The sequence below is a fragment of the Diabrotica virgifera genome, chromosome 3, assembly GCF_917563875.1.
Source record: "Diabrotica virgifera virgifera chromosome 3, PGI_DIABVI_V3a".
Classification (NCBI taxonomy): Eukaryota; Metazoa; Arthropoda; class Insecta; order Coleoptera; family Chrysomelidae; genus Diabrotica; species Diabrotica virgifera.
In genome coordinates, this window is record NC_065445.1 from 236,284,809 (window position 1) to 236,428,987 (window position 144,179).

Sequence of the window (144,179 nt, forward strand, 5' to 3'; positions counted from 1 at the left end):
AATATTAAATTAAAGTAAATCATGAAAACGGTGTTAGAAAAAAAGCGGCGGGCCGCTTCTTTTAAAGAAAAAACGTTTTTAAAAAGATTTTTATTTTCTTTTCAGAGCATCATTACGGTAGCTTTCCTGATGAGAACTAAGGGGTTCGAAATGGCCATAGAAAGAGGGTAATGATCTCTGAATTGAAAATAAAATTAATGCCTTTATCTACCTACGTTCTTACTCACGTATTGAGTACAAGGAGACAGTTTCGTTGATCTTTGCCTCGATGAAAAGATGTGTTGTGGAGTGCAACTATATAGACCCCCACGTCTCTGCATTCATCACCCTTTATTCCTTGCAAATTTTAGAAGGATGGGGAATAGGTATAAGAGAGAATCTGTTTCCGAACTAAGAAATCCAAAGATTTTATTATTTTTAAACATTTATTTGTTTGAAAATGGAGTCTTTTGGTTTCGACAAGTTGTTAATAGATGTCGCTCTAGCGTCTGAATGTTAATTATATTTTATAATTGACAGAAATGGCAAAGATTTTTATTTTCTTTTCAGAGCATCATTACGGTAGCTTTCCTGATGAGAACTAAGGGGTTCGAAATGGCCATAGAAAGAGGTTAATGATCTCTGAATTGAAAATAAAAATAATGCCTTTATCAAAAAACGTTTAATTGTGTTAAGAGGTTTCTAAAATACAACCGGTCAAAGTTGACCGGCATTTACGGCAAAGATATAAACAATAGTATCATAATTGTCGAACCATCACCTTTTTATTTCAGTCCTGTTTCTTCGCACCAATTTTTATGTCTTTAAAATACTCATCACATATATTATTATAATAAAAACTATCAATATTACTAGTGAAAATTGCCAAAAATAGCAAAATTCCAATCAAAAATTAGGTTGGAGAAAATTAAATCTCAAAGTTCCAAATCGGTATACATTAAAAAATGCATTTTCTCGGCTTCTCAAGGAGCAATTTTCTTCATTCTTTTTTTCTTCTCAACTAAGTCGAGTACAGCCATCTAACTAACGCATTATTATATGTCAAACTTACTTTTGTTTTGATATAAAAAATTTATTTATTTATTATAATAAAAATGTTTAATTTGTTTAAATAAAAATTGTTTGCATAATTATGCGGCATTCAAATGAGAATATTTGTGTTTTTAACGTTAAAAGGTACACTTGTAGTAAATTTATCTAAAAAAAGTGTACAACTGGAAAAAAACATGTAGTTTTCTTTTCTTGTAAATAAATTGAGCTATTATAACAAAACAAAAGCAACTTTGGCATTTAATAATGCGTTGGTTAGCTGGCTCTACTCGAGTTACTTGGGAACAAAAAAAGAATGAAGAAAATTGATCCATGGGAAGCCGAGAAAATGCATTTTTTTAACGTATACCGATTTTGAACTTTGAGATTTCATTTTCTCCAATCTAATTTTTGATTGGAATTTTGCTACTTTTGGCAATTTTTACTCGTAATATCGATAGTTTTTATTATAATAATATATTATGGTATGAGTATTCTAAAGATATTAAAATTGGTGTGATGAAATGTCTATTAAGCCAGATCATCCATTTCATAGGTCCATATTTGGAATAGTTTCATATTTTTTTGCTAATTTTTTGCTAATTTATTACCACAAAAACAAATTTTTTGCTCCACCCCTAACCGAGAAACAATGGTTGATGTAGCTTAATATTATGTCACATCATCGATAGCCATATCTCGCGAACCTAAAGAGCTAGAAAATCGTACGACGCGGCATATTTTTTTGCTAATTTATTGCTGTCGATCTGCATATGCAACATACCCCAAAACCACCCCTGCTTCCCTTACAGCTAAACAACACCCCCAAAAAACAACGAAAAATCTTGAAAAATGATTTTTGTGATATAGTTGACGGTTGATATTTAATTGCTAATTTCTTGCTGTCATTAGCCGTAAAAAACAAATTTTTTGCTCCACCCCTTACCGAGAAACAATGGTTGATGTAGCTTAATATTATGTCACAACATCGATAGCCATATCTCGCGAACCTAAAGAGCTAGAAAATCGTACGACGCGACATATTTTTTTGCTAATTTATTGCTGTCGATCTGCATATGCAACATACCCCAAAACCACCCCTGCTTCCCTTACAGCTAAACAACATCCCCAAAAAACAACGAAAAATCCTAAAAAAGGATTCTCATGATATGGTTGACAGTTGATGTTCAATAACAAATTTTTTTCTATGATAAGTTCTATCGATCCAAAGCTTATTTTAAATGTTTTTTAATGATACTTATGCACGTATTATAAAAATTGATTTATCCATCGCATTTTTTCGGTATGTAAAAAAAAAAGTGTTTCATTTTTTGTTTATTACATTTTCTGTTATATGTATCTCGAAAACTGCTCGATGGATTTTAATGATCCCCATCTCTTTTTATTTTGTTAAACGTGCAAAAATATGAATTTTTCATTTTACCATATTAATGTATATCGACCCATATCTCCGAGATTTTTCGATCGATTTTTGACTATTATTAAATATAAGTCACTTCGATACCACTCCGGCTACACTCATAAAAAAAGTAGTTACCGATCTTAGAAAAAGCGTTCTTGAACGAAGAAAGGCTGTTTTCTAGAGCCAAGAGTAAAATAAATTACAACCAAGAATTTTTTTTCAATACATTCTTATGAAGAATAAGTTCTTGGCTATAGTTTATTTTACTCTTTGCTGTAGAAAACAGCCTTTCTTCGTTCAAGAACGCTTTTTCTAAGATCGGTAACTACTTTTTTTATGAGTGTAGCCGGAGTGGTATCGAAGTGACTTATATTTAATAATAGTCAAAAATCGATCGATAAATCTCGGAGATATGGTTCGATATACATTGATATGGTAAAATGAAAAATTCATATTTTTGCACGTTTAACAAAATAAAAAGAGATGAGGATCATTAAAATCCATCGAGCAGTTTTCGAGATATAACAGAAAATGTAATAAACAAAAAATGAAACACTTTTTTTTGACATACCGAAAAAATGCGATGGATAACTCAATTTTTATAATACGTGTATAAGTATCATTAAAAAACATTTAAAATAAGCTTTAGATCGATAGAACTTATCATAGAAAAAAAATTTGTTATTGAACATCAACTGTCAACCATATCATGAGAATCATTTTTTAGGATTTTTCGTTGTTTTTTGGGGGTGTTGTTTAGCTGTAAGGGAAGCAGGGGTGGTTTTGGGGTATGTTGCATATGCAGATCGACCGCAATAAATTAGCAAAAAAATATGCCGCGTCGTACGATTTTCTAGCTCTTTAGGTTCGCGAGATATGGCTATCGATGATGTGACATAATATTAAGCTACATCAACCATTGTTTCTCGGTTAGGGGTGGAGCAAAAAATTTGTTTTTTACGGCTAATGACAGCAAAAAATTAGCAATTAAATATCAACCGTCAACTATATCACAAAAATCATTTTTCAAGATTTTTCGTTGTTTTTTGGGGGTTTTGTTTAGCTGTAAGGGGAGCAGGGGTGGTTTTGGGATATGTTGCATATGCAGATCGACAGCAATAAATTAGCAAAAAAATATGCCGCGTCGTACGATTTTCTAGCTCTTTAGGTTCGCGAGATATGGCTATCGATGATGTGACATAATATTAAGCTACATCAACCATTGTTTCTCGGTTAGGGGTGGAGCAAAAAATTTGTTTTTTACGGCTAATGACAGCAAAAAATTAGCAATTAAATATCAACCGTCAACTATATCACAAAAATCATTTTTCAAGATTTTTCGTTGTTTTTTGGGGGTGTTGTTTAGCTGTAAGGGAAGCAGGGGTGGTTTTGGGGTATGTTGAATATGCAGATCGACAGCAATAAATTAGCAAAAAAATATGCCGCGTCGTACGATTTTCTAGCTCTTTAGGTTCGCGAGATATGGCTATCGATGATGTGACATAATATTAAGCTACATCAACCATTGTTTCTCGGTTAGGGGTGGAGCAAAAAATTTGTTTTTGTGGTAATAAATTAGCAAAAAATTAGCAAAAAAATATGAAACTATTCCAAATATGGACTTATGAAATGGATGATCTGGCTTAATAGACATTGTGGTGAAAGAGGACCAAAATAAAAAGGTGATGGTTGGAAAATTATGATCCTATTGTTTATATCTTTGCCGTAAATGCCGGTCAAATTTGACCGGTTGTATCTCAGGAACCACTCATCACAATTAAACGTTTTTCTTTTAAAAGAAGTTTTATGACGCTTTTCTTCTAATACCGTCTTCATCATTTAATTTAATTTAATATTTCCCGAGATATTCTAATTGTTTATAAGCCGAAAAATTGTTTATAATTTTAAAATATTCCTGAGGTCGCTTAAATATGCTAATTCCAAATCTGTAAATTACATTAGATAGGTATAGTGTCTTTTAGTACACTAAAGTACATTAGATAGGTATAGACAAAACTCATAGCTATTCTTATATCATAATTATTGTGGTTATTATAGCGACCGTAAATTTTTAATTAACAATTCAATTGTTGCTAAACTGTTCTTTTGATTTCCATCGTCTTTTGGAATTACAATCTATAGAAAAAGAGCTTTTATATTACCAAGTTATTTAATTATTCATAAACAATTACTGATCTAAAATTTTATTTGAAAATTAAAGATTTTGTTGGAAGACCCCGCATTTTCCGGGGGAAGTTTTCGTCGAAATAAATGGCTAAAAACATGTCTCTATTCCAAATTAAATTAAGGCAAATTCTAAATTTTTACTTGGGTGTTTTTGGTGTAGGGTTAAAATCTTTAGAGTTATAGAGCAAAAATTGACAAAAAAACGATTTTCGGGCGCCATTTTGTTTATAAAAAAGATGCACACTCTCTGCGGACTTTGCATACCTATATTAATGATATATATAATCATAAGATTCGATTCCAGCAATAAAATTGCTGGTAAATAACTTTTCCCAAAAATAGCCTATTCTCCGATAATCTGCCCAGACTATATCCATTCAGTTTGTTATCACTTTGGTTGTGATAACAAACAGTTGTGTGTGATTATTTCATTCATAGGAGATTCTGACCAATAGAAAGCTACAGAAATCTAAATTAAGTCGATAATTTTTGATAATTTCCCGTCGTCAAGTATATTACGTCAGATGCCCTTCGTTGCTACGAAAAAATACATTCAGTGACATTAATGACAATTAATGTTTTAAAAATTATAAAAGTGATGACTTTCAACCGTCAAATTAATATTTATAACAACTGTTTGTTTAATTGTACTAATTTGTAATTACATAAATAAATTACAATAAAATTTTGGTTTTGAACAGTTTTATTCATGAAATAATTGCAAGAAATTGCACTCGATCTCTAAAATTAATATAGAATTTTAGAGCTCTTGTGCAATTACTACTGATAATATTAATGTTGTGTTTAGAAATAAATTCTCTGTAATTCTCCATTTGCGTTCCTTTTTGAAGAGAGGTATTATAATGCTTGATCTCCATTTTTGTGATATTCTGTTTTGTTCTATTATGTTTTGGAATAGTTTTAATAGTTATGGTGATTGCCTATTTTTAATTTTCTTGATCCTTCCTTTATCTCTTCGTCCTCAATGTTTATTTCTTGGTTTGTCGTCAGTTCAAATGTTGGTGGTTGATTTTCGTCACCTACAGCAAACAGAGAAAATGACCGAAGAGTAGACCATGGCAAGGATATGCCCTATACATAAAAAAGGTAACAGAATGCTATACGAAAACTACAGAGGCATCGCACTACTAGAAATAGTTTACAAAATCTTGGCACAAAGTATAAGAAAAAGGCTAAGTCAATATTCGGAAAAAATACTGGGAGAATACCAGGCAGGTTTTGGAAACAACAGATCAACGACTGACCAAATATTTGCCTTAAAAGAAATACAGACTACCTGTTACGAACATAAAACAGTACTATATGCTTTGTTCATCGACTTTAAGCAGGCCTACGACACAGTTAACAGACAGCAGAGATGTACGAACTGATGAAAGAATTGGATGAAAGAATTGGGGATGCCAAGTAAAATTGTCAGGATGGTAAAGATGACGATGAAAAACACAAAAAGCGAAATAGCTTGGAAAGGGTATACATCCAAAAGGTTTGAAGCCAAGGAAGGATTACGACAAGGAGACCCACAATCAACAACTGCATTTAATCTAACATTGGAGGGAATAATCAGGAAAATCAGAATAAACATGCAAGAAACGATATTTAAAAACGGCCACCAATGCATAGCATTTGCAGATGATCTGACGCTATTAGCAACAAGCAAAAAAGAACTACAAAAGATAATGAAAAACATAATAACAGGAGCCAAAAAATTCGGACTTAAAATAAATGAAGAAAAGGCAAAGTGTATGATAATGGGAGAGATCCAAAAGGAAAAGAGAATAACATCATAGTAAAAATAGCTGGAGAAAAAACATACCCGTTCAAAAGAGCCAAAGAAATTAATTACCTGGGAGCCAAAATAGATGAAAATGGTCATGAAGAAGTAGAGATAAAGGCAAGAATAGCTAAAGGAAATAAAGAATATGGAGCATTACGCACAACAAAAATAAGAATTTATAAGACTGTTATCAGACCTACAGTAACATACGCATGTGAAATATGGGTGCTCAAAAAGTCAGAAAGAGAACTTTTAGAAAGATGGGAGAGAAAAATGCAAAGAGAAATATATGGGGGTGTGAAAGTAGAAGGTCAGTGGAGAAGAAGAACCAATTAAGAATTGGAAGAACTATATGAAGAGCCAACGATCACGACGACGATCAAAGCACAGAGAATACGATATTTGGGGCACATCGAGAGAATGGGAAGTAAACCAATGCCAAAAATAGTACTCTCACGAAGACCAATACAAAAGAGGAGGAAAGGCAGGTCACGGAAAAGATGGAAGGACAGTGTGTACGAAGACTTGAAGAAAAGTATCATTGGGGGATGGACAGAACTAGCATTGGACAGAAGGAGATGGAGGGAGGTGGTGAAGGAGTGTATAAAAAGACTGAAGTGTAAATAAATAAAATTTATGTTATGTAAGTTATATTAAGTTACTTGTTATTTATGTAATCAGAAATGTAAACATTTTAGCTATAGGCCTACAAGGCCTGTTGCGCTTAATAAATATAAATACAGCAAATAGGAAATCGAATGGGAATGTAGTCGGCTCATGGTTCCTTCTGAAAATGTTTAGTTTTTATTAGTTCGTTTAGCATTTTTCTGTCCTCTAATCATTAGGCACATTTCTTTTTGTGTTCCGTAGAAGTCGGGTACCATCCGATTTGAGAAGCTCTGCCAGTATTCCCTTTTTATTTGTCTAAAGTATTCGATTCGTTTATAGTGGTTGTATGCCTGTTGTGTGTGCTTTGGTCTATATTCTGTGCTCTGTGCGTAAAGAGAGTTAAGTCCTAAAACACTGTTTTGAGATAAACGCGTTTAAAGTTTGCAATCGTCTGTTCGAGTTATACTTTTGGAGTTTTTACAATAACCTATCCCTAAAAAGTTTTCTAAATAATTTTGATCAATTAAGTAGTTATTTCTCTCAATAGAATAGTCAATAAATAATATAAATAAACCATATAGGTATTATAAAAAAAAATAATAAACTTTTTCTTACATGGACTTAACACAATTTGCACAAATATCATGAACTTAACACGCTTAACGCAAAACACAAACTATTACGAAAAGCATAAAAAATAATATTTATTTAATAATAATAATGGGGATTCTTAAGACCAAAGTAACAGGTTTTAATAAAAATAGAAAAATACAAAAACGCAAGATAAAAACTTCTGTTTATTCATCATAAACCAAGTAAGTAATAATACTAAGTAAGTAAAATAATACCAAAAATAAAGAAAAACTAATATAAAGGAAAACAAAATAATATATTTTTTATTATTTAGTATTTACATTTTTTCTCTTCTTCCTGCCAGTTTGCTTCGTTGGTTTATTTTCTTGGGAAACTGTCATTTTTTTCGTGGGTTTCACATTTACCTTCTTTTTTTTTGTCAACTGGTTGTACTATCTCTTCATTTTCTTCATCAGGAATGTCATCAGGGTAGGTATCCTCTCCTTCATTTGAGGTAATTAAGTCTTTACAGAATTGGTGATATACTGGTGAAATGTATGGAAGCAGGTCGAGGAGATCATTTTTTTTCTTCTTAGGTATAGGATTTTTTCCTGGGTAACTTAAACTAGGGTCCATTTTGCTAATGTTTTCTTTGCCTCTTCTTTTGAAACTAATGCATTGAAATGGTTGATTACGGTCTAAGGAATTCTTATAGTAAATTATTCCAGGCTCGTTTTTGACAAACTTCAGCCACTGTACATCTCTCCAGCTAAAATTGTTTCCAACAACATCATCTTTTCTCTGCTGAAGGTCGGTTTTTAGCAGCTTAGCAAAGTCAAAGAAGCTATCTTGATTCATCTCCTTCACTACGAAAGGACGTTTCTTACCAGTACTATGTATAAGTTGGGCCCAATCATGAGGATGGTGAATGTTTACATCAAAAGCTGTTTTATTTTTTTCAATAAGGGCGTGGGATGTATCACACTCCATGTGCGTGTGACCAGGCAATAAAAATTTATGATTAATCTCTTCAAAGTTAGAAGAATTTTGCAGGGCTACCATACACATAGCAGCTACATGCATATTCTTATTTTGACCACCAGTAGAGTACATGGTTTGAGTACATGGTCAAACTTTTCATAACGGGCTTTAAAGCTTCAGAAATAAATTTGTATACACATGAGCCAACTTCATTTGCACCTCTGCCAGCTATACCTTCATGCCAAAGGTAGCAGTAAGTTGTGCCATCACTGCAGTCGTAGACTGTTAGATTGAAAGTCCAAAGTTGGCGTTTATAGAAGGCTACAGAACTATGGACGAGTGGAGTGGGAAGGCACTGCTGCATGTCAAATGTCACAGTTTTGGTTGAATTGTCAACTTTTGTTGGAGTATTTGAGAGAAATATATGAAGATGCATGCAGTAGAATTATGGCTGGATGGATGAAGTGGAAGAAAGCAAGTGGTGTGTTGTGTGACAGAAAGTTCCAAAGAAGCTGAAGGGAAAATTCTATAAAACAGTCATAAGACCGGCTATGATGTAGGTACAGAATTGAATGTTGGCAGTGAAAAAGAAAAAGGAACAACGAACTCATGTGGCGGAAATGAGAAATCTTAGATGGATGAGAGTTGTGACAAAAAAGGACAAAATTAGAAATGAGTATATTAGGGGAAGTCTAGGTGTGGCACCAATTGATGCCAAAATGAAAGAGCATAGTTTAAGATGGTTTGGTCATGTTCAATGTCGAGAGGTTAATCACCCAATACAAAGAATAGCTGAAGTGCAGATTCTTGGGATTCTTGGAAGGAGTAGGAGAGGAAGACCAAAGAAGACTTGGGGGGGAGACGATAAGGCAGGACATGTTGGTAAAGGGTATTAACATTGATATGACCCAAGATAGAATTGTGTGGAGAAATGCAATTAGGAAACCCCACCCTGCATAGGGATAAGGAAAAGAGAATGATTATAAATAACTATTAACTATAGCTCACTACAGTATGTTAGTGTTAAGAAAAACAACCCTATTATGAACGATCTATCAAAAAAATAACAAAGGGAGCTTTATATTTCTTTGTCTAAAAGTGAAACAGCTCATTCTTACCATCGAAAGTATGTAATACATGTTTTTGCAATTAAAAGTTTAATAGATCATTAGTAGCACGGCCCAAAATCTACAGCACTATTAAAAATTTAAATAAAACTTACCAATGCTTAGACTTTCTTCAGACTCAAGTTCATCGTTTTTTAACATGTCCAATATGCGTTGTGCTCTGGATGACATGGTTAAACTTTTAACTAAATCCCTTCAACTAGACCAACAAAATAATCACAGAAGAAAACTCCAACTAAAATCTTAAAATCGTTATGTTGTTCATTAAAGTACAAGCTCGTTTGAAAGGACCTAATCAATATGCCACTGATTAGTAAAATAGCCAAATCAGCTTTAACGGCGCGCAGCGTACAAAGAGTCAACGCAATAACTTATTAGTATTAGTGTACAGGTACAGTATCTTAAGTCTCAAAACTGTGGGACTTAACACACTGTGTCTTCCTATTCCTTCAATAATGTTTAGTGTAAAGTGTGATATGTCCAAGTTCAGGACTTAACACGCATTACACAGTTAGTATTGACTGTTTTTCATTTGTGTAAAATGCATATCTCAGTTTAGGAATGGAATTGGACTTTACAAATTATACACCATGTAGATATCAAATTCTAACATACAGATAGTGCATTACCTCATTTCGACCATTTTTGGACTTAACTCACTCTACGCACAGAGCACAGTATTGTAAAAAGGCTTTCTTCGTTTGTTCACATTTTTTTTCAATTATTCCTCTCTGAACCAAGGGGTTTCCTTTTTTCTATAACATGGGGTTTTCTTTTTTGAACCGTGTTGAGCTGCCCCCCCCCCCTTGCAAAAATTAAAAAACAAATAGCCCTGATTTATGAGCTATGTATGAGCTCTCATATTCCGCAAATTAAAAATTTTGAGCTCGTTCCACTGAGCACGAATTTAATATTTTATTGGGGGGCTGAGTCAGCCCCCCCCCACTACTTAAAAATAGGAATATTGAATCGATTTTTGAGGCAGAATTACGAGCTATTTATGAGCTCTTGAAATGATATAGTTTAGATTTTTAAGCTCATCCCCTTCACCCCCAAGCAACCCTTTAATTGTTTTAATTTAAGAGAAAAATGCTGAGAAAACTTAAAATATATCGTATTGCGGATATAAATCCTATAGCTTATATATTCTAAGAATAAACTATTAAATCACGTGCATTTCGATTATTGAGCTACAACCCCTTCGCAAGAAAACTACCCCATCGTCCCGGCTTAAGAGAGAGTTGTACTTAATATGCATTAAATTAATTATTTGGCGACTACATATCATTTAATAATTTATGAGCTCCCAAATTACGCGCATTTAGATCAGTAAATTGCAATTTATTTTGTATAGTGCAGTCACTGAAGGTAAAAATCAACGATTACCTTCAATTTCGGTGAACCTTCATCGATTTTCACGAAAATATGACAGTGGTTAGAGGATAGATCAAGAAACAAAGGTGACATGGCGCCACCTTCCGCCTTTACCCCGAGGGTGGATACCGCCCCTTCTCGGGGGTGAAAATTATTTAAAAAAAAATAACTGCACAAATCAATAAAAGGACAAATTATGAGCAACATTTGTTATATAAAGTTATTAAAATAAGTCAATACTTTTTAAGTTATTAAAGATCAAAGATTTTAATTATTTGTGAAAAAAATCAATGTTTTGAAGGGGTTTTTCGTAAATCACTTAAAAACTGTAAGTTTTTACAAAAAAGTTAATAGTAGTTTAATTCGTATATGTATTCTAAGTACTTTGACAAGTATTTAGTAAGTGTTACATAAAATGCATCTCTTTCCCGTTATTTAAGCTTGAATCCTTAGATTTGAATAGTCGCAGAAAAATATACACTTAATTACCTATAACTTACTTTAAATTAACATTATTTTTAAGTAAGCAATTTATTTTTATTTTTTATTAGCTTCAATTGTAGTGATGAAAACTTTTTGTAAAAATTTACAGTTTTTGAGTTATTTATGAAAAATCGCTTTAAAGCATGCATTTTCTTTCACAAAAATTAAAATATTTGATCTTTAATAACTCAAAAAGTATTGATTTATTTTAATAACATTATATATCAAATTTTCCTTGGAATTTGTCCCTCTCTCGATTTGTGGGGTTATTTTTAATAAAGTAATTTTAACCCCCGAGAAGGGGTGACATATATCCCAGGCTAAAACCGCAAGTTGTTATTGTTAATTTTGTTTCTTGAGGTATCCTCTATCCGCTCACCAATTTTCGTGAAAATGAATGGAGATTTACCGAAATCGAAGGACATAGCTGATTTTTACCTTCAGTGACTGCACTATAGAGAGAAAATTGCAATTCAATAATTGAGATGTGTATATTTTGCGAGCTCATAAATTATTAAACGATATGTAGTCGCCAAATAATTAATTTAATGAATTTTTTGTACAACTCCCTCTTAAGCCGGGAAGATGGGGTAGTTTTCTTGCGAAGGGGTTGTAGCTCAATAATCGAAATGCACGTGATTTAATAGTTTATTCTTAGAATATATAAGCTATAGGAATTATATCCGCAATACGATATATTTTAAGTTTTCTCAGAATTTTTCTCTTAAGTTAAATCAATGAAAGGGTTGTTTGGGGGTGAAGGGGATGAGCTAAAAAATCGAAACTATATCACTTTAAGAGCTCATAAAAAGTTCGTAATTCTGCCGCAAAAACCGATTCAATATTGCTATTTTTAAGTAGTGGGGCCCCCCATTAAAATATTAAATTCCTGCTCAGCAGAACGAGCTCAAAATTTTTAGTTTGCGGAATATGAGAGCTCATAAATCGGGGCTATTTGTTTTTTAATTTTTGCAAGTGGGGGGGGGCAGCTCAACACGGGTCTTTTTTGATATGTTATGTAGTATTCGTTCTGCCCTTCCAAGTGATTCTGTTACTATGGTAATTATGTTATCTTAAATTGTTTCGCCGCTTTCCTCGATATTACCATTTTCTAATATCTTGTTCTCAGCAATCTTTTCTGATATATTTTCTGTATAAGTATTCCGTAGATTCAATATTTAGTTCTTCGACTCTGACTTTTTTTTCTATTAGTGCCGCTCTCTTGCGTGTCAAAAATATTTTATGATGATTCTGATTTTACATAATACATAGTACTAGATATAGTCACTACCTACATCTGCTGAGTTGAGATGTCTTACGTCAATTATTTTTGATGGATGTATATCTCTGTTGGTTACAACATCAACTTTATATTTTATATCTTTGTCTATAGGTATTATTGATATTAAATGTATATTTGTTTTGGCCTTTGTGGTCAAAAATATGTTGTTTATTATAAGTGTGTAAATTTACCTATTCGCGGTGTGCAAGTACTTGGAGGGGATACCAGAAACGATCGTGCGAGAATAGCGGAGAAATATTGCAACTTTCTTAAATAATTCATATTGTCAATTGAAATTGTCAAATTGACGTATATTTCATACCTACTGTCATTGAAGAAGAAAAATTAATATAGCTCCGACAATATTGATATGATATTCAATTTTTATATTTATAAAGGTAAATTTAATTAAGTGTATTTTGCTTGCAGTACTGCATTTTAATAACTAATTTAATTTACTACATACAATTGTTTACGTTTTAATAACATAACCTGAATCTTATTTTTCCTTCTTGTTATTTTTTTGGACTATGGCCTTGACAATTATCCAGTAACCAGGAGACTAACATAATTTGCCAATATAATTAAAAGTGCGAATAATGTTGCTGAGCGTAAAAACCAGGTGTCGCTTTGCCGAACTTGCACGGTCAAAATAATTAAGGAAAGGAAAAAATTATGTATTTTTTATAAAAATTTTCGAATTATTTATTTATTGAAAAATAATAAACAACTTAATTAAAATGGTTTTCATCAATACAATTTGTATTTCGTATATTAAGTTTTCTAGTAACGAATTTGTAGTTATAAGTTCACAAACCTTAAAATACACGACTTATATCTGATTTGATAATATGTACTACTCAAACATCGAGATTTTAAGAAAACACTACAAGAAAAAAAAACAATATGCGAATTAGATTATCCTAATTTAAAAAGAGGTAGTGAACTAAATCTGAAAGGAAACAAAAACTAAAACGAAATAAAAAAAATTGAAAAGGTCTAGATTCCATAGCTAAATACTTGACAAGACATCTCGAAATGGGACAATTCGTAACCACACAAAGGGTAACGTACAATTCGTAACGCAATTATTCGTAACGGGATAATTCGTAACGCCAAAATAGATTTATTCTGTTTACTTTTGTTCAGGTGAACACTAACATTACAGAAGTTTTCAGTGACTTTCAGCCCTCGGTGATAACGTAATATTTCATTCTGCGCTTAAATTTTTCAAAAATACTTCTTTATTTTCTCAGAATTGGAAAAAAAAATTAATGCATTCAAAAAGCATTAGAGCCGAAATTTTAAGCCCATGCCCTTAACTAAATATAATCTAGTAACTTAAATAATTGTATCAATTATTATAGTAAATAAACTATTATTAAACTGGTTTTATTTCCGTTTAATTATTTTTCAGACTTAGTTTTACCACCTTAAAGTGATAATTCAAGATAAAATATTAAAAAAATCTTTAGTTTTCAACACGAATATATATGCAAAAATATGTGCGAAATTTAATTGGCCTTAAAAAAAGTGGCATTACTTTTATTATAGGGATATATCATCATCATTCTCTTTGCATTATCCCTATGCGGGGTCGGCTTCCCTAATTGCATTTCTCCACTCAATTCTATCCTGGGTCATATCAATATTAATCCCTTTTACCAACATGTCCTGCCTAATCGTCTCCCCCCACGTCTTCTTTGGTCTTCCTCTCCTACTCCTTCCAGGAATCTGCACTTCAGCTACTCTATGTATTGGATGATTAACGTCTCGACGTTGAACATGACCAAACCATCTCAACCTATGATCTCTCATTTTGGCATCAATTGGTGCCGCACCTAGACTTCTCCTAATATACTCATTTTTAATTTTATCCTTTCTTGTCACTCAACTCATCCATCTAAGCATTCTCATCTCCGCCATATGCATTCGTTGTTCCTCTTTCTTTTTCACTGCCCAACATTCAGTTCCGTACATCTGTTTTATAGAATTTTCCTTTCAGCTTCATTGGAAATTTTCTGTCCAGTCGGGATAGCATTAGACCTTGCATGCCGAGCTGCCCAAAATTTTATTTTTCTAATCTTTAGGGGAGTCAATAGTAGCTTAAACTTAAAATCACGAATGAATTCCTCCGTTATGTTAGCCGCCATCTTGATTTTAAAGGAGAACCTCTTTTGCTCAATATCTCCGCCATTTTTAACTTTTCGGCAAAAATGGTAGGAAATGAAATTATTCCAAATAAATCGTATTTACAATTATTACAATTTATTTTTAACAATTTTTGTCGTGAGGTCGATATTTTCGAGTTAATTTTACTTACAGTAGACGCCTATATTTTTGACTATGATATTGCATGTGACTTTTTTGGTATTGTAATATATTTCAAATCCTTCTCACCACTTAAAGTCCTATGCTTTGGTTATCTGTGGGCAAATTTTCAGCCAAATCGATTATGATGTATTTTGAGAATGGAGAAAAATGTAAAAACGGTATTTTAACGTTTTCTACACTATAAAATTTGATCAAAACTTGTTTTGAATTAAAGTAACTTGTTATAATGCCATATAATGACATTTTTAAATCCCTTATATTAAAATATTATGTTTTCCATTGATACTTCACGATAGAAAATGCAAATTTTTTAAATAAACACCAAATCACTGTAAAACCGCATAAAATACCATTTTGAGAAAAAAAGAAGGAAAAGATTGTTTGACCTTAAATATCTTATTTTTACGTCCCGCAGAAGCTATATACCAATTTTCAGACAAATCGGAGATCCAAATTTTTTTTGCTCCAAAATTGAGTGATTTGAAATGGAATCACCCACAATTTTCAAAAAGATATGTGCGGTGTCTTTTGCTAAAAAAACGTTAGCGTTACGAATTATACCGTTACTAATAGGTATCGTTACGAACTGTCGCCTTACGAACTGTCGCCTTTAGAAATGTCGCCGTTACAAATTGTCCGTTACCATTTTTGGTTACGGACGAGTCCATAACCAACTGTCGCGTTACGAGATATCATGGAACCAATTAAATAATAATGTTCTTCTCATAGGCTTTTTTCAGTGTGACGCAAGTGACAGAAGAAAAGGCGCGTCCGTGATACATACACATGTATAACAGTTATTCCAGTTGTTGATAGATGGCGCTATAATCTAAAAAAAAGGTTTAGATTTACCGATTTACTGATTTTTTACCTATTACACATCTATACGACTATAATTTAAAGTTCTTCTCAGTCTTTCAGTGTGTCATTCATCATCATCATCATCATCATCATCCAACCAATTCAGGTCCACTGCTGGACATAGGTCTCCCCCAATTGTTTCCACACTTCACGGTTTTGTGCTGATTGTTGCCAGTTTTTACTAATCCGCCTGATATCATCTGTCCATCGTGTAGGAAGCCTTCCTCTACTTCGTTTATCTTCTCTTTTGTCTCCATTCCATCAGCTTTCGTGTCCATCTTGAATCTTTCAGCCTGGCGACGTGTCCTGCCCAGTTCCATTTGAGCCTGGTGATACGTTCTACAACATCTGCAATACCAGTTGTTTGTCTGAGATTTTCATTTCTTATTTTATCCCGTAGGGTTACGCCCAGCATGGATCTTTCCATACGCCTTTGAGCAACCCGCATTTTCGACGCTGTTGCCTTGGTTAGAGTCAGTGTCTCTGCTCCATATGTCATTACCGGCAACACACATTGGTCAAACACTGTATACTTGTATACTTATAAGGACTATGTCATCTGCAAAACGAAGATGATTTAACTTTTCTCCATCTATTGTGATCCCTTTATCGTCCCAGTTGAGCATCTTAAAGGCATATTCCAGGACAGTTATGAATAGTTCTATGCTTATTTGTTTGGTTTTATCATGTAATTTAACACTCATTGTTGCCTTTTTATAAATATTATAGATGTGTGTACTGTAACGGTAGTCAATACGGCATTCATTTAGAACTTATAAAATGCTATCCAGCTCTATCGTGTCAAAGGCTTTATGAAAATCCACGAATACTAGGACAAGGGGTCTATTATATTCTATTGACTTCTCAATTAGTATCTTTACTGCCTGCAGATGGTCGTTTGTCCCAAAGTTTGATCGAAATCCAGCTTGTTCTTTTGGCTGGTAAAAATCTAGCTTCTTTTCTACTCTTTATGTCACTACTTTTGTAAAGAGTTTGTATAAGTGGTTTAGCAGGCTAATGGGTCTGTTCTAAGTCTGTCTTATCTCCCTCCTTTTGCAAAAGTATTGTTACTGCGTTTTTCCATTTTTCAGGTATCGACTTTTGATGAAGGCATAAGTTAAAGTGATTTTTTATTTTACCTATAAGAATGTGGCCTCCGTTTTTAATGGCCTCTATTACGACTTCATTTTCACCTGGTGCTTTCCCATTTTTCATTTTTCTCAGTTCTTGATGGATTTAGCTAGTGGTTATCTCTGTTAGTATTTCGGAGCCTTGGTTTATTATTTTCTTTGAAACCGCTTCCCTCAGATAATTTTGATTCAGCCTTTGACTCCTATATAGTTCCAAATAAAATTCTTCTACGATATTTAGTAAATCTTCTCTGTTTGATGTTATTTCGCTGTTTTTATTTTTTAATTCATGTATTTCGCATTTTCCGTTGGTCAATTTCCTTCGTAAAACTTTCAAACTTTTATTTTCTGCTACGGTTTTCTGGATGCTTTGAGTTTTAAACTTCCTTAGATCTTTTCTGATTTCCTTTGACACTTTCTTGTTGATGTCTCTTAACGCACTTGTTTCAGTATTTTCGCTTCCTCTCATTTCGCGTTTTGATTAGTTCTCTAGTTTCTGGGCTTATTTTTTCATCTCTCTCCTTTTTTGGGCAGTTTTTTCGTTGACTTTCTTCAATGGCTCTAATTATGTTTCCATTTAAATTATTTATACTTTCAGCTGAAGTTGTATTTCTTTCCAAAGCAGCGTTTATATGGTGTTGGTATTTATCAATATTTAATGGGGGCGTCCAGGCTTGTAAGATTTTCTTTTTATCAAACGATTTCCTTCTTGTTTGAGGTCTCTTTTTATTGTGGCTCTTACCATTCGATGGTCACTTCCTGTAGTAAATTTATTAAGGACGCTCACTTCTGTGATAATCTGTTTTTTTGTTTTTTTTTTGTTTTTTTTTTTGTTTTTTTTTGTGTGTCAGTGTTTTTTTGTTTTATCAGTATGTCATTAATGATGTAAAAATATGATTTAAAGAATGTAGAGAATCATATCATAGCATGACATTTTAATTAAAACTGACAGTTATCAGAATCGTAATCATAATTTGGTATAAAAACAAATCAATTGTGTTTATTTCATTTATAAAAAGGTATGTCCTTTGATTTGTATAGTTTTATAAATTGTACATATTATAGTCGTATAGATAATACATAAATAATTTTTTGTTTGATTATAGCGCCATCTATTAACAACTAGAATAAATGTTATAAATGATTTTAATCATGGACGTACACTGTCACTTCCAACTTAATGCGTTAGAAAGAAATCGAAAAACTGTGACGCACTGAAAGCTTTCTATGAGAAGGAGAATATTATTGTTATACCCTATATTTCCCGCTCATAGCAAAATCGAGCAAGTCGATAAATAATTTCGGTGGCAAGGTTTTTGGTAATTTATTGTGTATTTTAAAATATAAGTCTTCATAAAAAACTTCTTTGAAATCATCATAAGCTTCTTTTAGTTTTAATACTTTAAAGATCTTATAAACATTTGCGACTGATTCTTTGTTGTTGACACCATAATGTTGTTCTAAGACCTTTCTTTGGTTTTCAGATCCTCTTTTGTAAGCTTCTATAGCAAGCCAGGTGGCTCTGCCTTCAGAAATATCAGTACAAGCCTTTTGGATATCAGAAATTGGGCTGAATACACAAGTCACATCGTCCTAAAAAATAATTATCCACATAACATTAATTTTCTAGGCTATTTATTTATCTAATTAATAGTTATTTATGATATAAGTGTTAAAAGTACACGTTTAAGGCACGCATGTGAAAGTTTGAAGAATGAGCGAAGCAAGTTCTGCAATTCACATGAGTGACTTAAAAATGTACTTTTTAACACGTATATCATACAATATTTTTTCTACAAACGTAATTACAGGACAATATCTACAAAAACTTTTACTTGAACTTGACTGACATTCCATTTTTATATTTTTTTGACGTTACATCAAAATTGCCTGTAGTGCCATAAAATTTTTAAAACACCAGTGCTTTAAAGTAGCATTTTTAATGCTCGTATGGAGTGCTAAAAATTACATTTTTAACACGGTGGTAGAAAAAATAAATTAAGTTACTTTTTAGAAAATAATAATGATAAAGTAGAGGAAGGAAGAGGAGTACACCAAGTGGGGCCTCACAATTAATATACAAAAAACTGAGTACTTAGTTGTAGGAGAAACACCAGAAAGTCTACAAATTAAAATGGGAACTATATAACCAACTTCTTCTTCTTGCAGTACCGTCTCCTATCGGAGGTTGGCTACCATCACAGCAATCTTAACTTTGTTGGCTGCAGCTCTGAACAACTGTATTGAACTGCACCCATACCACTCTCTTAAATTTCGCAACCAGGAAATCCTCCTACGTCCCACATTTCTCTTTCCCGAGATTTTTCCTTGGATGATGAGTCTTAGCAGAGAGTACTTTTCTCCTCTCATTATGTGGCCTAGATATTCCAGTTTTTTCGTTTGTATGTTTTTTATGACTTCGCAATCCTTCCCCATCTTCAGCAGAACATCTTGATTTGTTACTCTTTCTGTCCATGGTATTTTCCACATTCTCCTGTAACACCACATCTCGAATACCTCAATGTTTTTTATGTTTATCTTTTTCAGCGTCCAAGCTTCCATGCCGTACAGCAGAACGGAGAAAACATAGCACCTCAACATTCTTGTTCTTAAGTTTATATTTATGTCCCGGCTGCATAGGAACTTTTTTATTTTGACAAACGATTGTCTCGCTATCTCTATTCGCCTCTTGATTTCTCTTGTCTGGTCATTAGTATCAGTGAAGCAAACCCCTATATATTTGTAGGACGTAACTCTTTCAACTGGCTGATTATTTATTGTTAAATTCACATTGGTGTATAGTTTCTTCGTTAAAATAATGAATTTAGTCTTTTTGATGTTCAGTTTTAGACCATATTTATTGGTATGAGTGTTTATGTTTTCCATCAAATACTGTAAATTTGCTAGGTTATCTGTTACTATTAGCGTGTCATCAGCGTATCGTATACTGTTAATTAACTCTCCGTTAATGTTCATACCAATATTTTGCTCTAGGAGTGCTTCCAGACATATGGTTTCGCTATATACAGGGTGGTGAATCGGAAAACGGGCCATAGGAAACTCAATGTAAAATTTTAAACTGTTGAATTCCTGCTTCCCTAATTATGTTACATCAAAAGTCATGAGAAGTTATTTGTAGAGGATTGAAATCTGTATTAAAAACAGAACTTACAATTGTTCTACGATTCAAACACATTCCAAAATTTTAAAAAATATAATGTATTTACCGCAGTAGATATGCGTGAGCATGTTAGGCCACACGTTACTATTTAACTGACAGTGAGCACACTATTGACTGAAGAAAATATCTTTATTATTAATACTTTCTCCTTAACTGAGGGTATCTGATCAACTTTATTGTGTTTTAAACAATAAATGATAAAATAAATAAAGAAATTGACAGTTCAAATTGTTAATATAATAAATTCATTGTCACCGAATGCAATCTTATACACATTATTGCACTGTGTGTGGCGTAACTTTGGCGTATTTCTCTGAGAATTGTATTATATTTTTACAAAATTTTAAATAATTATTGTTCGTAGAACAATATTAACAGTTGTTTTCAATACAGATTTCAATTCTCTACAAATAGTTTCTTATGACTTTTGATGTAAAATAATTACGGAAGCAGGAATTCAACAGTTTAGAATTTTACATTAATTTCCTATGGCCCGTGTTCCAATTCACCACCCGGTATATTAACTAGTAGTGGAGAAAGCACACAACCCTGACGCACACCTCGACGAATCTCAATTTCTTCGGTTAATTCATTATCAACCTTGATTTTTGCTGTTTGTCCCCAATACAACCTGGATATAATATTAATATCGCGACTGTCGATGTTTTTGCTTCTTAGGATTTCATACAGCTTTTGGTGTCTGACTTTATCGAAGGCCTTCTCAAAATCTATAAAACCTACGTAGAGGTCGTGGTTTACATCCAAACATCTTTGCATTAACACACTCAGACCAAACAAAGCTTCCCGTGTTCCCAGTCCACTTCTGAATCCAAACTGTGTGGCGCTTATGTCCTCTTCTAGTTTATTAAATATTCTTTTGTGAATTATTTTTAAAAATACTTTCAGTGTGTGGATCATCAATGCTATAGTTCTGTGGTCTGAACACTCTCTGGCGTTATTCGTCTTCGGGATTGTGACAAAAGTAGAGGAGAGCCATTTCCTTGGTATGATGCCTGTTCTATAAATTGTGTTAAAGTGGTTCACCATTATTTCAAGTGTGTCGTCGTCTATAAGTTTCAACAATTCTACAGGAATTTCATCTGGTCCTGCAGCTTTACTCCCTTTAGTGTTCGTTATAGCATATTCTATCTCGCTTTTTAGGATTTCAGGCCCTGTTGTGTCGTCTACAGGTTCTGCCACTGCTATTCCTGGTCTTTCGTCTGCCAAAAGTTCTTCAATGTATTCTGTTTATCTTGCCAGTTTTTAATTTAAATCTGTAATTATTTTACCTTTTTTGTCTTTTACGATGGATGCTTGTTTCACTTTTTACCTGTTATTTCCTTGATCTTTTTATGCATGTTAAAGCTATCGTACGTTCTTTCATATTCTTCTATTTCCTTGCAGTTTTCCAGAACCCACTTCTCTTTGGCTTCTCTAATTTTTCTTTAAATCTCACGGTTCACTTCTTTGTATTTTGTCTTGTTGTTTTTATTTCTTCGCCTTTCGTCCATGAGGTCCAAAATTTCGTTTGTCATCCATTCCTTTTTCTTTCTATCTCCATCCATTTGTCCTCTACATTGTCTGTGTTCCTATTTTTTGCAGCGAGGTTTCTAAGATTGTGGTTTATCTGTTCTCTTGTCCTTTCCAGTATAGTTGCGTCTTTCAGTTGCTTAAAGTCTATCTTTTGTTTGGCTGCATTTTTCTGTAGTTTCTTGAATCTTATATTTACTACAGCCACCACCGGATTGTGATCCGATTCTATATCAGTGCCTGGATAGGTTTTTGTAGACGTGATGGAGTTTTTAAACCGGCTTCTGATTAGTATATAATCGATTTGATTCCTGACGATGTTGTCTTCATTATCCCTTGGTGATGTCCACGTGTACAATCTACGGTTTGGTAATCTGAACATTGTGTTCACTACTTCAAATTCTTTTTCTTGGCAAAATTGTACCAGACGTTCACCTCGGTCGTTTCGTTGTCCAAGTCCAAATTCACCAGTGCATCCATCAGTTTTCATCTTACCAACTTTAGCGTTGAAATCGCCCATGATTACGGCGACCTCTTCTTTTTTGGTCGATTCCAGAATGTCTTCGAGTTGCTTGTAGAATTCTTCTATTTCCTCATCCTCTTTCTCCGCTGTCGGTGCATAGACTTGAATAATGTTAATTTTTCCTTTGTTCGACTTTATTTGGATTGCTATGATTCGTTCTGAATATGGGGTAAAACTTAGTACCGATTTGTTGACTTCCCTTTCGACTATTATTCCGACGCCATAATGGTGGTTTATATCATCAGTTCCCGAATTGTAGAACATGCCGTTTCTAGTTGGACATTTGCCGGATCCTTTCCACTGTACGTCGCTGATACCAAGTATTTTCACATGTAGTCTTTCCATTTCTGTTGTTACGTTTATTAATTTCCTGGCTGCATACAAGCTTCTTGCATTACAAGTAGCTATTCTCATAACTATATTTTTAAGTTTAACGACTTTGTTCGCCACTGTTCCCCCCGGAGATCCGATTGGGGAACATTTTACTCCGGAATTTTTCGTTTTAAACATTGCCATTGATGGTTTCTTACAAGGGAATCCATTTGGATATTTAATGCAGTGGTTTCCCGTTGCCTTCTGCATCCTGATGCCATTGACCACTGTCTTGGTTCCTCCGCCTTCGAGACCGATTTCTCAGTCTCAGGACAACCTAACCAACAGAAGCCTTCAAATAGTCGAAAGTAATAACATCAAAAGTAGGGAGTAACGAAGAACTACAATCCAGGATTGGTCAATCAAGAGCAGTGACCAGAGCAGTGACAAGGGCTATTGTGGAATAATAAAAGAAAACAAAAGAAGAATTTACAAAACAATTATACATTGTAAAGAAGTATTTCGTCCTACAGCGCCGAACTCTGGGAAATATACCAAAGAAATAAATAATAAAAATTAACGTCATGAAAGTGAACTATTGGACAGGATGTTGCCGGTTCACTAAACTTGATAGTGTAAGAAAGATACGAGAGAAATGTAAATTTATCTATACATGATAGAGACAATCGAAGCCAAAAGACTTAATTGGTATGGACACCTTTTTTCTAATGCACTACCACACTCTAACCCCGGGAGCCCTTCAGTGACTCGAAGGACTGAATTTAAAGGCACATCTTGCCTGGTTGACTTGACTCTAGTGAATGATTCAAATACAATCTCTTTCTTAGCTGCAGGATAAATTGGGTCATAACCGACACTACTTTCTAACAAAGTTTTTTATTTAGTCAGCTAAATGAATGTCCATTGCCAAAATATTGTTTATGATTTGCAACAATTACAAAAAATTAAATAGCCCACAGATGTTTGCAATATAAAAGCAAATTGGTTGATATGATATACGGGGTGATAAATATATACTGTTTAATATCGTATATGAATGATAAATATTTGAGATTGAACACGTTAAGGGAATCCCTGAAAATCGATGGCCAAAAAAAATACAAAAATGAACTTCGTAGACTAGAAGAAAACGAGGTAGACCAAGACGATCCTTGGAGAGAAGATGTCGAAGATGCTGTCACCACCAGAGATCTCAAAACTGAAGATTACCTCGATAGAAAACGCTAGAAAGTAGGATGCAAGAAGCGGTGCCAGCTGTAAAAAACTCACTTATTACACATGTATACACTAAGCATCAAAATTAACGCAACACCTTAAAACATGGGACATTTTTGATGTCTCGTATTTCCTAAACCTGTTGTCCGACTTGAGTGATTTTTTTAATATGTTATAGCTTTATTATTCAAAAATATCGACGTAATGATAATGCTGCTAAACAGGTAAGCGTCATTGTATACCGGGTGCAATAATGATAGCGTGTTTTTTCTTCAAAGTTCGGAACACCCTGTGGAATATTCCAGCGTATATAACATATTGAAATTAAAACTCAACTGTAGCATTAGACTTTCTTAATATTTTGCTTTTTCATTCATTCGCTTATGTTGGATAATAAAAAAAGTTAGGTACTTTAACAACTAGCAGCGTTCTGCATCAATACAGGGTGTTTCTAAACAAGTGCGACAAACTTTAAGGGGTAATTCTGCATGAAAAAATAATGACTATTTACTTTATAAACATCTGTCCGCAAATGCTTCGTTTCCAAGATACAGAATGTTGAACTTTTTCTTACAAACTGACGATTTATTTATTGCTCTAAAACCGGTTGAGATATGCAAATGATATTTGGTAGGGTTTAACAGGTAGTTATTGCGCATTTTTTGACATACAACTAAGAATTTTATATCCACCATTGGCGTGCATACGGGTAATATGACCGGATAATATTCATTCTTTATGATGGATAATAAAAAAGTTAGGTACTTTAAAAACTAGCAATGTTCTGTATCAATACAGGGTGTTTCTAAAAAAGTGCGACAAACTTTAAGGGGTAATTCTGCATGGAAAAATAATGACCTTTTGCATTATAAACATATGCCCTCAAATGCTTCGTTTCTGAGATACGGGATGTTGAATTTTTTCTTACAAACTGACGATTTATTTATTGCTCTAAAACCGGTTGAGATATGCAAATAAAATTTGGTAGGGTTTAAGAGGTAGTTACTGCATTTTTTGACATACCACTGAGAATTTTATATTCTCCATTGGCGTGCATACGGGTAATATGACCCGGTAAATTCTTAGCTGTATGTCAAAAAATGCGCAATAATTCCTCTTAAAACTTATTAAATTTCATTTGCATATCTCAACCAGTTTTAGAGCAATAAAAAATCGTCAGTTTGTAAGAAAAAATTCAACATCCCGTATCTCGGAAACGAAGCATTTGCGGACATATATGTTTATAAACCAAACGGTCATTATTTTTTCATGCAAAATTACACCTTAAAGTTTGTCGCACTTATTTAGAAACACCTGTATTGATGCAGAATGTTGCTAGTTGTTAAAGTACCTAGCTTATTTATTATCCAACATAAGCGAATTAATCAAAAAGCAAAATGTTAAGAAAGCCTAAGGCTACAGCTAAGTTTTAATTTAAATATTTTATATGCGCTGGAATATTCCACAGGGTGTTCCGAACTTTGAGGAAAAAACACACTATAATTGTTACAACCGGTATACAATGACACTTACCTGTTTAGCAACAATATTATTATATTGGTATTCTTGAATAATAAAGCTATAACATATTAGAAAAATAACTCAAATCGGACAAGAGGTTTAGAAAATACTGGACATAAAAAATTTCCCATTTTTAAGGTGGTGCGTTAATTTTGATGCTTACTGTATTATATTATGATGACATAAAGTACACATGAAACAATTTCAATGCTGCTAAAACGGAATGTAAAAGGCTAAATGTAAGTTTGGTCAGTCTTATGTGAAATAATTGGGTTACATTATGGCTTAAAATTCTGATAGACCACATCATATTAACTTAAAATCTATTAAACACTTTCCCAGACGTCAAAATCAGAAATAATATATTTGTCAGGTCCAAAATAGTTATTTTCCTAACTAGTGCGGAAAGTGATACTTTCCCGCACGCGACTGCCGTTAACCCGAACGACGCGATAGCGGAGTTCGGGCAAGCAGTCGAATGCAGGAAAGACACTTTCCGCATGAGTTAGGAACAATATTTTTTCTACGGCCGTATGTTTGGAAAAAAGTCGCAACAAATAGAGTTATATCAATTTTTATTTACTAGTAAATACAACAAAATATTTTGTGGAAAAAGAAGAACGTCTATTTATTGCTTCGTAATATTAAAGATAAATGAGCAATTCGCAGCATTCTGCAAATTTATATAGGATGCAAGCTAATCCTTTAATTGGCACTGTGTATTCTCCCTCGACCTGTGCTCGCTGTGATCACTCGACGTAGATGTAGATGGTTCTAAAGAATCGATACTTAAAATTTTGTTACACACATCTCTTTTTTGCATTTCAGAGTCTTCTAGGTAACCTTCGGCTACAGAAGTTGTTTCCCAACCCCCTAGACGTTTTATATTTGTAATCGTTTCTCCACAATCGGCTAGGAAGGTTGCTGATGAGCGTCTGTAGCTGTGTTCTGTGTAACGTTCAGGATTGGGTAGATGCAAAAAGGCTGCAATTTCGGAGGGGATTTTTCCAAAGGTATTAATTCCTATACATTGCACTGTACATTTTACTTTCTGAAATTTTATAAACAAACGCCGATGAGTTGTGGTTAAATGTCGTAAACTGGCGTAAAGGTCGTAAAGGTCTGTATAGCTTCAAAAATATTCCATTTTTTATTTCTTCTGGGACAACAAATTAATGATCTCGCAGAGTTGTTTTTCGAGTCCGTAATTTTGACGATTATTAGATTCCCTTTGTCTTCAATATCGTCGAAAGTGATTTTCGTAAGTTCTCTAAGCCCGACCGCACATCAAAGAAACATGAAACGTAAATTACGTTTCATGGAAATAAACCACTGCTAAATAAATATACGTTCGGCCATTTATGAAACTCTTCGAAAATAAAAATATGTCATGAGCATGAATCACACTCGTTTCATTGGTAGGCGGATTTTGAGATTTGTTTAGCAGTGTTTTAGTTTCATGAAACAAGTTTTTCGTTTCATGTTTCATGTTTTTCGTTTCATGTTTCTTTGGTGTACGGCTTGGCTAAGGCTCTACGGCAAGCCCCAGATAAACCAAAAATGGTAACTACTTTTATCATATCATAAGATATATCTCGTTTGGTGCGTCTAACATAAATTTGGCTATATCTTCTTTACTAAAAAATTTTGCTTTTTGTGTTCGAAAACCAATATTTTGTTTTTTCAAAAAACTTACTTATATCAATATTGTGCTTTATTTTCATTAAACTTTGCATGGAATAGCGTGACAAAAGTGTGTTTGATTTAAGCACCTTACTAAATTCTAAAAAGGATGCCAAAAATACTTCTTCTTTATAGCTCCTCACTTTCATGGATTCGCACCAGTTCACAAAATGGACAAATTGTTTTTGATACCTCTCTTTGGATTTGGCAGGCAACAAATTTAAATTTGCTTCCGCGGCGGCGGCTACCAAGACAGCTTCCGGGATCTCTTCGTCCGATGAATCCATGTAATTTTTTAAAAATTGCAGCGAAAACACACAAATGCATACGTTGTTTGACAAGGTTGTCAAAATCAAACTTTCAATAAAATTGGTTACTATGACGACGATAATGGTTTTAATGATGACGATATTCAAAACCATTGTGATTGTCCACTGATTTGACTTATGAATATTATGTCAATATAATTCTATTTCAAAGAATTTTAGCGTTAATTTCATTAAAACATGAACACAATAAGGTAAATTTGAAATAAATTAGTAAATAATATCTACATATTAGTTTATTGCATATATTATAATATATTATAATGCCATATTACAAGGTATTCTACATTCCCGCACTAATGCGGGAAAGTGCAACTTTCGGAAACAAGATGCGTGCGGGAAAGTGGCTGTTTAGGCACGGCCGTAGCAAAAAATAATTTTTATCCCAGAGAACGGTAGTTCTCGCCAGTGGCGCACACCCCCTAAAAGCCGCACTATAAATACGCGAAGTTTGCGATTCTGTCAACATAACTGAATTGAAGAATGGGCCAAATACCATCTTGTTCTTATTCTCTGTTTTTCGTTCTCGTCCCCAAAACTTCCAAAAATTTTAGTCCAGCCTCTGAGGTTTCTGATAGTATGGATCACTGCTTTTCCGATCAAATTATGCAAATCAGTTATACCATTCAAAAGTTACCGAGCTCAGAAATTTGACTCAATTTATATTTAAAGCAGGGAAAATGTTTGTATGTGTGTATGTGTGTAGAAATGTTACACCGATCTTAATTTTTTTTCTGTGTTTCAAGAGGGGGTCGGGGCCGACTCAGAACCGGTAGTCTAGGCGCCAGAGGGATCACCGTCTCCTTTTCAATTCTGATGGACAAACTCAACGGTTTCTTATGGATTTTTGGCTGCTGATTACGAATTTCGAGGGTGGATTTTGATCCGAGTGGTCAAAAAATTGTTATAAACAATTGAATTGTTTATAAATTGTTTATATGGCTCTGGCTCATAAACTAAAAGAGATAAAAAAGAATGTTTCAAATAAAATTTATTCGTTAATAAAAAACGAAGAAAAAAACGTTTACTCAACTTAAATCCAACAATTATAACTCAAGGTATTGTAAAATTAGTGCACAATGCAAATTTCAAATTGCAAAATAAGTATTTTCGAAGCTTTATCGATCTTAGCTCGGTTTCTACGCATGCAAATAAACCTTAGAAGGTCTCATTTTAAAGCTTCATTTATAGGCTTCCAAACAAAGTTTGTTAAATTACTTTATCTTCATTTGTTATAAAATTATACTTGTTTTAAGTTATAATTTTCTTAAAAAATTGTACATTAATTTGTTTATAAGGGTTTCAAGTAAATTTAAGCTGTAAATATTTATACTTTAATTAACAATAATGATATAAGGACTCAAAAGGAATAATTTGAGCTTAAGAAAATATTCGTAAGTTTATTTTTGGTCAATATATCGATATTTTAATGGCGCGCTATGAGGTGCAACATCGGCTCACAGTCAAGTATTTTTCGACGCTTTATAGATCGTAATTTGGCTTCTACGTATGCAAATGGGCCAATATGTGATATCCATATAAATATGGATCGAGTTATTTTCCAGCATCACCATTGCATATAAAACGAGCATTTATGTTGCATACACACAATTGACATGACTTGATGATGCTGAAAAAGAACTAGATCCACTTTATATGGATACTATCCACTATCCACTGGATATCTATAATATGATATAGATTATATCTATCATATAGATAATTAGACTCTAAAGCCCCAAAAAGTTTTAGTTTTATTGCGTACAAGAACAGACTTAGCACCACCATGTAACTGTAAAAATTGCTCTAAGAACTTATGCAGATGTAAAAAAGCTGAGATTCCCTGTATATATCATATCTCGATTCAGATGCATGAAACAAAAAGTTTGTAAAAATTATATTAATAAATAATATCACCTTACTTTTTAGTTCTATTTCTGAAATATTAGTTTTTAATGTTTTTTTCTCATTTAGTATAAAAAATAGAAGACAAAGTAAATAGAATGAAGGAAGATACGAGGTTACAGTATGATGATTTAATTATAAGGATTATAGGATAAAATCTTATTAGGATCTTCAAAAATGAAAAATAAAGGTAACATATATATACATAGAAATTATAATTTGCATCGAGAAGTTAGCGCGTAAACCTTTACGTGGTGAGCCGATCTTGCGCCTCAGAGCGCACTATTAAAATATCGATATCTTGGCCAAAAATAAACCTACAAACATTTTCGTAAGCTCAAAATATTCCTCTCGAGTCCTTCTATCATTAGTGTTAATTAAAGTATAAATGTTTATAGCTTAAATTTGCTTGAAACCCTTATAAACAAATAAATGTACAATTTTTTAAGAAAATTATTATTTAAATGGGTACAAATTTAAAACAAATGAAGATCAAGTAATTTAATAAACTCTTTTTAGAAGCCTATTTTTAAAGCTTTAAAATGAGACCTTCTAAGTTTCATTTTCATGCGCAGAAGCGGAGTTACGATAGATAAAGCTACGAAAAATACTTATTTTGCAATTTGCAATTTGCGTTGTGCACTAATTTTACAATATCTTGAGTTCTAATTGTTGCATTTAAGTTTAGTAAACGTTGTTTTCTTCGATTTTTATTAGCGAACAAATTTTATTTGAAACATTCTTTCTTATCTGTTTCAGTTTATGAGCCAGAGCCTTATAAACAATTTATAAACAATTAAATTGTTTATAACAATTTTTTGACCACTCGGATCGAAATCCACCCTTGAAATTCGTAATAAGCAGCTAAAAATCCATAAAAAACCGTTGAGTTTGTCCATCAGAATTGAAAAGGACACGGTGACCTCTATTTGGCGCCTAGACTACGGTGTAGTTGATGACTTTTGACCACCCATTAACCAGCTATAGAATTGGCACTGGGTAAGTACAACACGGCATATTTTTGGGGGAATCTTAGGTTTAAATAGAGACGAGAAAACCGAAAATATACTAATAGGGGAGTGCATTTAGATTTTCACTTCGGAAAAAATCAAACAAGATAAAACTTTTTGTAATTTTATTAAGAAATGTTTAATAAACAACATATCAAAAAGTTCTACTCGAGAAGTGGGTGCTTCATTTTTTATTAAACAAATGAACCGCGAAGTTAGATGTTTTTTTTAAATAACTCCGAAAATATAATTGTTAGAAAAAAACTGACTTGACCGAAAAAAAATTCAGAAAATTTTACAAAAAAAAAACCTTATATAAAGATTTTCCTAAAATTAAATCTCTAGCTTCTGTAATTTTTTATTTATAACGCTAAAGTCACCCTTCTCACACACATTGGCGCACTGTAAACTAGCGTTGGAAGAAGTGCACGATTGAGTTTTTTTAATTAATTCTTTAACTAATGGATCAGAAGAAATTTTACAAATTGGACATGAAAGAAGATGAAATAAGCTATCTTATGGTTGTAATAAAAAGAAATAAAATCTATGGACATAAGAACGGTGTGGGCGAAAGTGAGCCTTACATGAATTTTGTTTAAAAATGATTTAAAAATGTGTAACTAATACAATTTTACTTATAAAACTCTTAAATATGCACAACTTAACCCTCAATAATCTTACTAAACGATTTTGTATTCAAAAAAAATCTCAAAAATTTAATTCAAATAATACGATGTCTCAAATAATGCAATTTTTGAAAACTTCGTAGTTTGACAGAACTCCCACCAATTTAAGACGGTATTATTCAAGTTTCAATAAATCTAATACAATTTTTTTGCTATTTTTTTAAAGCCTGGGATGTAGTATTAAAAAAACACTGAATTATTTTAGTTTAGAAATGAAATAAACAATGTATTTTTGAGAAAACTAAGAAAGATAACAAAAATGTAATAAAAAAACCGAAAATTACCGGCTGAAAAAATGTATAATACAGAGTGATCAAAACTTTTTTCTGTAAAACTTACCTAAAATACATTTAAAAATAAGCTTCAACAATAATAAATGTTCAACAAAAAAAATTTTTTTAGCTCTTATACAGTATGTCTGCGTAACTTGGAACCTATTGATAACTTTTTTAATATCAGTTTTACGAAAAAAAGTTATTCTTTATAAAATACTCTTCATCGTATATAACATAAGATTCAACCATCAAATATCAAATTTTGTTAATTTTGTACGAGGTATGTCAAAAAATATGAATTTCACTAAAGAGTAAAGTACCTTTATATTTCACAATATCGAAAATGTTTATAAAGAAAAGTTGTTGGGAATTAAAAACTATGTTCCAATATGTAATTATATCCTTCTAATCGAAAATTTGTTTTTTTTTAAATATTCTTTCCAATACATTTTAATTTTTAATATTATTGTGAAAATTTTTGTTTATCTTTTTTTTAAGAATGAAATTCCATATTTGTTTGATTGGATTCTACTTGTTTTTCATTTAAATATCCGTCATTTTGGATCCGGCATTTTGAAATTTAAATTTTTAATCTTTAATTCAGATTCAAAAACCTGTTGAAAATATAGACAATAAATGTTTTAGAAAAATGTTCTTTTTTATGTTTTTTTATAAAATCCGAATTTTAGATCCGCCATTTTATAGTTTATAATGTTAACATTTAAATTAGGTTTATCAAAGCACTCGAAAATAAATATATGTAGAAATAAATACATTTTGTAAAGAAATTATGATTTTACAACTATTTTTAAGTTATTCGCCATTTTGGATCTGCCATTTTATAATTTAAATTATCAAAATTTGATTCAGGTTCAGCAAGCTCTCAAAAATATCCACATATATGCAAACAAACACGTTTTATCTAAAAATTCGGATTTTACAACTACTTTTGAAGGATTTTTAGGAAAAAATCCGCCATTTTGAATCCGCCATTTTGAATTTGCAAATTGTAATGTCAGATTCGGGTTCAGCATAATCAAAACTAAAATAAAAACATTTTTTATCAAAATAAAATGTTGAATTCACCCATATTCTTAACATTATTTATACAAAACAATTGTTATTGTTTAAACAATTAATAAACAATTAGCGGCGAAATTTGTGAGTAGAACTTTTTACTTTAACATATTTATAAACTAACAAAAAAAGTTTTAGAAAAATATAACCTTGTTTGATTTTTTCCGAAACATTGTATCTTTTCGTTCTAATTGCACTCCCCTATAAATGAATAGCGTTGATTTAAGATTTCAAATGGTGCCTAAGTGCCTAATTTAACGAAAATTTTAGTATTTCGACAACGACGCAAAATTTCAATCTACGAATTGCGCCAAGACCTAACCGTTTGTAGGAGGACTCTGTTTAGATGCGTCTAACAGTTTGTACCTCATATCTGGGAAAATTCTAATTTTTAATTTATATGCCTCTTAATTATTATAACTCGTGGTTACTGAAGGGATCAATTACTATATTATAAAATGTGATATCACAGTTTTGTTGTTAAAGACAGGTTTGTATTGTCTTATATGTCTTCTTTTTCTTCTTACTTAAATTAGATAGTATGGATCTCAGCCAATGTCAACATCTGCCCTTTTATTTTCAAAGTTTAAGGATCTTTCCTGGTTGCACAGGTCAAGTAAATAAAGTATACAGGTACCTGAGAAAGTTAATTACGAAGAACTGGAAATACCAGGATTAGAATCTGATGAGCAAACAGAAATTAAACAGGAAGATATAAAGAAGGCCTTAAAAAAGATGAAATAGCTAATGAACTTTTAAAATACGGAGAAGATAGACTTCATAAAGAACTGAATATCCTTATAAGTAAAATAATAAACACAGGAAGAATTCCAGAAGAATGGAGAACCACTCACATGATAGCGTTATTTAAGAAAGGTTATAGGGCAGACCCCAGTGACTATAGAGGGATAAATTTAGTGAGTACTATACTGGTACTCACAACAAAAATACTTATAGAGAAAATAATGGCGTGCATAAATATATCGAATGAGCAACAAGGATTTAGAAGTGGAAGATCATGTAGGGATGCAGTTTTTGTGATAAAGAATATACCTAGAGAAAGCGTTTGATAGAATCCAATTTAAAGATGTGATATACCTACTATATGACAAAAATTCACCACTGGTTATCATTTAACTGATAGAAAACATATATGTAAGAAATAAAATAGAAATAAAAGTCAATGGACCAATAACATAACCCATAGAAACAAACACAGGAATCAGGCAAGGAGATTCACTAAGCTCTACTGTTTAACATAATGTTGGATGCAATAATAAAACAAGTGAAGAAAAAAAGAGGGTACAAAATGGACAATAGAGAGATAAAAATACTCTGTTACTCTGATGACACCGTGTTAGTAGCAGAGTGCGAAGATGACCTACAAAGATTATTGCACGAGTTCAACATTAATGCAAAAGAAATGAATATGAAAGTATCAGCCCAAAAAACAAAAAACTTAGTAATTGCCAAAGAACCAGTAAGATGCAAACTGGAGTTAGACAATAAAATTATACAACAAGTAATGACTTTCAAATATCTGGGAATTAATCTATCAGCCGACAACAATATCGAAGAAGAGGTAAAAGACCAAATAAAGAAAGCCAGTAGAAAGGCCGGATGCCTAAACGACACAATTTGGAAAAACAAACACCTAAGATTGGAAACAAATACCCGAATATATAAGTCAGTTATTAGGCCAGTTAGAATTTACACGGCCGAAACAAGACCAGATACAAGCAAAATACAAAGATATGTGGAAACCAACGAAATGAAGATCTTAAGAAGGATTGCTGGAAAAGGACTACAGGATAGGGTAAGAAGTGAGGAAATCAGACGCATGTGTGTGGTAGACAATATAAATACCTGGTAAAGAACAGAAAACAAGAGTGGAATGAGCACATAAGCAGGATGTCTGAATCAAGATTAGTAAGAATAGTCAGGGACAAGTCACCGTTAGGCAGGAGAAGTATAGGACGCCCAAGGAAAAGATGGAATGAAAATTTAGGGGCAGAATGAAAGGCACCGTTGAAGAAAAACAGGCAGTACTGCCTATATAAAAGAAGAAGAAGAAGAAGAAGAATAAGAAGAAGAATAAAAAGAAGAATAAGAAGAAAAAGAAGAAGGAAAAGAAGAACAACAAGAAGAAGAAGAACAAGAAGAGGAAGAAGAAGAAGAAGAACAAGAAGAAGAAGAACAAGAAGAAGAAGAAGAAGAAGGTATCTGAGACGATTTATCTCCATTTAATTACATTAAACCCGCACGAAGATAGGGGTTGACAATAGAGATTTCAATGTAATAACATGTATCGTTTCATCGTTAGGCGACTTCGAACTCAGTTTTGGTTTCGTAACCATTTTTTTTTTTTGATAGTAGTTATGATCAGCACTATCTTGATAACATCGATATCGTTTTTAAGTCTCAATAGGAAGGTTATAATATCAGCACGAAAACAATATTATACAGAAACTTAGTACTTACCTCAATTTTCTGAAACTTTGCAATTTTTGTGCAAATTTCTTCAGCACATGCGTGAGCATCTTTGTCAACAATATTCGCTAAATAAAGAGCGGAAGAAATCAAAGGTAGGGTAAAGAAGTAAAATTTCACGAAATCTTGATACTTTTCCAGCTCTTCCACCCTGTGTTGTCCGATTTCTAGAACCTGTGCCACATTGGTGGTTGAGTATGTTTTTAAGATTGATTTTTGAATATTGAAACATTGTGGATGGTAAGATAGGTGGTTGATTATGAGAAAATTGGCACCGGATTCTAGAAATGCTGCATCAAGGATTGCTTTATTGACACCTACATCTGGAAGAGTGTACCATGTTGGTTTATTGTACCTGGTTTCAGAAGCATCGGCAATGTCGTCATCCACTACAATGGATGAATCAATCTAGGAAAAAAATATACGCATGTTTAATATCTTTATATAAATACCGAATAAATATTTTTAGATTAGTTTATTAAATATGAAATGACTATTCAAATATCATAGTATTAATCTGGGCTGATTATGGCAGAATAGGCAATTTTTGGGAAAAGTTATTTACCAGCAATTTTATTGCTGGAATCGAATCCTATTATTGTATGTATTAATAATATAGGTATGCAAAGTCCGCAGATAGTGTGCTACTTTTTTTATAAACAAAATGGCGCCCGAAAATCGTGTTTTTTTCAATTTTTGCTTTATAACTCCAAAGACTTTAACTTTACACCAAAAACACTCAAATAAAAATTCACCGCAATTAAATTCTGCATAGAGACGTGTTTTTTTCGATTTACTTCGATGAAAACTTTCCCCGGAAAAAGCGGGTTTTTCCAACAAAATCTTTAATTTTCAACTAAAATTTTAGATAAGTAATTGTTAATCAATAATTAAATTACTTGGTAATTTAAAATTACTTTTCGTATAGATTATAATTCCAGAAGCCGATGGAAATTGAATGAACAGTTTAGCAACAATTAAATTGTTAATTAAAAATTTTCGGTCACTAGAATAACGACAATAATTATGATGCATAAGAATAACTATAATTTTTTCATAAAAAGACACTCTACCTATCTAATGTACTTTACATAATTGAAATTGGACTATTTAAGCGGCCCCGGGAATATTTTAAATTTATGAACAATTTTTAGTCTTATAATCAAATAGAATACCTCGGTAAGTATTAAACTAAATTAAATCATGAAAACGGTATTCGAAAAACAGTGGCAGGGCGCTTCTTCTAAAAGAAAATCGTTTAATTATGACGAGTGATTCCTGAGATACAGCCAGTCAAAATTGACCGGAATTTACGGCAAAGATATAAAAAAGAGGATCATAATTTTCAAACCATCACCTTTTTATTTTTGTTCTCTTTCTCCACACCAATTTTCATATCTTTAAAATACTCATAATATATATTATTATTAAAATAAAAACTATCAATAATACGTGTGAAAATTGCCAAAAATAGCAAAATTCAAATCAAAAATTAGGTTGGAGAAATGTAACCCTCAAAGTTCAAAATCTTTTTTTGTTCCCTAATAACTCGAGTAGAGCCATCGAACTAACGCATTATTAAATGTCAAACTTGCTTTTGTTTTGTTATAATACATTAATTTTTTTATAAGAACAGAAAACTACATATTTTTTCCAGTTGTAGGCTTTTTTAGATAAACTTAGTACAAGTGTACCTTTTAAAGTTAAAAACATAAATATTCTCATTTGAAAGTTGTATAATTATTTAAACAATTTTTATTTAAACAAATTAAAATTTTGTGTTATAATAAATAAATAAATTTATTCTAACAAAACAAAAGCAAGTTTGACATTTATTGATGCATTAGTTCGATGGCTCTACTCGAGTTACTTGGAAACAAAAAAAAAATGAAGAAAATTGCTTTATGGAAAGCCGAGAAAATGCATTTTTTTAACGTACACCGATTTTGAACTTTGAGGGTTACATTTTCTCCAACCTAACTTTTGATTGTAATTTTGCTATTTTTGGCAATTTTCATACGTATTATCGATAGTTTTTATTATAATAATATATGTTATGAGCATTTTAAGGATATGAAAATTGGTGTGGAGAAAGAGGACAAAAATAAAAAGGTGATGGTTTGAAAATTATGATCCTATTGTTTATATCTTTGCCGTAAATTCCGGTCAACTTTGACTGATTGTATCTCAGGAACTACTCATAATAATTAAACGTTTTTTCTTTTAAAAGAAGCGCTTTGCCGCTATTTTTCGAATACCGTTTTTACAATTTAATTTGGTTTAACCTTTAACTACACGCGCTGGCATATTTTGTACGCCAGATATAAGAATTGTACGGCAAATAGATTTAAAAATTTTATTTTTGACTTTGTTTATCTCTCTATCCTATCACTGGAATGTGCTTTACAATTTGGTTTTAGTTTCGTTATAGTCGGCTTTCTGGGAAGATTGTAATTTACAGTTTATTATTTGTTGTTTCCGGTGACGGACAATATGCGCCACGATTATATTAATATAAGTAGTAATATAAGTACATATTTCAATTGTTTTTTTAATCATTATGGCACAAAATATATTTTCCTTTATAAACAATACTTTTTCTCCTGTAAAAAATCACATTTCAAAAAATGTTTTATTAGTAATTTTATTTATCATGGAATCCAGTTATTCCATGATTCCAGTTATAAATCCCAATTGGCTTACTGAGAAGGAATTCCAAGTATTTACTGGTGACGAATAAGGTGTATAACAGACAACTAAGTGTATTTTTTCAAAAGAAAATAAACAAATCCGCTGTTTTTAAGTGTATTTTCTGGTGGCGTATAAAGTACGAAACGCGTGTAGTTATGTTATAACTTGATGCGCGGGTAGTTAAAGGTTAATATTTCCCGAGATATTCTATTTGTTTATAAGCCAAAAAATTCTTTATAAATTTAAAATATTCGTGAAGCCGCATAAATTGTCCAATTTCAATTCTGTAAAGCACAATAGATAGGTATAGTGTCTTTATATGAAAAAATCAAAGAATGCATTTAAAAAACATTGCCTCGAAATTTTGCGCCTACGCTCTTAATTAAACATTTAAACATCTAGTTAGACATGGGATTTTTGTGTTCCTGATTATTATTCTGTCATCAAAAAATAAAAGACATTGCATCGTTTGTCTGGTTTAGTGTTGTAAATCTAATACCTATATTTTAGTTCACATTGTTTCGCCACAAGCTGTTTAGCTTTAGATCTTTATGAGGTCGTAATATACGTTACTTTCTGCTGAAGATACCATTTTTGCTTAATTTTTCCCACAAATTTATATACAAAATATTTACCTGTACAATGACATGTCAAACAATCAATGTCAGAAAAATAATTGAGACTTTTAGACAAAGAAGATTCGTATGATGTTGAGATATACTAAATTTTGTAATATTAAAAACAACTTACTAATTTATGACACCAACCTAACACACAGGCTTTTCTTAAATTCTCCTGAGTAAACAACGATGGTTTTTCTAAAATTCTGTAAGCGTGTACAAAAAATATAGCTCTAGCTAAATATTTTGGATCTATTTTAAGATTATAGTCCAGTAATTTCGAAAATCTGTCATGTAGGTCTGGATACTTCTTGTGGTATAGTAGTTGCTCTCTTAGAATTTCTTCACGGATATCTGGGTAGACTGAGAGGAGAGCTTTTTCTTCGAAGGAAAAGTCTAGATTTCGTTGTCGATTTTTAAAGTTTGGTCTAAAAAAAATGAAAAATTTTATTTAACACTTATAGGCTATTGATTATGTACTATAGGAAGGAACTACAACGTTAATGGGGTTTTATTATTTCATATGGTCAATGAATCTCTATATATAAAAAACCGCGGAGTGCTACCATTTAAAGGGTGCGTTTTTGAGAAATGGGTGAATTAGTCCCTGGGCACAGGTTACATTAGGGTGAGTTCTATGCACTTTTGGTACAAACACGTCTACATAAAAATTGTTCCTGGTTAAATTTGCTATCTAAATATAACTTTTTAAAATCAAAGATACTTTTTTTTACAAAAATATATTCAAAAGAAAAAGCACAAAGAAACCCAAAAGAAAGAAATTTTGTTTTTTGTCCCATAACTTTTGTCCATGGGGATATAGGTATAGACATTGCTTCACAGAAAAAAAAAGTTACATATTTTCTCTTTAAAATGATGTTTGGTAGAGGTCATTAGGATTTACAGTTTTTAAAATATGATTTTTCAAAGTTCGCCACTCACAGCGATTTTGGGCAATTTTCCATGTTATTTCGCAAATATTGTTCTGTAACTTTTTTCTACGTAACTTTACGTATATGCAATGGTACATGTAAGAGGAATAGAAATCAATTACCTTTAAAATGGTCTACAGTATAATGTTGTACGTCTTCTTTTAAAGAGGTTATGTTTTTCAAGACTTTATACTTTTAACGAGTTTTATATTTTTTACGATAATTTTTTAAATTTCCCACTATAACTTTTTTTTCTATATGGTATATATTATATAATAAAAAAAAGCTTATTCTGTTTACTTTAAAATGGTGTATTATAAAAAATTCTAGGGTTTTTTTTTGAATAAGATATGCTTTTTCAAATTGTAATAAGTACTTGCAACGATTTTTGATTTTAGGATTATTTTTTAAATTCCTCATTATAACTTTTTTATGTGATTGTGTGTTATGATTAAATCTTATTTTTTATAGGTAATACTTTGGATCCACTTGACTCGGCAGGACAAACTTCAAAATATGGATTAATTCCAATATTTACTGTCAAAGCTCCTGCACCACAAGCTTTGCTTGAAAAAATAGCATGTAAATGTACCAAAGGATGTACAAAAAACTGCGGTTGTAGGAAGATAGGAATAAGTTGTTCAATATTCTGCAAAGAGTGCATGTGCATGGGTACTAATTGTGGGAACTCTAAGATAACTGAGGTGTCAGAGGAAGATATTGAAGCTAATGTTAACGAAGAGATGGACTTTGATTTTGAAAAATTTTTAAATGTCAACGTAATAATAATTTTAACTAAAGTGATGTTCTTTAAAACTAATGTTTATGAAATTTTTGGAAAAGAAATAATTTTAAATAATACAGGGAAGAAAAGATCAAAGAATCACTCGGTTTCCATTATGTATTTAAATATAGATGAAACACCATTTTAAAGAACAGAAAGTAAGCCCTCTTTGTTGCGCAATATATGGATAGTATATTCATGTACAAAAAAAAATTTAATGAGAGATTTCTAAAACAATCGTAAAAAACTGTAAAAAATAATATTTTTTTTATATTAGGTATTATATAATAAACAGGGTGTAACAAAAATACAGGTCATAAATTAAATCACATATTCTGGGACCAAAAATAGTTCGAATGAACCTAACTTACCTTAGTACAAATATGCACAGAAAAAAAGTTATAGTCCTTTGAAGTTACAAAATAAAAATCGATTTTTTCGAATATATCGAAAACTATTAGATATTTTTTATCGAAAATGGATATGTGGTATTCTTATGACAGGAGCATCTTAAAGAAAAATTATAGTGCAGTTTGTGCTCCCCATAAAATGTTTATGGGGGTTTTGTTCCCTTAAACCCCCCCAACTTTTTCTGTACGTTCCAATTAAATTATTATTGTGATACCATTTATTAAACTCAATATTTTTAAAACTTTTTTGGCTCTCAGTATTTTTTCAATAAGGCAGTTTTTTTCGAGTTGCAGCTTCTTTTTTAATACGTTTACATAACAATGTTATGGGGGTTTTGTTCCTTTAAACCCCCCAGATGTTTGTGTACGCTCCAATTAAACTATTACTGCGATACCGTTAGTTAAACAAAATGTTTTTAAAACTTTTTTGCCTCTTTGTATTTTTTCGAGAAAGCACCTTTTATCGAGATATGGCTTCTTTTTTAATACGGTTCAAAATATACCTAAAAAATGTAAATCGTACATAAATTTTCATATTATTACAGTCTCCATAATCGTACTTAACCATATACAAATATGTGGTGGATTTGACAAATATTCAAAATATCTCGATAAAAACTGACTTTTCGAAAAAGTACTAAGAGCCAAAAAAGTTTTAGAAATATTGTGCTTAAGTAATGGTACTACAATAATAATTTAATTGGAACGTACACAAAAGTTTGGAGGGGTTTAAAGGAACTAAACCCCCATAAAATTTTTATGGGGTGTCTAAATTTCACTATAATTTTTTCTTAAGATGCTACTGCCATAAGAATACCACGCGTCCATTTTCAATAAAAAATCTTTAATAGTTTTCGATATATTGAAAAAAATCGATTTTCATTTTGTAACTTCAAAGGGTTGTAACTTTTTTTATATGCACATTTGTACTAAGGTAAGTTAGGTTCAATCAAACTATTTTTGGTCCCAGAATATGTGGTTAAGTTTATGACCTGTATTTTCGTTACACCCTGTATAATATATTATATAATAATTTTATTTTATTTTTATATTATATTATAAAAAAATCGTTAAAACTAATAATATAATATAAATAAAATCTTGAAAAACCATAATCTCTTTAAAAAAGATCGTACAACGTTATACAGTAGACTATTTTAAAGGTAATTGATTTCTATTCCTATTACGTGTACGTGTACCATTGCATATACCTAAAGTTACGTAGAAAAAAGTTACAGAACAATATTTGCGAAATAACAAGGAAAATTGACCAAAATTGCTGTGAGTGGCGAATTTTAAAAAATCATATTTCGAAAACTGTAAATCCTAATGACCTCTACAAAACATCGTTTTAAAGAAAAAATATGTAAGTTTTTTTTCTGTGAAGCAATGTCTATACCTATATCCCCGTGGATAAAAGTTATGGGACAAGAAACAAAATTTCTTTCTTTTGGGTTTCTTTGTGCTTTTCCTTTTGAATATATTTTTGTAAAAAAAGTATCTTTGACTTTAAAAAGTTATATTTAGATAGGAAATTTAACGAGGAACAATTTTTATGTAGACGTATTTGTACCAAAAGTGCATAGAACTCACCCTAATGTAACCTGTGCCCATGGACTAATTGACCCATTTCTCAAAAACGCACCCCTTTAAATGGTAGCACTCCACGGCTTTTTCATATATAGATGTCCATTGACCATATCAAATAATAAAACCCCGTTAACGTTGTAGTTCCTTTTAGCTATCTTATTTTGAATATAATCAATAGCCTATTGACTTATTAAAATCCATAAGGAAAAATTTCCTGTAACTGGCTGTATACAATTAATTAAAATTGAAAAAAATCTTCTGTGTAAAAGGTATATTTATTTAAAATCCCAATAAAGGGCTACATTAAAAGACAGAACGTTTTCGCTTTAAAGAGAGAATCATAAGTGTTCTAAGCAAGCTCTACATGCTACCCCATGTATTTTTGGTGGCTTAGCATATAGAGCTTGCTTAGAACACTGATGAACGTCCTGTCTTTTAATGTAGCCCTTTATTAAGGTTTTAAATAAATATACCTTTTACACAGAAGATTTTCTTCAATTTTTTTTTACTTAACTTATTGTTTTTTTAATAATGCAAAATTCCAATAGACGGTATGTTAATTGGATAATAATAATATCTTATGGCATTTTTGCAGGGGAAATCCTTTCGGACAGTTCTGGCGCCATTTACATCTTTAACCCTGTTTCAAGTAACTAGTGCCGATGTACACTAGCCCAGGGGGACCGACGGCTTTACGTGATCTCCGAGGCACGGTGAGACGGCTCGTGTCATTATGAAAATATGGAAATGAAAATGGTTTGTCTTTGGCCGGGCTCGAACCCACGTGCACTGGCGTATGAGGCCAGCGGTATTGCCGTTACTCCACGGCCGCTCACGTTAATTGGATAAAACTTAAAGGAGTCGTAAGTATGCTACATAACTATGTATTATATTATTCAAAATTTATATTTTCGTTGTACAAAAGGTTTAAACATCTGTAAAACAACTTAATATTATAGAAGATGCATTGTGCCATAAATTTACTTTATAGAATGCCATTCATCATCATCATCATCAATGGCGTTAATACTCTTCTTTGTTGCTGCGTTTACTATTACCTTGCATTCTTATCGATCCTGTGCCTCTATTTCCCATTTTATCACTACCATTTTCTCTACATCTTCTCTAACGTTCCACCTTTTTCTATGCCGTCCTACAGACTTTCTCCAATCTGGTTTTTCCCATAACACATCGTTTATACGGCGATTAAATTGGTGTCATTGTCATTGGTAATTGTTGCTCCTAGATATTTAAATTATTTAACTACTTGGGAGTTATGATCGTAGTAATATTTTGCGTTATTCGCCATCGTTATTATTTTGAGACGACCATGTGTTTTGTTTTGTCCTCATTTAGTTTGATACTGATATTTAATGCAGCTTCTTCAGAGCTCGAGTAGCCTTCCATAGGGAGCAGTTTGTTTGTTCAGTTGTACCTAGTTGTTTAATGTATTCACTAAATTGTAGATTCTTTTCTGTTGCTATCATTTCTTTTAGCTCCTTTACAGCCTTGTTCAACTGCGTTTTTATTTGTGGTTCATAAATATGTGAAAATATTGTATCGGGTCTCTTTCAAGACGACAGACTTAGTAAAACACAGGTCAAAAAATGAAGTAAATATATTTGAGATAATTATTATATAGTTTAAAATGAATAAAATAATAAAATATATTTCTATCTTCTGCAAATGAAAAGCAATATTATACTTCTTACTGCCATCCAAACATAATAGTAATATTAAAATGATAGGATAAACAATACAATATATACAATAACAATATCGCTACGTTAAATCCACATAGCCATATATCTTGACACGGAGACACCGCATTTCATTTCAATGCGGCACGGTTGAACAGCGACACGAAGTCACTTGTTCCTCGCCTCTACCGCCTACTGCGGTAACGGTTACGGTGGACGCCATGTCACTACGGTGGCGTCCGCCTAGGCACAGTTCCACCTCAAATACGGTGCATCTCTGCCAATCGAGCTATTGCTAATTCAATACGTTAGCAACAACTGATTTTCTCATTCTCCTGGCTCGTCTTAAATATGCTCTCGATGCCACTTCTCCTTCAGTTTCCCCCAGCGGTGTTATGAAGAAGAAATGCGCCAACACGGACACTCCTACGGTCGTCTCTAGTAGACCAGCTCATCGCTTGCTGGGGCACCATATCGTTACAATATTTGAAATTTTTAGATAAAACACCCTGTAACTCAGTAAGGAACCACATTTTATTTAGTGTTTTAGGTTAAATCTTCGTATTGTGTGTTAAGGTTTCTCCAGTTACTATATGGACAATTATTAATGAAACACCCTGTATATTAGATATTACATGAATAAAGCCGCGGGTGCCATCTGACCCTCAATTGAAATGAAAACGTTCCTCACATGTTGAACGGGGCCCGGGGCCAAATTCATGTGATATCTAATACATCCATGTTTATTTTAATAATTATAGTCAATGTTTCCATGACTGATTAAGTTTAATAGACAAGGCGAAAACGCAGGGTTCGTTGGGAAAAATATTCCCATGAGATTTTTTTGCATAATCACATTCGTTAGACGTCCAATTTTTTTAATCAAATTGCAAAAATCAATACTTTTGGCCCGTACAAATTTTTTTTTGGGTTTTTTAGACCATTCTGGACAAAAATGTCTCTTTAATGTTTCTCTAAAGCTAATCGTTTTCGAGTTATAAGGAATTTAAAATTGAAAAAAAAACGAAAAATGGCCATTATCAAGGTTTATTATTTTTGTCATTATTTTATTACTAAGCTGTTATTTTTAAGTAATAATAATGAGCGCCATGCAATGTTAGGCGGTCGTGAATGCTGAATGCGAGAGAGATGCCATTCCGGCAGTCCAATTGTGCATCTTACTCGCACTCACATTTACAGCCGCGGCAATACGATCTAACCGCTTATTATTATTAATTAAAAATAACAGCTTAGTAATAAATTAATGAGACAGATTTCTTCAGGATCATATAGCGGGGGCTTTAAACTTTGGTTTAGTCACTTTCTCACTTTCATAACAATAATTTTTAACAGAGTTATTAAGTCTTAAAATAGCTATTTTCGCGTTTTTAAAAAAGATCAACTTTAGAAAAAAATTATGAGAGATCTTTTTTGTCTAGAATGGTCCAAAAAATCTAAAACAAAATTGTCCGGGTCAAATTGATTAAAAAAAATTTTTAAAAAAAATTTGGACCACTTTTCAGTTGGCGATTTCTTGAACCTTATTCTGGGATGTCTCACGAATGTGATTATGCAAAAAAAATCTCATGGGAATATTTTTCCCAACGAACCCTGCGTTTTCGCCTTGTCTATTAAACTTAATCAGTCATGGAAACATTGACTATAATTATTAAAATAAACATGGATGTATTAGATATTACATGAATTTGGCCCCGGGCCCCGTTCAACATGTGAGGAACGTTTTCATTTCAATTGAGGGTCAGATGGTACCCGCGGCTTAATTCATGTAATATTTAATATACAGGGTGTCCAGAAACTCTACCGACAAACGAAGACAGGAGATTCCTCAGGTAAATTTAAGACTATTTAAGTCAATTCATCTAGTCCGAAAATGCTTCCTAAAGGAGCTAGAGCTCTTTGAAGATGGCGTCATGTAATTAGTTTTTCTTAAATACCTCCAGAACGCTTCTATTTAGAAAAACGAAAATTGCTATGCATATTTACTTTCCAGAAATGAATCGATTTCATCCATTGCGACTTTGTAGTACCGGTCATAGACGTCCGTTTTGGGTAGGGCAACGGTTATTTTATCGCCTAACTTTTTTGTCTTTAATTTTTAAGCATTTTTGACTCTGAATAATTAAATTGTGAGGTGTTCTAGTACTATAAGCTACTCTTACTTTAAGTCGATAGGATACACCGTTTTCTAGAAAAATCGATTTGAAAATTTTTCGATCTTTGAATTAAAAAAAAAGATTCAAAAAAAGCTGTTTAGAAAGATAAAAACTGGTGCATTTATTTATATTCCAGAGATTAATCGATTTCATTAAGAGGATCGGTACGTATTTTCGGCTGCAATGCTATTCAAATGGGGATTCATTTTTTTCGAATCCTGAGAAAACTAATAAGTATTTTTGAAAAATTTAAACGCAGAATGAAAGATTACGTTATTAGCGAGGGCCGAAAGTCCTTGAGAACTTCTATAATGTTTATTTTAATAAGTTACAGGGGTGAAAAACTAAGAGAAAATTTAGTGTGATTTTTAATTTCAAATATATCATTCAAAATAAACTTTTTATTTATTCTAAGGGACTTTCGGCCCTCGGTAATAATTTAGTCTTTCATTCTGTGTTTAAATTTTTCAAAAATATTTATTGGTTTTTTCAGGATTCGAAAAAAATGAACACAATGCCGTGGTAATATTTTCCAAATCTATCTTTGTCTTACAACGCACTCAGCCGAATATAATATTGTCAGCATATATTGTCAGTCAGACACTGACAATCAGTGACAATTTTAAATATTTGACATTGCATCGGGAATATGTTTAGTTATTGATTATATATTATTGATATATAGTGTATTTGATAAATAATTGATTTAAGACGTGAACTTAATAAAAAGTTATTTATTGTGTATTATTTGTGGAAGATCCAAGCAGAGAATACATCAGGATAATATATTCTGTGATCCAAGTATTTTGTTGTTAAAGATGTTCAAAATTGTAAGCGTTCCATAACAATATATTTTTAAAAAATCACTTTAACACTTTTCCTCTTTTCTCGATTGAGTATGAGTATTAGTCTTTGTTGTACAAATAAATTATTACAATCACTGAATACATAGTTAGTGAAAAAATTATCACATTTATTAACTAAATTAATAATTTGCAATTATAAAAATAACAGTTATCCAAGAACATTCAAAACCCATCTCTTTAAATTAATGATGACATTTTCAAGTAGAATGACATTCTAGTAATGTTTACATATCCATACCAGTGTGAATTTTACTACACGTAATTTGCCGTGTAAAGACAGAAAAAGTAGGGATACACGTAAAATATTTGCGAATTATGTACCCATAGCCTTAATGGCGAATTTCTAGTACTAGTACTGGTCATAGGCGTACGTTTTGGATAGGTCAACAGTTATTTTATAGCATAGCTTTATTGTCTTTAATTTTTAAGTATTTTTGACACTAGTTTATTCAATTATGAGATATTCGAGTACTAAAAGTTACTCTTGCTTTAAGTTGGTAAAATAAATTGTTTTTTTTTTAATTTTCTTCATTTTTTTTTCAAATTCCCAATACAAAAACTTTCAAATCGATTTTTCTAGAAAACGGTGTGTCCTACCGACTTAAAGTAAGAGTACCTTTTAGTACTAGAATACTTCACAATTTAATAATCCAGTATCAAGAATGCCTAAAAGTTGAAGACAAAAAAGTTATGCGATAAAATAACCGTTGCCCTACCCAAAACGGACGTCTATGACCGGTACTACAAAGTCGCAATGGATGGAGTCGATTCATTTTTGGAAAGTAAATATGTATACAAATTTTCGTTTTTCTAAATAGAAGCGTTCTGAAGGTATTTAAGAATAACTAATTACATGGTGCCATCTTCAAAGAGCTCTAGCTCCCTTAGGAAGCATTTTCGGACTAGGTGAATTGGGTTAAATTGTCTTAAAATTATCTGAGGATTCTCCTGTCTTCGTTTGTCGGTAGAGTTTCTGGACACCCTGTGTATCCATGTTTATTTTAATAATTAATAATTGAAGTTATAGAGGATAAATTTTTATTTTGCCGGGCGCATGCGCACACCGACAGTATGGTCACGTATGGTATCAGGTCGCTCAAACGTTATACGGGATCTGATTGGGTGTTAAATCATTTGTCAAAATTTTTCAATAATATGGAGATTATGGATAAACAAATGTTGTGTATATTAGTTTTTATTGTTGTGAGGACAGAGACAAAAAGCAAGTTTATAATTGTAATGACTTTTTAAATAGTTTTTAAAAGCAACAGGATGTACCTTATTTTAAATGTTTCCGTATTGTAATAAAAAATTACAAATTACGTACCTATTTGGAAAATGTACCTACCTAGCTAGTAGGTATTAATGCTTTGCATAATTTGATATTTTGTCGTATTTTAATTCAACAAGAATCAAACTTATTTGATTAAACTAAGAAAAAAAGCAACTGTCAAAAAAATTTTAATATGTTTAATTGCTATATCTTCCCAATTCATTCACATGTCTCGGTAGTTAAATTCTGCGTGGGGCGAGTTCAAAATAATCTAACAACCTGATAGACGCAGGTTCAATTCCCAATGCAAATTTTTATTTTTTTTTTTTGTATACATTTTATGATTGTAGGTATATTTATTATATTTTTTTTCAGGAAATACCGATTTAGTTAAAAATGTTCTCAATAATTATTGTTCCGAAATCATTTCTTTGTTTCATTTTTCAATCTGTTTGCGTGTGTTTTATTATTTCATTAAATTTTTGGTATAGTTTTAATAAAAATTTTTGGAAATTAGTAAGTATTAAAATTAGATTAATATTTAAATAAAATATAAATAAACTGTTGAAAGTATATTGACTTCGTTGAAATCATTAGTATAACTTCTAAGTGCGTACAAAGTACACACACATTCTTTTTTATAATTACATATAGTCAATGTTTCCAGGATTGATTAAGTTTAAAGGGTTTTTACCCAAATATTTTCAAGTTTAGTGGCTTAGCATGTCAGCATCTAGTCAGCACAGATGATGATTTGTAATTAGATCGAAGACTAGTTCTTCTGTTTTAGGGAATTTTAATAATATACTTTTATAAAGGATTTTACTTATATTTTACTATAAATTAATGCTATAATTTTAATTCTATCAATGCATCTAAACAACGATTTTAGTTGTTAAAGTTGTTCAAAATTAATCTACTCGTGCCATAGTAACAGTATATTATTAAAATCACTTTATCGCTTTTTGTCTTTTCTCGATTATTGGTTTTTATTGTATAGCATATAAATTATTGTAACCACTGAATAGTGAAAAAGTAATACTACCAATTAGATTAATAAATAATTTAAGCGATTATACAATTAACTATTCGCCAAAAATATTCAAAAACTGAACGAAATAGCCCCCCAGCTAGCAAGATAACGTTACATTAACGTTAAATTTAGGTTTTTTTGTATTGTTACGTAACATCTATCAAAAAATGACGTTACTGATACGAAATTTTAATACGTATATTATACGTATGAATTTATTCGTTTCTGAAACGTGGCTCTTTGGTAGGTTTTAATGCGTATGAATTTATTCGTCTCTAACACGTGGCTTTTTGGTTGGACACGTATAAGATCTCGTTTGAGATTGCAGCGCCATCGCGTATTTATTTCGAACCTTTCATTAATACCTAACCTTACATTTCCGTGATTAAATTAAAATCGTGTTTGTTTTTACGGAGTATGGAGTTATGTCAAAAAAATCGAATTATTATTGTTGTATACCGTGCCTCAATGTGATTCTTGGATAAAGCGTACCTAATAGTAATTTATCGTTTCATTCTTTCCCTAAATACAATAAACAAAATAGAATTCTATTCAATGACAGTTTGGTTGAAAAACGAAATGTATGAAAATATCTTCTAAAAATGGGGAAGCAGCCTAGTCCTTATATGAAAGTGTGTAGTTTACGAATGAATATTACTTCAAGGGTATGTTTATGTATTGCAATATAAAGTAGCTATTAATATTTTTGTCCCTTTCTCTCACATAAAAGTTAAATATATAATAAATGTTTATTTCAAATATTTAATAAATATGTCAGCATCATGTATGTGGTTTTATTTACACAATAATTTTAAGTCCTATTTATAAATATAGGTCTGGATCCCGCGTATGAAAAAAAGTTGATTAATAGCAAGCTAAAAATTTGTTAATAGTTTAAGGGTGTCTAGTCGGATAAACTTTGATATATGGGAACACTGGAACAGGGGCAGTTTTAATTGTGGAACAGGTTAAAAATTTGGAACGGTCAGACCACGAAAACGGCACATTTATTTTGTCCGACAGAATAGACTTAAACTCTCCGAACAGAGATTAAACTCTCATGCAAAAATCAGACTGCTACTTATCACCTCTCATTTGACATATTCTACATGTTCCACTCATTAAAACGCCCATTTGGTCATAAAGAGCAGTTTGATTTTTGCATAAGAGTTTAATCTCTGTTCGGAAAGTTTAAGTCTGTTCTGTCGGACAAAATACATGTGCCTTTTTCGTGGTCTGACCGTGCCTGTTCCAGTGTTCCCATATATCAAAGTTTGTCCAACTAAAGTGTCCAACTAAAGACCCTTAAGCTATTAACCAATTTTCAGCTTGCTATTAATCAACTTTTTTTTTCATACGCGGGATCCAGACCTATATCATTTATACCGAAAATTCTCCTAAAAAGTGACGTTTTTGTGACGTTAAAAAGGTTACGTAGAAATAACGTAAATTTGTTACGTAACATCGCTGTGACTTTTATACGTATATTTTAGGTAAAATTTGATGTATCTTTTGTCGTAACTTCTCCCAAAATGTTGACGTTTGTTTGACGTTATATATACGAACACTGTTAGCTGGGCCTCTCTATGTTGCTGATGCCGACATCGCTGTCAACTAATGTTTACATCTACTGCATAGCTTATGTGAATAAACGTTAATTTCGAAAAATAAAATTGTATTGTACATATATTGGTTTTGGTCATTTCCATTGATACACTATACCTACCTACTATGTATTCTACAGATAGACTAAACATTTTTTTCACGGTTATCACAAACTTCGTCCATAAAAGGTACTTATTGCCAAAATGATGTAATCTTTTAAAAGTAAAGATGTAGTTTTTGAAACCCGTCAAAATCGGACATTTAATTTTGTGTAGAAGTAGTCCCATGAAACCAATTCAGTTTTTTTATCAAATCTGTCATAATTATAATCCATAATTGTTCATTTTCTTTCACATTAGTTTTTATCTTCTGAACACTTAATAAATGGATGTATAAAATTAATTTATACGTAGTTAGTGTACATATCATTAGGTATACCTAATTAACTGATAATTATATTTAGACTGAATTAGAAGTTACATGGTATTAAAGTGTAAAATTGTATTGTTTAAATATAGTGGAGTCAATTGAGTTTTACTTACGGATAAATTCAAACAAGATAGAACTTTTATAATTTTATTAATAAATATACAGTATACAGATATACATAGATATACAGTATAGAGTGGGCCAAAGAAAAGAGTCCACCTCGATATTTGGCAGTATTTATTAGATGTTAAGGAAATAAAGAAACAGGTCGATTTTTGATCTAAGAGGGACACATTTTTACGCTACATACATCTGTCATTTGTCAACCCCCTCCCTTCCATTTCCCCCACTTCTTATTTTTAAATAGGGAGTAGGGGTCGTGTGCTCGCTCATTTGAAAAGTTATTCAATTCTCTATTCAGTAATATCAACATTGACATAATTATGTATACAGGGTGTCAAAGAAAAATTATTTTGAATTAAATTAATTGACACAAAAAGAAGAATGTATGCAATGTATTTAATTAAAAACACATTCTACTACTGACAAAAAAACAGAGAAAAATGTTTATTTGACACATAAATATTGTTTTCGCTTAAATTCAATACTCAACCTACCAAGAGGCAGATGGATAGCAGCTTGAACATTGAAATTAAGCGAAAAGCAATGTTTATTTATCAAAAAACATTTTTTTCTCTTTTGTGACAGCAGTAGAATGTCTTTTGAATTAAATAAATTACATAAATTCTACTTTTTGTGTCAATTAATTTAAGTGAAATATTTTTTTCTTGGACATCCTCTATAAATAATAAGGTTAATGTTTATATTACTGAATAGAGCATTGAATAACCTTTTAAATGAGCTAGCACACGACCCATATTCCCTATTTAAAAATAAGAGGTGGGTGGAAGTGGTAGGGAGGGGGTTGACAAATGACAAATGTATGTACCATAAAAATGTGTCCCCTTAGATCAAAAATCGACCTGTTTCGTCGTTTCCTTAAAATCTAATAAATACTGCCAAATATCGAGGTGGACTCTTTTCTTTGGCCCACTCTGTATAATAAACAACATCAAAAAGTTTCACTCCAAAAGTGGGTGCTTAATTCTTTATTAAACAAGTGAACTGCGAAATTAGTTGTTTTTTTTAAATGCTTACGAAAATTTAAATTCTAGAAATAAACTGATTTAACCATTGAAAAATTTAAAAATTTTACACAAAAAAAACATTATACATTATACAGTGCTCTTCAGATAAAACTATCCACCTTAAATAACTTTTGAACCACTGATTTTTAGAAAAAACGTAAAAACACGTCAAATAGTACTTGAAGAGGGAGGCGTTATGCCATATTTATGCTTGCCGGGAATGGCACCCCCTCACCCCCCGTATCATCCCTTATTTTTTTTTAAATCACTACCCCCTTTTTTAATATATATTTGGATTCTCCTCTTTGTACTGATTTAACCCTTATCTGGGCAACACATTTTACTTACGTAACCGGGCAACTCGGGTCTGTTGGGCCCGCCACTGTTCTTGAATGTACTATTCCTATTTAACCATATATTTCTAATATTCTTTTTTGATTTTTTATTAAAGTTAAATTTAAATTATCTAGATTAAAAAAAAGGTGCTAATATAGTATGCGGTCTACCTCGAGGGTGCGATCTACCTGAAGGATTTGCACAAAATAATGAAATGCAAGAAAACTTTTGTAGAAAAAATATTTATTCACATAGTAGTAAATAGTATTTCTGAAAGTTTTGGTTGACTTGATTCCACACATCATTCTTCCTTCACACCTCGTGTCCTTATCGTCAAATCGAACAAATCTTAGCAAATTTTTGAATCGTTTTAACCCCATGGTAGCTTAAAATATAGTAGGTCCATAAAACTTATTCCAAAGTATATCTACATTATGGATTTTGGCACTCATGTGGTCTGCAATTAGTAGTAGTCCAATAAAGGCAGATAGCTCTGTAGAGTCGCAATATTTCCAGTTCTCTATCCCCAGGACTATTTCGGCTTCTTTATTTGTACACTTCACTATTTCGGTCACAATTGAGGCGTTCTTTGCAAAAACCCCAGTTGTAATTATTTACAACATTGGAGATATTAAAAAAAAAAGTTATTTAATTGAACCGTATTAAGTTTACGGAAATGATTACACACAGTTTACAATATAAATAACATTATTTTTTCCTTTTGTTTATTTATGAAGGACATTTATTTATTTATTTGACATATGGGGTTTTTGCAGGAATTTTTCATTAATTTATAGGAAAAACGGTATTTATAGTAATAAACCAAAATAAAAATGAACGAAAAATGGTGTTTACTTATAAAATCACACAACACAACTATTAGAAGGAACTTTAACCTATAAAAACCTACTGACAGCCAAGCGATAAAGTTTCCCGCAAAAACATCAGTAGTAATTAACAACTATGGTTTTGAAGGGAATTGCGCTTTACATATGGGGTTTATGCGGAATCGCCTATACTTTTGTCGCTTATATTCTGGATTACTATGATTTTAATGGAAGTTTCTTACGCAAGGAACGTAGGTAATTAGTCCTTCAATCCATAGATGGCATAAGTCCATTTCCGAAAAAAAATGACAACTGGGGTTTTTGCAAAGAACGCCTAAATTTTTTCGTCCACAAACAAAAGGAATCAACATTATCATCTACACTTTGTCCAGGGACTAACATTTCCTTGTGCACTTTGCTTTTTATTATGTCGTATGATCGCATACGTCCTGTCGGTTGTGGTTGATTTTTCCAGTTAATTCCATCCTTAGTTTCAAAAATTACACACTCTGAAATCTGGGAACTTGTAGCTACATATTCTTCTTCATTATCACCGAATACTACTTGCTGATCATCCTCTTCACTTGCTTCCGAAAGGTGATCTTCAATTTCAGAGTCACTTTCAATGCCACCTACTTCAGGAGATTCTTCATCATCGGAATCTCATAAATTATTAGCAATATCTTGCAGTTCTGCAGCTGACAATGGTTTTCGGAACATTTTATTCACACTATCTACTTTCACCGTAGTTCAATATAATTTTAGGAGCTTAGTTGTCGACACTAACATAGATATCAGACGACTGACAGCAGATGCATTATTTATTTCAAAATATGTATAGGTACCTACCTAACAATATTATTGCATTTCAACAATGATTATTAGTTTTTAAAATTCATTTAGAGTAGATATAACACCTATTATAACCATCTTTTTGATGTTCACATTTAAGAGACGTTTACATTGTTTGCTACACGTTTATACTTTATTATTGGATTTCCGGAATCATAAAAGTCGTTAAGATGATCCACAAAAACATTACCTGACTGCCAGATTAAATTCAAAAACAAAGATTTAGACTTTAGGTATAAATACAAATAAGGTCCGACGGGCCCGTGTTGGCCCTTTACGTGACAAAATTTTTTCAACGCAATAATTTCAAAAATGATAATGAATATTTTGAATAGCTAATGACAATGTTGCAGGAAACATACTTCTAAACAAATTCAGTGATGCATAAAATTCAATAAAATTTTTTTTATCAGTTTGTGATAAAAGAATTGGCATCTCGGGCCCGTTGGACCCGCCTTGCCCAAGTTAGGGTTAAAAATGTATAACAATTGATGCTTAAAGTGATTAGTTTATGAGAAAAATAAATACAAAAGCAACAAAACTGGATTGAAAAATAGTTTTATCTACTCTACGATATATTTATTATGTATGTATAAGTTTTTAGTTTGTGAAAACTGTCATTATAGATAGCAGTGCGTGAAGTGTTTAAAGTGTGCGTGAAGTAACAATGTATTTTAAATGTGACTTACTTTTTCGCACTGTTTGTTACACACTTTCATATAGGTATTCAAATATCTTTAACTTTCGCGTTGTCATGGTGATGACATAATGAGAAATAAATTACGATAAAAGTTTTGACAGTTTTGTGGTTTGAAAGAAGTTTTTAAATTGAAGAATTTTTAAATGTCAAAGTTCTAAAAATTGTAGAATAGAAATGAATTCCAGTGACGAAGAGTTACAGTTTTTTTATTTGTTTATGGTAGAGTACATAAAATATTGTATGAAACTGTAAGTGAAGTATTTTTGCGAACTTACGCGATGTATAGCACTCGCTCCGCTGTCGCTTGTGCTCTAAATATGGCGTGCGTTCGCAAAAAGCATATTTTACGAACTGTTTCATAAATAACTAATTTATGAAACAGTTCGTGAAGTATGCTTTTTGCGAACGCACGCGATGTTTAGAGGTTTTCAATTTGTGGAATATGAAAGCTCATAAATAGCTCACAAATCAGCGCTATTTGTTTTTTAATTTTTACAAGTAAGGGGGGGGGGACAGCTAAACACGGGTCATTGTTAAAGAACCTGAGGAACTGCTACTCCACAACAAGAACTAATCTAATAAAAGCATGAGTGAATAAAATAATTATAGACAGAATGATCGCCAATATTCAAAACTGATAGGTACCGAAAGAATAAGAAATACAAACCTAATATTCCCATTTTGTTCTTGGTCTCTCTCTTCCTGGTTTAACCTCCTAAACAAACTAAATCCTGCGAAATTATGTTTTAGTCCGAAAGACACATCTTTAGCACCCTTTAAAATATTTTTGAACATATTAAAACCTAATTTTATACACGAATAAGACTTCACTTATCAAGGTACAACAAACATTAATAATAAAAAAATAATTGACTTCTACTAGAAGTAAGTTTTTTGTTGTTGAAGAGTTGAAGTTGGCCTTCAGATAATGTAATCCAGGTAACCGGTATTAGTCCAGGCTGTATCGTCGCACCCGTCAGGTACACTCGTTGAGGGTAACTTAATCCTTCGCGGTAACATTAACCCACTTCTCATGATTGGATATTTTAATATTTCTTAATCGTTTACTGTCAAATTTCACGTTGGGGTTTTCTAAAAATCCAATGTCATACCATTGGAGAATGCAAATCGGATGGTATTAAATGACATTAGACAAACCTTTAAATAACTAAAATAATTTTTGTTTGATATTACGTTGACAGAAGAATTGTGAGTGTCTAAAAGTGAACTCGTGGACTCTCACAGACGCCACCTGCAAGTCGTGGACTGTGTGATTCGTGGACTCTCACAGACGCCACCTGCAAGAAAATTGAGGCTTTTGAGATGTGGCTTTATCGTCGAATCCTGAAGATATCTTATACCGACCACATTACATACTAATGAGGGTGTTTTGCTGAGAATGCAAAAAGGAAAAGAGCTGTTAATCAGAATAAAAACAGCCAAAATCGAATACCTCGGTCACATCATGAGGAACAGTGAAAGATATGGACTGCTGCAACTGGTCTTGCAGGGAAAAGTAGAGGGAAAGCGAGGACCAGGAAGGCGAAGGATTTCATGGCTGAAAAAGCTACGTACGTGGTTCAACACAACCACTACAAATCTTTTCAGAGCAGCAGTGTGCAAAATACAGATTGCCATGATGGTCGCCAACATCCGAAACGGATAGGCACTACAAGAAGAAGAAAAGTGACAAACAAACTGGAACATGAAGTAAAACCACTTCTATGTAAAATGTATATTTACTAAAATTTTTTTTTAAAATCCCAATGGATTGAATAAAATGTGTTCATCAGAACGTTTTCGAACCTATCGGTCCATCATCAGTGAATTTAAAATACTTGCAAAATAGCCCCAGAACCAAACAATGGTTGTGATTATAAATCAATCTGCATTGTGTTATAATAATATTGTAAAGGCTAAACGCCGATGTTCAAAGATATAACATGTGGGAACATGGTGATGCTCTACCCGAGGACCCAATCATCCCCTCGGGTAGAGCATCACCACGTTCCCAGAGGTTATATCTTTGAACATCGGCGTTTAGCCTTTACAATATTATTATAACACAATGTAGATTGATTTATATTCACAACCATTGTTTGCTTCTGGGGCTATTTTGCAAGTATTTCAAATTCACTGATGATGGACCGATAGGTTCGAAAACGTTCTGATGAACACATTTTATTCAATCCATTGGGATTTTTAAAAAAATTTAGTAAATATACCTTTTACATAGAAGTGGTTTTACTTCATGTTCCAGTTTGTTTAACTATAAGGTATACAGCCAACTCAGGGAACTACCCCTTTTAGTTTATATATAAAAGTGACAAAGTTACCAAATACTTAAAACAAGGAATAAACATGAAAACTTACATAGAAAAGAAGGATATGGAAAAGTTACCCTTTATTCCAGTTATCACGTTGACAGCAGAATTGGGAGTCTAAAAGTGACAAATTTAGACAAATACTTAAAACACCGAATAAACATGAAAGATTACAGAGAAAAGAAGAATATGGCAAATTTACACCCATAAATATGGTATTTTTAAGTTTTTTTTACTACATAAAAGCTTTAAAATCTAAAGATTACAATCTTAACATCCCGAACCCACAAAATTTCTGCTTCTAGGCACAAATTAGATCTGCTTTAAAAAAAATTTAGAAAAAATCAACAAAAGTGGGTCAAAGTCACTCCGATTGATTGTAAATTATTTCGATTCGATGTTTTTGCACAAACTTACTCAAAAAGAGGTCCTTATAACAAATCCACAGGGTGCCAGGCGGTACCGTAGTCGAAAAATTGTTCAAACATTTTTTTTAAACAAATTCACAAAAACAATTTTTTCACTTCCAACAAATTTTTGAAGTTATACTTTTTTAGGAGCGATTGAAAGTGAATTTTCTTATGCCACGCGCATGCGCACACGGACAGTATGGAGTTAGTTGCTAAATCTTTCAAGTTATGAATGTATCAGTGCAAATAAGGTGTGAAATGAATATATTTGTGTTTTTAGTAAATATATTATTTATTAAAATTTTTGTGTCTTTGGATTTGTCTTCCTCGGGAGTAAGATAATAAGTTTTATTAAAACTTTTTTATATTCATACTTTACTTCATCTATTTGTCACCGTGATTTGTCATTATGTCCGAGAAATCATGTAAATAGAGCGATGATGGGTCATCGGTAGAGCATTCGACTACAGATCGAGAGGTCAGGGGTTCAAATCCGGACGATTCCTATGGATTGTTTTTAATTTTTGGTATTGTTTTAATAAACATTTTTGGAAAGTGGTAAGTATTAAAATTAGTTTAATATTTAAATAAAATAAAAATAAACTGTAAAAATATAAAAATATAAAACTGTATAAAATATAATTATTTCGTTGAAATCATAATAATAGAAGTAACTTCTTACGTGCGTACAAAGTACACGCACATTATTTTTTGATCATTTGGGTCATTCGGAGCAAAAAAGGTCTATTGTGATTTTTCTCTAAAATTGATTGTTGTCGAGTTATATGCAAAAATGACCATTTTCAATGCTTAATAACTCGGTTAAAAATTATTATTATGAAAGTCAGAAACTCACTAACTTAAAGTTTAAAGACCTACCTACGAGATCCTGAAGAATTTTGTGTCATTATGTAATTACTAAGCTGTTATTTTTAATTATTAACAATGAGCGCTAAGGGCGTATTGAGGTGGCTGTCGTTGTAAGTGCGAGTGAGATTAACCATTGGACGGCCAGAATGGTACATCGCTTTCGCACTCACCATTGACGGCGGCCTAATACGCACTTGGCGCTCATTGTTGATAATTAAAAGTAACCGCTTAGTAATAAAATAATGACAAAAGTTTCTTCAGTATCTTGTAGAGGGGACTTCAAACTTTCATTTGGTCACTTTCTGACTTTCATGATAATAACTTTTAACCAAGTTATTAAGCTTTGAAAATGACCATTTTCACGTTTTTCAAATTTTAAATCGCGTATAACTGTACTAGATAAAAATCAATTTTAGAGAAAAATCACAAGAGGCCTTTTTCGCTGCGAATGGCCCAAATGATCTAAAAAAATTTGTTCGAAGTGAAAAAATTATTTTTGTGAATTTGTTTTAAAAAAATTGTTTAAACCTTTTTTGACCACGGCATCGGCATCGCCTGGCACCATGTGCATTTGTTGTAAGAACCTCTTTTTGAATAAGTTTGTGCAACAAAATCGAATCGGAATAATTTACCTAATGGGGACGACGATACAGCCTGGACTAAAACCGGAATAAGAAAGGTGATTAATCGCGGTGGCTACAGGCAAGAAGATAATTATTATGTTATTGTTATACGAGGATATATGCGCATATTTAGTATGTATTGGAATGCATTATAATAGTTATTTATGAAACAGTTCGTAAAGTATGCTTTTTGCGAACGCACGCGATTTTTAGAGCACGAGCGACAGCTATACATCGCGTAAGTTCGCAAAAAGTACTTCACGCACAGTTTCATACAATATTTTATCTACGATAAACAAATAAAAAAAACTGTAACTCTTCGTCACTGGAATTCATTTCTATTCTACAATTTTTAGAACTTTGACATTTAAAAATCCTAACTACTTTCAAACCACAAAACTGTCAAAAATTTTGTTGTAAGTCATTGCTGATATTGTCATCACCATGACAACGCGAAAGTTAAGGATATTTGATTATATGTAAGTGTTCCCAAAAACCCATTGACAGTGTGCGAAAAAGTAAATATCATTTAAAATACATTGTTACTTCACGCACACTTTAAACCCTTCACGCACTGCTATCTATAATGACAGTTTTCACAAACTAAAAACTTATACATAATATGACATAGAGTAGATAAAAATATTTTTTAATTTAATTCGATTAAAAGATGACATAGCCAACGTCAAGAAATAAAGTTGAAAATATGAATAAAGGACACCGCACACTTCTTTAAAAAACTTAAAAATGAAGCCGCCACCGACACAATCAACCGCCCACCTTGGACTTTTTTCAACTTGCTGCAACTATCAATCTTTTAACCACATTTTATGAAAGATACGTTGAAAACTACCTTTGAGGAAAAAAAAACAGAAAATGATTGAAAAAAGTCGTTTATCAAGGGATGCTTACAAAAATCAAATGTGTAAAAATCTTTAAAGAAAATTCACCCAAAAATAATTTTAAAAATTAATCTTCTTCTTCTTCTTTTTCTTTTAGGCAGTACTGCCTGTTTTTCTTCAATGGTGCCTTTCATTCTGTCCCTAAATTTTCATACCATCTTTTCCTTGAACGTCCTATACTTCTTCTGCCTAAGGGTGACTTGTTCGTGGCTATTCTGACTATCCGTGATTCAGAAATCCTGCTTATGTGTTGATTCCACTCTTCTTCTCTGTTCTTTAACCAGGTATTTATATTTGCTACCCCACATATGCGTCGGATTTCCTCACTTCTTACCCTGTTCTGTAGTCTTTTCCTGCAATCCTTCTTAAAATCTTCATTTGGTTGGTCTCCAGATGTCTTTGCGTTTTGCTTGTATCTGGTCCTGTTTCGGCCGTGTAAGTCATGACTAGCCTAATTATTGACATATTCGGGCCTTTGTTTCCACTCTTAGGTGTTTGTTTTTCCAGTTTTTTCAAATTGTGTCGTTTAGGCATCTGGCCTTTCTACTGGCTTTTTTTATTTGGTCTTTTACCTCTTCTTCGATATTATTGTCGGCTGATAGATTAATTCCCAGGTAATTTAAAGTCATTATTTGTTGTACAATTTGATTGTCTAACTCCAATTTGCATCTTATTGGCTCTTTGGCTATTACTAAGCTTTTTGTTTTTTGAGCTGATATTTTCATATTCATTTCTTTTGCTTTAATGTTGAATTCGTGCAGTAATCTTTGTAGGTCGTCTTCGCACCCTGCTACTAACACGGTGTCATCAGTGTAACAACAGAGTATTTTTATCTCTCTATCGCCAATTTTGTACCCTCTTTTTTCTTCACTTGTTTTATTATTTCATCCAACATTATGTTAAACAGTAGAGGGCTTAGTGAATCTCCTTGCCTGATTTCCGTGTTTGCTTCTATGGGTTCTGTTATTATTCCATTGACTTCCATTTCTAATTATTTCTTACATATATGTTTTTTATCAGTTTTATGATTACCAGTGGTAAATTTTTGTCATATAGTAGGTGTATCACATCTTTTAATTAATTGTATTCTATCAAACGCTTTCTCGAGGTCTGTGAAACAAAAAAAGGCTGGCTTGTTTTATTCAAATGATTTCTCTTAAAAATTAATGAAAGTCTAATTAAACTCATGAATTCATGATAATATGCTGGATGTCCGACTGGGGTATATTGTGCCACTATTCTACCGCAGTATTCTTGAGCTTTCGGAAGTATGTAGGAGCTGTCCTATGGTACGGCATGCTACCAGGCGATTTCGGGGGAGATGTTGACAGATGTCCCGCAGGCCAGGTTAAAGCCGACATCGATGCACTATAGTTATTCTACATGATCGCTTCATTGTCAGCAACATGTTGAGAAATCGCTTTTGTATTGCTCCTGAAGCTCGTGCGCGTTTTTTGAGGTGAGAAAAGTTAGTCCGAGTGAACTTACCATTAGAAGAAGACTGGCAGAACGAAATTTTAGGACTTTTCGTCCAACTCGCGCCTCACACTTACTTCCACAACATCGTAGAGCTAGACTTGGTTTTGTTCGAGAATATGCTGACTGCTCTGTTGCGGAATGGAAGAACATAGTGTTTTTAGATGAGAGCAGAATAGGTCTAAGAGGTCCAGATGGACTTCAGCGTGTCTACAGGCGTCAAAATGAAAGATTTGCTCCATGCACTATAACCAAAACAGTGGCTTATCTTGTTGGACAATTATATTTTTGATAGTTTTAATAATTATTGTTGTATTAAATTCATTCAATCTTTGCTGATATGTACTATTTTTCATTTCTGAAGTAGTAAACATCATCAAAGTTCACTGGCTAAAATCTAAAACACGGGATATTTTGCTGTGGTATACACTTCAATAATTATCAAGAATTAGCAGAGAAACCTCAAGTTTATGTATTACTTCTCTCATCAGTAGAGAAGAAATAATTATTAAAACTATTTTTTTAAGCCGTCCTCTTGTATCTTCCGGTGTCGAGGAGAAACAATTAATAAATATATACCTTAAAGTTTATTGCCAGTAAAATTATTTTCATGTCTGTTACTCTTAGTAGGTTTTCATTATATAGCTTGTTGTTACCAGAATTTTTTATAAAAATATCGTTTGCTGTTTACTAAATACTATACTGTTTTCTAAATTCAATAATGTAATGACGATGAACTTTTAGATACAGCAATGGGATCGTTTTTATTTCATGCTGTTATAAATTCAAGTCTCCCACCTATTTCTTAAAAGAACCACTTTACATTTTATCTGGAATATTTTTATTCAACAATTTCGATTTTTTTGACAAGGAAATAATATTATGGAATAAATTTCTTAATTAATAATTTTAAACAGCGTTTCGAATTTTAAATTCATATACAAATTATCATTTCTGCAGACCGGACATAAATTTTCCAAAATATGCGCATATATGTATAAGAACACAATATTCCAAATGTATGCATTATTTTTACACAAATTATACAAATTAATTGTATAAATGACAAAAAAAACTAAAAATGGATTTCAGTCAGTAGTTACATTAAAAAAAAATTTTCAAATAAAATTTTATTAAAATTTGCAATTTGTAGGTACTTACATAAATATTTTTACAAACAAATTTTTTGTATATCTACACTCGTGAAATTATTAACAACATAAGATATCATTTCCGAATAGGCGAGGCAATAAAGCAGCAAAAATCCCAAAATTTACCAAATTTTTCAGTTGGATGAAAATCTCAATGAAATTTTTTGTATTCAATTCGTAAGAACCTTAGGAAACTGTATGAACTGTACTGATTTATTTAGGAACTATTACGCGAATTGACTGTTAATTATTATTAAATGAACAAAAGACTTACTTGAAATTGTTTTAATTTTAACACTTACAATTTAACTACAATATCTAATTTATTTTACACTTTCTAACTTATTTAATTTATTTAATAATTACAAATATGACTTATCTACTTTAAATACACATAATACATTTCAAAACCCGATCACGACGTAACAATTCTCGCGTCGAAAATATTAACTGCCTACGTCTCCACGCAAAACGTGAATTTATATTGCTTGTCTCAGAATTCTCGATCATTCTGGGGTACTGGCGAATCCTCGAGACGGTGATCTCACTCCTTGTTGACGGCTCGGCGGGACAGGGCCGGACTCAGTTCGAAATGCGTAACATTGCCCCCTCCTTAATAAATGGTTCCTCCTGGAACCCTATCGGAACTCGAACTGGGTGCTGGCGAGGTGCTGGTGCTGGTATCGGCAACTGGACCCTCTTTTACAACTCCCTGTTGTATAAAAATGACTAATACCTGGACCTCGGTGTCTTGGAAAATTTCTTCTATCATATTTCGGATAACTCTCCAGTCTAATTGGCGGCATTTTAACTTTGGCATGGCTAACTTTTGCACGTTGGACTCCAACACGTGCTCTCTCAATTGAATTAATGCATCCCATACATATTGGTAGGTAGGTTGGTCATGGACAGTGTCTTTTTTTACCAGAGAGAAAAGGTACCGTGATGCCTCTTGGAGTTTAAATGCTTTGCCAGGAGCTGGCAGTTGGCATTGAAGTTCTGAAACTCGACCAAACTTCCTCCGAAAGGCAGATGCCAACTCTCGTGCGTCTTTGATACTGGCCGGGATGCTATGGGCCAGTGAATAGTCATCGGGAAGTGCGAGTAGATCTCGCTTTTCTTAAGTGGTAACAGCATGTCCCGCTTTACCGGTACCTCCATAGGCCATCATGAGCTCCTCAAACGTGAGGTCAGGTATTTCTCGAACTTAATTTACCTCCATTTCTTCATCTGCGTCGTGGTCTCCCTCGTACGGCGCCAACCGGTTATGGTGGACTATCATCGGCTTTCCCCTAGGAATCTTGCTTATTCGGTAGATAACGTCATTAATCTTCTTCAAAATGAGGTACGGGCCTTCCCAGAACTGCTGCAACTTGGAAGAACAACCCGTTCGCTTCTTTGGATTATAAAGCCATACTTTGTCGTTTTCCTTGAAACATCCCTTCTCAGCTTGGGTACTTCTTCATTCCCTTTCTTCATTCGGTCGCTAGCGATCTGAAGACGGGAACGGACCAACTCGTGTATATCGTCCATTTTTCTTCGCAACTCATTCACATAATCTTCACCAGCCACATCTTCTCCAGGTCGACATCCAAACTCTAGATCACAGGGTAGACGCATCTCGCGTCCAAATAGGACTTTTGCTGGTGTTTGGCCCGTTGATTTATTAACGGCAGATCTATAGGCCATTACTAAGAGCGGAAGGTACTGGTCCCAGTCTCGCTGATGATTGGACACCATCTTTGTCAAATACTGTCTTATTCATACGCTCCACCATTCCATCCAATTGCGGGTGATAGGCTGTGGTTCTTGTCTTCTTCATGCCTAGTTTGTCACAGATTCCCTGAAACAGATTGCTCTCAAAGTTTCTTCCTTGAACACTATGGATCTCCAGAGGCACTCCAAATCGGCTGATACAGTCTTTGATTAGCACATCTGCAATAGTGGCGGCCTTCTGGTCCGGAATTGCGTAGATCTCAACCCAATTCCTGAAGTAATCCATTACGACCCACATGTATTTGCATCCATTTTCACTTTTTGGAAATGGCCCGGAAATATCCAAAGCTATTCTTTCAAACGGCCTTCCAACATTCTACTGTCTCATAGGAGCCTTTCTTTTCCGATAGGGTCCGTTACTTTTAGCACAGGTAGTACATTTCATACATCAGTCCTTCACATCGTTGGAACTATTCATCCAATAAAATCGTTCCCGAATTCTCTGAAGGGTTTTATTTACACCAAAATGCTCTCCTGATGCGTGTAACTGACGAAGTACTTCGGCTACTCTGCTCTTTGGAATCACCAACTGTGTTCTCCTCGCTAAACCATCATCATTTTCCAGTACTCGTTTAAGCAAGGTGTCTTCCAAGACAAATGAGTCCCACTGGGCCCAATACGTCTTAACTACTGATCCTAGATTTGATATTTCTTGCCAATATGGTCGACGATTTTCTTCCTTCCATTTTATAATCTTCTGTAAAACCGGATCTTTCTCTTGCTCTTCCCTGATCTTAGTAGGCGTCCACTCGTCGTTGACTACTGTTGTTCTTAGTACTGCTGCTTCCCTTGATTCTATTTTGTTGAAGTGGGAACACTCCGATCGGCATAGTCTTCTAGAAAGAGAGTCAGCGTTCCTGTGGCTAACTCCGGCCCGATGCTCGATCTTGAAATCGTATTCTTGAAGTCGTTCAATTCATCTGGCTATCTGAACCTCTGGATTCTTAAACTGCATTAACCATTTAAGGGCGGCATGGTCGGTTCGGATTAGCAACTTCCTTCTATAGAGGTGTTGATAGAAGTGTTCTACTGATTTCACTACTGCTAGAAGTTCTCTTCTCGTGACGCAATAATTTCGTTCAGGTTATTTTACTAAAATATCCGAGGACTCGTTCCTGTCCTTCTTGAATCTAAGACAGCACCCCTCCAATTCCCACATTACTTGCATCCGTATCTAAGATGAACTCTCCTTCTGGCAGTGGATACCCTAGTATTGGTGCTATAATAAAATGCCTCTTCAAAGTGTCAAAGGCCGTTTGGCAATCTTCATTCCAGCAATAATCCCTTGCTTCCTCTGTAAGTTGCGTTAATGGCTTAGCGATATCTGCAAACTTCTTAATGAACCTCCGGTAGTAAGTACATAGTCCCAGAAAACTTCTCACTTGATGATTATCAGGTGGTTCAGGCCATTCCTTAATGGAATAGATTTTTTCTTTATCCACGGCCACTCCTTCTTTGCTGACTATATGACCTAAATAAATGACTTTACTTTGAAATAGGCATTTCTTGGGGTTTAACATTAACTGGACAGCTTTAAGTCGACTAAAAAGTCTTCTAAATTCTTCAGGTGTTCTTTAAACGTCTCCCCCAAAACGTTTATATCGTCTAAATACACCAGGCACGTTTTCCAAGATAACCCTCTCAACACATTTTCCATAAGACTCTCAAATGTCACAGGAGCATTACAGAGTCCAAATGGCATAACGTTGAATTCCTATAATCCAGATCCTGTAGTGAAGGCCGTCTTCTCCTTGTCCACTGGACAAGGAGAAGACGGAACAAGGAGAAGTTCTACCTGCCAATATCCAGACTTCAAGTCCAACGTGGAAAACAATTTACTTTCAGCGAATGTGTCCAACGTGTCGTTGATCCGAGGCAGAGGATAACTATCTTTCTTGGTAACATTGTTCAACAAACGGTAGTCTACACAGAACCTCGTAGCTCCGTCTTTCTTCTTAACCAGGACCACCGGAGAGACCTATGGGCTCGTAGAAGGCTCTATCTAGTCTTTCTTCATTTCTTGAACAATCCTTTCAGCTTCCTCTCTCTTCGCCTGTGGTAGTCGTCGAGCTGTTTGACGAATTGGCCTAGCGTTACCAGTGTTAATTTTATGTTTGACCACGGTAGTTCTTCCTGTCTTTTCTCCTTTCGGTACGAATATGTCACGATACCGCCGAAGAAATCCGTCAATTTCTTTTTCTCCACTTTATTTAGAGACTGGCCTGCAACTTTAACCATTTGGTCGAACTTGTCGTTGGAATTATCTGATGTTGTCGTCTGACGGATTATGGATATCACGGGTACACAAGTTCCTACTTTTGTCTCCTTCTTGATGGTCACTGGGTAGTCATTGACATTAATCCGTCTTACGGGAATTTCTTTAGCAGAAATAACTACTTCCTTTCCAATTATGATTCCTCGGCCAACCTCCCCGTCGTGGTTCCATGGCTCCATCATAACAGGTGTTCCTTCCTCTACAATTCCCTGTATCCGCACTACGATGATTGTTTCACTCCTTGCAGGCACAACTGTGTCTTCTTTAATGGCTGCTAGCACAGTGCTATCATTATATGGATGACGAAATACCTCCTCGTTGCCAACATTGATTACTCTATTCTTAAAATCCAATTGAAATCCATGCGAATTCATTACATCAATTCCTAATATTACATCCTCTTCGATGTCAGCAACTATAACAGTATGGAAGGAAACTTTTCTGCTCCAATCCCTAATTGTATCCTGATTTCTCCGTGGATGTTATCATTTTCACCTGTGGCAGTCCGCAGTCACAACTTCGTTGGTAAGAGCTTCTTACGACTGTTTATAACTGACGGTCGTATAATGGTCCTGGTCGCTCCGGTATCCACCAACAATGTATACTTTTTACCATTTATTTCTCCATCTACATATACACTATCTTCACGACATTTTAAAGAAGTTAGTAGTATTAGAAGGTCTTTAGAGAAGTTCTCAGTCGAAGCTGACCCCCTTAGTCCGTTCTCTTATTTCTTGCTGGCGAGTTTCTTGATTTGCGTTCTTACTTAAACTCCGTGCGTGCCCCTTTTCGCCACAACTGCAACAATTCGTGGTCTTCGTTTTCTTCGACGTAATGCCTTTTACCATATTAACAATCTGGTCCAGTTTGCCTTCATCCTCTTCTTCTTTCGCAGTTCGAACATTACTACACCCACCAGAGGCCTGTGTAGCCGATTCGAACTCGAGGGCCGCGGACAATACATCAACCAGTGTCTTGTGAGGAGACAATCGCAGTGTTCTCTGCATTTTAAAATCACGGATATTATCAATAAATATCTGAACGGCCAACATTTCCATCATGTTTTCGGGAGCTGTTGGATAAGCAAATCGTACTAACCTGGCAATATCTAGCTGATATTCTTGAAGAGCTTCCTTCATCTTTCTTTTGTCTACGATTTTTAAGTCGAGCCTGATAGACATACTCCAAATGTTCGTGCCCATATCGCATGTTTAGTCTCTTCATAACCTGCTCATAATCATTAGTTTCCTCTACTGCTATGGTCTCAAGTAAATCTAAAGCCTCTCCTCGAAGAGCAATAACCAGGTTTACAGCTTTATCTTTTTCAGAACATCCGTTCGCTCTTGCACCTGCTTCGAACTGTTTCATATAATTGTTCCAGGAAGACTTTCCATCGAAAGTTGAAATTTTGACTCGAGCAGAACTTACACTGCCTTCCGTTATCGGCCGTGGCTCCAATTTGTGTTTGGGCTCATCGTCTTCTATCTTCTTTTCCATCTCTTTGATATTTACTTCAGAAGCAGAGACTTGGTTTTGTAGCAACGGTACTAGTCCATAAAGTTTGGTCACACAGCAGGAAATTTTCGAAATTAATGAAACCAAAGCAGCATATTTTTGTCCTCAAATAAATAGGCTTCTGGACCATGACCATCTTCTTTTAGGGCGTCCTTCACACGTTCGACTAAATCAGCCTTTTTCCAGTAGAGTTGAGGTCTCTTTCTTCCAATTCAAGACTCAGATCTGCATTTGTTAGCTTACACAAGGAAGACGTGATCACACACTCTATTTAATATGATTGATATTTGTTTATTATTATCGTAAAAAAATCGATGCAACACAAATTTTACTTCTGACACCATTTGTACTGTTTTATTTAGGATCTATTATGCGAATTGACTGTTAATTATTATTAAATGAACAAAAGACTTACTTGAAATTGTTTTATTTTTAAGACTTACAATTTAACTACAATATCTAATTAATTTTACCCTTTCTAACTTATTTACTTTATTTAATAATTACAAATATGACTTATAGGTCTGGATCCCGCGTATAAAAAAAGTTGATTAATAGCAAGCTGAAAATTTGTTAATAGCTTAAGGGTGTCTAGTCGGACAAACTTTGATATATGGGAACACTGGAACAGGGGAAGTTTTAATTGTGGAACAGGTTAAAAATTTGGAACGGTCAAACCACGAAAACGGCACATGTATTTTTTCCGACAGAACAGACTTAAACTCTCCGAACAGAGATTAAACTCTCGTGCAAAAATCAGACTACTATTTGATAGACTCAACACAAAACATTCCAGGAAGGTACTATCAAAGTTCTATTAATATTTGAATATTAATCAACAGTCCTGGACATTCAAGGAATATTCGGTAAACATCTGATTAAATTATTGGTGGAATGTTACCACAAGACATTCTATGAACATACTACCAATGTCCTATATTTTAAGAGAGGCCATTTACTATTCAATTTGCGTTCATTTTCAAATTTGCCGCGTGTGTATCTATGTATTAGGCAATCCAAACCACGTGACTTCTGGTTGGCATACAAAAAGTTACAGAGGTTATGTTTGTAATATATATTTTTGATTGTTTATCTTCGTATTTTGGATTCATTTGGATTTCGTTTGCTGTATTTTGTGAACTTTATAAACTTTACCACAATGCAAAGTGATTATTTAAGGAAATTATTATTGGAAACTCCAGATTTTGGAGAAAGGTAGGGGAAATAATTTTTATTTACTGTTTATTTTTCCCTGTTATTTATCAATATTAATGAATTTTGCAAGCAATAACATTATTTATTTTATTGTTTTAGATATTTATTGAAGCTGAAAATAATTGGGAATTTAGATCCATATACAATTCAGTCAGAATTGGATTTTACAGTAAAGTGCATTTCACCAAATTACTATTATATATATTTATACATATCTGGTGGAGTCTCACAGTTACTACTCTAAGCAGCAGATGAAAGCATACAAAAGCCTTCAGGCACATAAATATTTTACAGCTGGATTTGTTTTTAAAGTTGGAAGTCAGGAGCAACAACTTCATAAGTACCTACAAGAATATTGAGGAATGTATTGAGGTGTATGTTAAAATAGTGCACGATCTTGTTAGATTAGATAAGAGACGCTATGGGTAAGCTCTTCATTTTAAGGAACAGTAGTAATTAATTTAAATTAAAAGTTATGACCAGATTGTAATTGTAATGTACAATTCAATACAATGAATCATCATTGTAGTGATGATTATGGAAAAAAAATATATGACAAGATTTTGTGCAATACAAATGTTTATATTTATCAAGGATGTATTATTTGGTATGGCCACATATACTTCTAGTATATCGTCGGTGATATGACAATACCTCCTATCTGCTTTTTCATGAATTTTGTAGGAGACGAAAAACCATTTTTAGGGTCATCTCCTGTTTTCACATGTAAATTTTAACATGCTTTATAGTAAAAAGATAGTTGAATTTACTACAAAACATGTCAAAAAATATTATATGAAAATAGGAGGTGACTGTAAAAAAAGGTTTTAGTCTCTCTTACAAAACTCAGGAAAAAACAAATCGAAGGTATTATGTCACATCAGCGACTATATCCAGGGAATGTATAAAAAATATACTATGAATGTCCAAAGAACATTCGTAGACATTCATGGAATGTTCCAACCAGACATTCAAGGAATGTTTAAAATGATGACCGATGACTTTTCTGGGACATTTAGGGGACATTCTTGTGCTTTTGAGGACATTCCAGGAAAGTTTTCAATATGCTGTGTGTACATTCTTCGAACATACATGTACTGTTTGGTGTTATTAGGGATAAAGGCGATGATCTCTGACGCACTTGGTGAAAGGCCGCGCCTGTTAGCTTGGGGTTTTGGGAAAATTAGATACAAAATAAATATGCAAAATCATTAATCGTGGTTTTGGGATCGCTGAACAAGTATATCATATCGACGATGGTCTCCTAGGCACAAGTGGCGACGCGTGACTTTTTCTGAAGTGTTACCAAAACCAGATGCAAAAAATCTTATTTAAAAGAATGAAGATATGGCTAAAAGTATATATACTCACCGGCACAATATTCCGCCACCCAAAATTTTTGATTAAGTTTGACAATCTATAACTTTATTATTTGTACTTCGATTTTAAAAATTCTTGCACAAGTTTGTAGGTACATGTATTGACGTCAATTGCTATTATTCCGAAAACAAAAATTTTTGCTTAGATGGCATTATACGGGGGTGAATGTAAGCGTTGTTTTTTCTCCTAAATTTAAAAAATTCTGTGGAAAAATTGGAGGGCTGATTTTGTTTCACGCTCCTTTTGTATTATCCTGGAGGTATCAATAAGGTCTTGTTTTTTGAATTATCTGAATATCTCTTTTCTTGTAAGAGCTGTAATTAAAAGCACTGCTTTGAAGTTTTATTTAATTAAAAATATCAAACGCACTAAAATTACCAAAACAAAACAAATTTAACAACAAAACAAAACAATTCAATAGCAGTTATGTCCACCTCTTGCAGCAACGACTGCTCGCAATCTGTTTCGCATCTAATAAAGATGTGTTTTCCTTGCCTGGGGAATAGCCCGATATTCCTCTACCAGGGCTATAACTGTACCAAATTTTCTGGAGGCCTAGGATGAAGGCAAATAGCTTTTTTTATTCATACCATAAATGCTCAATATGATTGAGATCTGGGCTGCATGCGGGCCATTCTAATCTTATCAATCCAAACTCAATTGTATGAGTCAATCAGTGTTTTTATTTACAAGAAATGGTACAGCTCTTACAAGAAAAACGATATTCGAATAATTCAAAACACAAAATATTGGTGATGCCTCCGGGAAAATATGACAGGACTATGAAACAAAATCAGCTATTTCATTTTTCCACAGAATTTTTTAAAATTAGTAGAAAATACAACGCTTCTTTTCACCCATGTACAATGACATGCAAGCAAAATTTTTTGTTACCGGAATAATACCAAACAATATGAATACATATACCTACAAACTGGTGCAAGAATCTTGAAAATCGGAGCACAAATAATAAAGTTATAAATTGTCAAACTTAATCAAAAATTTTGGGTGGCGGAATTTTGTGCCGGTGAGTGTAGCTTCAATAATACCATTTTGTATATCACTTGAAACTCTCAAAAAAACAGATGTTTCTAGATGTTGACAAAATTCTTGATCTTTTTTGGCAATTAATGTTAACAATTCCCTGTAATTGCCTGGATTGTCAGAGTCGTCGCACTTAAAATGACCACGAAACGCTAGTTCTTGTTTGGCCCAAAAACATACAGTGTCTATTATAAGTGTACTAAGGATATACCTATCTATTTTTTTAACAAACTCATGTTTAGCAATATTTGATTTAAAAGCTTGGTTAAGAGAACTTTTGATTTTTGTTTTGCCAAACTGAATCAAATTGGGTATACATCTTACATGTAGGTAACGGAGAAATTTCATGTCTCCTTTTTAAAAATCTAACACTATTTAAATTGTGAACCTGGTCCACCCATTTTTCTGTAGAAACCAGAAGACATGGACAACAATACAGTATATTTTTCTTGCAACCATAATATAACCAAGGATTTTCACTGTACCAACTAAATTTAAAATATCGAACTACTTTTGTTGATTCCTTTTTTAAATTGTTTAAAATAGGTCTTTCATGTTTAATCTCATTTCTTTCTTCAAAATTATACAAGGGGAATTACTTTTCAAAGTAGTTGATCGATTAAGAAGCGACACTCATCCATGGTTAACTGCACGCACACTTTTTATAGGTACTGTCACCAATTTTAAATCTGGTAACAGCGCTACTGATACACAGCGCGTTTATGCCGTCGCTTCTTCAAAATTTTTAGTCACTAGCCGGTCCCGTGCGCCAGCGTGGGTGTATAACCATTGTAACCAGAAATGAGTCTGGCAACAGAGTATAATAAAGTGCAACTGAGTCACATAAACTCGCCAATATTTTCGTGTCCACGAGTAGTTGGCTATTTACTGAGTTAGGTACTATTACCACATAATATAATAATATATTTCTATTGGTAAAAATATTGGTAAATTGATTTATTCATCGTCATAAAATATTTATTTGCAAGATTTTTAACTCTTACCAATGGTAACAGTGGTTACATGGACGCTTCGCCAGTGCTAGGCACTTTATCAGCAGGACCAACTGATTTTGTATCGAATGTCTATAAAACTACTGTAGACAAGTCCCCCTATGCACCAGGTGCCTTGGTGATCATTGGCAACATAATATTCGTATTTGGAGATAGCAAAAACTTCCGAGTAAAGAGTTTGTATTGATTATGTGTCGAATTTGTATCGAAGAGTGTCCCACAGAGGTTTTCTATTTGCTAATTTCTCGGATCTCTCCTTCCTACGTACCTACTTCCATAACAGTAATGGTTTCGTCTTATCAGATATTTTGCGCTATTTCACAGAACACGCTTTAGAAATCGCATATTTGTAAAAAAAACATATTCATAAATATGCTTTCCCCTACTTATAAGAGGTGATTTCTTTAATATTCATGGCATATGGCATTAGTGAAAGTTCTTCGCTTAACACAAGATTTGTCATGATTTGTGTTTTTGTGTGGTTGATTTTTAATCCAACTTGTAGGGAGGCTAGGTATACATAAGTAGTTTCGCCAGTTGCGATACTGCTGTCAGCAAAAAGAACAAATGGTCAGCGAACCTCAAATGCTTAAATATTTCTCCGTTGGCATTAATTACTTTTCACTCAGATTTGCGTTTTAAACATAATATACTATTGTGTATCAATTTGGCAATCAAAGATAGAATAAAAATTTAATTTTTTTTAATATAACGCGGGCACATAAATTTGATACACCCTGTATATTGATTTGTAAATATTTATTAGAAGTTAGCTTTCACGTAAGATGGTTTCTCCTTAATGAATTTTTCCATGAAGAATATTAAAAACATTTGTAAATTAAAGTGAAGTGAACGTTATTTAGGATTATTATTTTAAACCGATTGTTTATTACGGGAAAGGTAGAAGCCATAAGTAATTAGTTCTTAGAAAATTAAGGTAAAGAAAGTTTGGAATTTTAATCTCTTTTTGTTTTTATCCGAGTAAATTTTGTAGAATTTCCCGAAAGTAATTATTATGATGGTAGGAATATTTTTGAAAGTATGAGTGGGTGTTTCGAATGAAAAAAAGAATGGAGAAGAAGAAATGTCTCTGATTGGTTTGGCAATTTGGAATGGGAAGGAGAGAAGGTTGAATTTTCAGATAGTTTTGGAAAGAGGGATTATTGTGTTACCGGCATCCGAAAGGAGCAGTCAAAAGTTTTCGTGAGAGTTCAGAAGCAAGTACTAGTGTTTTGTTTTGATAGTGAGAGTAGCTGAAAAGTGGAACGAGAGACAAATCAAATCGAGCAGAAATACCTCTTTGATTCTGCAAAGTCCAAGAGAGTAAGTTACAAGAATTATCATTATTAAAATTATTTTTGACAACAAGTAAAAAAGATACTTGGGTCTCAGGAGATTATTGTTGAGAGAAAGAGAGGAGAGAGTTTTGGAGTTTATTGAACGAGTACTGGCAAAAAGAGGCCTGGCTTGTGTTTTGGAGAAATAGTTGTTGGTATCCTGCTGGATTGTTTGCTGAGAACGGAGAGGGCTTTGATTGGTAGCCTAACATAATCAACAAGGAGGAGCTGTTTGGGTCAAGAGGAGACATCATTGTGTGTGAATCAAAAAGGTCAGTCAATAACCTATGTGATAGATTTTCTTTATAATCAGAAGTTAAATTTTCTTACGTAAAAGCATATGCATTTAAGTTCCAACATTTCAAAAATTTAATAGGAAGTATAAGTAATTTGCGAATACCAAATTTGTTTGATTAGCTTGTTTTTTATTAAGGGTATCAAGAACAAAGCGATAAATATTTGTTTGAATTAGGTTAATTTATATGGTAAAAGTTTCTTTTGGACAGTTATGCCCACAGGATTTAATTGATAAATTTATAGAGCATTGCTTTTGATAATAAAGGTATTTGTATGTGTTTATTTATGATTTTTCTATTTATTTCCTTTTCCTATTTTATCCCGATAAGGATAAACTAAGATATACTGAAGCCACGAGAAAGGATAAGTATAACCTAAGAGAATTTAATTAAATTTTTTTTTGACAAAAGGCACCCTGAGATTTTTTCTTAATATTTTTATGTACGATTTGAGTTAATTAAATAATTGATCAAATAAATAATAATTAATATAAAAGTAATAGAAAGCAGATCATAACAATACTGAAGCGATGAATAATATGAATGAAGCGATATCCCACTGAAGACCTTGGGACCATAAAAAGAGGAACGGACAGACCACATATGAGATGGTCAGATGACCTAAAATGATACGCCGGGACCAGATGGACAGAATTAGCGCTGAACCTAGAAGAGTGGAAAAATAAGAGGGAAACCTACGTTCAACTTCGGAAAAATGAAGGGCAATAAACAGAAATATATAGTAGGATGTTTGGTTTTGTATTTTTATTTCCACGGGACAAGCCCAATACAGTTACAATTTCACATATTTTGGAACAATTTAGTATACTAAATAATATAATTCATATTATATATTGTTGTGGAATTGTTTTTTTAAGGAAATTAAAAAAAAAAGTAAAATTTATATCAACGACCATAAAATCATAGTTTTTCATCACCCTGTATATCACCAAAATTCTTTAGAATTTAATTTTGCTATTAAGCAAGTGTTTCGGGAAAAAGTGAAACGACTAATAAGTGATTCGACGAAATGCACGGGACATGAACAAACAAATTCGGTGATTAGAGAGTTGGACATCGTTGACGAAAACAAAGACGTTTTGAAGATCCTTCCCGGAAGGTATTTTAATGTGGTAAACAAACTGTATTAGCTTTTAGTTTTAAAAGTAAAAAGTAGTAAAGAACTAATAACTATGATATTTTTGAAATTTGACAAATTGTAAAAGTTGTTGGAAGAATATTTGGTTTCTTAAGAAATAAATGGTTTGAGAGAGGTTGTTGTTTATTGGATGGAAAATATCAGGAGAAGGGAGAATGAATGTGAGAGTATGGATTTGAGAGAAAAATAAAGACACTGTGTAATTGACATCGGAAGAGAGCAGTCCAATTTTTTATAAAGTGTAGAATCAGTGTAGAGTGGTGTGATCGGGCTTTGCGAGCAGAATCAAGTTGAAACCAAATCGTCGACCGGTTGAAGAATTAATTTTTCTGGTCCGATGGAGATTCCTTTGTTTTGTCTAGAACGAATAGCTGATTATTATCCGTTTGCGCACAAGATATTCGAGCAAGTCCTGTGTATTTTCCTTGGAAGCAGTTTGGACGAGAGGGACTTTTTCGCAACATCCAGAGAGTACGTGTTGGGAGAATCAGGGACGGCGCAATCCAGAAAACGAGGGAGTGAAGAATAAAAGGTTAGTCAAATTATTTGTCGGAATTGAGAAAATTTATTTATATCAAAACCATATTTGTTTGTTTGTTTATTGAACAATTTTTTTAACTCAGTTAGTCATTTCAAATTTGAGAAATCAGTTCAAAAGAAGAAAAGTAAAATTCATTAAATTTAGTATGAGTAAATAAGAAACTAACCAAATAAATATTTTGGCAAAACAATGAGATATCAGAGTTAGAGTTTAATTTATTAAGTTAGAGATTGTTGCAACAAAGTTAAATTTTAGTATTTTTTTGAATCTTATGTACACGGCTTATTTGATAAAAACAATAGATTACATTCATATGATTTTGAGTGTTTGCAATTTCCCTGTTTCTACCCTGGAAGAAGTAAGCAACCAGAAATACTAGAAGCCACAGATCACAGGTATTGTATCAAATAGAAGATTACCCCTGAGAATAAAATTGATTGGAAAATTTAATTGGAATTTAGTTGTGTTTTTACATAGGCAAGAAATGAAATAATTGAATAATCAATTAAATTAAGAATTTGCTAATTAATCTAAATAAATTGTAAAAGTAGAGCATAACAATATAACACATAAAATATAATAGATAAAAGAAATAAATTACATACAGAACAAATTAGAAACAGACTGGTAAAGGTGGACAAGACAAAACAATTAAGAGGCAATATTAATTTGTTGCCAGTCGCGTATACATTGGTAAGGTGTGGAACTAAAATTAAGCCTCTCAGAATTTTCATTTGCTATAGGTAACATTCTAGTTATAGGTTCATTGAGGCCATAATTACATCGATGAAATGGTACATGAAAAGTGGTTTCAACTGCCTTTCGAGTACTGTATGAAAGAACTTTAAATCCAACCTTAGACAATAAATAATGCCTATTTGCTGTATCATTTAACAAACTATACAGAATTTTCAGATCATGGTGATAACGACGTTCTTCCATGGTGTTGATATTTATAAATGCTCTAATTTCGTCATAACTGTAAAACCTGTTACTCCCATTAATAGCTCTAATTTTAAATCCCAAAAACCTAAGGAATTTATTTTGAAATTTTTCAATTTTTTCTGCGTCAACATTATAGTAAGGTGACCAAAACTACAACAGTATTCCAAGTGTCTAACAAGAGAACAGTATAACAATTTTAGGGTATTGGGACTTTTAAAATCATAGCAGTTTCGTTTCATGAAGCCAAGCATCTTTAATGCCTTTGAAATAATAGAATTTATATGATCTGTGAATTTTAGCGATTTGTCAAACAGTATTCCAAGGTCTCTTATTGTATTAACACAATCAAGTGGTGGGTTATCAAGTTTATATTCAAACGAAATATACGTTCTACCCTAACAAAAACTAATTTTATGGCACTTTTTGATATTTAGCTCCATTTCATTTTCTTTACACCAATCCTGTATTTTATTTAATTGATATTTCAGATTTTCGGAATCGTCAGGACTAGATATTTTCGAAAAGATTTTTAAATCATCCGCAAAAAAAGCTTAAGTTTATATCTGCAATATCATTGATAAATATAATAAATAATAGCGGACCCAGATGTGAACCCTGAGGGACACCAGAACTGACAACTACATCCTGAGATAGACAATCCTGGATCCTTACTGCTTGGCGCCTTCCTATTATGTAGCTTTCTAGCCATTCAAGCAGTTTCCCATTTACTCCAGCAGCGTCTAATTTAGAATGTTATGATTTACCCTGTCAAAATGCCTTGGAGAAGTCTGTATAAATAGAATCAATTTGATACCCACCCTCCAAAGCACTTGATAAAGCATCCAAATAGCAAAGAAGATTATTTAATTCCGATGATTTGTGTTTCTGAAAACCATATTGCGCATCTACTGGAAACAATTTGAAACATACCGAGAGGCAGTCCGATACTAAGCTTTCAAATAACTTAGGAATAGTACTTAGTATAGAAATTGGTCTGTAATTTGTAATGGCGGATCTACTACCAGCTTTATGTATTGGCGTTAAAAAACTTAATTTTGAAGGGTCTGGAAAGTAACCAGTATTCAAAGAAGAGTTAAAAATTTTCCACAATGGTCTTGCCAAAATAAAACTGCATTTTTCTAAAACTATAGGAGGTATTTTGTGAGGGCCAGGACCTCTGTTCACATCTTACGTCATCATTTCTTTATATACTTGAGATATTTTAATATTACAGGAATTAATCATTATATTGGTGGTGAGCGGTAAAACACGTTTACTGATTGCTTTCTCAGAATAAACTGATGAGAAATATAATGCAAAGGCATTTGCAATATCACTTGGAGTTTTAAAAGTGATACTGTTCAAAGACATTTCATTTGGTAAACCCGTCCTCGTTCGTTTAGAATTTATGAATGACCAAAACGATTTAATGTTACTATGGATGGAATTCTCAGTTTTTTCTATAAAGTTATGACAAGTTTTTGTTAGAGTTTTACATTTACTTCTAAGGCTCGAGAATGCATTATAATCATTAAGAGAGGAACTAACTTTAAATTTTAAATGTGATAACTTTTTTTCAGATACTAGTTTCTTTAGTTCTGGCGAGAACCATTTTGGAAACTTTTTTGTTGACATCATTTTTTTTTGGCACAAAAGTTTCAAAAGCACAGTACATGACTTCGTATAACACATCTAACATTTTATCTAGACTTATGTACTCGTTATTGTCTGCTGCGTTTCATTTTAGAGGGCAAAATAAAAGTTAAAAGAGATGTAGGAAGGAGACAAACATCCTGGTTATAAATCTAAGGGAATGGTTTAGTCTGAACTCTAACCAACTATTTAGAGCTACTGTAAATAAAATAAGAATCGCCGTGTTGATATCCAACCTTCGATAGAAGATAAAACCTTAAGAAGAAGAGGTAATTTCGAAACATAAACTGAGGATTACTAGTCTTTTGTTTTGGGCTTTTGAATATTCTAGCATCTAGCATGTCTCACTTTTCGAAATATTTTCAGTGTGTGTTTCATCAAGCTTATAATGCGCTAATACAGGTAGTATATAGTATTTCTTTTCTTTTTTCTGTATAATTATAATGTTAATATCAGCCATTTTTAAAGTATTATTCATGATTTATAAATGCTGTTAAATAAATTTAACAATACACGAATACCTACTAGGGTGGGTCGTTTTTGTACTTTTTTTTTAAATTTCAAGACGCCTGTAGTTGAAAAGGTTGCTAGTGGTGAAATTATCTTGTACACATTTTTTTAAATTTTTTTCGTCATTATTTGAGCCCCCCCCCCCCCCCCGCCAGCCCCCTCAAAAAACAAAAAAAATTAAATCAACAAATGAATTTCCCTGTATTATGAAATAATGCAATATGGTTCTCTCATTACCTAAAAAAAATATTTTTAATTTTTAGATATATTTAGGCACCCCGCCAAAAAATATGCTATAGCTCCCCGTACGTGACAAGCTTTGGCTAAAAACAATCAAATACTTTTTCACTTTGGAGCAGCTCTTCGCTTATTTTGTGGTTTAAAATATACAAAATAACCTAGAACGCAGAGAACGGAGAGGTAGCTGCCATCGAGTTCCATCTCTGCCCACCACCCATCCACCCAACCATAAATATGAGCAATTTTTAATTTCCTACTTCATAGTCTGATTTGCTATTAAACTTTGGCATGTTACTTCTAGATGCTATAGTTGTACGTATCCAACCACCCCTATTAGCAAACCCACATACGGCCAAAGATGCCTCCGTCACTAATTTTACACCTCTTTGAGCAGCCTGTGTATGGCAGTATAACTTACATAAATCTCCTTCTGGATAACTACCAGTTTTAATAAGTTCTTGAATGTCTTCATCAGCCAGATTTTTCGTCATTAGCGGCTCCGATTATCTGCACTCTTGCCAATTTATTCAATCAATCTAGGATTCCGCTTCAAAACTATTGAACTTGGAAATTTCCAATTTTCTCGCACTGTTATTCAAATTTATAATATTTTATTTCGCTTTCAATCTGCAATTTAATATCCTTTTGTATCCTAATTTTCTTATATGACTACACGAGTCAAAGATCATCGTTAGTAAAATATTTTCAGGATGGCCATAAAAGCCATTTCGTTGGATCACAGTGTTAACTACAGCTTTTATTTCGTCACTTAAATATCTGGAATATTCAATTAGCTTCCAAAGGTGAAGAGTTCAAAATGTACACACTGGTACAGTTTTTATTAAAAACCATCCTTAGCATATACTCGCAGAATATACTCGGTTAAAATTTTTAAACTAGGCGGCGGATTCTTTACTGCAATGTAAGCCCTCAAGATACGATTCGCCGTAGTTAGCCATCTTCCATGAGATCATTTTCCAGGAGGGTTATTCGCTAAATTATTTGGACAGTTTTCGGAAGATATGGCAGTGCACATCTGGTATAAATATTTTTGATTGCTTCTTCGTTCTTTTAAATTTTCATCAGGCAACTCAACTTTGAATTTTTCGTAGCACACAACAGGTAATCGCTCATAAGTTTCAATAAGTTTGCCGATAAAACACGAGAATGATAGAGGTCCTGTGGTATTTCCGTCCAGATATCTAACCAAATGTCGCAGTGGCAATTCGTTTGTAGTTGACATATTTTCCATTGCAAGGGTCGTTTATGACGTACTCGCAATTCCATAAAATGTATTACACCACCGTGGGGCCCAGTGTTAACGACAATACCACCGCAGCCAACAGCAGTCAACTCGCTAATTGACACCTGATTTTCTGTTAAATAGTTAAAAATCGTTGATGTTATGGTCTTTGCAGTACCATTTTGAGGTGTTACGTGCCCTATATAGTCGCTACCGCAGGTTCCTTCAATAACACTTTATATTCTTCGATAATGGTTTTTCTAGATGACGATTCTCCCTGTTCTTCAATGTGAAGGGTTTGATTTTTGCCACTATCAAAATAGAGAGCTTGCAGACTAGCATCATCCTTTATGTTTTTTTTTTGTAAATCAACTCGTTGCCTTTTTCTTTGTCGATCTAATTTAGACTTGTCTGTTACATAGACTTGCCATTTTTGAATATCAATCCAATATCTTCAAGAACTGCATTAGCGATCATTCCTCCTTTTCTACTCGATAATCCAGTTCGGTCTATTGCAGTCAAAGGTAGGCGGTGTAGGCGTAGAGTGCTTAGAGGTATTAGGGGTGCTTCTGGACCTGGACAAATTTACCTGGCGGTGGGTTTAAGGTTGTTTAAATTAAATAAGTGTTTTTTTAATTGCATTTGAAGCTATTTTTAGTCGTTTGAAGCATCAGGTTTCATTGATGTAAGAATTTAATTTTTAATTTTTTTAGGGAAGGGGGGGGGGCTAAATATTAAAATAAAAAAAATAAAAATATCACTATTCATTCTAGACCATTTGGCAACTTTATTCATTACAGGCATAAAAAAAATAAGAGAACCGACCCACCCTAATACCTACTCTTCATTAATAAGTTTGAGGATTTCAGCTGATAGTTCGTCTGAGCCTGATGTTCGTCTTTTTTTCATTGAACTTATTACATACAAAATTATTTCGATTGATATTATTTATAGGGCAGTCAATGAGGGTATTTAGCTTCGAATTCCATCCTACTACATCTATTTATTTGATATTTTCACAGTAAGTAGGGAATAGCTCAAGAAACAAAGTCTTCCCTATGCCGATGTGCGCTTTTATCTCGAGAGTGAAAAATGTTTTGGTTAAAATAGCTACGAAAGAGGCTAGAGAACTTAATTCTAAGCAAAAATGGTTTCACAATTATTTTTTGAAAACTCAATATTTTTTGAGTTATTCGTGGTTGAAAATTGGCCATTTTCATTGAAAAATGACACCTTTTCGGAGGGATTTTTGTGAATACCTTAAGAACTATGCATCTAACAAAAAAACTATACACGGTGTTTCACTAATAATTGTCCATATAGTAACTGGAGAAACCTTAGCACAAAATACGAAGATTTAACCTAAAACACTTAAATAAAATGTTGTTCCTTACTGAGTTACAGGGTGTTTTATCTTAAAATTTAAAAATTATTTTTGCTCAGCATTTTAAAACTATTCGACGTATCCTTTTCATACTTGGCAGGAAGTATAGGTACTGTACAAACTACTAAATTATGTTAAACAAACGTTTGTGGCTATTACCAGAGGCGTACGATGGGGGAAAGTGATTGGTTGGCCCTTTACAAATTCTACGCCACTGGCGAAATTGCCATTTTAGTTCAATTTTTGGATTCTCCAATATTTTCTATGAAAATAATATACTCTTCATTCGTAACGATAAAATCATTAGTTTTCGAGATCTTTGAAGTTAAAAATGAAACGACACGGTTATTTTGATTAATGTATTGTGTCGCTTCATTTTTATTTTCAAATATTTCGAAAATTAATAAGTTTATAGTTACGAATGAAGAGTGTATTATTTACATAAAAAGTATTGCAAAATCAAAAAATTACACTAAAATAGCAATTTTGTCAGTGGTGTAGAATTTGGGAAGGGTCAACCAGCCACTATCCCCTGTCGTACGCCTCTGGTAGTAGCTAGAAACGTTTATTTGTCTTAATTTAGTAGGGTGTACAGTACCTCCACTTTCTGCCAAGTATGATAAGGATACGCCAAATAGTTTGAAAGTACTGGGTACAAATAATTTTGAAATTTTAATCATATGAATCATAATTATCATAAATATAATTAATCAAAATAACTGTGCCGTTTCATATTTAACTTCAAATATCTCGAAAACTAATTACTTCATCGTTACCAATGAAGAGTATATTATTTACGTAGAAAGTATTGGAAAATCTAAAAATGGCACTGAAATAGTAATTCCTCCAGTGGCGTAGAATTTGAGAAGGGTCAACCATTCACCATCCCCTGTCGTACGCCTCTGGTAGTAGCTAGAAACGTTTGTTTATCATAATTTAGTAGTGTGTCTAGTAGTCGCACTTTCTGCCAAGTATGAAAAGGATACGTCGAATAGTTTAAAAATGCTGAGCAAAAATAGTTTTTAATATTTTAGATAAAACACCCTGTAACTCAGTAAGGAACCACATTTTATTTAAGTGTTTTAGGTTAAATCTTCGTATTTTGTGCTAAGGTTTCTCCAGTTACTATATGGACAATTATTAATGAAACACCCTGTATAAAACATTTCTGTAGGTTATAAAAAAAAACAAAGAGGTTCGTTCCTTCATAAATATTCTAGCTAAAATAGAAAGAGGGATATGGTAGGTAAAAAGAGTTTGTTTTTTTGCTTCATGCTCAAATCGGTGTTCAACTTGAAATAACAGAGAAACGGTTGATTTTAGATGTATAATGATAATGATACTTACAACTATCATAGTGCTTGAAACGACCTTTAAAATGAGCAATACCAAATGTCGATTACATTCAAACTAAACGAGATATTCTGCAAAAAAGTTGATGACTAATATATTTTAAGAAGAAATGGGATGTATATTAATTTAAACCCTCATCCATCAGAATTTAAATACATCGTTTTCCTTTTACAATACTTTTTATTATAGTGTTATTTATATGTTCAAAAAGTTGGACTGCTTTAAAATGAATGGTTTTTGAAAAAAATAAGATCAAATTATAGAGCGCGTTTTTAAATTTTCTTAAAAATCTTCCTTTTTCCCCATGTAACTCGAAAATGATAAGAGATACGAAAAAAAGATACCACACAAAAATGTAGGGTTTTTTTTTAGATAAAAATTTCCTTTTTATTTTTCATTACTCTATATCTTATAATTTTCAAGTTACATGGAGAAAAAGAAGATTTTTAAGAAAATTTAAAAATTTTATCTTTTTTTTCAAAAACCATTAATTTTAAACCCGTCCAACTTTCTGATCATAGAAATAACACTATAGTAAAAGGTATTGTAGAAGGAAAACAATGCATTTGGTGTATGAGGGTTAAAATTACTTCTCATTTTTTTCTTAAAACACATTAGTTATCAATTTTGTTTCCAGCATTATTAGTGCAGTCACTGAAGGTGAATATGAGCTATTACCTCCGATTTCGTTGAGCCTCCATCGATTAGCACGAAAATTGGTGAGTGGTTAGAGGATATCTCAAGGAACAAAGGAGACGTGGTGCCAACTTGCGCTTTTACCCTGGGGGTGGATGCCACCCCTCCTCGGGGGGTGAAAATTATTTTATAAAAAATAATCCCACAATTCGATAGAGCGACAAATTATAAGCAAAATTTGTTATATAAAGTTTAAAATAAATCAAAACTTTTTGAGTTAGTAAAGATCAAAGATTTTAATTTTTAGTGAGAAAAATGCATGTTTTTAACCGATTTTTCATAAATAAGTCAAAAAACTGTAAGCTTTTACAAAATAGTTATTATTGTCAAAATTGAGGCTAATAAAAAATCAAATAAATTCGTTACTAGAAAAACCTTTCAATGTTAACTGAAAGTGAGTTATAGGTAATTGAATGTATATTTCTTTCGTCGAGTACCCAAATCTAAGTATTCAAGTTTAAATACCGGGAAAATGATGCATTTTATAACATAAACTTATTAAACATTTGTCAAAGCTCATTGAAATATCTATCAAATAAGTGCTCGAACAAATTGATAGCATTAAAGTTTATGCACCAAAAATGTTTCAAAATGTATCTTTTAAAAAATTTTCTAAAAAATGGTATTGTTTTTTTGTAAATAACTCCGTCAAATTTTAAAGTAGCAAGTTCATCTAATAACTGGTTAAAATTTACTCCAAGAGCTATTAAAAAACGTCAAAATAGTCATTTATACCTCTTACTTTTTTAAAAATAAATGGTTAAATTTCCCCGGTTACGTGGTTCTCGCAGCAAAATTGAAATTTTAAACGTTTCTATCTCGGTTATTTTTTACTCTACGAAAATAGTAGAATAGGTAAAGTATTTGTTAGAGAAAAAACTAAAATTTAGTTAATTATCATTTTTTACGTGTATTGAGTATTTTTGGAGTTATTATCAAAAGAAAATGAAAAGTACGATAATTCTAAAAATTCTGATTTTTTTAAATTATACCTTTTTTTCAAAAATATGCATTCTAAACCGGTCAAGATTGTTGAAATAATTAACTATGATAACATAAAAAAAATACTCGTGAGGACTACTACAAATTTTAATTTTTGCGGAAATGGCGTATGTTTAGTTTTTAACTTTTCCTAAAAAAATAGAAAGGGTTCTTTTATTTTCATCATAACTTGCTTAATTTTGATGCCATTAACTTCTACTGAAGCTCATTTGATAGGTATTCCGAAGTACTTTGACAAGTACTTAACAAGTATATTCTATAAAATGCATCGTTTTCCCGTTATGTAAGCTTGAATACTTAGATTTGAGTACTCGTCGAAAAAAATATATATTCAATTACCCATAACTCACTTTAAAATAACATTAGTTTAGTGCTTTAAGTAGGGAGTGTATTAAATTTTTTATTATCTTTAATTTTGGTAAGAATAGCTTTTTTACAAAAGCTTATAGTTTTTGAGTAATACGTGAAAAACCGCTTTAAAACATGCATTTTTTTAAGAAAAAATAAAATATTTGATATTTAATAACTCAAAAAGTATTGATTTATGTTAATAACTTTATATAACAAATTTTGCTTAGAAGTTGCCCCTCTATCGATTTCTGGTATTATTTTTAATAAAAAAATTTCACCCCCGAGAGTGGGTGGCAACCACCCCCAGGGTAAAAGCGCAAGTTAACATCATGTCACCTTTGTTCCTTGAAGTATCTTCTAACTACTTACCAATTTTCATGAAAATCTATGAAGGTTCAACGAAATCGGAGGTGAAAACCTTCAGTGACTCCACTATATCTCGTTAGTTTTAATATAAGAGACCTTTAAATATAGCTCATTTTAAAGGTCTTTTCAAGAAGTACAAAGGGTTTTACACCTTAAATCGACCGTTTCTCTGTTATTTGAAGCTGAATGCACCAATTGGAGAATGTACCAAAAAAACCAACTATTTTCACCTACCATATCTCTTTTTGTATTATAACTACAAGAGTTATGGAGGCAAGTGTCTCTTTGTTTTTTTTTATAACTTACAAAAATGTTGAATATAATTTTTTTCGTTAGATGCATAGTTTTTAAGGTATTCGCAAAAAACCGTTCGAAAAGGTGTTATGTTTCAATGAAAATGGCCAATTTTCAACCACGAATAACTCAAAAAGTAATGTTTTCAAAAAAAAATTATAGAACATTTTTTGTTTAGAATTAGGTTCTTTAGTAAATTCCGTCATAATTTTAACCAAAAAATTTTCCACTACTGAGAAGGGGTGGGAACCACCCCCAAGATAAAAGGACACATCGTCGGCTTAATTCGCAAAATGCGTAACTCCACATATTGGTGAAAATGTTATATTGGTGTTATTTATTCACATAAATGGAGCGCATCCGATAAAATAGCCGGTAAGTCCAAAACTAAATTGCTTTATTTATTATCTGCACAACAGAAAACACCGTAAGTCCGTCCCTGCCAATTTCGCGATAGCAGGATATGGAACTCCAGTAGTTCCCATGTTGTTGTAAATACTGCACATGTGCTCCTAAAATTTAAGTAAATCGTGCAGTAATTTAAGTGATTACATTCGTGAAAACACTCTTACTAGGTAAGTAACATTGTAAGTTATGGTATAGAATAATTTCAATGTTATATTTATTGCCAAATATTATGTAAATTTCTCGTATTTAGAGTAATTGGAGATAGGGAGTTTTCGTTAAATATAGTTTAGTGATACACATTCAGAATACAGGAGATACGCATTTTTCCCCGAATTTTTAGCGGGGCGTTAGTTTGAATTACCTAAATTTAAAAGTATAAGTGGTAAAATCTTTTATTTAAAAACTGCTTTTTGTTTACAGAAGATGTCCCGTCGAATTGACAAAATATTTAATGCACTATACAACGCCAATGAGAGGGCCACCATGCAAGAAAATGTGGATAATAATCCAACATCGACCGTTACTATATTCCAGCAATTAAGCAATATTATTGATGATGTAGATGCTACGATTATACAAGACGCAGAAATAATATTTGTAGACAATAATGGTAGGTTTTATAGTATTACAGTAAACCTTACTTAATGTGTGGGCCTAAAAGATAGTCAGCGAATCAAGAAGAAAAACGAAAATATTTCAAATGGTTTTTTACTTGTAAATAAAGTCTAAAAGTAAATAACCATTAGGTATCAGTGTATTTTAATTTAATTCATACAAAAAGTAACTTGGGACTATTTTTTAGACAAGCTCGTCAATAGTGCAGTTGACTATATTAGTTGTTATGATATGAAATTTTAAAATTTTGTATAATCTATCACAGCGGTTCTCAATCTTTTTGTGTCATGTACCACCAAATACTTTTTATTATTTTTGGTACCACTTAACTGAAATACATATCTAACTAGGTGATCTAATTAACTATAATATTGGTGCTGATTTTGGCTGTTGTTGCTTTTTGTGTACCACCTCAAAAAATGAAATGTAGCACCAGTGGTACATGTACCACAGATTGAGAACCGCTGATCTATCATACTTTTTTCTTTTCAAGGGCGAATAGATGATGACCTGATAGGACCAATATCTCAAACCTTAGTGAATCCTAGTTTTACTATAATTAATGATACTAATGAACATCCTTCAGAACTTCTTGACAGCTATGCAGAAACAAATAATGAAGCCGTAGGGATAGGTCATGGCCAGAATGACATTTTTCATGACAACAATGCAGAAATACCCAATGAAAATATGGAGACAATCGAAGATATCAACCAAATACTGGCCGGTAGCCCTGCAGAAAATGTGGAAGTTAGCGATGGCGATGAGAACAACGATCCTGATTTTGTAGCGAATTCAGAAGAGTCTAACAGTTCTGAATTGTCCGAAAGTATTTCAGATTTGCAGCATGGTGAAATAAATGAAAATGAACCTCGAGACGAAAGCCCGAGAAGAAAACGGTCTACAAAGTATGAAATAAACAAAAATAGTTGGAAAAAGAATCAAAACAGTTTAAATAGAGGAAAGGGAAAGTCTTACCAAGGAAAAAAAAGAAAATGGAAAATGAAGGTATGACTTATTAAAAGAACCAAAATCCATAAGAGAAAGTTGCAATTGTAAGTTAAGTAAAAATAACAATTCCGTCTTAATGTGCACTAAAATAAGTGAACCTGAGAGAAGAAGAATTTTCAAAGAGTTCTGGCAATACACTTGGGCCGAAAAGAAGATGTTCGTAAGAAACCATGTATGTGTAAAAAGTACCTCTAGAAAACGATGCCTGAATGAAGTTTCGAGAAGAACATATTCAAACGAATTTTTCTTAGGTTCCTCTAGGCTAAGAATTTGTAGAAAATGTGACTGTGCAAACTCATCAAAATTCTGGTAATAATAATCATGGTGTGAAACAGCTTCAAATATTCTTTGATTCCCTACCAAAACTGGAATCGCACTATTGTAGAGCTACCTCGTCAAAACTTTACCTGGAGCCTATTTGGACTAGCAAAAGCCAACTGTACAAGTTCTACAAATCTGATTTCTGCATAAATCAAAATGAGAAAGCGGTATCAATAGCTACTTTTAATAAAGTATTTGAAAAAAATAAACTTTGTATATTCAAAAAAAAGATCTGTGCGATACCTGTGTGTCCTTTCAAACAGGGAATATTTCAGAAGATATCTACAATGAACAGGACAAATATAAAAAAGAAGCAAGGGTTGAAAAAGATAATGATAAAGAATCCCATAATGAAGTGTTTACTATGGATCTTCAATCAGTTTTGCTTTGTCCTAAATCAAATGTATCCAGCCTCTATTACAAAACCAAACTAATTGTGCATAACCTTACAATTTATGATATTAAACGCCAAAAAAGCTTCTGCTATCTGTGGAACGAATCGGAAGGTGGGCTCACAAGTAATGAGTTTACTAGTATTATTGTTCATTTCCTAAACCAGCAGGTACAGTTGTATAACTTGAAAGAAAAAAGCACTGAGGACACTGAAATCATATTATGGAGTGATGGTTGCGGGTACCAAAACCGTAACTCAGCGTTATCAAATGGTTTATTAAACTTTGCATTGGATAATGGATTAACGGTAACTCAAAAGTATTTGCAAAAAGGTCACACCCAGATGGAGGTAGACACTGTCCACTCCGTCATTGAGAGGCAAATTCAAAATAAAAAAATTAATATTCCAGCCAGCGGTTCTCAAACTTTTTGAGTCATGTACCACCTACAGTTCTTTTTATTATTTTTGGTACCACATATACAGGGTGTAACAAAAATATAGGTCATAAATTAAATCATATATTCTGGAACCAAAAATAGTTCGATTGAACCTAACTTACCCCTAGTACAAATATGCACACAAAAAAGTTACAGCCCTCTGAAATTACAAAATGAAAATCGATTTTTTCCGATATGTCGAAAATTATTGGAGATTTTTTAATGAAAATGGACATGTGGCATTACTATGGCAGGAAATTATAGTGAAATTTGTGCACCCAAAAAAATTTTATGGGGGCTTTGTTCCCTTAAACCCCCCCAAACTTTTATGTACGTTCAAATTAAATTATTATTGTGGTACCGTTAGTTAAACACAATGTTTTTGAAACTTTTTTGCCTCTTATTATTTTTTCGATAAACCAGTTTTAATAGAGATGAGGCTTCTGTTTTAATATGTTTACATAACAATTTTATGGAGGTTTTGTGCCTTTAAACCCCCCAAATGTTTGTGTACGTTCCAATTAATCTATTATTGCGGTACCATTAGTTGAACACAGTGTTTTTAAAACTTTTTTGCCTCTTAGTATTTTTCCGATAAGGCACCTTTTATCGAGATGTGGCTTCTTTTTAATATGGTTAAAAATATACCTCAATCTGTAATTTATAAATAAATTTTCATATTATTATCGGGTCTCTATATAATAATCTACTATATAATAACCGTACTTAACAGTATCCAAATATGTGGTGGATTTGAAAAATATTCAAAATATCTCGACTAAAAACTAGCTTTTCGAAAAATTACTAAGAGGTAAAAAGGTTTAAAAACATTGTGTTTAACTAATGGTGTCACAATGATTATTTCATTCATAGGAGATTCTGACCAATAGAAATCTACAGAAATAAAAATTAAACTGATAATTTCCCGTCGTCAAGTATATTACGTCAGATGCCCTTCGTTGCTATGAAAAAATACATTCAGTGACATTAATGACAATTAATGTTTTAAAAATGATAAAAGTGATGACTTTCAACCGTCAAATATTTATAACAACTGTGTGTTTAATTGTACTAATTTGTACTTACATAAATAAATTACAATAAAATTTTGGTTTTGAACAATTTTATTCATGAAATAATCGCAACAAATTGCACTCGATCTCTTAAATTAATATAGAATTTTTGCCCTCGTGACACTTTGACATAATTTACTGTAATACAATAATGTACTACATTAAAACTGTCAAAGTGTCACTCGGGAAAAATTCAATAATTTTAGAGCTCTTGTGCAATTTTTACTGATAATTTAATTGAACGTATACAAAAGTTTGGGAGGGGGATTTAAAGGAACAAAACCCCCATAAAATTTTTATGGGGTGCACAAATTTCACTATAGTTTTTTTTAAGATATTCACATGTCCGTTTTCAATAAGAAAACTCAAATAGTTTTCGATATATTGGAAAAAATCGATTTTTATTTTGTAACTTCAAAGGGCTGTAACTTTTTTTATGTGCCCATTTGTACTAAGGTAAGTTAGGTTCAATCGAACTATTTTTGGTCCCAGAATATGTGATTTAATTTATGACCTGTATTTTTGTTACCCCTGTATTTTTATAGTGTATTATGAAGACTTACTAAGTACTACTATTTTAATTTTTTTTGTGTTTTGTGTACCACCGCAAGTAATGAAATGTACCACCAGTGGTACATGTACCACAGATTGAGAATCGCTGTTCCAGCAGATTATGTATCCATCTGTAAAACTGCTTGCCATAAAAGTCCTTATGACGTCGAATATCTAACGCACGATTTCTTCAAAAAATATGATCACCTCCAGTTCGTTAAATCAATAAGACCAGGCAAATCAATAAGACTAGACTGTTGTCGGTGCACCCACTGTAAACGATATCAAAGCTTTAAAATACTCAAAGGATGGTATTTTTTTAAGCTTCGTCACACCGAAGATTGGCAAACCTTACCAGTACGGCTTAATATAAGTAAAATGTTCTGCCTATTAGTTCTATCGCCCTTCCCCAACTACATAAAAATAGACTTAGAATTAAAAAAGAAAAGTTTCAGCACCTCCAACAATTAAAATTATCGATGGAACGTGATTATCACGATTTTTATGATAAGCTACCCCACGAAACATAGAAAAAAATGTTATTTACTACTTTTGCTGAATTTTCTATTCACTACTATATTAAAATAAACTTGTTTTTGTAAGAGTTATTATTACCTTTATTGCTTTAAATAAAGACGTATCTCCAAATTATAGACAAATTTTACTAAGAAAAATACCTAACTCCTTTATTTTGTTTTTAATTACGTAATATAATTAAAATTCAAAATGAATTCTTCCGCTCTACATTATTTTTGGTAAAAACTTTATACTTGTTTAATTTATTCTTTAATATTTGTCGTGTAATTAACAGAAAACAGTTTTTAGCGTCTCCTGAAAAGTTTTACCGATAGGAGTTAAGCAGTTTGCGAATTAAGCCGACGACATCGGCATAGGGTAGACTTTGAATTAGAAGATAAGTAGAGTCTAGGCCCAACATTTTATTAAAATCCATGCAGTAGGATAGAATTCGGAGGTAATATCCTATTCTTGCCCCCATTGACTGACGTATTATAAAAACCAGTAACTTTGCTATTCATAATAGACATTTATAATGGAAAATTGAACTTGACGTGAGTGGCCGGCTTAACTGGGCAATCACTATATTTTACCCTAGTGATTCTTATGTTATACAATGGTTTTTTTTATTTTTTTTTATTTAAGAAAGACAAAGTCGCATCCACCCGAAGGTTATTAGCGACATTTCTTTAACATTTGTAACAATATTAATAGGCCAATCAAGTTAGGTTTTTTCTAGACATAACGGAAAAGACGAGGTTTGACAGTTGAAATGTGTAGTATGAGATATTACAAAAAGACTACCATCTTGGGATTCATCAATTTTTTAGTGGAACATTTTTTAAATAAACAATCAAAACGTCAAACTTAGTTTTTTGCTCATAACTTAAAAACTTGTTTATTTAGAAATTTGACGTTCACAGATAACTTTTTCAGAAAAAAAATACATCGAATGAGATACGCTAAATGAAAATCGGTTAATAAACAAAAAAGTTATTGCAAAACGGAAGACAAAATCACTGTTTTTGAATATTGTTAATAACAATTTTATTGTTTATTAGAATATGTTTTACTATAACTAAAATTGAGGGCATTATGGTGTTTGAATGGTGTGCAAAAAATGGTCCAGATCTGTTAGATAGTTTTCGCAAAATTGAATTTGTTTGTAAAATTTTTTGAAAAACGAGCTAATTTCTGAGGCTGGTCCAGTTAATATGGCTGAATATATCTCAATAATCCGGGGCTCATTTCCTTCGTTAAGATGTATACTAACAGCCTATGAAAAAAAAAGTAAAAAAAATACATATACGTACACAAAATTATTTGTTAATAAATAGCAGTTTTTAAGCTTATAAACAATTACAATAATTTCGTAGAAATTAGATCAAATTAAATGGCAATAAAAAATACGGAAAGCTGGTTAAAATACACAACTTGTAAAAAAAAATTTTAGGTCGTACGACCCTTGGGGTCTGAGATAGCCCCTTTTTTTTTGAAAAAATCACTGTTACGTTAATTAACAACACTAAGATCTGAAATTAACCAATATTTTATAAGAAAAGTCAAAGTTTTTAACAAAGTTTTTAGCAAGAAAAAATGTTAAAAATTGTTTAAACAGTAGTGTTATAAACAAAAAGTATTTTGCGTTCCGACTAAAGTAAAAAATAGCGGGCGTAGTCGACTGACTGAATAGTGGGCGCGGTTGGCGACCGGCAGCAACTCCTAAAATTACGTTATACCGACCACAAAAATCAACTTTAAAATGAATAACAAATTTTCGTCATTCCTTATGTTTTCGAGGTCTCCGAATCCGAATATGGAGTTTATTTTTTTCTAGAATTAGTGGAACATGTTCAAAAATCGAATTTTATGCCAAAATGCGATAAATCAATTTTGATGATTTTTCAATTTTAACTCACTGTATTTTTGGTCGCTGTAAATATTTCCTTTTGAAAATTTTACTGTGTTATTTTTGAAGCATTTAGATAACAATACGATTTATCCAAAATGATTAAACACATTAAAAGAGAAGTTGTTAATTTTTAAACATTTTGTCGTCAGATTTCGTTAGTTTCATGCTTACTTAATAAAGTTGAGTAACAAACTTTTTAGTTTATAATTTTAACTAACACAGAAATAAAATATAATTCATGAAGAAGTTTTCCAAAAAAATTTAATTTAAAATATGCAATAGGAAAATGTTATGTGACTTTATAGACGAGCGGCACACTGGCACACCCCAAAAAAAGCTTATTTCTCGAGATACTGATACTAATTTTGGTAATAGGTACTTTATATTTTTGATGGTGCTGAAAACGAAAATTAGGGTTGTTTTGAATTTTACGTGGGGGAACATTATCAAAATCGCAACTTTACCCTAAAAATAAAAATCACGTTTTTTTGCGTTTAACTTGCTACAACTCAGTTCCATTGTAATATTTTTTTCTGAAATTTTTATAGTATATATTTCTCACCATTCTGAAGACAATGGGACCTGCTTCAATATTTCTGTCTTGCTATAAAGAAAGTTATAAATTGTTTGAAGTAAAAGGTGCAGATTCTTGAACTGCAAAGTTTAATCGCAAAAGTTGAGTGACAAAATTTGAAATTTAGCTGTTCAATTAATTTTATGTTAAAATCTAGAGTACAGAGAACACAATGTTTTATAGAAAAAAGGTGGTGTAACTTTTAATTTTAAGAAAAACGTGATTTCATTTTTTTATTTTTAGGGTAAAATTTCGATTTTGACAATGTTTCCCCATCTAAAATTCAAAATAAAACTCATTTTCGTTTTCAGCACCATCAAAAATATAAAGTATTACCAAAATTAGTATCAGTATCTCGAGAAATAAGCTTTTTTGGGGTGTGCCAGTGTGCCGCTCGTCTATAAAGTCACATAACATTTTTCCTATTGCATATTTTAAATTAAATTTTTTTGGAAAACTTCTTCATGAATTTTATTCTATTTCTGTGTTAGTTAAAATTATAAACTTAAAAGTTTGTCACTCAACTTTTTTAAGTAAGCATGAAACTAACGAAATCTGACGACAAAATGTTTAAAAATTAACAACTTCTCTTTTAATGTGTTTAAACATTTTGGACAAATCTCATTGTTATCTAAATGCTTCAAAGATAGCACAGTAAAATTTTCAAAAGGAAATATTTACAGCGACCAAAAATACAGTGAGTTAAAATTGAAAAATCATCAAAATTGATTTATCGCATTTTGGCATAAAATTTGATTTTTGAACATGTTCCACTAATTCTAGAAAAAAATAAACTCCATATTCGGATTTGGAGACCTCGAAAACATAAGGAATGACGAAGATTTGTTATTCACTTTAAAGTTGATTTTTGTGGTCGGTATAACGTAATTTTAGGAGTTGCTGCCGGTCGTCAATCGCGTGCACTATCCGTATCCAGTCAGTCGACTACGCCCGCTATTGTTTACTTTAGTCGGAACGCAAAATACTTTTTGTTTATAACACTACTGTTTAAACAATTTTTAACATTTTTTCTCGCTAAAAACTTTGTTAAAAACTTTGACATTTCTTATAAAATATTGGTTAATTTCAGATCTTAGTGTTGTTAATTAACGTAACAGTGATTTTTTCAAAAAAAGGGGCTATCTCAGAGCCCAAGGGTCGTACGACCTAAAATTTTTTTGTAGAAGTTGTGTATTTTAACCAGCTTACCGTATTTTTTATTGCCATTTAATTTGATCTAATTTCTACGAAATTATTGTAATTGTTTATAAGCTTAAAAACTGCTATTTATTAACAAATAATTTTGTGTACGTATATGTAATTTTTTTTACTTTTTTTTTCATAGGCTGTTAGTATACATCTTAACGAAGGAAATGAGCTCCGGATTATTGAGATACATTCAGCTATATTAACTGGACCAGCCTCAGAAATTAGCTCGTTTTTCAAAAAAATTTATAAACAAATTCAATTTTGCGAAAATTATTAAGCATATCTGGACTATTTTTTGCACACCATTCAAACACCATAGTGCCCTCAAGTTTAGGTATATTTAAACATATTCTAATAAACAATAAAATTGTTATTAACAATATTAAAAAACAATGATTTTGTCGTCTGTTTTGCAATAACTTTTTTGTTTATTAACCGATTTTCATTTAGCGTATCTCATTCGATGTATCTTTTTATTCTAAAGTATTCTAATGTATCTTCTAAAGTTACCTGTGAACGTCAAATCTCTAAATAAACAAGTTTTTAAGTTATGAGCACAAAACTAAGTTTGACGTTTTGATTGTTTATTTAATAATTGTTCCACTAAAAAATTGATGAATCCCAAGATGGTAGCCCTTTTGTAATATCTCATACTACACATTTCAACTGTCAAACCTCGTCTTTTCAATTATGTCGAAAAACGGCTTATTTTTTACTAACTTGATTGGTCTATAAATCAAAAATTGGTAAACATTAATTACAATTTGTAAACAATTAAACCTTTGGAGCAATAATTGGATTCCACGCACTAACACTTTATTTTTGAAATGAACTTTCAGATCGCTAGCGACACTCCGTCACTCTCTTTCTGATACATCATTAGTGATAGCGTTACGCGCACTAGTATTCTGCTTGTTCATATTTCCTTCTATGCCTATGTGAGATGGTATCCACAGGAAGATTCTTCTGAAACTTTCTTGAGCTTCCATTAGATCGGCCTTGATTCTTTTCTTAATGGGGTGTTTGTGGTATATATTTTGCATAGCTTTGACTTTGCTAAGAGAGTCGGAAAGGACTAGACAACAAGGGAGGTTTTTAGTATTTGCACGTTTGATGGCTTTAGACAAACCAAAGAGCTCTGCAGTATATATGCTGGAATTTAGAGAAAGATGTTGGAGCATAGCTAGTCGATGGATAAATCCATCAATATTCTTTTGAAGTAGAAACTTAAATCTTAATGTTGACTTAATTGAGATGTGTCACTTTCCCAGTCCGATGCCTCCTCACTACCAAGGTGTTTAAAAGATTTTTTCTTTAAGGACGTGATTTTGCGTTTTATAGATCTTTCCTTTAAATGGGGGTAAACCTCAGTGAGCATATCGGTTAAGCCTTCTAGGTCTGAGGTATATTCTTTAATCGTGACTGTATGATCTGTTGATCCCGTGATATTCTTTAGGAGCATGTCAAGTTGATCAAACTTTAGAGGGAAAGGTCGACGGTGATTTTCTATGAAGTTTTTGGCAGGGTCAAGTAAGAGAGAAAATGAGCGTTTAGAAGTGCTTGCTGAACTAATTTTAGCTTTTTTAGATTTTGCTTGGACTTTAGGCGGTGGAAAAATGTTACGTTCTTTTGAAGATGGGTCTGCTTCAGGTGAAATAATTTCATCAAAGTTACGTTTTGGTTGATTGATTATGTGACTGTCCTTATTTGATGCATCTGCTTTGTTCGGTATCTCCGGGACATTAGAAATAGACATTTGTTCACACTGAGAAGGGTTTGTATTATTGGGTGCTTGCGAAGATATATTTGTTGCGCTGGATACCGATGTTTCATTGTTTTGGTTAGTGTTTAGTTGAGCTAGTGGTTCGGAGCAATGGGATGCAATGTGACCTGGCTTCTTGCATTTAAAGCAAACTAAACTGTCTTGAGAAATGAATATTCTATATATCGTGTTGTCAAAAACAAGAGTAAATGTCTCTGGTAGTGTTAGATTGTGGGGACTGATATAGATTTGTCTTCGAAAACTAAGGATGTGATTGTACTCAGGCATAGAAGCACTAATTTTGAGGAATGTCATGGGGAGACAGGAACCATGCCGATTTTTTGTAACTCATTGATTAGCAAGTCGTGCGGTATTGAAGGACATACGCCGGAGAGCACAAGTCGTTCCGCTGGTGTAACTAACCTTCTCGCTCTGACAATTTTACCTTGTATTTCTATTTGACCATGATTATTTATAAAATCATCCACCATTTGTTTACTGGATAAATACATACATATGCGATTATTAGATAATCTAGAAGAGAAGATTATATTTTTCGGTTGAATTATATTTCCAAGTGGGAGAAGCTAGTCTTGAATTTTGGTGTTTTCTAAGGCACTAAAGATAATTCCTTGGGACTTTAAAGGAAATTCCACTCTCGACGCTGCCAAAGAGTATGACTGTGGTGCGTTTATTTGACTGATCGTCTTGTATTGTAGAACTGTTTTGTGATTCCATGTTTGAATTCATTTCAATAAACGTTAAGTGAAAAGTAAGTCCGACCCTGTACACCTGCAAAAACAGGTATATGGGTCTTTACTAAAAGCGGTTATTTTGCTGGTAAAACTGGATTTGTTTATTGACAACAATAACAAATAATTGCAATTTGCTGACTTTAATGCTAATTTAACTGGATATTAGGTAACGAGCTTGTACACTTACAGTTTATTTCCATATACCACTGATATTTACAATTTATAACTTATATTAAACTTTGTTAATATTAAAAATATTCGGAGCCCACATTGAATACAACATTATAGTTATCGATGCAGGACCGGTCTCTTATACAATGATTATACTTACGGATTTTTATCTTTAACATCAATTTGTAGAGATCGTAAACTAAAACGATAAACACCAACAGCTTGTTTAACTGGATTAATTATTAAACCTTTTAATATATTGGCTGAATTTAAAATCATTGAATCAGATTTAATGTAAAGATTATCTTAACTACCGTTAGTAACCAATAATCGCTATAATATAGTAATTACTTATACAGTAAATAAATGACAGACAAGTAAGATTAATTACTATAATTTTTTAATTTTTACAATTTTAATTGCTTTATTAGCGGCTTCTTAATTACGGCCATAAAACAAATAAAAATTAAGGAATTATAAATCCATGATATAAGTTCATTGATGATTAAAATAAATTTTATTCTGATGGGACTAAAAGGGATGCTTCTCATTCTGTGAATCCAGGAAATACAGTACTATGCTCTGCAAATAATACCTATAGAATAGATAATTGCAAGTTGTATTCACCGATAATACAGTAATACAGAAACAATAAAAACTAAAGAAAAAATAGTTTTGTGGTAATACATCTACACTAGATCAAATAATTTCATCCACATTTCTATAGTCCGTCCCACCATGACTTTACAGTATAGGGAATTAGGCAATGCAGTCCTTATAAGAGTTTTTAGCGCGTTGATGCCGATTTTATCAAAAAGAATTTGTAATCGGGCATTAGAGACATTAAATTATAACTGTTTTAGAAAGACAATCTACAATTTTAATGCTGGTCGACAGATTTGACACTATTCAACTGACTAACATATTACAGGAATACCAGATAATAAACATCTTTGTCTATCTCGGGTCTAGTATAACTAACGATGGTAACTGTGAAGCAGAAGTTCGGAGACGTATTGGTATGGCAAAAAATGCGATAAGTCACCTAACTAAAGTTTGTAAAGACAGATCTATCTCTCAAAATATCAAGATGAGACTGGTGAATGCCCTTGTATTCTCAATATTTTTATACGAAGCAGAGACTAGGACAGCTCATAGGACAACATTTCCATTCTAAACCAACTCAATATTAAAAAAAGGCTATCCACAATATATCTGCAACGAATTCTACAATTTTTTGGTCACGTGGTTTGCAGAGGGGACGACAGTTTGGAGAGATTAATTGTTTCTGGAAACGTTCCGGGAAGCAGATCAAGAGGACGATTACCAACTAAGTGGTCTGACCAAATAAAGCATTCAGCTGGATACTCATTCTGCGAAGCTGTTAGAGCAGTTGAAGATAGAGACCAATAAAGAAACATTGTTAGGAAAATTGGAAGAAATCATGATCCTCAGTAATGGGGAAACGACAGGAGAGAGAGATGTGTTTAATTTTATTTAAGGTACTATAGTTATTACGCATATAGATCCGTTTCTGCTTACAATCTTATATTTTCAGATACATCCTCATTTAATCTAAATTAAAGGATGGAAAAAGAGCATATGAATAATTGGTCATAAAACAAACAACCTACGTGCTGCAGATAACAGAGCCCTTCTTGCAAATAGTCCAGCAGAGCTGATTGATCTTATACGACTGGTCGAAAATGAAAGTCAAATATTTGGTCTGAAATTAAACATATCAAAAACTAAGGTCATGATAGTAGATCCACTACATAACAATCATCCACACGTAAGCACAGTTTGAGGTTGTGAGCTCATACTTATATCTGGGATCATTTATTACAAACACAGGGTCATTATATATTACAGGAAGAGATTAAATGTAGATGTGATCTAACAAAAGTTGCCACAGCAAAAATTACCAAACATGAAAGGACTGACAAATTTCAAGAGCGTTTTAGATGAGACTGATCAACGGCTTAATATTCCCAGTACTTAACTACGGATGTGAATCTTGGACCCTGATACAATCGGAAAGAAGAAATATAGACGCCACTGAAATATTCTATTAGAGACGAATGCTACGAATTCCTTGGACCGACCATAGAACAAATAATTTAATTTTAAGAGAGCTAAAAGTTAGCAAACAAGTCTCCAGTAAAGCCCATCTCCAACAATTAAAATAATTTGGACATGTTATAAAAGCAAACACAGAAAACAAGGAAAGGCTCATTATACAAGGAAAGGTAGAAAACCGAAGTGTACGAGGAAGATCCCCGACAAGATGGATCGATCAAATTACAGGAATATGCAAAAGACGTATGCATGAGTTAAAAAAATGACCAGAGACAGAGCAAGCAAGCAAGCAATTTGATTTAACCCGACCTGTGAGAGATGTTCACCCTAGCGAGAAAAGTACATTCGGATGTAACAATTCATTGGGGCGAGGTGTTTTGACCCGAGTGAAAACAGGGATCACCCCACTTCGCTCCAATGCCCCAGGTCATCCCTTTCCCCCCCATAGCACGCTGATGCGCGATGGGGGCACAACTATCGTAGCCAAATGCTCTTCACAATGGAATCCTGGGTAATAAGATTCCAATGTGGTGCCCTAATCGAATTCAAAACTAGGCCGCGTGAAGCGCTCTATGCCTTTATCTTCTGATTAATTATCCGCGGAACTAAAATTGCTTGCTTGGTCCCCAAGTCATTGTACCAAGCCCCACTGGACTCACTCCAATGGCTTGGTGCTCAAGTATTTTTTGTTTTTATGTTTTTTGTGTTTTTTTTGGTAGCTTACGTCTTTTTTTTTTTGTTTTTTATATTTATTTGGGGCTTGCGCCTCCTTTTTTTTTAAGGGCTGACTTTACCCGATCGTGATGTTGGACGTACGCCTTGGTTACGTGTTTTTTCAGCACTTGGTGTTTTCGAGCTACGAACTATCTACTATTACTTATTTATATTTTTTATCACTTTGCTTTCTCTTTCGCTCTATGTTTCTCTTTATCTACTTTACTTTATTCCACTATTTGTTGTTTAGGACGTTTGTGATTCCATCGGTGGAAAGCGTCATACCCTAACATCTCTCGTAGTATGGGACTTGGGTGGTGCTCTAGCTCCGCGAATTGACCCTCGTCTTGTCTGCCATCGTTTCGGTGACTCTCACCTGTTGTAGTTCTCTGAACAGGAATCTTTCAGCGACATATTTCGGGACTCTGGCTGTTTCTCTTAGGCTGCTGTTGTGAACCGCTTGTATCTTCTTTTTGTGAGTTTTACATACTTGTCCCCATGCGAGAGATGCGTATGTTAATACCGGTAATATTATGCTGTTTATTAGGTGTTTTTAGTCTTAGTTTACTTTTTCTGCCTGTGATTCCTCTTAATGTTGCTCTTGCCATGTTGGCCTTCTGGACTGTGGCTTCTACGTGTTTTTGGAAGGTTAATCCTTTGTCCATGATGACTCCCAGGTATTTTGCTTTATTTTTCCACTCGATGGGGTTGGTCAGCACCGTCAGTTGTTCTTCTGGCTGTTGCCTTCCTTTCTTTTATAGTACCGCTTGCGTCTTTTCGGAGTTGATGGCTATCTTCCACTTTATACTCCAGTCCTTGATGACTTCTAACGCTGTTTGCAGGTTAGTCACTGCTATATCTACGTTTCTGTGTTTGGCCGCTATCGCTGTGTCGTCGGCGTAAAGGCTCATAAGGGTACCCGGTGTTCCAGGTACGTCAGCGATGTATATTTTGTACAGCACAGGACCGCTCCCTATTATTGCTCTTAGAGTTGTCCGGTGCCAGCCAATGGAGAAAGTCGTGCGCGTACGAGCGGAGCGGAACAGCAGAGAGCAGCCGAATGGAGAAGGGAGTGTCTCGATAAGCTGGAATTTTCATTCCGACCACGAATGTAAGCGTGGAGCGAGTCGAGTACTTCTAACTCCTTATGCGAGAAGGAGAGGCAAAGGCCAATCTTTTGTATGTGGTGAACTTAGGGAATTTGATTTTTGTTGGATTCTCTGAGACGCTACAACGAGAGATTGGTTAGCAGAAGAGGCAAAACGGGCTCGATTTCTACTGTGCCTCCGTTAGGGTATCGACACTGCAAGGTGTAGTTTTTTAGTAACTTACATCGGACAGCGCCGGCCCCTGGGCGAGTAGAAGGAGAAAAGCAAGAGGAACCCTAACCCAGTTCTGTCTGGGTGAACATAGTGAACGCCATATTAAGATACAAAATATTCCCGAACAGATGGAAAGAGGCCCATGTCATCATGATCCCAAAACCTGGCAAGAACCACATATTCCCGCAGCACTACAGGCCAATCAGCTTACTCCCAGCGATCAGCAAGATAGTGGAAAGAATTATCCTAAGCAGACTGCAAGCGGAAACAAACAGATTAGAGATAATCCCAGAAGCTCAATTCTGATTCAGACCAGAGCACTCCAGCGAGATACAGGATTAACTGAGTACATAGCAGCTAGATTCAACGACAAGCAGTACACTGGAGCAGCATTCCTGGACGTAAGCAAAGCTTTCGACAGAGTATGGCACAAGGGGCTCATATACAAAATGCGAGGTTATGGGTACAGCGGAGCGATGACGAGGCTGATCTCCTCGTACTTAGGCGACCGGAGTTTCAGGGTTCGGATAGGACAAGTTCTGTCCGAGCTCGAGAACCCGGAGGCTGGAGCAGGGAGCGGTCCTGTCACCTCTGCTGTACACAATATACACCGCTGACGTATCTAGAACACCAGGTACCCTAATGAGCCTTTACGCCGACGACACAGCGATAGAGGCCAAACACAGAAACGTAGACATCGCAGTGACCAACCTGCAAACAGCGTTAGAAGACATCGAGGAATGGTGTATAAAATGGAAGATAGCCATCAACTCCGAAAAGACGCAAGCGGTACTATATAAGAATAGCCAAAAGAACAGCTGACGGTTCTGAACAACCCCATCGAGTGGAAAAATGAAGCTAAATACCTGGGAGTCATCATGAACAAAGGATTAATCTTCCAAAAATACGTAGAAATCACAGTCCAGAGGGCCAACATGGCGACAGCAACTTTAAGAGGACTCACAGGAAGAAAAAGTAAACTAAGACTAAAAACGAGCTTAAGACTAATAAATAGCATAATATTACAGGTATTAACATACGCATCTCTCGCATGGGGACAAGTATGCAACACCCACAAAAAGAAGATAAAAGCGGTCCACAACAGCAGCTTAAGAGAAGCAGCCAGAGTTCCAAGATACGTCGCAGAAAGATTCTTATTTAGAGAATTTCAACAGGCGAGAGTCACCGAAATGATAACAGATAAGGCAAGGGTCAAATTCGCGGAGCTGGAGCACCACCCAAGTCACACACTGCGAGAGATGCTAGGGTATGACGCGTTCCACCGATGGAAGCACAAACGTCCTAAACAGCAAATAGTGGATTAAAGTAAATCGAATAAAGCAAACAAAGAGTGACAAAGTAAAAGAAAAAGTATAAGTGAAAATAGTAGTCAATTCGTAGCTCGAAACACTAAGTGCCGAAGAAACACACAACCCAAGCGTAGGTCCAACACCACGACCAGGTAAGAAAATAGAGGAAAAGGCGCAAGCCAAACAAAAAATTAAAAAAGGCGAAGCCACCAAAAAAATTATAAAAAACAAAAAGATCATAAAATTCTTGAGCACCTAGTCATTGGACCGAGCTCAGTGGGGCTTGGTACAATGACTTGGGGCCCAAGCAAGCAATTTTAGTACCGCGGATAAGTAAATAGAAGATAAAGGCATAGAGCGCTTCACGCTGGCCTACTTTTGTAATTCGATTAGGGCACCACATTGGAATCTTATTACCCAGGATTCCATTGTGAAGAGCATTTGGCTACGATAGTTGTGCCCCCATCGCGCATCAGCGTGCTATGGGGGGAAAGGGATGGCCTGGGGCATTGGAGCGAGGTGGGGTGATCCCTGTTTTAAACTCGGGTCAAAACACCTCGCTCCAATGAATTGTTACACCCGAAGGTACTTTTTCGATAGGGTGGATATCTCCCACAGGTATCCCGATTAAAGTACGTGCCTCCTAGTGGCGGGATACGGGCAACAATACGTTGGCTTATAGGGCAGTCCTTACAGTAGGGATCCTGGCCTATACAGAAAAATGCAGGCGGGTGTGGGGTAATACTGCACTTTGGTTGCATTGGTGGTGTATTGGCTAAACGTGCAGGGTAGGGTATGGTGCTGATAGGAAAGGCATTTAGGCATCAAATACCCAAAAATCTTTTCAGGCCATAATAATGAAAAGACCTTCTCCAAACGCAATAAAAAAAACTTATTCTCAAATGATGGCATCTCCTGAGGTAAAATGTTCCGGAAGTAAAATGAGCCTCCGTTCGGATCTCCGGGTGAGGACTATCTCAGGGGGAACACCATTACAGGTTAGAAAAATCAGGATAGGGTCTTGGAATCTTGGTAGTCTTACAGGTAAGAGTCTGTAGTTAGTGGATGCGCTCAAACGAAGAAGAGTTCAAATTGCTTGTATTCAAGAAACTAGGTGGAAAGGACAAAGGGCGAAAGAACTAGGTGGTGGATATAAATTGTGGTATGTAGGGAGTGGTAACACTAGAAATGGAGTTGGTATAATTGCTGATAGTGAAATGAAAAGTAACGTAGTGGAAGTTGTAAGAACGAGTGATAAAATGATGTCAGTGAAATTTGTAATTGATAAAGAGGTATTGAATATTGTGTGTGTATGCTCCTCAAACAGGTCTGGGTGAGAATGAAAGAAGAGCTTTCTATGATCAATTAGGAGACGTACTGAGTGATATTCCAGCAGAGAAGAAAGTTAAAATAGGAGGTGATTTCAATGCACATGTGGGCCAAGCCAAGACAGGATATGAAACAATACATGGGGGTTTAGGCTTTGGAACTAGAAATGAAGCTGGAGATGACATGCTAGTATTAGCAACAGCATTGGATATGGCGATTGTTAACACATTCTTTAAAAAGAGAGAAACTCAACTTATTACCTACAAAAGTGGACAACATCAATCCCAAATAGACTACTTCATGATAAGGAAAGAACACATACGTGAATGCAAGGACTGCAAGGTAATAGTTAGTGAGACAGTAAGCCAACAACATAAGCTACTTGTTCTGGACATCGAAGTAAAAAAGCGAAACTAAACAAAAATATCGGAGAGGACCACAAAAAATCAAGTGGTGGATGCTAAAAGATGAGAAGAAACGTCTATTCTGGGAAGAATAGTAGAAAAAATATGTTGGAACATGAAAGGAAGCCATAACACAATTTGGAGAAAATTGGCCAATATTATTAGAGAGACGGCTATTGAAATACTTGGTAAAACGTCAGGAAAGAAGTTTGAGGATAAAGAGACTTGGTGGTGGTAAAATGAAGTGCAAGGAAAAATAAAAGAAAAGGGAAAATTATATAAAAAGTGGCAAGAAACCAGATCGGACATAGATCTTCAAAACTATATGGTCGCCAAAAAGGAAGCGAAAGTAGAAGTAGCAAAAGCTAAAGCAGAAGCTTATTCAAACCTATACGATCAACTATACAAAAGATATATAAAATAGCCAAACAGGACCTCATCACCTCTGCTTTTTATTCTATGGTATATACCATACCGTTTTCTTCATGTAATGGGGGATGAGTGTTCTGTCGCTTCTTATCATTTTCTGGAGCTTCCAAACATTTTTCATGTTTGAGTCTAGTTCTTCCACCTCTTGTACAAAGTTGTGCCATTTTTCGCTGCGGTGTTGTCGAAGAGCCGTTTTGACCTCTCTGTTTAATGTATTTGCCCAGACTTTGTCTACTCGGTTTCTTGTTCTTCTGGCTATTTGTTTCGCTCTGTTTTTTCCCTTATCAGGTCTTGTACTTCTTGACCAGAGACAGAGATCTTTGGAGACGGAGAATACACGACATCACGCCGACCACTACACTCCCTCCGGGTGGTCAGGATTGAAGAGAGAGATAGTCTCGTCATTAATGAAGATGTCGTTATTCAATGTGGACTAGAAATTTTTTTAAAAGTTGGAAAAATTGGACAAAAAAATTGGAATATTTCATGAATATTCCATTTTTAGTTTAATTCTAAATGTAGATATAGTATTTTGGTAGCATTCAAAAATAAAATAAAATTCTGAAATAAGTTTTAACCAAAACTTGTCGGGCCATACCCTGTATAATAAATAATAATATATTAATTTCGTCTTGCAATATAGGTAATGGTAGGGAAGCAAAGTATGCTAAATGTGCAGTCACTCGAGCGCTTTGGGGACATATTGGGTTGTAAAGAGTAGGTCCTAAAACCAAAAAAATTTAAGTAAAGTTTTCCATTTTAGTGGGGACCATTTTTAATTTAATTTTCCATTTCCAACAATGGTTTTTTCCGATTATAGCGCCATCTATCCATAATTCGAAAAAATATCTCGAATAAAAGTTACTTATTTTTAGGTAAGGAATCCAAATCTGCAATAAAAAATGGGGCTCCCATTTAAGATTTTAAAATAACACCCCACTCTACCTCTGTGGGGGTTCGTGTTTAGTGCCATTCGATAGATTTCTTAAAAATATTGAATAAGTGTATTTTTCAGTTTTTCGATATAATATTCATTTCGCGAAATATCGCGGGATTCGTATTTATATTATTGAATTTACCCCCCACCCCTCTCCGTGGGAAGTCGTCTTTGGTATCATTCGATAGATTTTTGAAAAATATTGAGAACTTATTTTTTAGTTTTATGATCTGTCACTCATTTCGCGAAATATTCGCTTTTTTCTTGTGAAACTTTGAGACTCACCCATTTCCTTACACCCCGCTCAAATCCTCAGATATTTTAAATATACATTGTTTTGCATGTACTTAACTATCTTAATCTGACGACTTCGAGTTTTTCTAAGGATAGATTTTTTTTCGGTCCCCCTTAACGAACTCCCCTGCATTAAGAGCCAATATATGATAGAGGTACATTTTCAGGGTACAAGGTTTCTCCCCATGTAATAATCTGACGCGCTCGAGTAACTGCAAAAATCCCCGCTTGGGCTCCCCTACCATAAACAATCGGTATTTTTCTTAATTTAAAAAATTGAAAACTAAATAATAATATTTATATTATTTTGGAATTCTTAATAATCCATAGAAACTAGGTAAGCTACAAAAACAAAACAATATTTTTAAGTATGAATTGCATTTTTATGCCTTCTTCAAGGTAATGAGTTGCAGTAGAATTATTATTGGTTGTGATACAAATGGTATTTTTGGTAAGGTGAATGAATGTTATTTAGGCATGAAGGTCAACGTGTTTGTTTAATCTGGGTGTAGACTACATTATAATAATATTATATATTTTTTAAAGACCAGACGTTTTCGAAACATCTTAGCCGCACGATACAATAATTATTATACAATAAGTAAATTGCAAATTCATTATTATATAAACGACATTCAGTTAAGTAAATTACAATTTTGTAATAGGTAGATGTAATATGACAGATTATGTAAGGTACATTCTCAAATATAGTTCCTTGACTTTGTATAATTTTGGTAGGCGGTAACATAACATTAGAAGAAATAGAAATATAAAGAGGTGTTAGACAAGGGTGTATGCTGTTACCAATATTATTATACAGGGTGTCCCGGAAAATAGTGCGTTCCTTAAAGGTATAGGTAGAATGCACCATGTAGAACAAAAAACTCTTATAAAAATTTTTTCTAAATTCAACCGTTTGACCAAAAAACTATAAAACATTTTGGAACGCAAATTCAAATCTGGCAACTCTGTGAAGTACAAAAATCTAAACGTAAATAGTCCCATGTTTAGTAAACAGATCATTTGGAAGAATACTGTTTAGTGTCAACGCCGAAAATGTTTTTGAATCGTGTGTTCATGAGTAATATTATGATATTATGTTGTTTATTTATGGCAGATCAATAAATGGAGAGGCATAATACCTACTAAAATTCTTTCAAAATGTTTTGCTGGAATTTCTCGTCGTATGAGTGCATGTTACTCTATGAATAATTATGTGTTCGCAAAAATGGTGGTTCAGTTAAAATATGTGTTTTCATCTTAAAATATGTAAGTATAATTCGTTTAAAATTATGCCATATTTCAACTACATTTTAAAAAAAATTATAGTAAACAAAAATAGTAAGTAGGGGAATGGGGGGCATGACGGGGTCTCGAGGTAGGACGGGGTACCGCACACAAACAAGAAACTACACGTTGGTGAATAGCATGCAGTAACTCAATAGGAAGAGTCATTCGATTAACGGTCCCTGCAAGAGAAACCGTGAATGAGAGTGCACGCGTTTTTTTTTACAAACTTAAAACTGTTTTAGCGATCCGTTGATCTAATTTTGTGCAAGGACAACCATCGTTATTTTAAGGTAATTATGATCACCTCATTAATGTCTTTTTTATCGTTGTTTACTAGTATTCTTATTTTGATAATGGCATATTGTTTGTGTGACTACGTTAAACATTTAATTAGTGAATTTTTTTTTTGTTCAAAGTTACCTTTTGAGGCAAGATGGGGTATTGGGTGCGGGGTATGATGGGACATTGGTGGTAAGTCTGGGTTAATTTAAATTTCTTAATAAATAACATTGGATTATTATTTTAGATAATACCATGGTACGTACTTACAAGAAAAAAAACAAAAAGAGGAGAGTGGTCGAGAGATGCTATGAAAACAGCCATAGATAAAGTGACATCGTCAGAACCCTGGGTAGGCTGCCAGATCTGTAGATGTTGAGCTCACAATGCTTGTGCTAGGGTGGACAATGAAGATCTGGAGCAAATACACATTTTTGTTTGTTTTGTGAGAATTAATTAGCATCACCATCATGCCCCAATTCCATTACCCCATCATACCCCATAGTATGGGGCAAGATGGTTTTTCATAATGTTCTTATTAATGGCTAATTGTTGAAAAATGTGATAGGTTGATTTTCCAAAGATTGTACCAAATCATAGTTAGATTAATGACGTAACGTGCCATCAATTAAAAATAGTAATAAACGTAGTAATTATTATGTTGTATTTTTGTTATTTTCCTTAGCTACCCCATCATACCCCCCCTTCCCCTATTAGGTTGGATTATTTTAAATACAGTAAGACACAAACGAGCTCTTATTCACCAGTGCGAAACATGTTGCCAGATTATTTAATTTTCTGAAGATTAAAATTCAGGTGTATGGAAAACAATGTAATATTTTTTTTGGAAACGGTTAACTTTAGAAAAAAATGGTATAGGACTTTTTTGTTCTAAATTGTGTATTCTATCCATACCCTAAAGGAACGCACTATTTTCCGGGACACCCTGTATAATATACTCGAAAGACATATTAAGTAAGGCAACGGATGAACAAAACATTGAATTAATAGTTTAAAAGCTAGAGCCGAAAAATCATCGTCATAAGTAATATGGAGTTTTTCCTGTAAAATGTGTCCATTGTATATTGATATGTATGACCCTTTTCAGGCTGACACCTCAGTGGATACAGGAAGTAGCAATAAGGGATGAAAGGGGAAAGTTAGTGTAGTCTTTAAAGGTTTTCACCTCCTATTTTGTTAAACCTCCATAGATTTGCATGAAAATGGGTGACTAGTTAGAGCATACCCCAAGAAATAAAAATGATTTGGTGCCAACTTGTAATTTTCCCTGGGGGTGGATACCACCCCTTTTCGGGGATGAAAACTATTCTATTAAAAATAACCCCACAAATCGATAGAGGGACAAATTATAAGTAAAATTTGTTATATCATGTTATTAAAATAAATCAATACTTTTTGAGTTATTAAAGATCAAAGATTTGTCTGTTTAAGAGCACATGCGTGAAGTTACTGATGATAAAAAGAACATATTAATTAATTGTATGTTACTAAAATATTATTTTTATATTATTTCGATATTATAAATTTAGCAAAATAAAAGTGTATTCGAATATGTCAAATGTACCCATTATTGGACACCCCCAGTTTCTGGACATATTCAGTTTATATTATAATATATAAAAATAATATCAGAAATAATATAAAAATAATATTTTACTAACATACAATTAATTGATATGTTCTTTTTATCATCCGTAACTTCTCGCATTTGCTTTTAATAGTATGATAGAGTTGATCCAAAAGATGGCATAACCCAGACATGCAAAGTGAAAGTTATCCTCCAACACCAAATTGTTCTACATGGTCCACATAATGTTCCGAAAAAAGTCACATCATTTTGAGCGTCGGGTTTGGGGGGAGAGGGTGGGAGAAATCGGTAAATTCATAGTTTTTTACGTTTTTCGTCAATATTTCTAAAACTACACTTTAGCGTAAACAATGTTTTTTACAAAAATGTTTTATATAAAATTTAAAACAAAAAAGGTCCTATACATAATCGTTATAAAATCAACGATTCCAGAGTTACAGAGGGTGAAAAGTGGAGGTTTTCGATACTTTTTATATTTTTTGGGCAATTGATGACGATTTTGGGTGGTGAGGTTGACGTTTCTTCAAGGTCTTATCACTAACATACCATCGGCCGCTGATATAGCAAATTTGATTTATAAAACACAATCCTGTTAAGGAAAATCAGTAGGAAGTTGTCCAAAAAATATAAAAAGTATCGAGAACCTCAACTTTTCACCCTCCGTAACTCTGAAACTGTTGATTTAATAACAATTATGTACACGACCTTTTAGTTTTAAATTTTATGTAGAACATTTTTATATGGCATGAACAACTCTTTATACAAAAATGTTCTACATTAAATTTGTAATAAAAAAGGTCCTATGCATAATCCTTCTAAAATGAAGGTTTACGGAGTTAAAGTTACGGAGGTAGTATAGTATAATTGGTCCAAAAAAAGGCCTAACCCAGACATCCAAAATAAAAGTTTTCCTCCTACACCAAATTATTATATATGGTCCAAATATGGTTCAGTAAAAAGTTACACCATTTTGAGCGTCCAGTTTGGGGGGGAGATGGGGGAGAAGTCGGTAATTTAGTAGTTTTTTTCAAGTTTTTCGTCAATATTTCTAAAACTATACTTTAGCGTAAACAATGTTCCATAAAGAAATATTCTACATAAAATTTAAAACAAAAAACGTTCTATACATAATTGTCATAAATTCAACGGTTCCAGAGTTACGGAGGGTGAAAAGTGGAGGTTTTCGATACTTTTTATATTTTTTGGCCAATTGCTGATGATTTTGGGTGGTGAGGTTGATGTTTCTTCAAGGTTTTATCACTAGCATACCATCGGCACTGAAATAGCAAATTTGATTTATAAAATACAATCCTGTTAAAGAAAATCAGTAGGAAATTGCCCAATAAATATAAAAAATATCGAATACCTCCACTTTTCACCCTCCATAACTCTGGAATTGTTGATTTTATAACAATTAGGTATGGTTAAAATTTTATGTAGAACATTTTTGTATAGAACATTGTTTACGCTAAAGCATAATTTTAGAAATATTGACGAAAAACTTCTCCCCCCCCCCAAACCGGACGCTGAAAATGGTGTAACTTTTTACTGAACAATATGTGGACCGTATAGAACAATTTTTTGTTGGAGGAAATCTTTTACTTTGGATGTTTAGGTTAGGCCTTTTTTGGACCAATTATATTATACTACCTCAGTAACTTTGAAACCGTTCATTTTAGAAGGATTATGCATAGGACCTTTTTTATTTCAAATTTAATGTAGAACATTTTCGTATAGAAGGTTGTTTATGCTAAATCGTATAGTTTTAGAAATATTTACGAAAAACGTAAAAAACTACGAATTTACCGATTTCTCCCCCCTCCCCCCCCCAAACCCGACGCTCAAAAGGGTGTGACTTTTTTCTGAACATTATGTGGACCATATAGAAACAATTTGGTGTTGGAGGATAACTTTCACTTTGAAAGTCTCCGTTTGGGTCTAGTTATACCATACTATAAATAGACAAATCTTTGATCTTTAATAACTCAAAAAGTATTGATTTATTTTAATAACATGATATAACAAATTTTACTTAAAATTTGTCCCTGTATCGATTTGTGGGGTTATTTATAATAAAATTGTTTTCACCCGCGGGAAGGGGTGGTATTTACCACCAGGGTTAAAGTGCAAGTTGGCACCAAATGAGTTTTATTTCTTGAGGTATGCTCTAACTAGTCACCAATTTTCATGCAAATCGATGGAGGTTTAACAAAATAGGAGGTTAAAACCTTTACTGACTGGACTAACTTTCCCCTTTTTAATCGCCCTAAACTCCCTAATTTATCTGAGAGACCATATTATTCAACAGCAGAGTTTCTTAACCAATAACTAAGAAACTACAGTATTCTTATTTATTTATAAATATAATCTTAATCTATATTTGAGTGTCAGATGCAGCAGCTTAACTTAACTTATTAAATTTCTTAAGGTAGATTATGCAATTTGCAAATTTTTTTTAAATTTTGCAATAGATTGTTACTGTTAATGTTTTTTTTTTTGTTTCTCTTCATTATTTTTATTTATATAGACGATTTATATCATTTGAGTAAATTGTATTTGTTATTTGTTATTGTTCTTATTTATGACTCTTGTAAGCTTTGTCTATAAAATTGTTAAATTTTTCATGACAATAAAGCATATTTCTATTCTATAGTTCTGTGAAGTATTTCTTCCAAGCCTCCAGAACCGCATCCATATCGCTTACCTTTTTACATGTCTCATCCTCTATAGTAACTCTACATCCTCAGTAACTTTACTTTCTAAAAGAGTTTTTTTTTTTCATTTCGATGTAAGTGGATTTCTACTTCCTGGCAAATGTTAGACGCATCTTTGTCTTTATCTTTCCGGCAATTTCTTTGGATTTTTCTTAATACTGGCATCCCGAATTTTAGTTTGTTCGGAGATAATCATGTACTCTTTGGTGATAACCTAATAAGGTTTAAAACCGGTTAGGATGTTTATGATGCTGTCTAGACGAACTAAAATATAAGATGGCTTTTGTTTAGTTTTACAACGAAATGATTATTTATTAATCAAACAATTATTTAAAAGGATAAGCTTGTTTCGCAGCTGTTAACAGCAAATCAGTAGTATGTAGATCATCTGTAGCATTATGTGTTGAATGCAGTTGCAATCTCATTGATTCATAAATTGAAAATTAAATATTGAGTGATGCTGGATGCGTTCTTGTGTAGCATGGGAGGTAAATGCATCGTGAAATAATCAGAATACGGAATGGAAGATTGAGAATAGGAGACCATGGTAGGATGAGGGAAACAAGAGGAGGAAGATTGATATTGAGGGACATTTGATGGATTTAATTGACACCTGTCATGGAAAATATGTATCTCTCTGTAATGCACATGCTAAAGGTACCGACCTTAATTGAACGATAATACTTTTACCAAAATAGTAGAACTCATCTTCGATATGAGTATTATACAGGGTGTTTCATTACTTATTGTCCATATATTAACCGAAGAAACCTTAGCACAAAATATGAAGATTTAACCTAAAACACTTAAATAAAATGTTGTTCCTTACTGAGTTACAGGGTCGTGTTTTGTCTAAAATTTAAAAATTATTTTAGCTTAGCATTTTAAAACTATTCGACGTATCCTTTTCATACTTGACAAGAAGTATAGATACTGTACTAACTACTAAATTATGTTAAGAAAACGTTTATGGCTATTACCAGAGACGTACGACGGGTCGAAAACTAATGACTTTATGGTTACCATTGAAGAGTATATCATTTACGTAAAACATATTGTAGATTCTAAAAATGGCACTAAAATAGTAATTCCTCCAGTGGCGTAGAATTTGAGAAGGGTCAACCATTCACCATCCCCTGTCGTACGCCTTTAGTAGTAGATAGAAACTTTTTTTATCATAATTTAGTAGGGTGTCTAGTAGTCGCACTTTCTAGCTAGCAAGTATGAAAATGGTACGTTGCGTAGTTTTAAAATGCTGAGCAAAAATAATATTTAAATTTTTAGATAAAACACCCTGTAACTCAGTAAGGAACCACATTTTATTTAAGTGTTTAAGGTTAAATCTTCGTATTTTGTGCTAAGGTTTCTCCAGTTACTATATGGACAATTATTAATAAAAGACCCTGTTGAAATATATCACATGTTCTTTGCCATTGCTGGATTATGTGGAGAAAGGTTGAATATATAGTTAAAATCTATCCATGTATCTATAACCCTAAATCGATTCATGTGTTGAATATAGTCCTGTCCCATTTGTCTCCATTTGTCTCTGTCTTCTCTTTGCCTTTTCCACATTGGCCCCGCGCTTTGCTTAATGTCATATTTCCATCTCATTTGCGGTCGACCTCTTGTCCTTTTTGCAGTGTATGGTATCAAGCGGCCAATTTCTTTAGTCCATCTTCCATCCTGATATCTTTCGTTGTGCCCTGCCCATTTCTGCTTTAATTTCAATGCATGTTCGACAGCGTCTGTTGTTCCGGTTTTGCCTCTTATCCACCCGTTCATCTTTTTATCTCTTAGCAATATTAACAACATTTGTCTTTCCATAGTTCTTTGGGTTTTCTTTATTCTATCTAAATTTCTCTTGGTACACGTCCACGTCTGGGAACCATATGCCAAAACAGGCAGGACGCATGCATTAAATATCCTCGTTTTTAATCATTTTAAATTTTAAACTACTAATGGAATAAAAAATTTTAGTAGTTCCAAAATGACACAAAATCTAGGCATCGGATAAAAAAGTTTATTTGAAGAAAGTGTATTTTTTGGTTGTTCTTAATGGCGGTACAGACTCGTTTTTTTAATATTGTATTTAATTACAGAGTAATTTCCGCATCTTAATATATTTTTCAAATTGGGCTCTGTACCGCCATTCTTTATTATATTACGAATATGTGTGCCAAATATCTCGAAAAAATATTCAAAATTACAGCCGCAATCTTGGAACGCGTTTTCGCTACCTGTTGATCGCTACTGTTTCCTCTTAAAATACAAATTATGAAAATCATTTTCTTTTGTTACTGGAGATTAAAAAAAATATTCTAATAATCCTTGATAATGAAAATTACAGTCAATCAACATTGCCGGACATTAATATGCTTCTCTCAGTTTTTTCCAATGTTCTCTACACTTGGCAGCTTTTAGCCATTTTCTCGCTACTGATTGTATGCTGTCGATGCAACTACGAGTATTCCGTGGTCATCCTCGACTTCTTTTGTAGTTTCTGGGCCTCCATTCCATAATTCGTCGTCTCCGCCGTCCATCTTGAATTCTAGCTAAGTGCTCTGCCCAGTTCCACTTAAGCGTTGTTACTCTTTCGATGATGTTGAACCCCTAATCTTGCCTGATTTGTTGGTTGTTATGTGGTCTCGAAGGCTCACGTTCAGCATTGCACGTTCCATGCTCGTTGTATACCTCTGAGTTTATTCGCGGATTTTAAAATCTCTGCTCCATAAGTTTGTACGGGCAAAACACATTTATTATAAACCTCTCCCTTGAGATGGGAATTGAACTTTTTAGAATGTGGCTTAGTTTGCCAAATACTGCCCATGTAAGGCCTATTCGTCTCTGTGTTCTTCTGTGTATGTGTTTGATTGTCTCTGCTTATTTTGATGTCGTGTTCCAGATGTTTGTAAGTGTCTGTTTGTTGTGTGGTAATATTGTCAATAGTTGTATTTCCACTCATTACGAGATTTGCTATAAGTTTAGTGTTCTCAAAGTATATTTTTAATCATGCTTTCTCATACAGCTTTTTAAGCAAATGTATCATAAAACTAAATCCTGTAAGTTATCTGCGATTATTACAACATCATTCGCAAACCTCAGATGATTTAATCTCTCTCCATATACAGTAAGAGCCACCGTACTAGACACATGGGTAGGTACCTCATTGCTATGCTTATGAGCTTATCCGGTCCGTTCTCAGATGTGACTTTCATCCCTGTCATGTTACAGTCAAGAAACTATTCAAAATAATTATTTGTCGATACAAAAAATACATTAGTTAATAGTACTGTTACTCTGTTTTAAAATAACTTTATTCAAACACCAAGAATAATACAATACTTTAAAACTTTTAAAACTTTAACAACATGACAACTACAAACGTCAAAATTAGATCAGCTGGATTTAATAGAGCTGATCTCTTATTTGTCAACTTTCAATGTTAATATTCAGTTTCTATCGTTTCTATATATTTTTTGACGTTCTAAACGTCACTTGACATAGTAATAAACATTGCAACAAGTGAGGGGCCCAGGACTGTAAAAGCTCAATGGTGGCTCTTACTGTATGCCCACATCTTACCATTGAGTATTCTTAAATATTGACTTCTAGAGCTGCCGTACACAATTTAGGTGAAATATTGTCTCCTTGTCTTACTCCTCGACTTAAGCTGAATTTTTCTGTCTCTTCGTGTAATCGTATACTTGATGTAGCGTTCTCATAGGTGTTTTTGATTAGCGAACTGGAACATAAGTGTCAGATAAATAATAGCATGTGATCTGTTTTTATAAAAGGGTCCACACCCAATCATAAGAGGAAAATTCTCTAGTTGGTAATTCTAAAAAAACAGAACAAAAACTCATAAACGATTCTAGAATGGTGAGTACCTACAATGTCTTATCTTGAGTTTCTCTCACTATTAACATCAAATTCAAATTTTATGTATAGACCTGGATCCCGCGTACCAAAACAGGTTTATTATTAGCAAGCTGAAAATTTGTTAATAGCTTAACGGTGTTTAGTCGGACAAATTGTGCTGTATTGCGCTGTATTTATTAGCTATGAGAAGGCCTTTGATCGAGTACAACATCACAAATTAATTAAGATATTAAAGGATAAAGGAGTTGATAGTCAAGATGTACGAATCATAGAAAAATTATACTGGCGTCAAACAGCGACAGCTTGCATAAATGGAAAATCAACAGAAATATGCAAAATACAAAGAGGTGTCAGACAGGGTTGTATACTGTCCCCACTGTTGTTCAATTTGTATTCAGATAGAATATTTAAAGAAGCGCTGCATAATTTGGAATGGGGTGTGAAGGTTAATGGAATTCTGATGAATACAATCAGATATGCAGACGATACAGTTATTTTAAGTGATGATATGAATGGATTACAACACCTTTTAAATGCCATTGACACAGTGGGAAGAGAGTTTGGCCTAAATATAAACTGTTCAAAAACAAAATACATGGTATTTAGCCGTTTGGCCCATCAAGATTCACGGTTATATGTTGATGGTCATATAATTCAAAAATGGTTGCCATATTACTGAACAACTAGATCCAGATAAAGAGATAAAATGTAGAATCGAGATAGCCCGCACGACATCTTTAAAAATGAGGTAATTCTTCTGTAATGATACCTTGCAACTTCAACTTCGAAAGCGCATGCTTAAATGCTACATTTGGTCAGTCCTCTTGTATGGTGTCGAAGCATGGACATTAAAAATATCCACCATTAACCGTTTGGAGGCCTTTGAAATGTGGCTTCACAGACGTATTCTGAAAATACCATGGAAGGCTATGCTGACAAATGTGGCAGTTCTTAAGAGAGCAAATGCTACCCGCGAGCTGCTTGATAACATCAAATATAGAAAGATGGCCTATTTTGGACACGTAGTAAGGGGAGACCGGTATAATATTCTTCAACTTATTATGATGGGTAAAATCGAAGGACGCAGAAGAATGGGTAGAAAGCAGGCCTCTTGGTTGAAGAATATCCGGGAGTGGACAGGAATAAAGAAAGCAGAACACCTATTTAGAATAGCTCGAGACAGAGACAGTTTCGCCATGTTAATCGCCAACATCAAGGGGACTTGATAGGGCACGTTAAGAAGAAGTCGGACAAACTGTGATGTATGGGAACATTGGAACAGGGGAAGTTTTAATTCTGGAACGTGATTTTAATTGTGGGACTTGTCATCCTGACAAGTTTATGATTGCGAAAACTAGCAGGTTTTTTTAAACCAGTTTATTCAATAGCAAATCTTTATATTATAATATATGCAAAATTATTGTCCGACAAATATACTGGGCATTTTGGTAGGTCCGACACGTAGAACATGTCTAATTACAGGAATTATGTTTTTGATGAATAGCAGTCTGATTTTTGCATGAGAGTTTAATGAAAGTGTAACAAATCAATTGGAGATTTTGTCCTACAAAATACATGGGATGTTTTCGTAGTTTTACATTCGAAGCCTGTAATCTGTTCCGGTTGGGTGTAATTCAGGTATATTAATATATCAAACATAATGGTGCGAAGAAGGTATACCAAGAAGAAAATGACCAGAGGTGAGTATGTAAACTATTTTACTCTCGAATTAGAGATATATTCTTCTTCTTCTTCTTATACTTGTTGTAGATCTGTCGATTAGGGTGGAACGAAAACAATGTTTTTATAATTTCAATGTGTAATACCTAGTGATAGAAAAATGCCTATAGCCTAAGCCACAAATAAAATATTTTTTCAAACAAAATATTTTTAGAGGTACCGCAAAAGGGTTAAAATTTAGTTGATGGTTAAAAGTTTTAAAAAAATTATTAGTTAAATTTTGCGAAATTTGATGATTTTGGTTTGGTAAAAAGTAGCTGTTGTAATGTCTTAATTCCTATTTTAAATGATACATACATACTCTAGAACTACTCTTTTAAAATAATTTTATTTTTAACTTACAACAATGCAATATTTATGTTTACTAAAACTGGCAAAGTGTGAACTTGAGTTCCACATTTAAAGAAATATTTAATAGTAAATATTCATTTCATTCCTTAATATAATTTAACATTCTACCTATAGTAGAAGAGCACATTTCAATAGTAGATGAACCTGGATCAACCTTCCTAGGGCATATATAACTCCTGCTTCCGGAACAGGTGAGTATACAAAAGATAGTATTGGATCGTTTTCAAGGTGACAATCCTTTGAACACATCCAATATAACAGATATCGGATGTGATGGAACTGCCACTAACACCGGTGTTAACAATGGTGTAATTGCTTTAATAGAAAAAAACCTAAATAAGCCGCTGAAGTGACTGATTTGTTTGTTCTACACCAATGAATTGTCTTTGCGTCACTTATTTTGCAGATTGGATGTAAAAACTAAAGGCTCTAATGAATTTTGAGGGCAAAGAACTTGAAATCTGTAACCAGCTTCCTGTGGTTGATTTCGCTCCTATACAAAACAACCTCCGTATTCTAGAGATTAAGGATGATCTAAACACAGATAAAAAATATTTACTTGAAATGTGCAAAACAATCTCCAGTGGTGCGTATCCTTCTATTATTTCTTTAAAAACCCTTGGGAAATTAGATCATTCACGATGGCTTACGTTGGCCAATCGCTTTTTTTGGTTATATGTTGCAACAGAGAATCCTTCAAATAATCTGAAAACTTTAACTATGTATGTGATGAAGGTGTATGCCCCAGTCTGATTTCATATAAAACTGAAACCATTTTGTGTAAATTGATCAAAACATATATCAAAGCTCATCAAATTTTCACGTTATCTTTGTGAGGAACATCTCCAAATAATTAATGCAGTAATTTAAACCAATGGCTACTTCTCTCACCCAGAAATTTGTAATGCATTTTGTTTTCTTGTTGGATGCATTACGTGGATATGTTTATGTTGAGTCTTCGACGTGCAAGACATGATAAACAATTTATTATTGTCTTATATTATTTTATATTAGAAGTTTTTTATTTTAAAATTTGATTATACTATTCGCTAGACTTTATACCAAAATATTACATTCTAAGGTTTTTCAGTCATAGACCAATTTAACAAATCTACAAATAACTCCTTCGGTAGAATTTTCGGTACTTCTTTGTGAATTTTCAAAAATGTTGCATTATAAAATTCCTCCTTATAATTTAGAAAAACCTCTTTTAATTTTAGGTCCTCAAACAACTCGTAACATTTCTGAATGGACTCTTTATTATTTTTACCATAATTCTCTTCCAATAGCTTCTTTTGGGCTGATGTTCCTCTATTGTAAGCTTGGATCGCCAACCAGGATGATTTTCCTTCTGATATATCGGTGTGAAATTCCTGTATACGATTGAATGGATATATAATATATGATGGATCGAAAATTTCATTAACATCATCCTACAAAAAAAGATGTGTTAGTTATATTCAGCTATAAGTTAAAAGAGTAAATGGTACCACTCGTTAAGATAGGCAAAATGTCCTCCCTCCAATAATTCGTTTCATTTTTTTACGTTTTATGGTAGTAAAAAATTTTAACTCTCCAGCCTCATTCACCCTTCTCCTATCACCAAAAAGGTAATTTTCTTGTTTTTATTTTTTTTTTAGGAGGGATGCAATCACTTCAAAAATTCAAAAAAAATCGAATGCATATTTGAGGCTATTAAAAAACGTGTCTATTTTATAGACCCGTATATTTAGTGTACTTAACCTCAAAATGCATTTTTTTACATGCATATATTTTTTTTTTAGGTAGATGCGGGTCTAATTTTTTATGTTGTGTAATTTATAAAAAAAAAGAATGTGTGTGTATTTTGTATACACGTAAAAAGTTAAACTTCTATTATATGAAATTACTAAGGAAGTAAAACTTCACTTGTATTGTAAATGGTATATAAATTTTATTAAATTTTTTCTAAAATGATCCAAATTGGATAAAAGTGTGTACATCTATAGTACAAAAATCACACAAACGTTTTCGGACCTATCAGTCCATCATCAGGTGGTAGATACCTAAAATAAGCAAACCGCTGCATTAAAAAGGCCAAGATGAAATTTTGACTGTCTGAAAGTTAGGAAAATTAAAACATGTGGTTACTTACTTTAGATCCAAAGTAGTTGGAACTAGCTACATATTTAGGTCAAAAGACCTTAATGTTACAATAATTATGCCATTTAGGCTACGACAATGTCGACTATAAGTCGATGTTGAAAGAAAATTAAAAATTCAGCGGTATTACAATGTGGTCGTCATCTTGGCTTCAAACTGACAGACTGAAATATGACATTTAACGAATATCGACAAGACCTTCTAGGTAGGGAATTTTATGTTTATGCAGTTATTTTGTATTTTAGAAATGCAAAAATATTTTTACTTACATGAATGAATTTAATTAGCTATTGAATAAATTAGTGAGAATAAACAATTTGAATTAATAGTAACATAAAATTATTTATGATAATTTCATGACTACTGAAAGCGAAAATTTTGCCAACATATGAATATGCTGATAGTTTTCGAGATAAGCGCAGTGGAACTTTCAAAATTCGAAAAATTTCAATTTTTGAACGCGAAAAACATTTGATTACAAAATAAAATAGCAATTCTGCTGACAGCATTTGAAAGTTTAAGTCAAATTATACCGGTTTTAATTATTTGTATTGCTAAAAATTAATTTATTATTAAACAAAGCTATTTGTTTAAAATCCAAAAAATTGTTTATAAGTTTAAAACATTGCTGAGGCCCCTTAAATAATCCGATTTTAATTCTGTAAAGTGTATTAGATAGGTACAGCACCTCTTTATATGTAAAAAAATTAGACAACTTCTTAATGGTCTACTTTTTGTTCAGAAAGATTTTAAAAAATTTGAACTTTTTTAAAAACATTTAGATTGCAAATTTATTATGCAAAATCTATTAGGTCTATTTTAATGAAATTTGGTACACGGTTTAAGTGTGTTACAAGGAATTTCCTAGGTGAATTACTAAGGTTCTAAGTGCCACCAAAGTGTTTAAAAACATTGAATAACAACAGGCTTATTTTGCCCCTTTATTTTGTATTTATTGCTATATTGCAGAAAACGTAATACGTTAAGACATTTTTGACCAGTCGTATATCATACAAAATTCAATTATCTTCATTTTATTTCTGTATGACTTTGTTCCAAAACGAATCGTTCTAAAGTTATAAGCAAAGAAAGCAGAAAAAAATCGACGTTTTTCGAAATTTTTAAATATTTTAATTTTTTTATTAATGTTCCGGGCATATTTGAGAAGGAGCATAAGTTAATTATTATTACTGAAGGTGTCACCTAACTTTATTTGCAAAAATCCGAATGCCACCTTTCACATCCAAAAATAGACGTTTCTTCACAGATCATTACTGGTCTACATACCATTCCAGTTGTTTAGTTTGGATGTGATAAAATATTGGCTCTATTTCCGTTCTTCTTGTTATTTCTTCATTTCTTGTTCTATCCCATTTTAATTTTCCTACGACCTTTCTTAAGTGTTTCATATCCATGGCTTCTATTTTTGATTCATGTTTCTTGTATATTGTAAAATTTTCACTTGCATAGGTTATTACTGGTCTTGTTATTGTATTATGAATCTTCCTTTTCACTTCCATTTGTATGTCTTTATGTCCTAGTATGGGTTTATTTAAGACATAACATAGTCGTGTCGACTTGTTAAAAATTAAAAAACAAATAGCCCTGATTTATGAGCTATTTATGAACTTTCATATCCGGTAAACTAAAAATTTTGAGCTCGTTCCACTGAGCAGGAATTTAATACTTTAGTGGGGGGCTGAGGCAGCCCCCCTTACTTAAAAATAGAAATATTAAATCGGTTTTTGCGGCAGAATAACGAGCTATTTATGAGCTCTTGAAATTATATAGTTTCGATTTTTGAGCTCATCCCCTTCACCCCCAAACACCCCTTTAATTGATTTAACTCAAGAGAAAAATGCTAAGAAAACTTAAAATATATCGTATTGCGGATATAATTCCTATAGCTTATATACCCTAAGAATAGACTATTAAACCACGTGCATTTCGATTATTGAACTATAACCCCTTCGCAATAAACACACCCTATCTTCCCGGCTTAAGAGAAAGTTGTACTTATATGCGTTAAATTAATTATTTGGCGACTACATATCATTTAATAATTTATAAGCTTCCAAATTACGCGCATTTAGATCAGTAAATTGCAATTTATTTTGTATAGTGCAGTCACTGAAGGTAAAAATCAACGATTACCTTCAATTTCAGTGAACCCTCATCGATTTTCACGAAAATTGGTCAGTGGTTAGAGGATACCTCAAGAAACAAACGTGACATGGTACCACCTTGCGCCTTTACCCTGAGGGTGGATACCGCCCCTTCCTGGGGGGTGAAAATTATTTTATAAAAAATAATTGCACAAATCTATAAAAGAACAAATTATAAGCAAAATTTGTTTTATAAAGTTATTAAAATAAGTCAACACTTTTTAAATTACTAAAGATCAAAGATTCTAATTATTCGTGAAAAAAATGCATGTTTTGGAGCGGTTTTTTGTAAATCCCTGAAAACCTGTAAGTTTTTACAAAAAAGTTTATAGTAGTTTAATTCGTATCGCTTATATTCTAAGAATAAACTCTTAAATCACGCGCCTTTCGACTATTGAGCTACAACCCCTTCGCAAGAAAACCATCCCATATTCCCGGCTTAAGAGAGAGTTGTATTTAAAATAGTTTAAATTAATTATTTGGCGACTAGATATCGTTTAATAATTTATGAGCTTGCAAAATATACGCATCTCAATTATTGAATTGCCACTTTCTTTCTATAGTGCAGTCACTGAAGGTAAAAATCAACTATGACCTTCAATTTCAGTAAACCTCCATTCATTTTCACGAAAATTGTTGAGCGGATTTTGATGCTATCAACTTTTTCTGGAGCTCATTTTTGATAGGTATTTCTAAGTACTTTGACAAGTATTTAATAATAATAGTAATAATAATAATAATAATAGCCTTTATTGCCCAACAGTTTCCCATTTACAGAGCAAATTTTACAATGATTTTTATAACAGCACATACGAATAAAGATACTAAAGTAAAGAAAAATAAAAGAATACTAAAATAAAGAAAGAAACAGAAACAATAAAATACATAAATTTATAACTCACTTTCACACATTCAAAATATGTGCCCGTGATTTATTTTTAAGTTCACATTCGCTGCACGTGAATATATCACAAACACCTACTAATTTATTAGCATTACGGCACATTAGATTTAATAGTAGGGGAGCCCAAGCGGGGATTTTTGCAGTTACTCGAGCGCGTCAGATTATCATATGGGGAGAAACGTGGTACCCTGCAGATGTACCTCTGCCATATATTGGCTCTTAACACAGGGGAGTTCGTTTAGGGGGGCCCGAAAAAAAAAATCTATCCTTAAAAATACTCGAAATTGTCAGATTAAGATAAGGTAAGTTAAGTACATGCAAAACAGTGTATATTTAAAAAATCTGACGATTTGAGCGGGGCGTAAGGGAATTGGTGAGTCACAAAGTTTCACAAGAAAAAGGCGAATATTTCGCGAAATGAACGTCAGATCGAAAAACTAAAAACTACACGTTCAATATTTTTTAAAGATCTATCGATAGATACCAAACACGACACCTCACAGAGAGGGGTGGGGGGTAAATTTAAAATTTTAAATACAAATCCCGCGATATTTAGCAAAATAAACATCAGATCGAAAAACTGCAAAATACACTTATTTAATATTTTTGAAAAATATATCGAATGGTATCAAACGCGACCCACCACGGAGGTGGGGTGGGGGGTTACTTTAAAATATTAAATGGGAGCCCCCATTTTTTATTGCAGATTTGAATTCTCTGCATAAAAATAAGCAACTTTTATTCGAAACATTTTTTCGAATTATGGATAGATGGCGCTATATTCGGAAAAAACGATTAATGGAAATGGAAAATTAAATTAAAAAATGGCAAGCGCCCGCTAAAATGGAAAATTTTACTTAACTTTTTTTGGTTTTAGGACTTAATAATCACAACCCAATAGGTCCCCAAAGCGCTCGAGTGACTGCACATTTAGCATACTTTGCTCCCCTACCATAATGGTGATTTGTACAAAATATTAGTTTGTGCTCTGTTACATAAAAATATATTATTTTGTTGTCTGGATGTTAATCTAGGAACCCATATATTAATTTGTGAAAGTAACTTAGCACAATCTACCTTATTGTTTAACAATTTATGAAGAAATATGACAGAAGCTTGATTTCTACGCTTTTCTAACGAGACAAAGTCAAACTGATTGAGTAAGTTCAAGTAATTACAACCTCTAGGAGGATAAACTCCTGTCAGTTTAAAGCTTAAATGTTTTAAAAATTTCTTTTGAACTTTCTCAATAGTGGATGCATATTGAATGTATATTGGGTTCCAAATAATTGATCCATATTCTAATTTCGGTCTTATTAAACTATAATATAGTGAGGTTAGTACAAACAGGTTATGAAAATTTTTACAATTACGAGTAACAAATCCATACGTACGATATGCAGCATTGACAATTACATTGATGTGTTCGTTAAAAGTAAGCTGTGAATCAAAATAAATTCCTAAATCTTTAACAGTGCTACTTCTCTCCAGTACTGTGTCGTCAATCGTATAACGATACACGACTGGATTATTTTTACGACTACATGTTAAAATTTTACATTTAGAAATATTTAAATAAAGGTGATTATTCAGACACCACTCCTGCAACAAGTTAACTTGCCCCTGCAACCTAATACAGTCATTTAAACAGGAAATGGACATATATAACTTCAGATCGTCTGCAAACATTAATTTGTTATCCTCAAGTACGTTACATAGATCATTTATAAAGATTATAAATAACAATGGTCCTAGATTCGACCCTTGGGGAACCCCACTTGTAGCAAGATAAGTGTCCGAACAAAAACCATTATAACAAACACACTGTTTACGTTGTGTTAAGTAGGATTGTAATAAATTATAATATGTATTATTGATACCCAGAATTTTAAGTTTCTGAAGTAGTATTGAATGGTTAATTTTATCGAAAGCCTTCGAGAAATCCGTGTATACCACGTCAACTTGTACTCTATCGTCTAAATTTTCACATAGATACTGACTGAACACGGTTAGGTTGGTGACAGTTGATCGTGCGTTCATAAATCCATGTTGATGAACAGATATTATATTTTTAGCTGACAGATATATGCGGGAGTACACAACAGACTCAAAGATTTTAGCAAAATTATTTAAAATGGATATTGGTCTAAAATTAGCGATGTTAGTACGATTTTCGGACTTGTATATAGGACAAACTTTAGCTGTTTTCCATACATCTGGAAAAACTGATGATTTTAGAATCAAGTTGAAAAGTGTACAAAGTGGCCTAGTTAGTATATGCAGGCAATCTTTCAATAGAAATGAAGGTATTTTGTCAGGTCCTAAAGTAAATTTATTCTTCAATTTTTTTCCAGCTGCTAAAATTTCAAGTTCACTAATAGGTTCACAACTGATATCTAAAAAAGTATTGGGATCAAAATTGAAATCTAAATTTCCCTCATGTATCTCAGGTAGAGAATACACACTTTCAAAAAATGTTCTGAATGCATTTACTATTGTCTGAGGAGTATTAAATATTTCATCATTATAAACCATTTGTCCAGGAATTCTAGAAGACTTTTTATTATTTACAAATTTCCAAAAAAATTTTGGTTCATCTTTTAGTTTCATTTGCACCGTTTGTAAATAAAGTGAATATGCTTCCTTAATTTTTTGTTTTACTAGTAGCCTAACTCTACTGAACTGTACGTAATAATCATTATTTTTGGTTTTTTTAAATTTTTTATGTAATTTAGCTTTTTCCTTAATAATTTTTGTGACCTCACTTGAATACCAACTATGATATTTATGCTTAAAATTTTTATAAACTGGCACATGGCTATCAATGATTTCATAAAACCTATCATAGAAATTTTGCAATGCTTGGTTGACGTTGCTGAAATTTTCCAGAAAAGCCGAGTCGGTGTAAAAGAATTCAATATACATTGACATATAGTCGGCTTTTTTAAAGTTATAAGTTTTAGCACTCATGCTTGCATCAAAATTGTTTTGTTTAGTAAAGATAGCTTTAAGTTCAATTGATAAAGAGGGGTGGTACGCATCTTCGTGTACCAGTGGAAGAGCATCACGAGATACAGAACAATCAATATTTGAAACTATTAAATCCAGTAATTTATTGTGACTATTTGGAATATTGTTGTATTGTTTCATGTTATAAAACGCTAATAAGTTGTTAATGGAATTTGTTTTACGATCATTAAGATTATTTTGCACATAATTTGGGCAGTTAAAATCACCAATTATCATAACCCTAACCGAATTCAAAATATTCCAATCCTCAAGAACTTCTAAAAAACTGTCAAACTCATCAAGCGATATAGATGGTGGAATGTAAATAACTGCCAAATAAAAAGATTTGAAAGATATATACAATTTGCACACCAAGAAGTCGATTTCGGGAAAATTTTCAGCAAACAGTGACGTATCAACTAACTCAGACTTAATACTAGTATCTACAGCAAAAAGTACACCACCACCACAAGTTAACACCACTTGATCAAATTTACGATCACTTCGATAAACTTCATAGTTACCCGGAAATATTTCACTAGAATTTACTTCCGGTTTCAACCAGGTTTCACTTAATGCTACAACACTATATTCGCAATCACTCACACTTGAAGAGAACATGCCTATTTAGTACCTAAGTGTTACAAAATGCATCTCTTTCCCTCTATTTAAGCTTGAATCCTTAGATTTGAACAGTCGCAGAAAAATATATATTTAATTTCCAATAACTTACTTTAAATTAACATTAAAGGGTTTTCAAGTAAGCAATTTATTATATTTTTTATTAGCTTCAATTTTAGTGATGAAAACTTTTTTGTAAAAACTTACAGTTTTTGAGTTATTTATGAAAAATCGCTTTAAAGCATGCATTTTCTTTCATAAAAATTAAAATATTTGATCTTTAATAACTCAAAAAGTATGGATTTATTAATAACATTATATAACAAATTTTGCTTACAATTTGTCCCTCTCTCGATTTGTGGGGTTATTATTTTATTAAAGTAATTTTCACCCCCGAGAAGGGGTGACATATACCCCAGGCTAAAACCGCAAGTTGTTATTGTCAATTCGTGAAAATTAATGGAGATTTACCGAAATCGAAGGTCATAGTTGATTTTTACCTTCAGTGACTGCACTATAGAAAGAAAATGGCAATTCAATAATTGAAATGCGTATATTTTGCGAGCTCATAAATTATTAAACGATATGTAGTCGCCAAATAATTAATTTAAAGTATTTTAAGAACAACTCCCTCTTAAGCCGGGAATATGGGGTGGTTTTCTTGCGAAGGGGTTGTAGCACTATAATCGAAAGGCGCGTGATTTAAGAGTTTATTCTTAGATTATAAGCTGTACGAATTAATCTACTATTAACTTTTTTTGTAAAAACTTACAGTTTTTCAGTGATTTACGAAAAACCGCTTCAAAACATGCATTTTTTTTCACGAATAATTAAAATTTTTGATCTTTAATAACTTAAAAAGTATTGACTTATTTTAATAACTTTATATAATAAATTTTGCTTTTACTTACTTACTTAATCCAGAACTCGTCTACCTTTTGGTGTGAGTTGTTACGGAGTTAGGTTCTCCCTTTTTTCTTCCACATTTCCTTCCATTTCCTTCTATCCATGGCCAATGCTTTTATTTCCTCCCATTTTATTCCTCTTTTGTCGGCCGCTTCCCTCACTTCTTCTGTCCACGTCTTTCTTGGTCGTCCTCTCTTCTTTCTTCCCATATCTCTCGCTTCATATAACTGTCTTACTATTTTTTCTTCTCCTCTTCTCAGTACATGTCCGAGCCATCTAAGTTGTCCTTGTTCGATTGTTGTTGTAACTGGGTGTACCTTCAGATTTTGTCTAAAGGTTTGATTTCTAATTTTATCTTTCCTTGTTTTTCCCTCTATTGTTCTCCAAAATCTCATTTCTGTGCTTATTAGTCTATTCTTTTGCCTTTTCGTTAATGCCCAAGATTCACAGGCATAGGTTAGAGTGGGTTTCACAATCTTTTTTACTATTTCGGTTTTTATATTCTTTGGTATTTCTTTCTTTTTTAAAAATTTACTCTTAATACTATTGTACAGTTTACCAGTCCTTCCAATTCTTTCATTTATCTCATCTTCTAATTTTGCATTCCGGCTTATGATTACCCCCAAATACTTGTATCTGTCTACCTGTTCTTGTTGCTAAGTTGCTTGCCATCTACTTCTATTTTGTGTTTTCCGTTTTGTCTTCCAATTATCATTGTTTTTGATTTTTCTTTGTTTATTTTCATGTGTCTGATTTTTAGCTCTTCATACAATATGTTTATATTTTCTTGTAATTGTTTTTCTGACTCCCCAATGATCACCAGGTCGTCTGCAACGCATTTTGCTTTTAGTTTGTTCTTTTATTGATTTGTGCAGTTATTTTTATAAAATAATTTTCACCTCCGGGAAGGGGCGGTATCCACCCTCAGGGTAAAGGCGCAAGGTGGTACCATGTCACCTTTGTTTCTTGACGTATCCTCTAACCACTGACCAATTTTCGTGAAAATCGATGAAGGTTCACCGAAATTGAAGGTAATCGTTGATTTGTACCTTCAGTGACTGCACTATACAAAATAAATTGCAATTTACTAATCTAAATGCGCGTAATTTGGAAGCTTATAAATTATTAAATGATATGTAGTCGCCAAATAATTAATTTTTTGCATTTTAAGTACAACTTTTTCTTAAGCCTTCAATAATCGAAATGCACGTGATTTAATAGTTTATTGTTAGAGTATAATATAAGCCAGGTGTGGCCAAACTCTGGCTCGCGAGCCACATGTGGCTCTTTGGAGGATTATTTGTGGCTCTCAGTAAATGTACCTGAATTAATTTTAAATTTCTGTGTTTCAAAATGTCTTAAATTACTGACAACAAAAATATAGAAGAGTAAGTGTGACATCAGGACTTGGACAAGGAGAACCCTTATCACTGTTGCTATTCAATTTGGCCTTAGAATATGTAATAAGTAAAATATCATCTGAGCTGGCAGGAGGATTTGGAAATCAATGATTAAAACTATTGTTGGGATTTGCTGATGATATATGTGCAGTCGCTCATTCTACAAAAGACGTGAGAGGGGGTGTTTTCACAACTCGAGGAAGAAACAGGTAGTCTGAGCCTTCGAATAAATGAAGAGAAGACAAAATACATGCTAGTAACCCAAAATTTAAGACCAATAGTTAGGCAGAACATAACTATTAATGACCACAAGTTCTAAGCAGTAAAAGAATTTAAATATCTAGGGATGGTAATTACAGATGACAAACACATAAAAAAAGAGGTCTCAGCAAGGATAGCTGAGTGGAACAAAGCATTATACTCCCTTCCGTCATTATTAAGATATAAGCTGCTAAAAAAGACAATCTAAATTAAGACCGTACAGCCAATTATTCGCAAAATTGTTACATATATGGAAGGGATACATCAACGGGAAGTAAATAAGCGGCTGGTATTTGAAAGCAAATTTCTCAGAATGATATTTGGCCCTCAAAGAGATGAATTGACAGGATAGTGGAGAAGGAGCCGCAAAGATAAACTGGTGACTGTATAGTACTGAAAATATTGTCAGATATATAAAAGCTAAGATTAAATGGGGAGGGCATATGGTAGATCAGAAGAAGACAGAGTGTCCAAGATAGTGGTTTTTGAGAGACGATAGAAGATGAGAAAGAGATGGAAGGATGATGAAGAATTAAAGTACTCTGAATTTGTAAAGGCTGCTGCAGAATTATTTGCATATTTGAAACAAGGATGCGAACCATTCTATTTCACTTTAAAATTTGTGAAATCCAAACAGCGAAAGAAAAATTTGATAACTTTTTTACACTTTTGAGATAATTGTTTAATTGCGGCTCGCGAAAAATTTTAAATTTTGAAAAATGGCTCGGGCTATCAAGAATCTCGGCCACCCCTGAATAAGCTATAGGAATTATATTCGCAATACGATATATTTTAAGATTTCTCAGCATTTTTCTCTTAAGTTAAATCAATTAAAGGGTTGTTTGGGGGTGAAGGGGATGAGCTCAAAAATCGAAACTATATAATTTCAAGAGCTCATAAATAGCTCGTAATTCTGCCGCAAAAGCCGATTCAATATTCCTATTTTTAAGTACTAAACTCCTGCTCAGTGGAACGAGCTCAAAATTTTTAGTTTGCGGAATATGAAAGCTCATAAATAGCTCATAAATCAGTGCTATTTGTTTTTTGATTTTTGAAAGTGGGGGGGGGGCAGCTCAACACGGGTGATACTTTTACTTAAGTTATCTCATTGAACTTTACCTCTTTGTTGTTTAGGTCCTTGTTATTAATATCATTGTTTTAGTTTTGTCTATGTTTATGTTCATTAGCATCATTTCAATTTCTTTAGTCCATATATTAAGGTTTTTCTGCATCTTATTTTTATTATTGGCTATAAGCACTATATGATCTGCGTATAGTAGACTATTTATTTTTACTGGTTCCGAATTTGTGTAGCCGATTATATTGTTAACCTTCGTTGGGCGGCATAGGTACAATTAAAACTTTTGAGTTTTCAAATTGTGATAACTTTTTTTGTTAACGAGATAGAGACTTGAACTTTTGTGACATCTCTACATTTATTCAGTAGATTATGTGAGCCAAATATAACAAAAAAAATCTTTATTCAGTTCGCAGCAGGGGGCTTAAATTTTTCCTACTCCCATAAACGACGGCATAGGTACATTTGTACCTTGTATTTTTTTTAAATAAATGTTATAAAAAATCAATACATGTTGTATTTAAGTGATAGTTTATTTAAATCAAAATACAAAAATGAATGGTAGTGTGAATTTTCGCAATATATAGATCTCGGAAAAATAATTTTCCTCACACAAAGGTAGAAAACATACTGCACCACTCTTTCTCGTTTTAGGTTATTTTTTCCTTTCGTTTTGACAAACATGGCAACTTCCGGTTACTGGAGTAAATCCACGAATGCTCTGAGATATTTGAGGAAGAGTATCTACAGCAGGACAAAGATCTTTATAAAGAATCTTCAAAAACTTCTTGCGTTGGTCCTTTTTTTTTGTAATGGATTGTGCTCTCGATATAATGTAGGATGCTAAACCAGTGACGTCAATCAAATTATAAAAAAAGACCAAAAGCCAAAGCAATGTTAGACGGGTGATTTTATACTCACCCAGCATTTTATCCATGGTATCAACCAGAGCTGGGCAATACATGGGTACAAGTACCCGAATTTTGTACTCTGAGTACATTTTGGGTACTCAGTTCAGTACCCGGTACCCGAGTATATTTTCAATAAAGTACTCGGTACTCGTACCAGTAGCATATGGGTAAAATACTCGGTACCCGCGTTTATTATACGAGTATATTTTCCGAGTACTTTTTGCAAGTCTAAACTTGTCGCTGCATGCGGGAGAGCAAATTAACAGCAACACGCAAAAACGCGTATTCAAATTTGATTTAATAGTATTCTAACACTATGGTAATTAAAATTTATATTGAGATATTTTTTAATTTAGTTTTTTATCATGTTTTGAATGATGCATAGTGAGCAAAATTTTGATAATAATTTAAAGAAAAATTGTGGATTAGGCCACTGCTGCTTTATTTAAAATTGTTGGATAGGCCAAGTTTTTTACTAATAAATACTGAATTCTTAATTTTTTAGTTACTTAAAATGTATGTTATGGGATAATTAAACCTACCTTCATTAAAAGAAAATTCGAAATCCATTTTGCATTAAGGTTAGAGCACTTTTATTAAATATTTATAATAATAAACACAAAAAGGTGCTACGTGCTACTATAGTATTTGCACAAAATAATGAAATACAATAAATCGATCTCGTTTCAGATACTTTGTTGTTGATATTCAAGACTTAACTAATTATGTAAATCTACCTTTTCCTTTTATTTATTGAAAAGATGGGTTGATATTTGCATATAAGTAGGGAAGAAGAGGGAGACTTGATCCCACCGTTACATTTTTTCAGATAACTATTTTTACAACCAATCTAGAACCTTGATAATTTAGTGGAACATTAAAAATTTATCACAGTTTTGGGTATTATACACCCGAAAAATATACTGCTAATAAATAACGAGTTTTTGTAGAATCTCGTAATATGGAGAAACTAATCATGTCTCCCCGTACTCAGGGAGACTTGATCCTTGTGTATGGGAGACTTGATTATGCCTTTCCAGATTTACGATATTAAAATTAAACCAAAAATTGGATGCTGAAAACTAACTTTACTGAGTCATGACTTATAAGAAATAATATTATTAAAAATATATAACACTTTCTGGCAGAAAATTATACTGAAAAATTATAAAAGAAAAAAAATATTCTCGAATATTGAACATCCTTAGTGATTTAGGAAAGACGAAACATCCTATGCGCTTACTGTAGCTCCTAAAATTCGGGCGTGGTAACTTTTTTAAAATTTGGTCACGTGCGACACCACCCACTTTTCATCCTTTTTTTCATCCTCTTCAAGATTTTTTCATCCTTTTTTTGGGCAAATTTGATTTTAAAATCCTCATTCTATTTTCCAATTATCTGTCCTACGTAACGATGGACTAAGTTTCTTTCGGAGACAAAGCTGACAATTACCCAATATTGCACTCTCAATTCAAACCCGTCACCTTCTGCTTTCGATTCACATTCACTACCTGTCTCTACTTGCATTTCATCATTAGGATCATATTCAGACTCTGACGATGGTAGTATAATGTCACTGCCCCCCGAACTTGAAGATTCCCTCAAATCCTTAAGTTTTTGTTTAGTTATTCTTTTTAATGCTCTTATTTTGGCCCTTTGCTCTTTTTCTAATTTTTTCTCTTTTTTAGCCTTAACTTCAGCTTCAAGCGCAAGTTTTTCTGGTGTTGCTATGAGAATTTTTGTAGTTGCTCGCTTTCTACCCTTTGTTGAAGTCCTGGGCCCGGCTTTAGGGTGGGGTCTAATCATCTCTGGGCTAGCAAAAGTGGCAGAACTGAAAGGCTGGTTATTGTGCTCTTTTGATGTTTGTTGTAGCTGTTCATTTTGTGAAGTATCTCCATTTACAGAATGGGATCTAATTATTTGAGGTGTGGTGAAAGTGCCAGTAGAAGTAGAAGGCTCATTTTTGTCCTCAATTAGTGCACGTCGTAGTTGTTGATTATGTGACATGGATCCACTTGAGGAATGTGGTCTAATAATTTCAGGGGTGGTGAAAGTGCTAGTAGAAGTGGAGGGTTGGTTATTGTTATCTATGGCTGGTTGTGCAACATCAAACTGGGATAAAGTGGATTTGTTTTCCGGATCTTCGCGATCAGTAACATACGCCGATATAAAATCTTCATCGGTAAAAATATTGGAATTGAAAGGCCATATACCCGTAACTATGAATCCACTCTCAATATTACGTGGAGTAAAAGCTAGGGGGAAAGAATAAGCTAAGCATCCTCCGACTTCATATATTGTAATTGTCCTTCCTGGGTGGGCCACCATCCAATCATCACAGGCAGTAGTATAAAAACTCTTGAGAGGGCCAAATACACTCCTGTCTAACGCCTGGAGCTTATGCGACGCATGTGGTGGTATGGTAAGTAGAACTATTTCGTGTTCTTTGGCATACGTTATGGCTTCCAGACTAACGTGGCTATCGTGATTGTCCATTATGATTAAAGATTTATTGTCGGTAGTCGCCTTTACATGTTTTTGAAAATGTTCCAAAAATTTGATGAAATTAGAAGCGGTCATCCATCCACTTTCATAAACTACGCCGGTGGTCCCTGGTGGACCATGATCAATCATGCGATCTTGCCAAAGTTTTCGAGGAAAAACCATAAAAGGCGGTATATGGTTTCCAATTGCGTTGATTGCACAACAAAGATTTACTGTTGGTCCACGTTCCCCTGACGTAATTTTACCAACCTGTTTTGCATCTTTGCATGCAATGATCTTCTTTGACTTATGGACAGTTGAAAGGTCAGTTTCGTCATTACTTCTGGTCCAATTCCATTGCTTTCAAGAACTGTCTTTAAATTTATGAAAAATTTTGATATATTGTTTCTGTTGAAGCTGGTTGCTCTAGTAAGACTGGTTGCTTCCGGAGATCGTAGTGATAAGGTCTTCATCCTCTTCAGAAATCCGTATAACCAGTCGTAACTGGCTTGCTTACCACGAAGCAGGTATTTTTTTATTATTTCTTACGGCAAACTCGTACGCTAGTTCTTTTGCTTGTTTGGTTGTAAGGCCATGGTGTAATTTGCTGGCAACATCTAAATAATCTTTAAACATATTTTCCTCTGCATTTGTAAATATTTGAGCCTTCTTGTAATCAGGATAATAGGTTATTTCAACATTTTCGGATTGTTGTCGGCGAACGTATCTTTTAAATGTCATACCATTTATTTGATAACGACTTGCCGTTCTTCTTTTAACTTCTGGCTGTCGACTGGTGTTCTTTTCTTTGCTCCTTCCCTCCTTTTGTATTGACGTGGCATATCTATAAAATAAAAAACACTCATCTATAAGGAGTTTCTGGGAGACTTGATCCCGGGATCATATCTCCCAGATAAGATGGAATCAAGTCTCCCCCAAGACGCCATTTTAATATTTTGTCTATAAAAGTATGACAACAAACTAGAACTCATTGCAAACTGTGCAAAACGTAAACTGAATGATTATGGTGTTAAATAAAAATTATACAAAAAACTCACCTTAACGAATATTAAAGAAAATCAACTTGAAATAATTCTGAAAACACTTCTCGGTAGGGACAAAAAACTTGTAATAAACACGTGCTCTTCGCTGTGTATTCTAATACAAACTAAATTAAATGGGATCTTCAGACATACTAACAGCTACGCTTTGTTGCCGGTTTTATAATTTTAGGCTACTTATTTACTGAAATTTAAAGAGTGATCAAGTCTCCCATATGATCAAGTCTCCCTCTTCTCCCCTATCCTGGGAAAAGTTTAAGGTGTTATTCACATAATCAAAGAAACCAAATAATTTGCATTAAGTTTATTGAATATTTCTCAAAATACTATTAGGTAGTAAAAATTTTTATTATTACTTAGCAATATACCTACATTTTTGGGCAGATTGCAATTGCGCGCAGCGGTCAGGGTTCTCAACAGGGTGTCTAAGTTTTATTTACTTCTTATGGACGGGGTCGAGTTCGCTCCCAATGGTAAGAATTTTACCTGAACTAAAAAAGGTAGAGTCCGAATTGGCTCCCATAGACAAAATTTATTTTACCTAAACATGTCGAAAATATCACCCAGCGTTGTCACTTCTTTCAAATTTTTTCTTTTTGTTAGAAACAGGTACCTTCCTAGAAATATCTATGGGAAAGGAGGAAGACCTAACCCTTCGGTCCTAGCTTAACTTTCGGGTATTAGAGTGTAGAGCGCAAACCGGCCGATTTCAGGTAAGAGCGCAAAACGGTCGAGCGCATACCGGCCGACACCGATAATTTGTGTTAAAATTGCCACATATGCCAATGTTGAACTAAAACAAACTCTAAAAGTATTTGTCTAAAAGTATAATTTTCCTATAAAAAGTCTATATCACTATGTAAATTTCCTAAGCAGTATAAATATTACACGATTTGGCAACAATGTCTAATGTTTCCGCGATTATATGAGAGCCTACCCGCATTCATGCGGGAGCCAATTCGTACCCTTCTAAAATATACCTGAACGAAGCGGAGCGAACTCGATTTCACCCTTCTTATTCGTTTTGAAGGGAAATTTTGCTAATTTTAAAAAATTAATTAATTAAAAATTAATATATTATATATTATACAGTACAATTTTCAAAGGAGGAAGACCTAACCCTTCGGTCCAAACCTAACTTTCGGGTATTAGAGTGTAGAGTACCCCAGGAGGTATTTGACCGCTGCGCGCAATCACAATATACCGACATTTTTGGTATATTTGGGTCGTCACGTACAAGTAGTATCGTCTTTCATCATTGTGTACAAAGCCTTCCGAGAAAATATTATGGTAATTGTTAGCATTACCTGTACACAGTAGACTACCGACAGAAACAACCTTTACAAATTGAATAAGACGCAGAAGAATTATTTATTTTAATTAATACATTAATACAAATTAATACTTTGTATTACTATCTAATTTATTATTTTAGTTCGTAATAAGCCACAAAATTGGCTACTAAATAGAAAATTGATATGACAAATTAAATTATTATTATTAAATATTATTTTATAAAATTAAAAATTAAAAATAGTCATTCTTATGAATTATGCGTATTATTCTGATACGATGAACACTTTTTGATAGATGTTTACTAACTGTAAAATCAACATTGGCCTGAGTCACACAATTGAGGGTTAGGCCACTATTGCATTCGTATTTCCAGTATATTAATCAAGGCAACAATAACTTATATAGTGCCATCTAGCCAAATATGAAGCTATGTTGTGTAGACCACTGTTGATCAATAGATCCAATGTTTCTGGATTTATTGATGTATTAATCTAAAAATGCTCAATTTGTGGGTTAGGCCACTGTTGCTCTGAGCGCCTCAAATATTTCTAGATATGTAGAAATAATTACAGTAGACTCCGTCTATAACGAGAACTAAAATGGAACTAATTACCTCGTTATAAGCGGATCTCGTTATATTAGAAAACAATAATATTGTGCATACATATGAATAAATATAGTTTTCTAAGACATTAATTTCCTATAGATAGCCATTCGGAGCACTATAAAATGCTAAATATTGTTTCCTCAACAATAAGGCTTCGGCCATCATAAATTGTAAATTCCCTACAATATCCAATATCTGTCGAAAAATAAAGAAATTACGAAGAAGTTTTTTATAGGCGGTGGATTTTATACAGCACTGGACTCGATAACCACACAAATGTTGGGGATATCTGTATACAGGCAGTTTATTTATAGCCATTACTGCGCCAAAAATAGGTAAAGAAACATATTCTTCGATTTAATTTTTCCTCGTTATAACCAAATATGCCTCGTTATAGAGGTGTTACAGTTCAATAGGAATTTCATGCGACATCTAGCGTAACTAGTTATAATCGAAACCTCGTAATAACCGTGTTCGTTATAGAGAGAGTCTACTCTATTACCTTCTTACCTTTTTTCGGGTTTTACATTCGAATGTACTCGAAATAAGTACCCCAGAAATTCGGGTAATTGTACTATGAGTATTGTACTCTGAGTACTTTTGGAGCAATGTACTCGGTACTCTGTACTCGTTCCTTTAATATGAAAAGTACCCGGTACTCTGTACCCGAGTACAATTTATCAGTACCCGGCCCAGCTCTGATATCAACCATTGAAATATTAAGCGTAGTCTCGGCGTATTCACCAAAAAAGCGTAACGCGGAAACATCATGGAGATAGTCGATCGGTGGTCCATGCTGCCCTACTTTAACAAAACATAGTAACTCGAGTTACTAGGTTTTAAAAAATTACATGATTTTTGAAATCCCCGTTAAAAATTACGTATTATATATTTTTTTTACATTTTACCTCCTACAGGCTAACCCAATCAGCTGATCTCTTTTTTTAGTAAGTCGATGAATAGCATAGATATCCTAGAGAAGAACATAGCAAATAAAGTTACTACCATTTTACTAAGATCTGCATTATGTAAAAACTAGTATTTTAAGTTACTAGGTTTTGGAAAATTATTTCGTCAAAATTTATAATATATTGGCGCCAGTGGTTTGAAGATACTAGCTTTTAAATAATTATTTTGACCTAAAAATTTTGGTGTAGGAACTTGTCAGAAGACAGCAACTTTCAGTTACTAGTTTATACAACGTTTATTTCCACCATTTCAACGACCACTGATGGTAGCATATCAATATGCTAGGTTTTACACATTTCACTTTCTCTTGAGTTTGCTGCATAACTAACAGAGCTCAGTAGTTAACCAACGAGAACAGACGGGTTTTGTTTGGGTTAAACAGTCGAATGTAAAAACCAGAATGCAGGAGGCTTTATCATCAAAAAGAAATTTTTCTCTAAAATATTTTTTGCCAGTTAAGATAGTTTTACAGGAAGTAGTTGATAACAAAACTGAAACTACGAGTGTTACGGAAATACAAACATGAAAAAATATGTTTCTGTACACATTGGGATTAAAAACAGATGGCATGATTACTACCCACCTAAGAAGTAAAAGGCCTTCAGATAATGGAATTGCCAAAACCAAAGACGACAGGGGGCTTATTGCTCGGTCCAATTTAAACGACCAAAAATTGGAACATGAATCACTTATAATAAATCATATAAATTGCTTCAATCCAGTCATATCTCACTATAACTTAAAACATGCACCTAATCGAAGATACTTGCCTTCAGAACTGACGATATCTTTTTTGTGGAAAGATTTTTGTACCAATCTGTAAAGATGAATCCGAGGTTTGCACCATCCACGAGGCTCATCCCAATGATGCGAGTAATTTGAAATGCAATGGTAAATATTGTGTATATTATCAGGAACATAAAGAACACTACACAGAGGCCAGACAGGCGTACCAAGCAGATCAGGAGAAAAAGCTGGATTCGGACGAAAGAATTTTTAGTGTTGACATGCAGAAAGTGTTACTTTTGCCAAAAATGTCAACCAAGAACTCGTTATTTATATCAAGGTAAGATTTTTTTAAGGATTATAATTTTTTGTTCAGTTTTTCACTTTGCATGAAATTTACATTCAAACTACTAATTATTATTTAGATAAAGTACTAGAAAACATACTTACAAAATTATAAATATGCTCACATAAAAAAAGGAATTCATCTGAATGTCAAATTACCCTAAATTGCATTTTGTTAGATTACATAAATATTTCAGATATCTGATACATTGAAAAACGCTTCAATCCTTGATACCACCTTATTTATTTATTTATTTATCAAAATTACGGAACACCCCATTTTTACAAAATTGATTTAAATTATAGTTTTATTATACTACTTATTTTTTTTTATTTGTGTATATTCAGGCTCGTCGTGTTCAACGAAACATTTGCCTCATTAGGGAATGGCGAAAATATTTGTGTTATGTGGCACGAGTCCATCAGAGGCAGAAGTGCAGCTGACGTGACTTGAAAATAATAAGTTGATAATATCATGAAAAACCTAAGTTCTAAAGTATCAAAGCTTACATTTTGGGTGGATAATTGCTCCGCCCAAAACAAAAATTGGACATTATATTCATCTATAATTTGTTTTGTAAATTCGGAATGGGGGCCAAATCAGATAACATTCAAATATTTTGAGCCTGGCCATTCTTTCATGGCGGCCGACTCAGTACACGGTCGAATTAGTTCACAAATGAAGAAGCACCCCAATATATACGATTTTCAACAGCTTCTCAATATAATCGAGCAATCCTCAAAGAAAACTAAATGTTTAGCTCTCAATATCTCGGATTTTTTTTCCTTTTACAGATGGTTGTAAGAAACTTAAAAACAACAATATTCCATTACTTGATAAAATTAAACAACTTCAGTTTCGTAAAGGTTCCAAAACCTTTTTTATAAGAATAAAATGTCCAATGAGTTATATATCGAATCAGATTTTCTAAAGACAAAATTTGAACGAAATATGCCATCCGCTCCACTTTCGGAATGTATAGGGATAAACACGGATAAAAAGAGATTTTAAAAACGCTCTGCCAACTGTTTAGTGATGAAAGAAAAAAATTATTCTGGACATATTTACCATCAAACAATAATTCTCGTGATTTATGTACAGTATCCGAGATCTAGTATATAAGTTTAGTATTTATATAATATATTTATATTTTTTACATATTTCATAAAACATATTTATTATTATGTTGGATATATTAATGTATAAGCTACATGTTTAAGTTTATTGTTTATTGTCAATGATAAGCGCACATACTTTTCATTAAAACTTTAGAAACATCTCTAAGTTGTATTTCAGTTTATTTAAAAAAAATAAATTTAATAATAAAATAATTTTTTCGTTTTATTTCATCGACTTACTATATTTTGTTTCAGTTTCAGTGAACATAATTGTCGGTTGAGATGCCTAAGCATAAACTAGCAACTAAAAATACTATATTTTACGATTTGCTTAATTCTAAAAGAAAATAAATCTTAGCCGCAGCAAAACATAGTAAGTAAGATTTAGTTATAAAGGACTAACATAGGTTACTTTTTTCTTACTTTATCGAAATTTTCGCTAAAAAGTATATAGATTTCCATCATTAGTCTTGTTTCAGCTTTTATTAGAAATATCCCCGTGTGGAGGCGGGCCTCTCAAGTAGAATACCTCCACAGCTTCTCCTGCTCATCGTAAAAGGCGACAAATTGGAGCAGCTGACCGCTGTCCTTCAACCCAGCTCCTAACCTGTCCCTGTGTGATAGTTATTACCCCCCAACTATCATATGACACCCACCCCTACCATCAAACACGTCCTGATACCCAAACCTATACCCGAGGAGAAAACCTCCACGAATTTAAAAACCAGTGGAGGAAACCACTGAAAACAAACGGATATGCATAGGGATTGCGGCTATGCACCATCCTAGTATACCGCCACCCCAACCTCAAGGTGTAACACCATCGTGCCGAAGGGGTGCATGGCCCAGGGGTAACGTAGTGGGCTACAAGCGATGCCTAAGGGAGATGGCGAACCCGAGGGGAAAACAGCCTTGGCGGGGCAAGGGCGCACTGCCCCACTGGACAGATCAACACGACCCAACTCGTGGGAAGGAAGATGGGACAAAAAAAGAAAAACAAAAAAGGCGGAAGAGAGAGCAGCGGGGGCGAAAAAGAAAACAGAAGAGGCGGGGAAAAAGAAAGGGACGAGAATCAAGGGGAGAAAAGATGGAGAAGAGAAGTGGAAGAAAAGGAAGACCCCGGATCTAGAACCAGCGCAAACAGAAGCAAGGGAAAAGAAAGAGAAGGTAAGAGGGAAACAAGGGAAGTAAGAGAGGAACTGCAAACCAAGAGAGAAGAAGAAAGAAAGAGAATAGGAAGAGAAAAAGAGGGAGAAGAGAACAGACAGAAGGACGAAAAAAATAAAGCGAAGAGTCAAAGGAAAGAAAACGCAAGGGAAGAAGGGGAATCGAGCAGCTCTGACAGCAGTTCCGATGATGAATCGGAGGAAGAGGAGCAAACACCCAACTGTAATGCAAGAACAAAGTTGGAACGCCTCCAGGATAGTGTAGCGGCCCTTGAAAAACTCATGGTTGAGGTGCCAAATACAAGGGTTGCCATAAAGCAGGAGGTCGACATCCTGAGAAACCGGTTGTTCGATTATACCGAGGAACTAGAGGAAAGCAAGAAGAAAGAAGAGGTTCCAAGGAAGTCTGTTTGCACGACATCCAGAGGTGTGCAGACGAACATGGAGCCCTTGAAAGTCAAGAAAATGGCAACAATGGGTGTTCAAGTGGACCTAGAGAACCCAGAAGCCATTAAAAGGAGGGTGGACGCCATCACGGAAAAAATGGCAATATGCGAGTACGAGGAAATAACAGAGTTCTTAAATGAGGACTGGCCGGAGGAAGTCTTCCAAAGAACTGAAGTGAAAGAGGGGGACATCTCTGATATAGTAGCTGACGTGGCAGTATTTGTTACCAACAACGACGAGGACAAAAAAGCCATGGAAACGGTGAAAGGTATGTTTCCTGACCTACCAGGTGTTCCAGCGGAGGTAGATGAGGATGGAGGCCTGGGAACTGTGAGAGTCACGATGTCTGCTCATGTAGATGGAACGTGGATTGACAAGGAGAAATATGGATTCAAACTTCTCCCAAACAAGAAGGAAGAACTCGAGTCGGTGAAGTTCCTCAAGACATGCAGGAAACTGGTACAGAAGATGGAGGAGCTAGGAAGAGAAAGAGTAGGAATCCACACGCCAACATCACTAGGAGTCGAGACATCGAGGAGAATCCTGGAGTGGGCAGCAAGAGGAAGGGGTGTGACGATCACGCTCCTAGGCAAAAAATCCAGAAGAGGGTGGGCAAACATTAACACCAAGCCCAGAGAACAATGTGGAGTAGTACTTATCAGCAAAAACAAGGAAAAATCATTTGCGGACCTTATGACAGAAGTGAAAAGTAACCTCACAGGAAGAAAATCCATCGACATAAAAAGGATCAGACAGACCAGAAATCAAGGAATATCACTGGAACTGGGAGGAGGAAGGGAAATGGCGGAGGAAGTGAAGAAACTCCTCTCTGGTAGCACATGTGTGTCGAGAGCAGTGGCAAAAGGGGGCGTCGTAAAGAGAAGAATCTTGATGCAAGAAATCCCACCCAACACAACGGAGGATGTGATCCAAAAGGCCACAGAGGAAGCAGCAGGTAAAGAGCGGGCATGTGACATAGTAAAAACCTGGACCGAGACACGGGGTGGAGAAAGAGGGATGATGAGTGCAGTGATGGATGTCGACGAAGACGCGGCCGAAAAGATCCTAAGAATGAGAAGAATTAGGGTAGAGTATACCTCCTGTCGGGTCATAGAAGCAAGGACAGAAATACCAAGATGCTTGAGATGCCTAGCCTTTGGACACAAGCAATGGAACTGTAAAGGGCAGAACAGAAGAGGATGTTGCTTCCGATGCGGCAAAGAGGGTCACATAGCGTCGGAATGCAAGACAGAAACAATCAGATGTCTCAACTGCGATGTGACCGGGCATGTGGCGAATTCAAGAAGATGTCCAAAGTTCAACCGACTGGTTGAAAGTAGGGACCACTAAGGACTAGTCCCAGGAAGAGCGCGCGAGTGGAAACAGTATGAAAGAGAGCGTGAAAGAAGTCCGAGTCTAAGAAATGGCGAACACAGGAAATAAGATCCGAGAGCTGAGAGTACTACAAACGAACGTGGGAACGGCGAGATTAGCACATGATCTCGCCGAGGCTGCCGCCGTAGAAAAGAATATCGACGTGCTGGTGACGGCGGAGCCAAACCCAACAGCGGCTAAGAAAAGAGGATGGTTTGTGGATACGACTGGAAGGGCCGCTGTACGAATCTACAACAGAAAGCTGCGAGTGTATGAAATTAAACCGAAGGAAGGATACGTGATCGTCCGGATGGAGAAGATGCAGCTGGTCTGCTGTTATGTTTCTCCGAACATAACAGTGGGTGAGTATGAGAGGAAGATGGACGAGATCATGCAGGAAGTGGGGAACACAGGAGGAGAATGCGTAGTGCTGGGAGACTTTAATGCAAAAGCAGCGGAGTGGGGATCTCCTATCACCGACACTCGCGGCAGGATACTGACCGACTGGGTGGGTACTCTGGATCTAGTAGTACTGAAC

The 144,179-nt window shown here is 33.4% G+C and overlaps 1 protein-coding gene across 2 annotated transcripts; it reads right to left on the reverse strand.

Annotated features, from left to right (window-relative positions):
* Positions 1 to 18,351: 18,351 nt before the first annotated feature.
* LOC126881606 (farnesyl pyrophosphate synthase-like) lies at positions 18,352 to 98,261 on the reverse strand. Of its 2 annotated transcripts, none has more exons than XM_050645968.1 (4): positions 98,128 to 98,261; positions 38,385 to 38,682; positions 34,935 to 35,351; positions 18,352 to 18,781 (listed from the first exon to the last, which is right to left on the reverse strand). In XM_050645968.1, exons 1-4 carry the CDS (start codon positions 98,244 to 98,246, stop codon positions 18,437 to 18,439), a joined length of 1,179 nt encoding a protein of 392 aa, XP_050501925.1. In that variant the 5' UTR covers positions 98,247 to 98,261; the 3' UTR covers positions 18,352 to 18,436. The 2 variants fall into 2 exon arrangements, with proteins under 2 accessions (XP_050501925.1, XP_050501924.1); XM_050645967.1 differs by lacking the exon at positions 98,128 to 98,261 and adding an exon at positions 55,581 to 55,771.
* Positions 98,262 to 144,179: the final 45,918 nt, after the last annotated feature.

Excerpts from the sequence above, each read along its gene's own strand:
- LOC126881606 (XM_050645967.1), bottom strand. The coding sequence starts at position 55,708 with ATGTTCAAAAATATTTTAAAGGGTGCTAAAGATGTGTCTTTCGGACTA. Across the intron at positions 35,352-38,384 it reads TAGGTTGGTGTCATAAATTA|ATTGATTCATCCATTGTAGT; the intron begins GTAAGTTGTTTT and ends TTTTTTTCCTAG. Across the intron at positions 18,782-34,934 it reads CAAAGTTTCAGAAAATTGAG|GACGATGTGACTTGTGTATT; the intron begins GTAAGTACTAAG and ends ATTATTTTTTAG.